General features: G+C 54.7%; 2 protein-coding genes across 4 annotated transcripts; both read left to right on the forward strand.

Moving 5' to 3' along the window:
- Positions 1 to 226: 226 nt before the first annotated feature.
- On the forward strand, positions 227 to 66463 carry PALM (paralemmin). Of its 2 annotated transcripts, XM_054013407.1 has the most exons (9): positions 227 to 446; positions 31843 to 31891; positions 37667 to 37747; positions 40439 to 40569; positions 50844 to 50961; positions 54403 to 54424; positions 55137 to 55199; positions 60183 to 60314; positions 64210 to 66463. In XM_054013407.1, exons 1-9 carry the CDS (start codon positions 442 to 444, stop codon positions 64827 to 64829), a joined length of 1221 nt encoding a protein of 406 aa, XP_053869382.1. In that variant the 5' UTR covers positions 227 to 441; the 3' UTR covers positions 64830 to 66463. The 2 variants fall into 2 exon arrangements, with proteins under 2 accessions (XP_053869382.1, XP_053869384.1); XM_054013409.1 differs by lacking the exon at positions 60183 to 60314.
- Positions 66464 to 79522: 13059 nt separating this feature from the next.
- On the forward strand, positions 79523 to 100629 carry MISP (mitotic spindle positioning). Of its 2 annotated transcripts, none has more exons than XM_054013769.1 (5): positions 79523 to 79762; positions 91919 to 94154; positions 95481 to 95698; positions 97135 to 97173; positions 99979 to 100629. In XM_054013769.1, exons 1-5 carry the CDS (start codon positions 79703 to 79705, stop codon positions 100066 to 100068), a joined length of 2643 nt encoding a protein of 880 aa, XP_053869744.1. In that variant the 5' UTR covers positions 79523 to 79702; the 3' UTR covers positions 100069 to 100629. The 2 variants fall into 2 exon arrangements, with proteins under 2 accessions (XP_053869744.1, XP_053869746.1); XM_054013771.1 differs by lacking the exon at positions 79523 to 79762 and adding an exon at positions 90092 to 90224.
- The last annotated feature ends 1161 nt before the right edge of the window (positions 100630 to 101790 follow it).

Consider the following 101790-nt stretch of genomic DNA (forward strand, 5'->3'; position numbering starts at 1 on the left):
TGGTGCTCCCCAGCGGTCAGGCACTTGGAAGGGATGTAGCCTCCTTATTGAATGCGTCCAGGCGCTGCTCAAGGTCTCCACTGAGCCTTCTGTTCCTGGAGACTCTCCGAGCAGCGGCAGTGACAGGCGACGCCCAGCAGAAGGTGCTGTTAGGATGCTGGAGAAGGGGAAGGGGAGGAAAAAAAAAAATCCCTTCACATCCCCAGCTCAGCCATCCACCGCCAGCCAGTCGCACTCAGGACAATAACGCAGCTGGGGATGCTGCAGGGCCACCAGCCGCTCGCCACCTCTCCCACAGCCTGCTGCCCGTGAGCGGAGAGACAGCGAGGGGGGGACTCGCCCGGGGCTGGCGTTTGCCTTTCCCTCCAGAGCTTCGCCTGGATCCGTGCAGGGCTGCGAGCCAGAGGGTGAGGCAGCCAGGGGATTGCAGAGGCTGGGAAAATGGAGTAAGTACCGCTTTTCCCCTTGCCTCGGGCATGTGTTGGAGGCTGTGGGGAGACCGGGTGCATCCAGCCATCTGTCTGTCTAGGTGCTTATCTAGCCTTCTGCACCATAGCATCTCCCCTCCCCACTAAGCCAACCGCCCTATTTCCCCCCCGCTCCATCCCGCTGAGGTTGGATTCTGCGCTCATCTGCTGCTGACGCTACCCCGGCCTCTTCTCGGGAGCTGGCCTAGCGGGGCTGGCTTCCCCCTCCACCTGCATACAACCCCCCCTTGCCCCTGCTGGTCCTGCTCGCCAAGGGGACAGCTTGGGGCTTCACGAGGCCGGGGAGCCAGGGGGCTGCGTGCAGGGGGAGGTGGGGAGCGTGGCGGGATCTTCCTCTCTAACCGTGGCCCTTGGCATTTGCGGCTTGGGGAGAAGGAGCGGGAGGGCCTGTCTGACGTGTTGCCACCGGTCGGCGTGATCACGGGTGGGTGGGGGTTGGCGCATGTGAGGGTGCAGACGCCCCCCCTCGCCTGGATATTTTGCAGTGACTCAGAAATCCGAGCGTGCCCTGCCTCTCCATAGTCAGGGCCTCTGTGGTGTAGCGATGCTGACCTTATTGTTTGCGTATGGAAGCAGGGCCCGGAGAACCAGGCTCAGGATCAGGGCCGTGCTGAGTCGGGGGCTGGGCGATCCCATAGGGACACAGGGGTGCCTGCTGCAAAGAGCTTCATGTTTAGAAAGACAACAGGTGGAGGGAGGGGGGAGAAGCAGCGAGATCAGGCCACGGAGGGACTTGGCCTGGCCCCGAGTGGCCCCGAATGGGCCTGGGAATTGTGCTTTCCCCCAGGACTCCAGCAGCGTCGTCCCCTCGGAACCGCTGGCTCCAGGCGTAATCACCTGGGAGGGGACGCAGCGGGTCTCCCGCGGCTCGCTGCGCTCCGGGTAACTGGCCGGAGTGGCTGGTGCTGCTGTGTTTGTTCTAACGAGCACCTCCCCTCCCCTGCCTCAGCTGCTCAGGTCTCAGCCCTGGGCAGGACGAGCAACAGGTTTTCCTGAGGCAGTGGAGGATCAGTGCCCGTCCTGCCGTGGTTCACCGGCGGGAGCTGGCAGCCCTTGGCGAGCAGCGCCCGGCTCACCAGTGGAATTCTGCAGGGCTCCCGTCTCCTCCAGGGCGGCCCCTCCTCAGCACCGGTGACTGACCATCTGGGAGCCAGATGCCAGGTGCTCAACAGGTCCCAGCCGTCTGCTTGCCGTTCGGGTGGCTCCCGCCAGGCCTGCAGCAAGAGGGGGTGTCCCCGGGCTTCCTCTGGCCACCCTCCCTCCATTGTCAGCCTTTGATTCTTCCCTCGAAGCTATCAAAGGAACCAGGAGGCGGCTAATCTGGGTCAGTGGCTGGTGTGGGGAAAAAAGCTGGATCCTGGGGAGGCATTTGAGATGCATCTCTGAGGCCTGAACACAGATTCTCTGCAGGAGAGCTGGCTACATGGGGAGCCCCCAGCTACTCCATTCCCAGCCTCTCCCAACAGGAGGCGCTGTGTGGCGTGGGGCTGGAGAGATGTGTCAGGGGGAGCTCCCAGATTCTCCACTCTCAGCCTCTGCTAGTATGAGGCGGTGTCGGGAGCAGGACAGGTTAATTAGAAGCCGGGGGCGCTCCAAGCTACCCCAGTCTTGACACCTTCTACCAGGGGGCACCACGTGCAGTGGGGCAGGAGCACTCGCTATGGGGAGTTGGCAACATTTGCAGGGCCACGGAGGTTCACTGCAGGGAGAGGGGCCAGAGCACTGGATGGCAGGAGTTGATGGTGATTTTCATCCCAGGCTCTCAGGGCAGGAATTGCTGCAGGGAATGGTTGTGAGCTGGTGTGGGGAAGCCAGGCTGGGCTAGGGGGAGTGTGTGGACAGACTGTAAACTTCAATACCCATCGATTCCTCAGATCCCGGCCACGCCCTGGCTGAGAATGTCCTGGGAGCATTTCCATGGCCCAAGATCTTGGCGCCAGGCCATAAGCACCTGCAGCTCCTGTTGGCTTTAATGCCTGTTAACGTGAGAGCCCCCTGTTCCGGGTGACAGAGGAGCGCCAGCCCGCTGAGTAGCCGATGGGGTAGAACTAGAAGCCCCTGTTTTTGAGGGTTGAGAACGTTGCTGTGGGCTGGATACCTGGCCGTAGGAGGCCTCGGCAAATCCAAGCTTGATGCTTTGGGAAACTCCTGGGCATGTCTAAAGGGGTTTCTCTTTCAGCAAGAAAAACTAGCACATAGGCTGCAAAAACCCACCCTTGCAGACAGCACCTGTTGTAGGTGGGAGCATTGTCTAGTGGGCTGGACAGCAGGCTAGGAACCAGGATTCCTGGGTTTGATTCCCAGCTTGGGGAGTGGGGTCTAGTGATTAGAGCAGGGGGCCTGAAATTAGGACTCCTGGGTTCTATTTACAGCTTGGTAAGGGCTGTAGGGTCCAGTGGTTAGCACAAGAGACTGGGAACCCACCAGGGCTTCTGGGGCTAAGTTTCTGCCTCAGTTTCCCCACCTGTAAAATGAGGCTCGTACAGTCCAGCCTTGTGGCACAGCTATGTAGATTAAGTGAGTAATATTTGTAAAGGGCTGTGAGATCCTGTGATGCTAGAGAAGGATGACGGGGATTAGAATCATAGAACTGGAAGGGACCTTGAGATTCCAGTCCCCTGCACTCAAGGCAGGGCTAAGTATTATCTAGACCATCTGTGACAGGTGCTCTTAAAAATCCTCAGTGATGGAGATTCCACTACCTCCCTGGGCAATGTATTCCAGTGTTTAACCACTCTGACAGGAAGTTTTTCCTAATGTCCAACCTAAACTGTCCTTGCTGCAGTTTAAGCCCATTGCTTCCTGTCCTATCCTCAGAGGTTAAGAAGAACAATTTTTCTCCCTCCTCCTTGAAAACTGTTATCATGTCCCCTCTCAGTCTTCCTTTCTCCAGACTAAACAAACTCAATTTTTTTCAATCTTCCCTCAGAGGTTATGTTTTCTAGACCTTTAATCATTTTTGTTGCTCTTCTCTGGACTGTCTCCAATTTGTCCACATCTTTCCTGAAATGTGGCCCCCAGAACTGGACACAAGACTCCAGTTGAGGCCTAATCAGAGCGGAAGAATTACTTCTCGTGTCTTGCTTGCAACACTCCTGCTCATACATTCCAGAATGATGTTTGCTTTTTTTTGCAACAGCGTTACACTGTTGACTCATATTTAGCTTGTGATCCACTATGACCCCCAGATCCCTTTCCACAGTACTCCTTCCTAGGCAGTCATTTCCCATTTTGTATGTGTGCAACTGATCCTTCCTTCCTAAGTGGAGTACTTTGGAGTACTTTCCTTCCTAAGTGGAGTACTTTGCATTATTCAAATTAAATTATTATTAAAGCCAACCAGGCTGACTTAGTTGGGTCTTGAGAGGCAACCGGAGCATGATACGCCCGGGTGTATGGAGGAGGCTCCTCCAGGCATTATCTGCACACACAGGTGTTGTTACTTGCCTACACAAGAGAGACCGGGCCTGACCTCACACCACTGGAACTGCCTCGCTGACGGGAGTTGCTCCTGATTTGCACTGCTGTGTGTGAGAGGGGAGTCGGGCCTGCGGCAGGAAGGGAGAAATCGCCCTGCTTTTCCTGAGGCAGGAAGGATGGGGGAGTGATTAGTTCTCTGGCTGGGGACAAGGGAGAACTGAGCTCATTTCCCAGCTCTGCCACATGCACACTGGGTCACCGTGGGCAAGTCTCTTAACCTCTCTCTGACTCAGTTGGGGGCAGGGCTAGCTCAGTGGTTTGAGCATTGGTCTGCTTAAACCCAGGGTTGTGAGTTCAATCCTTGAGGGGGCCACTTAGGGATCTGGGGCAAAATCAGTACTTGGTCTTGCTAGTGAGGGCAGGGGGCTGGACTCAAGGTCCTTTCCAGTTCTAGGAGCAAGGATATCTCCATTAATTTTTTCAGTTCCCCAGCTGTACAATTGGGGCAGTAGCTTCGCTCAAGCTCCCAATGGTGCTGTGAGCATAAATACACTACGGATTGTGAGGGGCTCAGATACTCTGATGACAGGGGTCATACAAGTGCGTTGATAGATGTGTGTCCACCCGGGGAGGGCGGCCTCTGCAGGTAGATTATAAATGTACCAGCTTCTAGTATCTGAGAGGGAAAGTTACAAGCGGCTGCCTGGAGCTTAGTCTGTCCTTCCTGGGAGCAGGAAAGAACAGTGGGGACTCCCACCACCCGGTTATCAGCAGGGCTTGAACCTAGAACCCAGAGCCCAGACCTCTACCACATGAGCTAAACGTTAACCTCTCTCTTGGCTGGTAGCAATAGCAGGCTGTTATCCTCTGTGTGGACCAGCCTCTGAGGGACGGGACACACACTTTGCAAGCATGTTATACGGGCATTCGGCTGCTCTCTCTGCTTCTGCCATTATCCCCAGCGTCCTCCTCTGACAACCGGTCTGGATCCTACTGGAAGTCAGTGGCAAAGCTCCCAGGGAAGCCAAGAGGAGCGCAATCAGCACAGCAATGAGACCTATGTTAGGATGCTCCTGCTTCGTCTCTTGCCCCCTGCCTGGTGCCAGCAGAATTCACATCAGCTGCCACGTCTTCCCCATCACTTGGTCTCTAATGGGATCTGTTTTGCTTCCCATATTGTGGGGGGCAAATGACCGTCCTGGCCTGTCGGGGACCTGAGGCGCCTTCTAAAACCCTGCCCAAACTTTAGGCCCAATCTGGAAGCTCTCAACTTTGCAAAACTGCCACTGACTCCAAAGGGAGCCGGGACTTGAGTGGAAATGGGGTCAGAGCTCCCGAACTGGCCCACTGCAATGAAAATAGCCTGGTTGGTTTCATTTAAATTCCTAGTCGGTTTCGCTCTCCGGCTGTCTCCCCCTAGGACAGCACTACACGGTGTGGGCTACAGAGCGCATGGGGGGATGTGTTTGGGGGGCTTGTTCGTCACTTATGGTCTCTGGATTTATTTTTAATTTCATGGGCATGTTTTCTGGTCTTTTTAAAAAGCAAAACCAAACCTAAATTTGAGGGGACACAGTCCCCTCCTCCCCCTCCAGGCACACACTGGAAAGGGTATGGAGAAGCCTGTTTCTAAGCATTGTGCCACTTTACGGGTGGAGTCCCTGAAAAGCAAAGTTCCACAAAACACAGTGGTTTGGGGCGAGCTTGGGGGCAAAGCCTTTTTTTGGCTCAGAGCCATATGAGGTTTGAGCCCCGCTTCAGCCTGAGGTTCATGTTGAGTTGGAATAAACCCCCAAACTTGAAGGCAGATTCCCTTGATGCCTCCATAGTCCATCCGGCTTTGCCACAAAGCTGCCCAGATCCAGCCACCCCACTGTTCCTCTTTCCCATGTGGATCATCAAGAGGTCATCAAGCCCAGCCCCTGTGCTGAGGCAGGACTAGGTAAAGCTAAACCATCCCTGACTGGGGTTCCTCCAACCTGTTCTTAAAAGCCTCCAATGACGGAGATTCCAGCCTCCCTTGGAAGCCTGTTCCAGAGCTTAGCTATCCTCAGAGTTAGAAAGGTTTTCCTACTATCGATCCTAAATCTCCCTTGTTGCAGACCAAGCCCATTACTTCTTGGTCCTACCGTCAGTGGACATGGAGAACAATTGACCCCTGTCCTCTTTAGAACAGCCCTTAACATATTGGAAGGCTGTTCTCAGGTCCCGGCTCCGTCTTCTTTTCTCAAGACTAAACACGCCCGGTTTTCTTAACTTTCCAGCACAAGCCTAAAATTAAGCACGTGCTTAAGGGCTTTTTCCTGAATTTGGGGTCTGGATTTGTAGCTGGGGCCTGGGGTTATTCCGGGGACTTTTAGTAAAGTTCCGGGGGTTCTGTAAAGCCATGGCAGTTGTTTGGGATTTGGGTCCTAGTTTATTTGAACCACTAGTTGTCAGGCAGGGAGGGGTTGGCTGAAACGTTCCATCACTCACTCAAAGGCCTGGAGAGCGCCTCTCAATGCTGCTTTTTCTTCCCTCCTCATGGCACCATGTGTGCTGTTAATGGGGGGAGGGATAGCTCAGTGGTTTGAGCATTGGCCTGCTAAACGAGGGTTGTGAGTTCAATCCTCAAGGGGGCCACTAGGGATCTGGGGCAAAATCAGTATTTGGTCCTGCTAGTGAAGGCAGGGGGCTGGACTTGATGACCTTTCAAGGTCCCTTCCAGTTCTAGGAGATGGGATATCTCCATTAATTAATTATAAGTAAATGGAGATTTTATTCCCTCCCCCCCCACCAACTGCTCTGATTTGTCCCTGCTCTGCACCCACTGTGAATTTCCTCTGCCCTTCTGACCCATCTGCGTCGATGAGTCTTATTAGCATCATATTCCCTGCACCTTCTCCACTGGTGACTCCAGAGCAGAGAGTCATTTTTTAATATGGGAGAGGAGGGTGCGATTTTTGATGTCGAAGGCTTTGAAACTAGGTAGGGAAGTTGTGGTTTTGCAAAGGAGCCTGGAGTCTCCTGCGCTAGGATCATCCCTTGGATCCACGTGGGCCAACCTTTCCTGAAGTCAGTGGAGCAATGAAGCTCTGGAAAGGTTGTGACCTCTAGTTGGGTCCCCATGTCATGACCCGGTCCTGCTGAGACACAGACAGACAGCTGTAGGAGTGATGCAGAGGACGGATGTGTCAACTGGATGGATGGCTTCCCCGCCTGGCACACAAGTGGTGGATGGGGGAGGAACTGTGAGGGCTGGATGCAGATCCAGCGTCGGGGCACAGCAGCAGGAGATAGGCCAGCTGTGAATTGTGTTCAGAGCCCCAGAGGGAGGGGGCCCAGCGGGCAGATCAGCACCTCCTGGCACAGCCCCTGTCTCCCCCTGAACAGACCCGGTGGCGTATTCTGCATTTTGCTCCTTTCCAGCATGTTTTTATTTGAATGTCACATTTGGCAGGTTATTTATTTAATTCATTAACCCAGGTTTTAAGAAGCTGAGTGAAACTGACACTGTCCATCGGATGTGGAGAGGGACTGATCCCATGGGGGGGGTCCCAGAGTCTGAGGATTTGGGTTCGGGGGGTGGAAGGGGGGTTGATCCCAGCTCCTAACCAGAAATCTTGATCAAGCTAAAGGCTCAGGGGGGAGTGTTTTGTGTTACAGTAACACCTAGACCTCACCCCCCAAATGAGATCAGGGCCTTTGTTGTGCCAGGCATTGTGCACACTGTGGGAGACAGGCCCTGCCCCCAGGACTCAACCGACAATGAGGGGGGAGGAGGAGAAAGAAGCCAGGACCTAGGGTGTCTCTCTCCAGGTCACGTAGCAGCAGGGGCATAGCTAGGAATAGAACCTGGTTCTCCTGATTCCTAGACCAGTGCTCTGGCCCTTAGACCACCCAGCCTCTCCAGACACTAGTTTTGGCTAACTGGGTAGGAGTTTGGACCCAAGCCGCTTCTAGGGGAAGCTATAACCCCCCACCCCCCACCCTCCCCCGCCCTGGTCAAGTTCCTGTCCCGCCGAATGGACGTTTCTCCCTAGCCCTGGGAAGCGTGTGATTGTGGCACGTGGCAGCAGACGGTTCACAGAAGGTTCAGAGTTCATACGCTCACCCATGAGACAGGATGTTTCTCTGAAGCAGGGCAGCCCAACCCCAAAGAGCTTGAAGGCGCGCAGGCTCTTTTGGGACAGGGCTGGCACTGCCCCTTCTGGTCCTGGCGGGGAGCAGCCATCTCTTTCCCTGGGGGGTGGATCTGTGCGGTCGAGCTCACCGGATCTAAACTTCACCAGGGCATCAGAGAGTCCCGATCTGGCTCCATCTCTGTCGGCTGCAGTGCCAGCCAGAAACACGAGCTGCTGTGGGTGCAGGGATCTGAGCTTTCTGGAACCCAGGGTTTTTGTCTGAGCTGGAGTAACCACCTCAGACCACGAAGTGAAGCAAAACTAGGGAAAGGAACTGCAGGCATACAGTCCACCGGGGCCTCTGGTTGTGGGGGAGGGGTTCATCCCAGCCTAAGACATCCCAGAGGGGCCTCATTTTCAGAGTTTATCCTGGTTAGAGCTAACATAAAAATTGGGAGACATATGAAACCTCATGCTTCAGGGCATGAGCCAATCTCTAAATACTAGGGATCAGGAAGTTTCTTGCTCCTTCCACTGTAGCAGTGGGCACTGGCCACTGTAGGGACTAGGTGGGATCCAGTCTGGCCATCCCTATGTTCAGAAGAGCTGAAATTCCAGTGGAAATCAGAGGAGCTTGTCACATCTAATCAGACCCAGGTGTCTCCGGTTGGGCTCCCCAACAATAAGATGCTAGGCCAAAAATCAGCACCCACGTTGGTCTTAAACTCAGCCAGGGCTACCTTGCTCCAAGGATGCATCCGCACCGCCATGCCAGGGTGGGGCTGCACCACATGTAGACATACCCAAGCTAGCGTTAATCTAGTTCCCTCTGGTGCCAGACCAGCAAAACCACGGCAGCACAGGCTGTGCGAGCCCACCCAGATCCCTTCCTGATTACTTCCCTGGCTAGCCCATACTGCCTCAGCTTCACGACTCCAGTACCCAAGTTAGCGAGATTAAAGTTGACTCGGGGGAGAGGGGGGTATACAAGAGTGCACTCACACTCTGTGCTACCCTGAGGGACACACCTAGCTCCCATTACCACAGCACCAAAGCACCTCACCTGGGAGGCGGGGCAGGGAAATGATCCCCATTGAACAGGTGGGAAACTGAGGCCTGGCGTGGCTAAGTGACTTGTCCGAGGTCACATGAGCTAGGCCAGAGCAGGGATCTGAACTCAGGTCTCCTGTCTCCGAGGCGAGCACCCTACACTGGGCCCTCCTTAATCTCCAGGCCTGGAGTTCTTGAATGAGGTGGTGACAGGGTTAAGAGCTCGCAGCTGCAGCTCGTCTCATTCATAAACACCGTGGGTGTTTCTAGGCAGGGCCTAGCCGGAGCGGGGCTCCTCTTACGAGCTGGAAACCGCCGTGTCTCAAGGCCCCTGGAACCATTTGGACATAGCTGTAATTTCCCAATCAAACTGGCTCCCAGAGCCTCTGGCATCAAATATATTCAAGGACTCCATTTTCTCCTGGCACGCCCAGCCCATGTCTGAGCCGGAGAATCAATCAGGCAACTCTGCTCTGCTCTAGTGCATCCCGCACTTTCGGGATCCTGGGGCTGTCTCCTCTCCCCCTCCCACCCCCCGAAAGGCAGGTGCTCGGGGTTGCTGAGCTCTTCTAGGTTGTGGTAAAAGGAAGGGAAAGCAGCAAACAGCGGGAGCAGCTGATGGGAGAGCGGTAACCTGCATTTCAGTAGCATCCTTTATCCCCAAGTGTCTATCATTAATGCTCCCACCTCTGGGGTGGAGGGCAGACAGCACAGAACACAGCCCATTTCACACGGAGTTCAAATGTCTTTGGTATCAGGCTCATTAGTGTCTGGTGGTTTCTCGCTGTCTGGACCTGGCTGAGGGAGGCGGAGTTGACCCTGCTGGGATTTGAACCCATGGAGTCTGGCTGCAGAGCTGATGTGGTGAGTGCTAAGGGCCACGTTTCCTGGGTGTTCAGCTGGTCAGGCTTTCAGAAGAGCTCAGCTCCCAGTTGGGCCCAGCTTTGGGATTTTCAAAGGACCCAAGGGAGTTAGGCTCCCCTCCCCCACCAGTGAAATGCACTGAGATTTGGGTGCCTGATTCCCTGAAGCGCTGTTGAAAATCTCATCCTGGATTGTCCAAAGAGCTCAGCTCCCAGCTAGGCCCCCGCTCGTGGATGTCTGGCCGGAGGTGTGTGAGTAGCAGAGGCAGGGACTGGAGGAGGGAAAGCAGCTAACAGGTCAGAGGAGTCCCCCTATTGCCAATGCAGGGTCTCACGGGGGAGTTATTGATTAGATGTTTCTGCTACGGGAATTTTTGTCCGGACTCCAGCAAGAGGAGCCGTTCTGGGCCCCATCGGTAGCAGCTCTGGCTTCTGCATGCGTAAGCCCCCTGCTGTCCCGTTTACCGACTTATATGGCCCCCATCACCGTAGTATTTGAGCCCCTTGCAGGTGTTACCAGGTTGATGTTCATAGCGCCCCCGTCAGGCAAAGCAGTGCAATTGTTCCCAGTGTACAGATGGGGAAGGTGGGCCCAGAGAGGCTAAGGGACTTACCCAAGGTCATACAGAGAGCGGGTAGGTGTCTCCCAAGGGCTAGGCTAGTGGCCCAAACAACTGGCCCATCCTCTTGCTCCAGCTCCAGTGGGTTGGGTGAACGCCAGACTGGCCCGTCTCTTATCCTCCAGCGGGTTTTACCCTCAGGGAGTCATTTCGCTGCATGCCATAAAATGACGCTGGGTTTCCGAATGCGACGGGACAGGAGTGAGTACCGGCTATGGCATGATCCTGGGCACAGGCCACGGGGACGGGGGTGGGCTCTGGATACGGGGCGATGCTGGGCACACGTGACAGGGCCACGGGGACAGGAGTGGGCGCTGGATACGGGGCGATGCTGGGCACACGTGACAAGGCCACGGGGACGGGGGTGGGTGCTGGATACGGGGCGATGCTGGGCACATGTGACAAGGCCACGGGGACGGGGGTGGGCGCTGGATAGGGTGCGATGCTGGGCACACCTGACAGGGCCACGGGGACGGGGGTGGGCTCTGGATACGGTGCGTTGCTGGGCACATGTGACAGGGCCACGGGGACGGGGGTGGGCGCTGGATACGGGGCGATGCTGGGCAAACGTGACAAGGCCACAGGGACGGGGGTGGGCGCTGGATACGGTGCGTTGCTGGGCAGATGTGACAGGGCCACGGGGACGGGGGTGGGCTCTGGATACGGGGCGATGCTGGGCACACATGACAGAGACAGGTCACCCCAGAGAGAGGTCGGGAACCCTTCTGAGGCCCACAAAAGGCGCTTCTATGGGACTCCAGGGTGGGGACAGTGCTGAGGGTCCGATTCCACCCACCCTCCAGACAGATCCATGCCACCTGAGTCCCTTCCACCCGCTGGAGCAGGGGGAGCGATGCTGACCACTGTTCCCCCCGCAATCCATTCTGCCAGTGCTCCAGCATGCTCCTGGGAACTAGTCCCCTTCGCTTCTTCAGCATTGTAACCCCCCTGCCACCCTCTGGAAAACCTTTGTTCCAGGCCCCATTTTATCTGCACTCTTGGGGGTCGGGGCTTGGAGGAACCAGTCCTCTCTTGACCCCTCTCCGCACTGCTGCACCTTCCTGTGAACTGGGATCTCTCCTCTCCTGAACTGGGATCTCTCCTCTCGCCTGGCCCTGCGGATTGTTGATTTGTTTGCTTTTGTTGTTGATTATTGTCAATTACTCGCCTCTCCACACCGCCTCCTCTTCTCCCTCCCCCGCACCTGTGGATCAAAGGCACTGAATCGAAGCAGTGCTAATCACCGCCTTGTCAAGGTGGATTTTACAGACTGCTCTGCAGACAGACCTGTTAGGGTGTTGAAACCCAACTGCAGTTTGCTCCACCCCAGCAGCAAAAGTGGGTTTAGCTCTCGGCAGAGTTAGCTGGCATGGGGCCAGATTCTCAGCTGGTGAAAGTCGGGGTAGCTGTATCCCCTTCCATTTTGCTATACTGAGGATCTGGTCTATCACATTTGAATCATCAGCTGTTGCCAGGGCCCATCTACACTAGGGCTTGCAACATTGCGAATGCCCGTGAAGCCAAACCGGTGTTCACAAGAGGGGGGGCTTTTTTGCAAAGTTTCCCTTTGTGGGAGCAGAACTGGCCACCAGCTCTTTCCCTGGGTACAGAGAGCAATTGGCTGGGGCAGGGCGGGAATGCGGGGAAAGGGAGCCAGGAGAGAAACTTGAAACAGCTCTTTGCACATTTGGACACGATAAAGGGAAAAACCAGAGGAAGGCAAATAAACATTATTGTTCCATGTCACGGGGAACGAGACAAAAGGTCATCGATTTTCCTTCTGAGAGTGGAAAAAAGGCATGGTCAGCATGGGTGAGAACGCCCGGCCAGTGCACTGTATGTGTGTGTGTTTGTGTGTGTGTGTGTGTGTGTCAGAAAGGGAAAGCCTGCGGTCTGTGTCTGCACAGGCAGCCGGAGACTGACGGCGGGGGTGTGAGGGAATGGGGGATGGATTATGTGAGCTGGAGAGGCGGGTGAAACTGGGGGAAGGGGGGGAGGACAGGTCACCGGGTGAGACTGTGGGGATGAGGGTGCGTGGACGGGCATGCGGGGTCACCAGCGGGTGAGCCTGTGTGTGTACCAGGTGCGGTGGGGAGACAGAGGGGTGGGTGACACTGTGGGGTGCGAGTGTAGGAGCTGGGTGGGACTTACAGTGGACACATGTTTCGGTGTACATCTGTCCCCTGTAGCACGGCCCAGCAGTTCCCAGGCAGGCGGCCGGGTGGAGCCGTGCCCTCGGCACCTCTGGGTATATTTGTTTCCTCGCTCAGCCGCAGATCCACCTGCTTCCCCTTCTGCGCATCAGCCGGGTCCCTTGGTGCCTGCTTAAGCTCCGTTACCATGACGATGTTGCCAGGGCACCCGCCTCCCAGTGTTGTAAGCTATACATCACCAATAAGTGGCTTCCTAATGGGGAGAGCCAGGACCACGGAGGGCCCCCCCGCCACTCCAGTGGGGCTGGGGAACCAATACCAGCCCTGGCCTAGATTCCAGGCCTCTCAGAGGGGCTGAGATGGGGGGAGAGAGCCCAGTTCTGGAGCCCAAAGGTGATTAGTGATTTGCGCAGTCGTTTCCCTCCTCTCTTCCCCCGGCTCCGATTTGCCATCGATAAAACGTCAGGAATCGGGCACTCCCTGCGGGGGAGGTGGGGCTGCCAAGACAGACCCATGCTCCCACATGCACCTCAGCCAGCTCCAGACGGCGCCTCCTGTTGCCCTCCTCTTCCCCCCACTCCCCAGCTACCTCCCCTCCCTGCTCAGATGCCTCTCTCCTTCCTAGACTCCCCCCACCCTTCCCTTCTCCTTATCCAGCCCCCCCTCCTCCTTCCCAGACTCTTCCCCCATCCACCGCTTCCCCACCTCCTCTCTCCTCTCTTTCAGCATCCTGCCCCATCCCCCCTCCTCCTGCTGCTTCTGCCCCAGGATGGAAAATTGCCCCAGGAATCGCACCAAATGGCATGTCCATGAGGGACGCCCTTAGCTACCGACATGTCGTCCCCATTGCCACCTCACCCTGCTGGGGACGGGACGGGGAGTTGGCAGCCAACACATGAACGTGTCACCGGGTGACTCTGTTTCTCCCCGTCTCAGCAGGTTGGGTGGGTTTCCCGCCAAGCTGCAGGGATATTGATGGGAAGCAACGGCCAGGCACCACCCCTGCCCTGACACAGCACTTCCAGTAACCCGCCTCTCTTATAATAAAACCGTAATTAACTTAACCCAGCCAGAACTGGTTGCAGAACAGAGGGCAACCTCCCTGCGCGGCTAATTGCTTCTCCTTTGCCACAATCCCAGCCCTTCAGCTTCCGGTCCTCCTCCTCCATGCCATGTCCACATGGGGCAGGCAACGTCCATAGGAAGGAGGTGGATGGATTTGCCTAGGGCTGGATGCCCAGCCCATGAGATAGGGCTGAGATGGAGACAGAGGGGTCGTCCCCTCGGGAGGGTGGTTCTGTTGGGAAGGGTGTTGGCTGGCTCTACTGTCAAACATGGCAGCTTTGGTCCATGGGGGTGGTGGTGTGTGTCTGGGATCCTTCTCCCTGTTTTCCTTCACGCTCCGTGGTACTCGCTTCCCAGCCTCCCACGACACCCAGCCACGCTTCCTGCATGATGAGAATTTAGAGGATCCTAAGTGCAGCCTGCAGATGCCAGCGAACGTAGAGGTGCCAACCCTCCGTTCATCTCTGCCAGCCAGAGATCCGATCCAGCCGTTCCAGCCAGCGGAAGAGAAGGGAATATCTTGGCAAGGTTTCTAATAGCGGTGGATTCTATTTTGACTGAATACATTTGGATCCAAATTAAAAACCCAGGAACTGTGAAGTTGGGGGTTGACAGCTGCCATCTTGACAGACCAGCAGGGGACTGAACTGGGAACCGTCAGAGCTCATAGCATGAGCTGTTACAGCTTGAGCTAAAATCCTAACTGGTGCTGGCACAGAGGCGCCCTGTAATACGCATTCACCCAGGGGTTTCATTAGCACCTTTCCTGAGCAGTAGGAAAGCTCCCAGATTCCCATTAACTTTAATTAACAAAGTTCCTAGCAACATAAAACAGCACAAAGAGGTTCTTGGTCCCTAGGGCTTCTCAACTGTCACTATCCTGCATGGGAGCGAGTACCCAGATCTGCCTGCTCCCATGTGGCAGGCTCCTACTCAGCTGAACGAAAGGGGAATATCCCTGAGGCGTTAGCAGTACAGGACCTATGACACACAGCTAAGCCGTTCTGATTACATCTCCTAGAGCAGTGATTCTCAACCAGGAGTCTGGGGCCCCCTAGGGGGCCACGAGCAGGTTTCAGAGGGGCCGCCAAGCATGGCCGGTATTAGATTTGCTGAGACCCCAGGCAGAAAGCTGAAGCTCCGCTGTATGGGGCTGAAGCCTGGGTCCCTGAGCCTTGGGGCAAGCAATGGCACTGTTCGCTACCCCCTAATTTCAGCCCTGGCTTTTGTATGCAGGAAACAGTTATTGTGGCCCAGGTGGGCTGTGGCGTTTTTATCGCACGTTGGGGGCGGGAGGCTCAGAGAGAAAAAGGTTGAGAACCCCTGTCCTAGAGGACAGCGGTACGTGCACATACCCAGTAGCTTGTTCCATTTCAAATTGCCTGGATCTGATTATTAAAGTCGTGTGTGTAAAAAAAGCTGAACTGGCTGAGAACTTAATGACTGGATGGGAACAGATGGCAAATCCCAGTGATGGTTGGACCCAGTGGGATTCTAACCCAAAGCTCTCAACCCTGCGTGTTTTCATAACCTCACACTGACTCAACCGACATTCTAGGCTTCAGCTGGCACACAGAGGGACATGACTGGAATCGTATCTAGAGCAGCGGCTCTCCACCTTTCCAGACGACCGTACTCGTTCGAGAGTCTGATCTGTCTTGCGTACCCCAAGTTTCACCTCACTTAAAAACGACTTGCTGACAAAATCAGCCATAAAAGCACAAAAGCGGCACTGGACACTAGTACTGAACCATGGCTGACTTTCTCATTTCTGCCACATAATTATAAAATACATCAGTTGGGATCTAAATATTGTACGTAATTTCAATGTACATAGAGCAGTATAACCAAGGCATTGTCTGTATGTAATTTTAGTTTGTATTGACTTCACTAGTAGCCTGTTGTAAAACTAGGCAACTGTCTAGATGAGTTGATGTACCCCCTGGAAGATCTCTGTGGACCCCCAGGGGTACGTGTACCCCTGGTTGAGAACCACTGATGTAGAGAGTGCCTTTCATCTTGAAAGATGCCCATCATTTTACAATTTCCCCACTTCACATACCACTAAAATGTCGCTGCCTCTGGGGTGGAGCACGGCAGGTGTGTAATGATGCCACTGCCAAATTCAGGACAGGAAAGGCACAAGAATACTGTACCCTGGGGAGCTGTTTGGTTGTGGGGGGGTTGTAGTGGGGGGGGGCAGGAAGGTAGAAAGAAATTACCCAATTGCCCAAGACTTCTGAAAGTGCCGTGGGCCCTTGGTTATACATCTCACCCAGAAAGCAGCAGTGGAGTCTGCCCTCCATCCCCACCCACTGCCCCCCAGAGATGTGGGGTGGGCACTTGCAGAATTGCCCAAGGATTGACAAGGTCCATAGCAAGCTCTTTGTGCTTAACCGGCGTGATTCTCAAGGAGCCTTTATGCTGCTCAGACCCCATAAAAAACCCTGAAAGTGGGTGGAAATGGCCCCCTGAGAATCCCCTCCCCGCCCCCCCAGGCAGTGGGTCTCCCCAGCTGGTATTGGGCATGGCCACCCGTGATCTGAACTTGGCATGCGCCTCCCTTGCTGTAAAGGGTTTGAAGCAAAGTTCTGGGCCCAAGGAGGTGACAATCTAAGGCTAGAGATTACAGGGGTATACGGACAAGGCATGAGGGCCTGCAGCTGTCCCTGCCCACCTGTCAGGCAGCTAATGAGCGCAGCTGGGCCCCAGCAGAACCACCGGACTGGCTAAGGCGATCCGCTGGCTGGCTCTTAATCCCAGCAGCTGCAGAGGATCAGGGGAGGCTCAGTGCATGTGCCTCTGGGGTCTTTGCCTGCCCTGTACTCACCTTACTCCAAGCCCTGCTCCAGCTTAGCCCCTGCCCTTGTTCCTGCTGGGTTCCAGCCCTGCTCCTGCCTTCCCTGACTCCAGGTAATCAGTTCCAATCCTTGGCCCTGGGTCTGACTCTCCCTTTATCCTGGGAGCTGGCATTTGGGCTCTGACCACTAGGCCTGACTTCTGCTGCGACCATGGGGCCTGACTGCCTATGACCCGTTCTCCTGACTGACAGGCGGTGCTGTCACTCAGACTCTAGTGCAGGAGGGAGGCTACCAAATAAGGCGCGGCGAGAGATTTCCCGGTGTCCCGTTTGAATCCCGCGCAGCCACATCTTCCCTCTGGGGCGGATGGATACTTTACAAGTGGCCTGAACTTGAATCCTGAATTAGGGAGACTCCCTCTCAATTGGAGAGACTTCGCAGGATCACGTCTGTCCCCGAGGCTGGCACATGGGAAGGGACAGAGGATCTGAGCTTAAAAGTGACCTGCACAAGAGGAAAAAATAATTGGTGGGTGGGTGTTTTGGCTTCTTTCTGGGGGAAAAAAAAAAATCCTGAAAAATGTTCGTTTTTATGGTTTTTCCTGCTTGTGTGGTGGTTTTTGCCTTAGCTTGTACCCTCTTTGGGGAAGTAACTTTTTGTTCTGTCTGTACAGCGCCTAGCACAGTGGGGTCCTGGGACACAACTTGGGCTCTTATGTGCGACATCAATACACACCATAATAATCAACAATGCCATAAATGGACCCGCCTCCTATGATTTATGAATAAATCTGTAACAGCACGGTAAACCCAGCCAGTGCTACGTGCAGCTGACTCATTGCATCTTGTCCTGCGTCAGTTACAATCTGCCAAGACCGATTTTTACACTGCTGGGCATCGGTTTCGGCTTGTCACCTGCCCAGCTGCTAGTAGCTACAAGGTTTTCTTTGCTGACACCGTGGCAGAGATCAATTTGAAGAAGGAAAAAGCACTGGCTAAGTGGATTGTAATGGGGAGCCAGGGAACAAGGCTCGAAGGGGTGCGTGGGTGAAGCAGTCTAGTCTAGCAGACTGGGGACGGGGGCGCAGCGAAGTATAGCAGGACTGCTCCACCTCTATAAAGTGTGTGGTGATCCCAGGATGGAAAGCCCAGTAGAAAGGTAATATAATACCAGCCCCTAATTCTGGATTTCAGAGGTGTCAATTCTCAAGTCTTAAGATATTGGGTGTTTTTTCTTAAAGTCCCAGCTCCTGGAGTCTTGTGATGAGGGGGAAAAATCTTCGCTTTTGTTTAAAACGAAAGAAAGAAAAGTAAGTTTCTCTCCCTAGTGGTGGTGGAGAAAAATGTGTATCAGTAAGTGCGTCTACACTGCCTACGTCAGCCTTGGTCTGTGGGACCTGGTCTGGCTGACTTGGTATTTCCAAGCCGATGCTTGAGCCTTCACACTGCATTGTAAACCTGGATTTACCATTGCTGGCGCTGGGTCTCACGTCTGTGCTAAACGCGTCCTTACTGCACTACGCCGACCTCCTGATTCGTCCACACTGCAGACTGACAGGGCTTGGAGCCAAGTTGCAGTGGGACATGGGCTCTGACCCGCCTCCAGAGCAGGGTGCTAGGACCCAGCTCCGGAGTGCTGGCTGACCCGTGTTGTGTGTGGACAGAAGAGGGGGTTGGGTTCAAACATGGGTCGTCGGCCAGGCTTAGTGTGCAGTGTAGATCCACCCTAATGGCTCAGATACCAGAAGGCAAATACAAAGAACCCAACATTTTACTCTAGTTTAAAAAAAAAAAAAATCACATGATTTTTGCAGAGGGTGACAATTCTGGGCTTTCTTTGCCTTGGATTGCAGGAAACTTTCTTCCCTGGGCTGTCGCAATTACTGGCTGGGATTGCTGCGCTGACCTTTCTCCCTGCTTTGTGCCAGACAACAGCTCCTCTCGAAAGGAAGCGTTTGTAAGGTTGCATCAGGATTTATGTACGTTCATACACTGCAAGCTGTATTGCAAGTTGCGTGGAAGACGGGGGAGGGGGATGCAATCCAGAAAGTCCCCAAGGGGGGTGGGGGTAGGGATCAGCTGTTCTCCACCCCTGTTGTTTATGTTCTGTATCTTCTGCTCCTTTACCCAAACACTGGCCTTGGCTCGGTAAGCCCCAGTTCTTGGACACCACTCCCCTCCCATGATCTCAACTAGCCAGAGTTCAGCAAGAAACAATGGGGAAAGGGAAGGGGACTGGCCGGGCCTCGGAGCCTCGGTGTGGGGTTTTTTTTCCGTTTGTTTTTATTTAAAATGATTGGATTTTGAAGTTACTCATGTAGCAGCCTTGGAACAGAAGGCGGACTGCCAAGCATGCCGAACACGATAGGCTGGCTAGAGGGGGGTGGGTGGGTGTGTGCACACACACACACACACACACACACAGCATTCCTTCAAGTCACACACAATTAAATGATGCAAAAATTAAACCTTCTATGATTATTATTTTTTTTTGCGTTGATTTCACACCCTTTAAGCATCCCAGAGCAGGGGAGAGGGAGGAGAGTTGTAGGCAGGGAGAGATTAATGGGTGGGTTTTTGTTGTTGTTGTTGTTTTACAGCTCCTTCTTTTTCCCTGTTGCTGAGTCTGGTGACTTCACTGCAGAGCTCCCCCGCTGCATACGCATCCCCAGTACACCCACCCCCACACACAGACAAACATACGAGCAGGCACGTCCCTCCATTCCCGATATATCCTCTCTCTCTCACCCTCGCCCTTCCCTCCTACAGCACATTTGTCGTTCTTTTCCTCCCACGGGGATGTGTGTGTATGCATGTGTGTAAAAAATGTATTGGCAAAACACACACACACACATTCTTTAATGAGACTTCTTCCTGTTCCCCACCCCCCTCGCAAGACCCATCAGCTGAGAGCATAACCTGCATTCTCTAGCTAGCCAGCTGAAAGAACAGAAAGGAAGTGGGGCTGGGGAGGACGGCAGCAGGGGTAGAGCCAGCGAGAGCAACCGCAGTAGCCCCCTGGTAGTTAGACGTGGACCCCTGGAAGTTCCCCTCTCAAGGCGATGGGATCAGAGCCAAGTTGTATGGGCATGGGGCTGGAGGCTGCGGTGATGGACTTGTGGCTGGGACCTACGGTGATGGGTGCATGGCAAATACCAAAGAGAGCAAGTTGTCTAGCAAGATCCTGAGCTCTCTTGGGTTTGGGGGGGAAAGGAAAGCTCCTTGCGAATGGCGGGAAGAAGGAAGGGATGGAGGGGAGGAAGGAACTGAGATGCTGGGATGGGACGAGCGGTCAGCTCCAGGCTGGGAAGGAGGGTCCCAGGCGTTCCTACCTGCTTCCAGGCCCATTCCAGCCTCTCCGGATCCTGCTCCCTGCTCGATCCTGGATGCGGCCCCGCTGGGTCCCACTCTCTCCCCCCCCCCATCCCACCTCAACATGTGTGAGCCTAAGGGGTGTGTGTGGAGGTGCTACCCCCGTCCCCGCAGTTCCATCATCTCCGGGTGATGCCTAGTGGGAGCCGAGGGTGCTCAGCACAGGATTGGGCTCCCAGGAGCTCCTCCTTTGAGGCACCCCCCACTGGGAGCTGAGAGCGTGCCGAGGCGTCCAGGATCGGGCCCTTAGCCCTTGGCTGGGCGGAGGGGAAGCTGATATTTTCAGTCACTGCGCCCAAAGTAACAACAGCGTCTAGGTTGCCCAGAAACGGGATGGAGCTTCCCAGCATCTGCTGAGAGACCCCGAACAATAGTCCTAGCAAAATCCCTAGCACTGGGACGGGGCTTTTCGTCTGCAAAGGGCTTAATTAATGGATCCACCTAGCTCGCCTCACTTGACCCTTCTCTGTGTCATTCCTCCAGCGCCTGGCCCGGTAACAGTGGTCGTAAGCGCTCCTGGCCGGGGATTCTCCCGGGGTGGGTGGATCATCTACAGAAGTAGGCGAGGATCCTTCTCTTGCACGCGTCACCATTCAGCACACTGCTGCCTCCCCAAGGGGGGCAAGTGTAACGCCGACAGACCCGGGCGTCGGGATCAAACCGGGGACCTCTGGAACTTAGCACATCGGCCTCTGCTGCATGAGCTCAAAGGAGCCACGGGGCTCTTAGCTAAGGTTGTAGAGCAGACTCATTAATCACTTGGTGCCACTACATGGGCCAGAGCACCACACCCGGGAGGTGTGTGGGTTACACGGGCCTCCCCCTCCAGTCTTCTAACCGTGGGCTCCTCCGGCACATCTTTCACCATCTGCATCGCTGCCCTGCAGCAGTCACGCCGCGGAGATTGGACTGAGCCAAATTTCTGCCTTGTGGCAACTGCTCTGGCCGTTCCAGCCAGCAGCCGGTTAACCCTCGCCCAGCTCTGCATCCTGGGTTGCAAACAGGTGGCTGTAAGTTAGGGCTTCTGAAATTCATCAGCCGGCCTGTCTCTATCCCCCAGTAGCCTTATTCTGGCCCAGGTTGACCCTTTTCCTTTGCCTGCTGTGGGGAAGTTCTGATCCAGTAGCTTGGGCCTGTCTGTATAATGGGTCAGACCACAATCACACACTCACTATCAACACACCCATGTCTTCAGAGACTTCTCGCTTGACTACCCAGTGGCGAGTCAGGCCCCAGGAAGACCTTGGCAGAGACACAGCGACTGTATCGTATTTGATGCCAAGACGTGCCTTGTAAATATGAATAGCATGAAATCAGCGTCTCCCTGAGCTGGGATCCGGAAACTGGTGGTACAACTAGCTGTAGAAAGACCCTCACGGGCAGATGCTGCCTTGCAGAAGTTGGAGGGCATCAGCCAGCAAACACACGAGGCTTGGTAGTGGGGTGTCAGATGTAGCCAAGTCGTTGCATCACAGGCTGTTTACTGTTTGATGCCAGTGTAGTGGAAGAGAGAGAGAAGCATTTTACTTGCATTGGAGAAAGAACAGGGAAATCTTTACGTCCCAAGCCCCGGCTGTTTTATCCACTCTGGGCTGCCTTAGCTCTTTGTATCACTGACTTCTGGGGGGACGTTAAGGGCCCCGCAGGCCTGTCCATTCCCATTGCTAGCGGAGGCCGGGATCCGTCCAGAAGGGATTTCTCAGGCCTAGAACCAGATCACATCGTTGCCAAAAGCACGCTATTGGGGGGAGAGAACATAAGAACATAAGAAAGGCCGTACCGGGTCAGACCAAGGTCCATCTAGCCCAGTATCCTGTCTACCGACAGTGGCCAATGCCAGGTGCCCCAGAGGGAGTGAACCTAACAGGCAATGATCAAGTGATCTCTCTCCTGCCATCCATCTCCACCCTCTGACAAACAGAGGCTAGGGACCCCATTCCTTACCCATCCTGGCTAATAACCATTGATGGACTTAACCGCCATGAATTTATCCAGTTCTCTTTTAAACCCTGTTATAGTCCTAGCCTTCACAACCTTCTCAGGTAAGGAGTTCCACAAGTTGACTGTGCGCTGAGTGAAGAAGAACTTCCTTTTATTTGTTTTAAACCTGCTGCACATTAATTTCATTTGATGACCCCTAGTTCTTGTATTATGGGAACAAGTAAATAACTTTTCCTTATCCACTTTCTCCACATCACTCATGATTTTATAGACCTCTATCATATCCCCCCTTAGTCTCCTCTTTTCCAAGCTGAAGAGTCCTAGCCTCTTTAATCTCTCCTCATATGGGACCCGTTCCAAACCCCTAATCATTTTAGTTGCCATTTTCTGAACCTTTTCTAGTGCCAGTTTATCTTTTTTGAGATGAGGAGACCACATCTGTACGCAGTATTCGAGATGTGGGCGTACCATCGATTTATATAAGGGCAATAAGATATTCTCCGTCTTATTCTCTATCCCCTTTTTAATGATTCCTAACATCCTGTTTGCTTTTTTGACCGCCTCTGCACACTGCATGGACATCTTCAGAGAACTATCCACAATGACTCCAAGATCTTTTTCCTGACTTGTTGTAGCTAAATTAGCCCCCATCATATTGTATGGATAGTTGGGGTTATTTTTTCCAATGTGCATTACTTTACATTTAACCACATTACATTTCATTTGCCATTTTGTTGCCCAATCACTTAGTTTTGTGAGATCTTTTTGAAGTTCTTCACAGTCTGCTTTGGACTTAACTATCTTGAGCAGTTTAGTATCATCTGCAAACTTTGCCAATTCACTGTTTACCCCTTTCTCCAGATCATTTATGAATAAGTTGAATAGGATCGGTCCGAGGACTGACCCTTGGGGAAGACCACTAGTTACCCCTCTCCATTCTGAGAATTTACCATTAATTCCTACCCTTTGTTCCCTGTCTTTTAACCAGTTCTCAATCCATGAAAGGACCTTCCTTTTTATCCCATGGCAGCTTAATTTACATAAGAGCCTTTGGTGAGGGACCTTGTCAAAGGCTTTCTGGAAATCTAAGTACACTATGTCCACTGGATCCCCCTTGTCCACATGTTTGTTGACCCCTTCAAAGAATTCTAATAGATTAGTAAGACATGATTTCCCTTTACAGAAACCACGTTGACTATTGCTCAACAGTTTATGTTTTTCTATGTGTCGGACAATTTTATTCTTAACTATTGTTTCGACTAATTTGCCCGGTACAGACGTTAGACTTACCGGTCTGTAATTGCCGGGATCACCTCTACAGCCCTTTCTAAATATTGGCGTTACATTAGCTAACTTCCAGTCATTGGGTACAGAAGCTGATTTAAAGGACAGGTTACAAACCTTAGTTAACCGTTCCGCAATTTCACATTTGAGTTCTTTCAGAACTCTTGGGTGAATGCCATCTGGTCCCGGTGACTTGTTACTGTGAAGTTTATAAATTAATTCCAAAACCTCCTCTCATGACACTTCAATCCGTGACCGTTCCTCAGATTTGTCACCTACAAAAGCCAGCTCAGGTTTGGGAATCTCCCTAACATCCTCAGCCGTGAAGACTGAAGCAAAGAATCCATTTAGTTTCTCCGCAATGACTATCGTCTTTAAGCGCTCCTTTTGTATCTCCATCATTTATTTTTCCCGCTAAGGACCAGATAAGGGGGTTAGCAACTGGGCTGGGGGTTCTATGGGGAACCACTGCTGGAAAGACAGGCTGCCCTAGGGGAGCTGGCTAGATTTGTAACTGACAAGGGAGGGGAAGGGATTGTGCAACTAATATGATCCCAGTGTGCTGAAGACATCAAGTTAGTTTATAATGACACCAGGAATTGGAATCCTTTCAGACAGCACCTGTCATTATTACCCCTCTTATTAATCCGGATTATTATGGTAGCATGCAGGGCCGGTTCCAGGATTTTTGCCGCCCCAAGCAGCAAAAAGAAAGAGTGTGGGGGGAAAAAAAAAAAAAAAGCCGCGATCGCGATCTGCTCTACCGCCACCGCTTCAGTCTTCGGCGGCGGGTCCTTCGCTCCCAGAGGGAGCAAAGGACCCGCCGCCGAATTGCCGCAGAAGAGCCGGACATGCCGCCCCTCTCCGTTGGCCGCCCCAAGCACCTGCTTGCTGGGCTGGTGCCTGGAGCCGGCCCTGGTAGCACGTAGGGATCCAACAAGATCAGGGCCCTGTTGTGCAAGGTGCTGTACAAACACGGCGCGGTAGCAGTCCATGTCCCGTAGAGCTGACAGTTTAAATGGACAAGACAGGCAGCATGTAGGGGAAAGGGATTTAACACACAAGCAGAGGGCTTGCAGCACAGATGTTAGAATGAGAGGGGCTGCCGCACCTCCTGGCTTGAAGTGGTTTCCATCATATACAGGGTTTACAGTTTAGTTCAGTGGCTCTCAGCACCCCTGGCTTGCAGTTTGCGCAGCAAAGCAAACTAACGATCCAGGGAATTTGATCCCAGTCACCCTATGCCAAAGCACAGCAAAAAGTGGCATAGGGCCCTGTATAAAACTACTGGACAACTGAGTCGGGGATCAGGTTGCAATGTGGTAAAAGGGCATGTTGATGGGAGGTAGCTGTGGTAAGGCCTTGGACTGTCCAGGGTTTTCACTGGAGCTGGTTGGAAAATAACGATTTTTCACGAAAAATTTCAAAAGAAGTAGGAAAAAAAGTTGGTAAGCTTGGCACGGATCGTTTTTGTTTTGTCTTTTCAACTAAAAAATGTTCAGGTTTTCTGACAAATGTTACCCAAAGCCAAACAATTTTGCATTTTCAGTGCTAGAAAAGCTCGATATTTTTTTGTTTCCAAGCTTTCATTAAAAACCAGGCAAATGTATGCAATGAAAATGTTCATTTAGTTGCCTAAACAAGTATCAAGGGACCATTTTCAACCTCTGGTTTTAACTATTCTGGGATGATGGTTCTGTCCTGTCCACATTACAGCTTTGAACCAGGACATAATTGAATCACACTGACTTGATGAATAGATTCATCGAATTTAAGGCCAGAAGGGACTGTTATGATCATCTGGTCTGATCCCTGACACGGTCAAGAAGATCAGATGAAGCAAACTTGAGTTTGCGGGAGTCAGACGAGTGGAGGAAAATTGCCGAAGCAAGTTTTTTGCAGGGAGTGGTGCCGGGGTAGGAGGCACCCGCAGCGAGCGTGGTTCAGGGATGTGTTCAGGATGTGGGAAGGTGCCCTTCTCAGGACGGTGAGGAGACTGGAAAATGTGGAGGAAGATTAGTGGCTCCTGTGTGTTGTGGTCACTGTTCGTTGTGATGTGATGCTTTGCACTTTGAGGAACAGGCCAGAGAATTTCATCCACTTACTCCTGTACTGAGCCCACTGACTTGCGGTTGATTGAAATATCTTCCAGCTGTGCTTGCTGTTGTGTGTAGCGTAGCGGGGGCTGCAGGTGTCACAGACTAGACCCCCAGAATCAGTAGCCCCTTTTAGAAACGGGGCTGCTAGCTTTATAAGCTGAACTTTGCAAGAGGGAGCTGGCTGGCTGCACGATTCTATTCCCCTGGAAACATATTAGTGTGAGGTAGGGTGTGGGTCACTGTTTTCCGTAGCTCACTTCACTGTAATGGGTTTTCCTTCTGTATCTCATAATGGGGATACGAGAATAAATGTTCATTTTGTATTCCGCACCCTCTCCCCTGGGAACAATTCCACCCCCAGGCCTATTAAACAAATAACTACACTCCACTGCCGGGTAGTTTTATTACTTATTAGCATTACAGCCGCACCTGGTGGGTCCATCCTGCCCGGGCACAGTGAATGTACCTGCCCCAAAGAGCTCACCACAAAGGAAGGATTATTACCCCCATTGTATAGAAGGGAAACTGAGGCACGGAGCAACTTCTCCAAAGGTAGCAAGAGCAGGGCTGGGAAATGAACCCGCTTCTCTAGGCTCCCACCACAGGGCCGTAACCACTGCCCCATTCTTCCTCTCTGTCCTTGAGCACCTCACCTGGGAGTAGAGGTTTTCGGTAAGAATCGGGGTACCATAGACAATGGCTGCAGAGGCTTCCTTCACCTCTTAGCTGGCAGGATCCCGTCTGTAGGGGATGGAGTGAGCCGTCTGGAGCCCAAGATCAGAGGTGAGGAGGCTGGTTATGAGGGAAAGAGGCCTGGTAACCTAACAGGCTGGTGTGTGGTGGTGGTGGTGGGCAGGAGGGATGGATGTTATCCGAGCAGCCAGGAAATCCCCCTCTTCTCCCAACGGATTTTGAAGCCCACCCGCAGTAAGTCTTAGCCCCTAGACCTTAGAGGTGACTGGTCTCCTTCTCCCTTCTGGGGCGCCAGCAGCAACACCAGCGCCTCCTGTAGGCTGGCGCTGTCTGCAGCGGTAGCCTGTTCTTCCAGCGAACTCTGCTGGGCGCCTTTCTCCTTCCCCTGTGGCCCATTTTGATTCAACCTTAAAAGCCGGCCAGCCTCTCCCAGCCCTAGCGGGGTGGGAGCCAGGCAGCCGCTCCTGAGTCACTCTGGAAGGTGAACGGTGGGTGGATGTCACATGATCCCCTGTCCTTCAGCCGGCCTGGCACCGGGGCTCGCGTCCAGGGCAGGAGCTCCTGGGACGCACGTTAATGTATTTGCCCTTCACCAGTGGTATAAATTAAGACTACAAAAGCTCCCCCCCCCCCCCCCCCCCGCCGACACATGCACGTGGTCTCCCTCCCTCCGCTTGATTTGGAACTAGCTGGGCCCTGGGGCATCCACCAGCCGATAAATATGCAAGGCCGTGATTTCACAGCATGTCCTGTGATCTAGCTTTGGGGGTGGGGAAGGCGCGCTGCACAAGAACCAGGGGTCCCTTTCCCTGCCACTTCCTTTATTGCCCCACAGCGGGGTGCATGCCGATGTTCCCCACAGCCACAAGTTCTGGTTTTGGGCCAGAACATCCCTCCTGCCACAGCCCTGGGCTGACAGGACCCTGCAGCTGCCGCAGCCTTTGGGAGATGTGGGTTCAATTCTCCACTCCGCCACTGACTCCCTGTTTGACCCTGAGCAAGTCACTTCATCGCTCTGGTTTTTCCCCCTCTGTACAAGGGAGGAGAAAAAAATCCTTCCTTGGGCCGTCTTTTCTGTTTCGAGAGTGAGCTTGTGGGGGAGAGAATCTCTCTTCCTTGGCGCCTGTGCTGCACCCAGCAGGAGCTCAGTGGGGGTGGGGGCACAGTCATATAAAGTGGAACGGTGTTAAGGTCTGGGATTTGGGGAAAACTCCCAGCCCTGTGTACTCTGTGTGGTGCTAAAGAGCCGAGGGCGCTGCCCGTAACTCTGTCGCTCAGCCACAAGTCTGCCTCCCCCACCGATAATGCTAATGGCCCTGGGCCTTTGGCGAAACCCCCCCAGGCCAGGGGGGTGTTTCCTGCCTCAGCGGCACTTTGGAAACCTCGCTGAGCTTTCAAGGTGCATCTGATAGTCAGACTCTTCCCCCCCCCCCCCCTCAGGGAGGCATAAACCATCGGGGCCTCGGCCACGTCAGCCAGCTCCACCACTGTTAAAGATCCAGCGGCAGGCGCTCCCGTGGGCACGGAGTCCTGGTCCCCCTGCTTCAGGCATGGTGCCACCGGTGTGGGGCACCCGCCCACACGCCTCCCCCGGCCCCAACGTGCAATCTGCAGCCCCACCCATGACTGCTTAAATCCAGGACTGAGTGTGACCCCATGTGGTGACAAGAGGCAGGACAGGCTGGAACTAGAGAGCCAGAGGGTGTCTACACTGCAGCGGAGCCCGGGTCCACAGACTTGCGATAGCGGAGGCTTGTGGGCGCGGGCTAAAAAAACGCTGTGGAAACGTTGCCTTGAGGTTAGGCTTGAACACCTGAATGGCAACACTCACACAGCTATTTTCAGTGCGCAAGGGAGCCGGCCTGGGAGATCTCCCTGCCAGATGCAGTGTAGACGTAACCTGAAAGAACCCCAGGGTCTGTCCCTGTCCAGCAGCCTCAATAAAGAATCCCCTTTACATTCCCTAGAGCCAAGGCCTGTCTCTTCTCTGCACCTTTTACCATGGCCAAGCAAACCTCAGCTCCCCACAGGAGCTGGGCCAAGAACTCGTTTTTCGGGTCACTGGCCGGACTAAAACTATTCATTTTGGGTCAACCGCCGATGGAAGTTTTTTTTGGCAAACGGAGAAGTTAAAAAACGTAGCGGAAACAAAACCTTTCACGTTTGAGCTTTTTAAAAAAAAAAAAAAAAAAATGGAAGTGAATTTCTAAACAAAGTCACCGTGGATTTTTTTTTTTTTTAATTCAACCATTGTCATTTTTAAAAGTCTATTTTTAGGGTTTCCCTCCCCTCCCCCAACCACCGCAATTCAGCAAACTCAACAAGTTTCTTGACCTAAATCTTCCTTTATTTATTTATTTATTTTGGCCAAAAAAATAAAAATCCCAGAAAAGTCTTCCAGCGGCTGTCCCAGCTTTGACGGGAGCAGTGAACCTGCGCAGGTGGGGTAAGGTAATGTTACTGTCAATGACCAGCCAGTGGGAGAAGCTGCCACAGAACGTGCTGGGGGCTGTGTCATCACCTTCTCCTGAACCTGGCAGCATTCGGCAGGGGCTATAAATAGACCAACAGGGACACACCTTTTATTGCTGTTGAAACCGTTTGGGCCGGAGCATGTTTCTGGAGGGGTGGGGGCTTCCTGCAGGTGCAACGCCCGCTGCGTGTCTGACTTTGGCAGCAGAGGAAGCCCAGGGAAGCTGGCTACGCGGTGTGTTACTGGCGTGCTTATGAGCAGGGCCCCGAGCATTACGCGGATCACAGTCGCAGCGAGGCGACGGGGAGCTTTAGGTGGGTGTTTTACACAGATTTCTGCTGTGCCCCTCACTGAGCCTACAGCCGCACTGCTCCCAGGCCGTGACCCTGTTGGGCTTGTTCCTCGGATGGGCGACCTCAAACCACAAAGAGGCTCGTTCCACCCCGCCAGATCCCGTCGCTGTGTGTCTGACAGTGGCGCTTAGAGATCCCAGCTGAGATCTGGGCCCCCTTGTGCTTGCAAGCTGAATAGAGGGGTTTCCCCCTGCTGGAACTGAGCCCCATTTCACACTGGGGGTCCCATGGCAGGGCAGGTAATGAAACCAAGATCTCCTTCCTCCCACTCCAGTGCCTTAGCCACAAAAGCAGCCTTTCTGTAGGGAGTGTCCGGATTTGGTTCTGGGCCTGGCTCTGTCTTGAGACACAGCAGGTGTTTTGGCCGGGATGACCTCAAGCCCCCGGGTAGAACCCCAAGGCCAACCACAGGGTCTCTCGGCCCGCGGCATCACTTATTCTGGAGCTGCGGCAAACGCAGGCCGCAGCCGCCTGCCTGGGTGTCCTCTCTGTCTGCCCTTCGTTGCCCTTGTTTGGCGGCAGCGACAGGCCCGATCCCAGCACTCGGCGAGAGAATCCCTAAGCACGCAGTAGACACGGTCTCGTCAGCTGAGAGGGCAGCAGAAGGGATGGATTGAGCAGGGGGCGTTGCCATCCAAGCTCTGGAACTGGTGTCCTTATGCACCTGAGGGTCTCTTCTTTATTCCAAACTGACACCACCCCGCCTAGGGGAAAGCTCTACAGGTCTGGAGTTTAGGTTCTTCTGGATCACGTCTATCCAGAGGCTGTCTGAGCGACCACCGAGCTCCAGAGTGCTGGGAAGCTCCCGGGGGGGGGCCCAGCTTTGCAAGTGTTATTTTGGCACATCGGGCTCCAGGAAGTGAATGGAAACTATCTCCCCACAACAGGCCCTTCTGCAGCCTCCCCCCAACCCCCGGGGCCCATATTACCATTGTAGCTGAATGCCTCACCATCTTACTCAATATATCCTCACAACACCCCGGAGGGGGACAGTGCTCAGTCCCCATTGCACCAGCAGGGGACAGGGGGCCAAGAGAGACTAAGGGATGCAGGAAGCCCATGGCAGAGCAGGGAGACAGGGGTTCGATTCCCAAGTTCCCTGCTACTGCCCTAAGCATTAGGCCTCTAACTTGAGCTACACAGTTTGGCCCTAATATGACAGCGAGAGCCTCGGGAACAGGCCCTGCAATACCGGTTAATGGGCTCCATACACCCAAGGCCTGGCTGTTGCCAATTATCTGCCAGGATCAGGGCTCATCTGTACTGGTTTTGTGCTGCTTTAACTAGATCAGTTTGAACCTGGTATAGTTAAATTGGTACAAACCTCAGTGATACTAGTCAGAAGGTGTTTACATCCATATAGCTTAGTCCTGGTCCACACGGGGACCTTTTTTTTTTTTTTTTTTGGTATAACCTAAGGTGTGAATAAATCCATCTAGTTATACCAGTATAATCCTCCAGGTGGACTCCTGCTAGGGTGTCCCGATTTTATAGGGACAGTCCCAATATTTGGGGCTGTTTTTTATATGGGCTCCTACTACCCCCACCCCCTGTCCCGATTTTTCACACTTGCTATCTGGTCACCCTAACTCCTGCCCCAGTATAAAGATGACCTTTTTTCAGGTTAGCTCATGCGGCTTGGGAAGGGGTTTAAGCTAAACTGAAAAAAGCCACTGTTATACAGGAATAAGCCCAGATCTCCACCACAAATGTTTGCCAACACAGCTGTGTTGCTCTGTGGGGGGGGGGTGTGGAGGTGCAGAGGTGCGATCTTCAGCCAACAGACAAACGTGGGAGGGAAAACAGAGACACAGAGAAGCTAAGTCAAGCTGGGTGAAGTTTTCAGATGAATAACTGATTTGCCAAAAAAAAGCACATTTTGAATATTCTGGAACTTTCTGCAAATTCGGGTCAAATCTGGCAAATAGTTTTGGCTGAATTTTTTTTTTTAAAGTTAAACCCTTTCCACTTTTCGTTTCGAGCTGAGGTTTTTGTTTAGAAGTTTAGTGAGTTTGTTCCTTTAAAAAAAAAGGGTAAAATAAACACCCGAACGCTAAACGAAACAAACAAAAAAACCCAATCAGTTGGAGTCAAATGAAATATTTTGTTTGACACCCCCCCCCCAATTTTTCTCAAATGTTTCCATTCTGCCACCAAATTGAAAAATCCGTTCTTCATCCCGCTCTGAGGCCGTGTCTACACGACCACTTAGGTCGGTACAACTTGCGTCACTCAGGGCTGTGAATAAACCACCCCCCTGAGCAACATAACTCACACCGACATAAGCACCGGTGTGGACAGCGCCATGTCCCACCGATATAGCTATCGCCGCTTGTTGGAGGTGGATTAATGATGTCGATGGGAGAGCTGTAAGCTAAGTGACATGCCCATGGTCACGCAGCTGAGCAAGGAATAGAACTGAAGCTCCAAACCTCTAGCATATGCTGCCTTCTGATTAGGATGCAATGATTTGGGGAGTGCAGCGGGTTTCTATTTTCCTAACTGGATCTTCTCCCTCCCCATTGATTTCACGCCCAAACCCTCCCACCTACCTACCCCGGCTCCTCTGACTTTCCCCGGTGCTGAAGCAGCACCTTGGCAGTTGGGAGCATTCCTCGCCTTCTGCCAGCTCCTCTCCCTGCCTCACAGCCGGCGTGAGCCTGTCTGCAGTACTCTGGAGCAGGCAGGGAGTTGGCTCGTCCACAAAACTCCATTTGTCTGGTTCAAGCCCAGCTCAGGGACACTGAACCCGCAGTGACAGCGAAATCCAAAAGGCCGCGTGGGATCCGGTGGCGGCGCTGGGAGACCCCCATGCACAGGCTGCCCGGCCAAGGAGCGCTCTGCTTTAGCAACAAGTGCACAGACAGGATAAACAAAGGGCCGAGGGAGGGCTGCAAAGGAAGGGGAAAGTTCAGCCATTGTCTGTGTGCTGTGTCCGGTTCGCTGCGGGCCACAGTGATTCTATTCACGGACACACCCCCACAGCATGCGAGAGTCTCCCCTTCCCCAGCTCGTCTCTTGTCCTGCGCTCTGACGCTCCCTGCGTTCGTTTGCTCTCGTTGCAGGATCACGGAGGCCGGCGCCGTTCAGCAAGAGAGGCTGCAGGCCATAGCGGTAAGTGGTCCCGTCCCATCTCCTTCCGTCTTCGATATCGTGCAATGAATCCACCGGGCCTCGAGCAGCAGGTCTGGCTGCAGGTAGCATTTCGTGGCAACGTGACTGGCCCCCCTCCAGACCATGGGGTGGTAATGTCAGTGTGCCAAGGCCCAGACCTGGGATGCAGGGCGTCACCCTGGGCTGGAATGAGAGATAAACAGAACGTATTCATGCAGCAGCCGTATAATGCTGGTGGGATCCCTTTCTTCAGGCTGAGTAGCTCTTTCTGTGACCCCAGGGCAATGATCTAAGTACACAGCCCAGGGGGACCAGATAGACCAAGTGAGTGAACCCTGGGCGGTGTGGCAGAGGTGGCTGCACACAAGGGCTGGGTCTTGCCTATAGTTTATACAACACTATAGGCTCACTCAGCGCTCCTGATTGTGCTAAAGCCCCTCTGGCAGCACAGAGGGACCTTAAAGTGGGTGGAAACAGCCCCTTGAGATCATTACACCCCCTCCCACCCGCAGGGGACCTCCCCCGTCAGTGCAGAGCTGGCAGTATGTGTAAGGAGGTGTCATGATGGGGGGGGTGGCCAGAGCATTACAGCTGTTCTCAGTTTCACAAGGCCCGTCGGAGGCCATGGGAAGCGGCACGTACGTTAGAGTAACCCCGAGGCTGCTCTCCTAGGTGGCCAGGCAGGGCCCTGAACTGGCTCAGGATACGGGGTGTGCAATCTTCCTCTTCTTTCCCACTGTCTCTGCCTTACCTGCAGGAACAAGGGAATGGAGCAGCAGGCTCCCAGTCTTTCCGATCGCTGCCCCTCCTCATGGGTCTCGTTAGGTTCCCGTTTCTTCACACCGGCATTGCTGTTTGATAGCCAACCACGGCCATCCCAGAGACCAGTGCCCTGGAGGGAAGGGAAGGTGTAGACCCCAGGGGAGCCTGGGCAGAGAGAAGACAAGGAGACTCAGAAGCTTAATCCTGACAATCCGTTCCTCCCGCGCCCTTCCAAAAATGGCGGTATTGTGATTACAGGGAAATTGTGGATGACTAACGCAAAGAAAAATCGTACAAACCGCCCGGAGCAGGTGTCCTAGTTACCTGCTCTGGAACGACGCTGGGCCGGTTTTTGGAGCAGAGGAAAGGAGTCAGGATTCCTGGGTTCTCTTCCAGGTTCTCCCCCTGCTTCCCGCAGGAGCGTGGGGAAATCGCCAGGCCTTGGTATCCCCAAGCGAGAGCTACTCGTCTGGGCGGCGGTGAGGCTTAATGGATGAATTCACGAACGGCCTCGCAGAGGCTGGGGTGAAAGGCAAACGAATGTCTGATTGTTCATCGCTATTACTAGTTCCCCAGCCTGGGCAATGGAAAGATGCCCAGGGCCAGATCCTCAAAGGTATTGAGGCTCCGAGCTTCTGGGGTCTGGGGCCCTTTGGATCAGGCCCCACAGGAGGGTGATTTCGTGCTTGCAAACAAGATCCCCGTGCCTACTCAGTGAACGGAGGTTTTGGCAGGGGCTGACTCACTTACCGGTGGCTGTCTAGGACCCAGTAACATGCCGGCTGAGTGAGCCGTAAGGGGCTCCTCCTGTGGGTCTGACTCCAAACAGCTGATTTCCAGGGCGCACGCATCTGGTGCCAGCTGGGCTGTGGGTGAGGCGAGATTCCCCTGCCTGTTGGCCAATGAGAGCTGATGGGGTTTGAGCTGCGGTCGCTGCTGGCTGGCTGGCTCCTTCCCAGCGGCCTGGAGGTCTGGCGGATGGTGGAGTCAGTTTCTAGGGGGCTTTCGCAAGTGTGCAGAGGCATCCGGTCAATGCTGTGGTTTACTGGTGGGGGCCTGACTTCTAAAGCCCAGAGAGAAAAGGGCTGTGTAAGGGAGCAGAAAGGGGCATTATTGTCAAGAGAACAGGAAGCATCATCCAGCAAGGAGCTGAGCACTACGCCAAGCGCCCTCCACTCCCAAAGGATCAGGCCCACGGACATGAGGTCGCTTGTAACGGCAGCTCCCCAGCTCTGGGTGAATGAGGCTGCAGATGCGGAGAGCCAGCCTGGAGGCATGTAACTGCTGGGCCGTGCAGTCTCTGCCTGGTCCTCCTTTGAGACAGAGCCAAGCATGGTCCTCTCCCCATGGCCACGTGTTGGCTCCCTGCCCGCACCTTTGTGTGGCCGCCTCGCCTGCCAGTTTTCCAGTCCCCGCTTGCGATCGGGCCGGTCACTGCCACACAAAGGGCAGATTGTTCTGGGCTGGGGAAAAAATCGTGTGACGCTTCCCAGGATCGGGAACCAACTCGGATGAAATAATCAGGACCGATTCCCAACAATGGGGCAAGGACTGGAGGTGGCTCAGATCTTCTCCGAGGGCTGGCGAAATCTAGTTCTCGTCTCGTTTCCGGGTGGAAAAAGCAAGGCCCAGCCTATGAGGCAGTGAGGACTAGCGGACAGAGGCACTAGACTAGCACCCAGGAGATCTGTTTTCTATTCCAATCCCTCTCACTGATCTGCTGCATGACCTCGAGCAAGTTACTTCAGCTCCGCATCTGTGGACTGGGAGTAATCACGCTTGTGGGAGGTCATTCTGGCTGTTCTAGCCCTCTGTGTCCCAGTGCTGATGGGGTTAGAGCTGCACTCCAGCAGGAAGAGATCGCTTGGGGTTAAAGACTTGGGAATCATTAGGAAAGGGATGGATAATAAGACCGAAAATATCATTTTGCCTCTATATAAATCCATGGTACGCCCACATCTTGAATACTGCGTGCCGATGTGGTCGCCCCATCTCAAGAAAGATCTATTGGAATTGGAAAAGGTACAGAAAAGGGCAACAAAAATGATTAGGGGTATGGAACGGCTTCCGTATGAGGAGAGATTAATAAGACTGGGACTTTTGGAAAAGAGCTGACTGAGGAGGGGATATGATGGAGGTCTATAAAATCATGACTGGTGCGGAGAAAGTAAATAAGGACATGTTATTTTCTCCTTCTCATAACACAAGAACTAGGGGTCACCCAATGAAATGAATAAGCAGCAGGCTTAAAACAAACAAAAGGAAGTATTTCTTCACACAACGCACAGTCAACCTGTGGAACTCCTTGCCAGAGGATGTGTGAAGACCAAGTCTATGACGGAGTGCAAAAAAGAACTAGATAAGTTCATGGAGGATAGGTCCATCAATGGCTATTAGCCAGGATGGGCAGGGATAGTGCCCCTAGCCTCTGTTTGCCAGAAGCTGGGATTGAGCGACGGGGGATGGATCACTTGGTGATCACCTGTTCTGTTCGTTCCCTCTGGGGCACCTGGCATTGGCCACTGTTGGAAGACAGGATACTGGGCTGGATGGACCTTTGGTCTGACCATTATGGACGTTCTTATGTTCTCAAAGACCCAGAACTTGGAGTCGAGGTGACTGGGTTCTTTTTCCAGCTGTGGGGAGAGTAAGATCTAGTGGTTAGAGCAGGGAATTGCGAGTCAGGACTTCTGGGCTCCATTTTCAGCTCTGCTGCTGTCTCACTGTGTATGCTTGGCCAAGTCCCTTCCCCCTTCTGGGCCTATAATGAGATTTCCCTGTCTCACTGTGCTGTTTAGGGGGCTTGACTCATTTGCGTTAATAACGGGCTTGGAGAAGGCATGATAGAAATGCAGCGTGATCTAGTGGATAGGGCACCAGATTGGGAGTCTGGAGCCCTGGGATCTATTGTCCATTCTGCCACTCGCCTGCTGTGTGATGCTGGGTGAGTCATGTCCCCTGCCTGTGCCTCAGTTTCCCCTCCCACCCTTTGTCTGTCTCTGTTTCATTTATAAGCTCTTTGGGACAGGGACTCTCTCTCATCGTGTCTGTGCAGCGCCAGGCACGATGGGGCCCTGATCTCAACTGGGCTTCTTGGCTTTATTGCAATAGAAATAATTCATAGTAATAATACTTGAGGTCCGAGTTCACTTTGGCCCTGGGAAAACAAGAATTCTGGGCATGTGTATGAATGTTGTTCCCTTCAAATGAGGGCAGGCATCAATTGCAAACAAGAGCCGTTATTGTCTGAGTAGCACAGACTCCCATTTAGTCTGAGATACACGTGCTTCAGCCAGTGTAATTAAATTAAAATTCTCCTGGGAGAACACGGGGGGTAAGTGAAGGGCAAATATATTTCATGAAAACCCGTTACACAGCGCAAATACATTGCAGATGTCCGATGAAACCCGGGGCTGCAGCACGTTCATCCACCCATGCTTGGTCCTTCCAGCTGGGACTCCAAGTGGCTGTACAACTAATACTGCGACAGTAATTTATAGAGAGCCTCAGTGAGACCAAGGCCCCATTGTGCCAGGTGCTGTACATGCACCTAGTGTGAGACAGTCTCCTCCCCAAAGAGCTCACTGTCTGAATAGACAAAGGATTATTATCCCCATTTTACAGATGGGGGAACTGAGGCACTTGTCTAAGGGCAGGGGAAGTCTCAGGGCTGCTCTACTGGCCACTAACTGTGGATCCGCAGGGCCTAGCGATGCCCCAGCTGGGCCTGTCGCAGCGGGAGCGAGACTGAACACGTGGCAGATGCGCGGGGGATCTGAAGGGGAATGGGGAATTCCAATCGCAGCTGGAGGGCCTGGGCCTCGATATTTGTTCTTTCCTTATGGCCTTCCTTAATCTGAAAGGAAAAACCTCGAGCATGTTTGCTCTGAGTGCATGGAGTAGACGCCATAGCTGCCCTGAGATCAGCCGTTAGAACGTACCTCAGTTGCTGTCGCTCAAAAGCTAAGTACAGCGAATCGATCCAGGCACAAACACCAATCCCAGACCGTGGGGCTTGGAAATCCAGGGCCGTCGAGTCCGGCAGCCATTCCTCTTTCTCCAGGCATCAACGATTTAGGATGCATTCAGTCACACATTGTGCAGCTGTGGGGCATTGGCTGTGTAGCTGCCAGGCATTGGTGTAGTGGTTTATTGTCAATGTAGCTGTTGTGCGTTGGTTGTGTAGTGCCTGGTGTAGCTGTTGTGCCTGGTTTGTTTAGCTGCCGTGCAGTCTTTGCGTAGTTGTGCGTTGGGTAGGTAGCCGGTGAGCATTGCTCGTGTCGTTGTGGATAGGGCCGTTGTCGAGCGTTGCTCGTTTGTGTAGCGGTTGTGCATTGTGGCGGTGGTGAGCGTTGGGAGTGTCGCTGCCGTGCTCGGTTGGTGTTGCTTGTTTGCATCGCTGTGTAGTTGTGAAGCGTTGTTTGTGTAGGTGTGGAATGTATGTGCCGCTGTTTTGCATCGTGTGTGTATTTGTGTGGATTGGGTAGCTACAATTTCCGGGTAAGATAAAAATGAGGACAAATTATGCGGGGGGCAGGGGGGAATGGAAGGAACAAACCCTAAAGGAGAGAGAGAAAAGCAGAACAACATGGAGGGGGCCTGCCCCATCCACGCCTCCTGCATACCACAGTGATGGTGCAGCCGCAAGGGCTGAGACGGGAGAAATCTCAGCTGTTGTTGAGGGGCGGGGGGGGGGGGGGAGGGGAAGCAATTTCTTGAGTCAGTGAGAAAGGTCAGTCCAGTTAAATTGCCTCTGAAAACTTCAGGCCAGATCCCCAGCTGGGGTAAATCAGCCTCGCTCCCATTGGCGTAAATGGGGCTGTACCAATCTACACCTGCTAAGGACCCAGTTCGACACCTGCCCACCAGGTAATGGAAACCGTCCCACCTGTGCCTCCCCATGCGCCTTCGGAAAGCTAAATCCGGCCACGTCTGTCCTAGCAAACGTGATTACCTCGAATTCATCCTTTTCTTTCCCCCTCTCCCTTCTTCGTCTTTTCCTTCTACGCTCAGGAGAAGAGGAAACGTCAGATCGAGATCGAAAATAAAAGGCGGCAGCTCGAAGACGACAGGCGCCAGTTACAGCACCTAAAGGTAGCAACGCAGATCTGGGCCCAATGCCGCAGGGCTGAACCTGAGCGGGACCCGAGCCAACCGCAAAGCATGCCCCAAACCTCAGCCCAGTGTCGCTGAGAGAGAGGGTTCGGGGTTTGCCTGGGCCTTACGAGACGTGGGGTCAGTTCCCAGCTCTGCCACTGACTCCCTGTCCAGCCTTGGGCAAATCACTTAGCACCAGATTGGTCAAGGTATTTAGGTGCCTAACTCCTCATTTTGGGGGTTAGGCACTGAAATATGTTTAAAAATCTGGCTTGGAGCTTCTCTAGGCCTCCGGTGCTACCTGTGAAGTGGGGTAATGCTACTGCCCTTCCTTACAGGCTGTTGGGGGGTGAATGAAGACTGTGAGGTGCTCAGGAGAGCACAGAGGTGGACACTTTTCACAGGGTTAGTGGGGTGGGGGAACCATTCCCCAAAAACGGTGCGCCCCTTAAAATGTGCTTTATCCTTTATCCACCTTCCCCTCTGCACGCAGGTATTCAATTCAGTGTTTCCTTGCATGGTCACCTCCCGGGGGAGGTGTGATGGACTTGAGCAGCATTTCTCAAACTGGGGTCTGCGGACCCCTGGGGGTCCCCGAGGGTACTCCGGGGGGTCTGCGGGCCCCGCTGATCAACTCCTCCCCCTCCCTCCCAGTGCCTCCTTCACGCTGGGGAACAGTTCCCCGACGTGAAGGAGGCGCTGGGAGGGAGGGGGAGGAGCAGGAGCCCTGGGTCCGTGCCGCTCCTGGAAGCAGCCAGCAAGTCCCTGCGGCCCAGGAAGGGGACAGGGGGTCTCCGTGCGCTGCCCTCATCCCAAGCACTGACTCCGCAGCTCCCATTGGCCGGGAAGTGTGGCCAATAGGAGCTGTGGAGGCGGTGCCTGCGGGCATGGGCAGCATGCGGAGACCCCCCTGGGCCCCCACCTAGGAGCCACTGCCAGAGGGATGTGCCGGTTGCTTTCGGGAACAGCCCAAGGTAAGCACCGCCCCCCTCACCTCCTCCACCACCCCAACCCTCTGCCCCAGCCCAGAGCCTGCACCCAAACTCCCTCCCAGAGGCCGCACCCCTCCTGCACCCCACCCTCCTGTTCCAGCCCTGATCCTTCTCCAGCACCCAAACTCCTTCCCACACCCCCTCCTGCACCCAAACTCCCTCCCAGAGCCTGCACCCCTCCTGCACCCCACCCTCCTGTTCCAGCCCTGATCCTTCTCCAGCACCCAAACTCCTTCCCACACCCCCTTCTGCACCCAAACTCCCAGCTCAGAGCCTGCACCCCTCCTGCACCCCAATCCCCTGCCCCAGCCTGGTGAAAGTGAGTGAGGGGGAGAGTAAGTGACGGGGAGGGGGGCAAGGGCTGAGTAGGGGGAGCTTGGGGGTCCCTGAAAAAATTTAAATCAAAATGGAGGTCCTCGGGTTGCTAAAGTTTGAGAACCGCTGGCCTAGAGGGTGAGCGATTAATATTGCCATGCGTTGCTGCAGCTTTACAGATCGGGGGTAACAGGAAAAGCTCCAGGATGCAGACGTGCCGCTTTGAAGGGCTTCCTCTGAAGGGTTTCCGTCGTGGAACGAGCAGCTTGGAAACCAGCCATCTCCCTGCTCGCTTGAGCCAGGTGGCAAAGTCTGGGGACTGACCCTAATGACTCACCTGCCCTAAGAAACGTGCCCTGGCACGGGACATCCCGCTGAAACAGCTGCGATCGCCTGCAGACTAACCCACTGGGCTTTGGGTTTCCCCAAAGGCCTGATCTGAACAGCATGGCTAGGACAGGGCCTGGCCCTGAGTGCGTCTCTGGAGAGGGGAAAGCAGCATTTTCCCAGCACAGAGAACGTCCCTCGCTCCTCACCTTCTGCACTGAGACTGCTCGGCTGTGCCCGAGCACCTCTGACTTGGGTTGGGAAGGGCCCTATGCTTTTCTGATGAGCCCCAGACTGCCCGAGGTTTGAAACCACACCAGCGTAGCAGGTCATGGCGGTATATAGAGACACTGTGGTCATTGGTGGGGCTTGAACCTACAACCACGAGTACCCAAAGCCTATGCTGCTACTGGGAAAGTACTTTTGGATGAAAAAGTGTTAGCCAGCTCTAGTGGGTGGTTTGGTTTTCCGAGGTGGGAAGGAAGGAGTTAATGGAGAGTTTGATCCGAGTGAGAGGGAAGCGGTGAATTCACCATCTCTGGATGTCTTCAGATCAAGATTAGATGCCTTCTTGGAAGTGGCTTTAGCCAGCATGATTGGGCTTGATACAGGAGTGACTGGGTGAAATTCTAAGGCCTGCGGTATACAGGTCAGACTAGCTGTTCTAATAGTCCCTTCTGGCCTTAAGCTTGATGAAGACACCGGAGGGTTCACGCTCAGATGCTAGGATGATGGGCAGCAGTATAGACAGATTCAGCCCCATGATGCAGACTGACGTCCTTGCTGGTTCGTGTTCTGCAGGGCCATTAGCCCCTTGCTAATGTGTGTTCCTGGTAACACTCCACCCACCCCCAGTGGCTCTCCCATTGCAGACAGCGGTAGGAGGTGTCATGGTACCACTCCAGGAGGCCAATTAGGAGAGACCCCAATGCTCGGCCTCCTCCCTGCTATGTTGGTGGTGCAGCATTGGAGCCCAGGTTCTCACACCAGTATCCCTAGTGCAGAGGGAGGAAAGTAACCGGTCTCTCTGTGTTCCCCTCCCAACCCTACCTAGTCCAAGGCTCTGAGGGAGAGGTGGCTGCTGGAAGGAGCCCCGTCGTCCGCCACTGAGGAAGACGAGGCCATGAAGAAGCAGATGCAGGAAGACGAAGTGAAGACCAAGGAGCTGGAAGAAACCATCCAGAGGTAATGGCGAAGGAGTATAGGGAGGGAGGGCACTCCCCAGAGGTGAGGGGAGCGGGAGGCCATTGGTGGGCACAGAGTAGGTGGGAGCTGGTCCCGAGAAGAAAGTAGCAGGAAACCAACAGCTACACCGAGAGCTTGGAGGCAAATGAAGGTGCTAGTTGGTTTTGCACTAACTCACTTCCCCACACCCTTCACCCCACCCCTGGTCTCCCTGCATGCCCCTTCCCTGGCCAGTCTCTGGGATGTCACCAACACTTGTAGTCCCACTTGTGAGGGCCATGCAGAGCAGCTGGAAGAAGCCATGTCCTTCAGGGCTGATGGGACTATCATGCACAGGAGACCCAGTTCCCTTTGCACGTGGCTCTTGTTCAGAGAAACAGCCACCTGGAAAGGGACCCAGATTCACAGCACAAGCCTCAGACCGCACAGAACACACAAGGAGCGTTCATCTGGAGTCTGAGGCAGTGTGGTTTGAGCAGGTGCCTTCGAGTCAGGATGCTTGAGTGCTAGGCCTGACTTGGGGAGGCAGTGTGATCTAGTGGTTAAAGTGGGGGTGAGGCACCAGGGCTCCGTTCCTGGCCCTGCCTCCAATTTTATTTGTGAGACCTCGGGCAAGTCATCTAATCTCCCCGTTTCTCCGTCTGTGAAATGGAGAACGGGTCCATCCCTACCTAGGGCTTTGAGATTCTCCGATAAGAGGTGGTAAATATAAGATATTCTTATAACCGGGCTAAATCCTGAGCTCTTGACTCAGATCTTACTCAAGCAAAGCCCCTGTGGCAATCACTGGGAATGTTGCCTGAGAGAGAACTGCAGGATTCGTACCCCCGCTAGCAGTGTGTTCGTGTTGAACCCCTGCAGATACCTCGTGCTATTTTGGCTTCTCCAGTCCTGGAGTGTCTGCGGTAACTGGGGCCGGGTGTCAGGGGGAGAGCTGTGCACAGCGGTGCGGGCTTTGGCGGGGAATAGGGTGGAGGGGAGCTGAAGGGGGTAGCTCAACTTCTTCAGGCGCATCCAGGCGGCAGGGTGTTGCCAGGAAATACAACGGACTTGCGCTCCCTGTTCCTTGCACCACCTCCCACACAGGAGAGCGTCTGACACACACAGCTGAACATTCCAAGTTCCCTCCCTCCGGGAGCTGCTGACCGTGGTAGTTTTCCCATCCTCTCCCCCAAGCAGTGGAGAGCGAAGCCCCTTTCACTGTCTGTGCATCTTGGTCTGCAGCCCTATTGAAGTCTGGAGTTTTTTTTTTCCCAGAGCCGCCCTCCTCGTCCTCTGTCACTTTAAAGCCTCCCTCCCCACCCGTACAGCAGCCTTGACCTTTTGACTCTGGTACGCTGGAAGCGAGGGCGGGTGGGAAATATTCCATCTAAACTGTTTTGGGCTGGAAAGCAGGGAATTCAATTAAATGGGATTTTGCGCAAAAAGTTTCTGCAGGAAGTTTCAGTTGAGCATCGAACCTCGATGTTGTGATTGTGAAATGCTGCCCCGGTGCCTCGGAGGAGTTACAGTTTGGGTGTCCTGGGCTCCCGTTCGGCTATGTGGACCGGGCCTCTCAACCAAACTTCCCCTCCCCTGAAGCCTCGTGGATGTATGACTGCCATGATGCACCTCCCTCCCCCCACCAAAATGAACCAGGGTTTGGAATAGCAGCTGGTGACAGATTGGGATCACAGAGGGCTGAATGTAGAGAACCTGGAGGTGGAATAGCCGGAGGCGATGGGTCAGGACTGAGCTGCAGTGGAGACAGTCATATAACATCTGGCCTCGCTAACATTGGCCATCTCCAGCCCGTACTGTTCATAGAATATCAGGGTTGGAAGGGATCTAGTCCAACCCCCTGCTCAAAGCAGGACCAATCCCCAGACAGATTTTTGCCCCTGATCCCTAAATGCCCCCCTCAAGGATTGAACTCACAACCCTGGGTTTAGCAGGCCAATGCTCAAACCACTGAGCTTTCCCTTCCATTTCTTAAGTGCTAAATTCCCTCCCGGTTCAAAGGCCAAGCAGTTTGGTTTTCCCCTTGGAATTTTCTCCTCATGCAGAGGGGATTTCAGAACGCACTTGCTTTGCCCTTGTTGGGGGAGGCCGATAGCCATACGCCCAGCACCCTAGAGCACCCATCAGCGGCAATTAGGAGACGACATTATTTAAAGTGAAAATCCAATAGCGATTGGGAGGGGGAAAGAGGGGAAATTGAATCCATCAGGAACCTGCGATGCTGTAATGCTGCCCCCGGGGAGGTATGCCTGAACACAGATGGCCTCGCTCCCCCAGCTCTCTCCCTAATGGCATTTGTGCTTTTCACGTTGCTAGAGGCTGCGGGAAGCTTCCCAGCTAGACACACAAACTCAGGGCTGAGGGGCGAGGAGCCCTTGGTGCCATGGACAAAGATCCATGACGATCTACAGTAGAGGGATGATCCTAACGTTGGCTGGGAGGGGGGCCCATTAGCTGGGCCTTTCCCATCTCTAGCTCGGCGCTCCTATGAGTCTGTGTCTTGCATCCGTCTAGAGCCATTTTGCTTTCTCAGTCTTGGGGGCAAAGTGGGTTTATACAGCCTCTGCTGATCTGTGTTCCTGAAATTGATCAGTGCCGAACGCCTGCCCCCTCACCACCTAGGCTCTGCCTTCCCCTTCCCCTCCACAGATGACAAAGGGGACATCCCCAAGGAGGCAGCACCACCATCCACAGACAAATTGGACTCTGCATTTCACAGCAATAGGGTGACCAGATGTCCCGATTTTATAGGGACAGTCCCGATATTCAGGGCTTTTTCTTATATAGGCGCCTCTTACCCCTCACCTGTACTGATTTTTCACATTTGCTATCTGGTCACCCTACACAGCGAGCACAAATCCACCCTGCGGTTTCAATGAGATGTCACCGAAAGCAGAATTTAACCCGTCTGTGCACTGTTACCTACGTGCTCAATGTCTTCATTAGATGGAGTGGGAAGTCTTGCCTATTTCAAAACGTGCAACAATTTCCCCTTTGAAATCAAGAGGAGATTAAGCGGGGACACGAGAGCGGTCTTCAAACAGTTGAAGGGCTGCTATAAAAAAAGATGGAGAAAAGTTGCTCTTTCTTGCCATCGAGGGCAGGGCAAGAGGCCATGGGTTCAAACGACAGCACAGCAGATTTAGATGAAATCTCAGGAAAAAGGTCCTGGCTGTAAAAACGGTAAGACGATGCCTCGGGAGGCTGTGAAAGCTCCTTCACTGGAGGTTTTCTAAAGGAGGCTGGACAGCCATCCGTCTTGGATGGTTTAGACACAACAAATTCTGCATTTTGGCCGGGGGTCAGACTAGATGACCCTTTAAGAGGTCTCAGGGATGGGGCGGTCACTTTCAGACTCCTTAGAACTCTCAGTCGCCAATCAGAGTACACTGAAGCATGTATGCGATCTGATTGGCTAATGGCCTGGCTAGCACTGATTCCTGGGGAGGAAGGTATGGATTCCCCCACCAGCTGTGATCTGGGATTTGTCTCCTGTATGGAGCAGTGCGCATGTGATCAGACATTTATTGTTATCTAGTAGGTAGCATTGGCTGGATAGTCGGGGAAGAAGTCGGACCGCTGTTTAGCTTCCCAGTGGATATTGAACACGGCAGCAACCAAATCTGGAGTGCTGGCTTTGCAGTCGTATATCTTAGGAGACTTAGATGAGTTAGAAGGAAAAGCGAGAAACGTTTACCCTCTCCCAGTAACCTCCTTCCTGTTCATTCAGCTGCCAAAGAGCAGAAAGAAAAAGCCAGCAGCAAAGAAGCTTTGCTAGGAGAGGTATCCCAGCAGCCAGAATGCAGTAAATTACTCCCTCTCCGTCATGCTGGCCATTAATTACAGAGGATCAGTGCAGATATAGGTCAGATCCAAAGAGGCCATTGTCCCTGTTTTAATGGCACAATGGATTTTTCAGAGACTGGAGAGGGGAAGGGCGCTTTACGCACAGGAGACAAAAATAAAAATCTGCTGAAGGGGACACTGTCAAAGTAAAAATTGTGCATGTCCAGGCCGGATGGTGATCTAAGCTATATGGGTACAAATCTGGAGGAAGTTCACTGACATCCCGGTTCTATATCAACAGAAGTGAGGTCAGAATGAGGCCTCTTTGTTCAAAAATTCCCTGCCTGAATTGCTAATAACTAGAACTAGTTGAGAAACGGGGACAGGTTTTTATGAGAAATTGTGAAGCTTTTGGAGGCAAAAAGCTCGGCAACGTTTGTAATATTTCATCTGACTAATAACATAACAAATATTTCAGCTGACTAATCACACCGAAAACCCACGGAGCGCGATTTTAGTCTGATCCAAAGCCCGTGGATGTCAATGAAGGTCTTTTCATTCCCTTTGATTGTTTTGGGGTCGAAACCTTGCACCGTGTTGGTTTCAGTGAGGCTGCTCAGGTGTAACAAGGATTACATTTGCCCCACGTCCACTTTGCCAACTCTCGCAATTTAATTTTTAATTTATTGCGAGTCTCATGGTGTTTGGAGCTTTTCTTAAATTGCCAGCTCCTGGAGTCATGTGAATATAGAAAAATCTTGGCTTTTATTTTAAAAAAGTTTCTGACCTTCACAGTTGCAGAGAAAAGTTTGAAAGCATGACCTGTGAGTGACCTAAAGGCTCCCAAACCAGAAAGCAAATACCCAAGCTATATTATTTATTTAAATCTCATGATTTTAAGCCAATATTTTGGTTCTTATGGGGCAGGACTCCTGATTCTTGAATGCTTGAGCATAGCAATACTGCAGTTTTAAAAATCTGATTTCATTCTCACTACTGATACGGTTTGTTTGTGGAGGATTTTTTTGTTTTTGTTTTTTTTGCATTTTACTCAGGTAGCGAAACTAGTCTCATTGGTTTCACTTCCTAGTTTTCACCACAGGATGCTTTTGTGATCTGGAGCCCATTGCTGCAGGGTGGACTGTTCCAAGCCTCCCCAAGGAACTGTTTGCAAAACTGATGCTTGTTTTAAACATTTTCGTGTTCGGCTTAGTGCTTTGCAAAGGTAGGGGTGTCCCCGGAGCGGCTCAATTTCATCACATGTACACCAGGTATATTTTCATCTGTGAGTAAGGAGAGGGAAAGCACTGGACGGGGACTCAGGAGATCTGGGTTAATTCTCAACTCTGCCACCAACTCAGTGTACGACCCTGGCCAAGTCCCTTAGGGGAGGTCTACATTGTAATGTAAGCCCAGGGTTGGTAGAACTTGAATGAGCAGATCCTGGGTTTGTTAACCTAGGGCTTAGTGTTTACAGGTTAGGAATTATTAAACCCTGGGGCTCCAGCCTCTACACTGCCTTATGCAGGCCCAAATCCAACCACCCGTATCCCAGACTTCCTAGCGCCCTCCCAAAATGTGGCCATTTTAGCACTTTGTTCATGGTGCAGTGTTAGAAAACATTACTGTCCACCAAACTTGACTGTCCACAGGACTGAGAATGTCGACCCATGGGATCGTTGGATACTTTTGGCAGATTCCCAGAGTATGAGTCCAATGGGGCTGCGTCTACATTGCAAGGCAATAGGCCTTGAACCCTGGGTACCGGCTTGACTGAGGCGCCCAGACCCTCCACCCCGTGGGAGCCTGAGTTTGAACCCTGGGCTTACGCTGGGTGCGTCTACACTGCAGTGAAATACCCGTGGCCGGCCCACGTCAGCTGACTCAAGCTCACAGGGCTCGAGCTGCAGGGCTGTAAAATTGTGGTGTAGATGTTCGGGTGTGGGCTGAAGTCTGAGCGCTGGGACCCTGCGAGAGGGGAGGGGACGCGAGTATGTAGCCAGAGTTCTGGATGGGCTTGTACGGCCCACGCTGCCCCATCTTCACTGCTATCGCACGGGCAGGCCGACCCGCACTGCAGCCGCACCGCCGATGGCTGTGTAGACACACTCTACCATTCTAGCACTAGCGGCTGCAGCTCGAAAACGTGACCCCTGCGAGGTTCAAAAGCGAATAAGGCAAATAAAAGACTCCTGGGGCATTTTAAAAAACCTCCTCATTTTTAAGCCAGTCTCCTGAGTTTCCAGGACTTATCTCAGGAGTTCTGGTGGCCATGGTGGTTTCTCCTTCTGTAAAATGGGGCTAATAAAACTCCCTTTCTCCCACCCTTTGCCTGTTTAAGCTCTCAGTAGAGGGATTTTCTCTTAGGAGGTGTGGGCCCATCACTGCAGAGTTAACGCGAGCGATAGCCTCGCTCAAGTGAGAGCATCCACACTGCAAAGTAACACTAGCTACACAGAGTGGTCATGTTAGCTGCGGGTGAGTTATGCTTACTCCCGCTGTCGCCTGTATCCCCCGGCGGGCCAGCCAGCTTGAGCTAGAAGCAGCCCCGACCTTGGGTTAAGGGGCTTTGCGTGTGGACGGGATCGAATTGGGGCAACACTTGAGTTAATTGTGCCCGGTTTAACTTCCAGTTCAAACAGGAATTAGCCCGGGGACGTTCTCTGGCCAGTGCTGTGGAGGGGTTCAGACAGGATGACCGTAGAGGTCCCTTCTAGCCTTCTGATCTGTGAGTGTTTGTCGCCTTGTTTGTACAGCGCCTGGCACGATGGGGTCCTGGTCTGGCTGTGGCCTCCATGTGCTGTTTTATACAGATAACAAGAACGGTTATCTGTGATCTATTGAGTTATCCTGGCCAAAGTGGAGTAACAGAGAGAGGCGAGCCAAGCTAGGGAGTTGTAAAATCCTCAGCTCAGTCCATGGTCCAGTGGTCAGGTCATTAGCCTAGAACCTGTGAAACCTGGATTCCGCTTCCTCTGTGGCTTAAGGCAGGACGCTTTGCCTCTTGGTGCCTCATTCCCCATCTGTCCAGCGGGGATTACAGCACTGCCCTGCCTTACAAGGGTGCTGTGAGGATGAATACATTAAAGATGGTCAAATGCTTGGAGATCTACCGAAAAGCGCCCTATAAGAGCTAGGTATTTATTTCTATTGCAGGAATGCCTAGGAGCTGCCATCACGGACCTGGGGTGCTAGGCGCTGTACAAACACAGTCCCTGCCCCAATGATCTTACGCTCTTTAAATGTCCAGTGAATGGCTTTTGTCCGAAGCTACATTTTCTTCTACCCTTTGCAGCCCCAACTCTGTCACCAGAATTTATCAGATTCTGTAGCTGACAAATTTCAGCTTTTTAAATCTTCCCGCAATAAATGGTTTTTGTCGTCGGGCCAGCTCCGTCAACGGCCGCCTTGTTTTCCTGGTTATGATTCAACCCTCTGTAGAGATGGGAGGAAAAAATGGGGTTTGCCGATAAGTTGTTTGGTGATGAAAAAGGCAAAATTGAGACAAACACTGGAGGCTCCTCTGACCGCAGGTGCTTAGGGGGAGACAGAGGGCGAGCACCGGTTAACGCCATCCAGTGTAATTCCACTGCTTTGCTTTCCATTGAAAAATGAAACTCTCAGTAATGTTAGCACTTTATCTTTCCCTAAACCCCTACTGGCAGAGGATGGCCAAGTGCTTTGTAGCTAATGGATTAGCTCACAGCTCCCCTGTGCGGTAGATATCACTATTGACTGGTAGGTAAACTGAGGCTCAGCGCAGTGACGTGACTTGTCCAAGGTCACGTAAGCAGCCAGGAATCCATGCTGTGTATCTTGACGCCCAGTTGCCTGCTCGACTCACTTGACCACACTCCCCCTCCCAGAGTAAGAGAAGAACCCAGGTGTCCTGACGCCGGTTCTTCTACTCTGACCACTAGATCGCACTCCGCTCCCCGAGCTGAGGCTAGAACTCTCAATCGTATGATGTAACCACCAGCAAGCCCTCACCTCACACAGAAAAATTGCAGCGGGGGATTGCCCTTGTTCTGACACATCACCCTCTGCCCAGCCTGCCCCTTCCCCTTTCTCCCACCAGCTCCATAACTTTCCTCCTCCTGCAAGCTCTCAATCCCACTGAGCTCCAGCAGCCAGACGTCGCTGAGCAGCCCAGACCAGGGTGGCCCTTTTCCAAACCGGGATGGTATTTTTGTCCTTTTTTTTTATAAGCAGCAGGAGATGCTGTTGTCCCGGTGGCAGCGCTGTGTGAATGGTAAGTATGGTGAGGTGCAAAGCCTTGAAATAAGTGGCCCGTAGGATGCAGTGACCGAGGGCCCCGATGCTGCAAAGGCATCCACATGGACAGATCCACCCGCAGGGGGTCAGCAGACAGAAGGGTCTGCCTGCCTGGGATCCCTTTGGCAGATGGTAGCTTAAGTGACACCGGTTCATCAGTTTACACAATCCACTCCCAAATGTCTGCACCTCTGCTCCAACATGCTCCACCCCAGGGCATGAGAGGAGAGATTCCTGATCTTCAGAAAGGGCCACGCCCCTGAGCTGCTCTGAAAATCCCGGCCATTGAAGGTGCTTCGGTTGGGCCTCCAGAAATGGAAACGCCCCAAATCACTAGCCACTTAAAAAAAAAAAAAAACAATCTTGTGCTGCCGGCCCAATGGACTAGAGCGTCCACTCTCAGAGCCCTGGGCATTGGCAGAGAGCGTGTGGCACGTGGACAGGACACTTGCAGCTCCCTTTGCTGCCTGATTCAGCCAGGCCTTCAGCACGTGCTTAGATCCCATCAGCTTCAAGGGGCCTGGGTGAACTTGGAGGGCCAGCGAAAAGGGGTAGGCACCACCGAAGCCCTCAAAATAGAACTTATATGGCACCTAGGCCTTGTGCTCCCTCCCTTACGGATTCACTTCCTGCGGGCAACGTGGCAGGAATAGATCTTGGGGCAGAATCTGAATGAGGATGGAGGGGGGTGGCTTGGCAGTCCAGAGCTAGGCGGCTGCTCCGTGCCGTGGGAGTGATGCGGAAGAGGTCACGGAGGTAGCTGTAGGAGAAATTGGGCATCGTGGCTGGAGTGGAGGGGGCAGGGGGCGATGCTCCCCTAAGAGGATTTAAGGAGTTGGATGGGGGTCTCTCCCTTGGGGACTTTGCTTGGCAAAATGGCAACATGGACAGCCATATCCTCAGGGGGTTGTAAATCGGCATTGGTCCATTGACTGCAATGGAGCTATGCCAGTTATACCAGTTGAGTTTCTGGCCCATGAAACATCTATCTGATGGTCTCCATACCCTCCCTCCTGTCTGTCTGTCTGTCGCGTCTGTCTGTCTAGCTCCTCCAGCCATGGGTGGGTTCCACCAGTTAAACGCAGGCGATGGGGTCCTTTCCACCCCTCTCTCTCTCCCACACTCACAGCCCCATTTGAATTTGAGGGCGATATAAATAATCATCTGCCCATCAGAGGAGCTCTCCAGCTCTAGATCCCACCCACACCCTTTAGGCAGTCGCTCGCCTTCCTGTTTCGCGGGGGTTTGCGTCGTACCGATCGGCCCTCTGCAGGGTTAGCAAGGCGTGCTTCGTGCGATGGTGAAAACAGGCCCTTGCGTGAAGCCAAGGAAATGAGCAACAACAAAACCCGGGTGGGTTGGTTTGAATCCGGCGTGAGTCCGCGGGTGGGGGCGGGATTGGGGTTGGCTGAGCTCAGGCTGTGTCGTACGATCACCAGATGGGCAAGATCGGTGCCCTCTGCTTCGTATCCGGAGCCTGATTCTCCTTGCGTTTACACCAGCGTCCGTCCTTTGGCTTCCATGAGTTACAGCGGGTTTGCAATGGAGGAAGGGCCCCATTGGCTTCAGTGAGCTTTGACTCAGACCATATATGAGATCAGAATCGGGCCTCGGGGGGGTGGGGGTGCAGGGGCAGAGCATTGTGGGCACTTGGGGGAAGAGCAAGGCCGCCGTAGGTCAAGATCGCAGTGCAAGAAGGCAGTGGGGTGCAGTGGGTAGAGCAGAGGGGGCTGGGAGCCAGAACGCCTGGCTTCTATCCCCAGTGCTGGAGGGGGGGAGGGGGGTCTAGTGGGTAGAGCAGAGGGGGCTGGGAGCCAGAACTCCTGGCTTCTATCGCCAGTGCTGGGGGGGGAGTGGGGTCTAGTGGGTAGAGCAGAGGGGGCTGGGAGGCGGGAGCTTTACCTGTGAACTCTGAACTCTTCCAACGATTTGCACCAGAGGAGCCAGTCCTCTGCCTTTCTTTTGGTTCTCTCCCTCCACCTCCCTTTGCTCCCAGGACAACCTGGCGGGGTGGGGCCTTTGGGGGGGGGGGGGGCTGATCTTTGCCTGGATAACATAACCAGGCATTTCGCTCTCAGATTCCCGGGGGGGGGGGTCTCTCTTGTACTTGGCTCCTTTGAGACTGGTTGGGCTGGCCCTGGGGGCTGTGGAGGGAAAGCCCATGCTGCCCCCTCCCATTGCACGCTGCTCAGCAGCCGAACTCTGTCTTCCAGGTTGGAGAAGGAGCTGGAGATTCTGGAGAACGGGGACTCGGCGCCTCCCACCAAGGAGAAGCTGGGGAAGGAGGTCGCGGTGACAGCAAAGGAGGAGAAAGCAGCAAACACACAGAAGGTCAGGAGGAGGGGAAGGCTTAGCCCTGGCTGGCCTCAAAACCTTCCCTTAAAGAGGTCAGTTCCATTAACCCCCCAGAGAACCGCGGAGCCCAGAATAGCAACGGTATCTCCATGCAGGGGCCCGCCCACTGCACAGGTTGGCATAGAGCGGCTGGGCGGTTAAAGGGATACCCCGGGAAAGCATCTCTGACTGTTCCCTTGAGACAGCTGGGACAGAACCAGCTGCCTCCGTTTACCCTCTGCCACCCTTACCCAAGTCAGGGGTTCTGCTGCTGTAATGCACCGAATGGCCTCGAGTCCCGGGGTTCGGGGTCACGGGCCTGGAATCGGTTCATCTGTCATCGCGTCGTATGTGCGTGTAACGGCAGGTGCCCGAGCTGCAGTCAGACATGTGCACGTACATGAGGCCCCGGTTTCCCGGCTGCCTTGCGCCGTCGTGTGCCGCCTGGGGGTAAAAGACCACCAGATCGGAGTGGCAGCATTGGGTATCCACTCGATGCGGGTGTCGGGGGCGATTCTGCTCAGGAGTATTTTGCACGTGCACCGGTGCAAGCCGTGACATGAAAGCAGGCAGGGGCGACTCGGGGATAGGGTATGCAATGCTGCGTGGCTTTATTAACAGGTGAGATCGAAACAGGCGGCAACCAGTGCCTCTTCCCCTGAAAATAACACTAGGGTTACCATATTTCAACACTGAAAAAAGAGGACACTCCATGTGTTCCCCGGCCCCGCCCCTTCCCCACCCCTTCCCCACCCTGGCCCTGCCCCAACCCCACCCCTATTCCAACCCCTTCCCCAAAGTCCCTGCCCCAACTCTGCCCCCTCCTCTGAGCACCCCGCATGCCCCCTCCTCCCTCCCGCTCTGATCTTGGTTGGGGGTTGCTAAGTACTTCCCTGCTCCCCACTCGCCCTGCAGCCTCTGTGACCCCTGCTCCCCCTGCAGCCCCTGCACCGCTCCCGCCCCTGCAGCCTCTGTGACCCCTGCTCCCCACTCACCCTGCAGCCTCTGCACCCCCCCGCCCCTGCAGCCTCTGTGACCCCCGCTCCCCACTCACCCTGCAGCCCCTGCACCCCCCCGCCCCTGCAGCCTCTGTGACCCCCGCTCCCCACTCACCCTGCAGCCTCTGCACCCCCAGCCTGTCCTGCCCCTGCAGCCTCCATGCCCCCGCCTGCCCTACTCCTCCTCGCCCTGCAGCCTCTGCGCCCCCCGCCTGCCCTGCTCCCCCGGCAGCCTCTGCCTGGCGGGGGCTTCAGACGCTCAGCGGCGACCAGGGTGGCGCGGGTCCCTGCAGCCCCGGCACACGCCGCACTCCCCACCCCGTGCCGCAGCCTCCTTCCTGCCGCCGCCGCGCACGTTCCCCGGCCTGTCTGTCCCCGCTGGAAACAGCTCCCGTGGCTCCGGGGCCGCAGGAAGGGTCCCCCAGTGGCCGGGGGGGGTCCCCGCCCGCGAGGGAAGCCCGAGCCACTGATTGGGCCCGGCTTCCCCATGGTCCTGCGGGCTCGGCTGAGGTGCACGGTCCGCCCGGCCTGCGGGGGCAGCAGCGGCCCCTCCGCCGCCTTCTGCGGCTGCATCCCCCCCTCTCCCGCCGCCCGAGCTCGCTACAATGTAGCCGGGGCGGCTGGGCTGCGCTGCGGACCCGGCGGGTCGTGCTGGGGCCGGGCGGACCCTGGCTTATGCCTCCCTGTTTTCCTAGGGTTACCATATTTTGTGCCTCCAAAAGGAGGACACTCCACGGGGCCCTGGCCCCGCCCCCAGCCCCGCCCCCAGCCCCGCCCCAACTCCGCCCCCTTCCCAAAGTCTCCGCCCCCTCCCCTGCTTCCCGCGAACATTTAATTCGCGGGAAGCCTGGGCAGGTAAGGGGGGGTGTGGGGGGAGGAGGTGCGGCCCAGGCTGGCCCCCCCGGCGGCTCCAGCCTGGGTCGGCTCGGGCCCTGGGGTGCCGGCCCCGGCCCCCGGCCGACCACCCCCGGCCCGCCCAGCACTGCCGGCCGGCCCCCGGCGGCCCAGCGCACCCCCTGGATCCCGGCCCCGGCGGCCCAGCGCACCCCCCCGGCGGCCCGACCCCGCTGCCCAGCGCACCCCCCCTGGCGGCCCGGCTCCCGGCCCGACCCCCCGGCTCCCGGCCCCACGGACCCCCCCGGCCCCGCGGCCCAGCGCACCCCCCCGGCGGCCCGGCTCCCGGCCCGACCCCCCGGCTCCCGGCCCCGCGGCCCAGCGCACCCCCTCGGCGGCCCGACCCCGCGGCCCCGGCCCGGCTCCCGGCCCGGCACCGTGCGCCCGGCACCGCGACCCCGGCCCAGCCCTCCCTCCCGATTTTCCCGGACATGCCCGGCTTTTGGGGGATTTCCCCCCGGATGGGGATTTGAGCCCCCAAAAGCCGGACATGTCCGGGAAAATCCGGACGTATGGTAACCCTATGTTTTCCCGGCCATGTTCGGCTTTTTGAAAATTCCCCCCAGACGGGGATTAGAGGACCAAAAAGCCGGACATGTCCGGGGAAATCCGGACGTATGGTAACCCTAAAGAACGCCCCCGTCTTGCCCAGAGCAGAGCTTTGCCGCCAGCCCACGTCCACCCCTCGAGAAAATCCCCACCCCTCAGCTGCCGCGCTCGGGCCAGCCCCACAGCTCTGCCTGGTGCACCCCCGCCCTGCCATCGCAGAGCTCAGCAAGGACAAGGCCTGCTGGCCAGCGGCCTGTTTGTGTGGTTAATCAGCCGCATGGCCCAGTCTGGCGTGGAAGCAGACGGTTCTTTGCCGGGGCAGCTGCCGTCAGCGGCTGTGCTCAGCCACGCCCCCTGCTGGATCAGAGTGGACACTCCGAGCCCTCCGCACGCCCAGCCCGGTTGATGGGGATGTCAGGCCTCGTGGGGAATTAAAAGGCGATGATTGGCTGGCGTTTGTCACTGGGTGGAAATAATTGTGCTGATGAAGACAGAGAATGCTGGAAAGAAGCTGGAATCCACCTGACTGAGTTCTGCAAATCCATTTGCAGTCCTTCACCGCCTGGCTGGGGAGCTCGACCCCGGGTGAAGGACAAGACTCAGTCCAAAGGGGACTCGCTGCTGTTAGCCCTAAAGGGTCTATGACACAGCAGCTGAACGGCCCTGATCCCATCCGTGCACATAGACAGTGGCCAGTTCCGCACCGTATTCCCCTTTCAAAGTGCACCAATTCGGGGCGTTCTGTTATCTCTGGTTGCCCGGCCCCCAAGTGCTGTGATTTGAGCTAACGAGTCTCAAGCCACATGCTTAGAATGAGACGTACCCGCTGGGTCTGAATGCTGCTGGCTGGCAGCAGTAACTAGAGGAGCAGGGGAGCCGTCTGCTGTTCTGGTGGTTGGATTAGCTAATGCGTGCTCGGCTGGGTGGAGGACTCGGGTGCCAGAGGAGGGCTGGGAGTTAGCAGTGCTACTTGTAACCTCGCCGTTCTGTTTTGCAGACTCCGCTGGGCACAACTAAAGGTGGGTCCTCTCCTGTCTCACCCACACTCCCCTCACCTAGGAGCGAGCTCCCCGGCGCTCCTGCTCTGAGTGGCGGCCTCCTATGCAGGAGAAGCAGAATGTGATGCCCTGGCCTTGCAGTCCTTGGTCCCGCCGCATGGCTGGGCAGCACTCGGGCAGGCTTGGCCGTTGGATGCCAATCGGTGCTGAGCTCCCAGTCGCCTCGCTCTGCAGGGAAGTGGGAACGGCTCCTTCAGTCAGTAGATTCCCCTTTGCTTGAGTGCCACCCAGCCCTGGAAATGCCCCCAGCCCTACGGCTCGGGGTGGGTTGCCAAAGTCAGTCACCCACCTTACCAACCCCCCCTTCTCCTCTCTCCATTAAACCCAGGGGCAACAGCTATCAGCCGTCTCGGACTGCACCTGCTTTCTGCAGGGTGAACTAGGAGCTGACCTAAGGCACGAAAGCCCATTTGCAGAGGGCAACAGCCTCCCCGGTGGTGGGAAGTGCCTCCCCCCCAGCTCCCCAGGGCGCGGGGTCGAAGAGGCGAGCTGGATGCTTGTTGCTGTTGCAAGCCCGTGTTAATCACCTGGCCTGTCCCCTGTTGTGGTGGACGTCATGGAGCAGGGCACGGGGTGTGGTTAGGAGCAGGGCATGGTGGGAACAGGGCATGTCCCCTGCTATGACAGGTCACCTGGATAGAGAAGTCATTGTTTTTCCTCTTCTTTCCCAAAGCGGAGCAGAAGATCTCCAACAGCCCCATGAAGTCGGTGGAGGGCACTGACATGATGAAGGCAGGTACGTACGTCGCCTCTTGTCCCAGGGAGGACGCTGGAGTCCTACTGCCCCATGGTACTTAGCGCTGGATGGGGGCAGGATGCCGTGGGGCTACACCAGGGTCGTGTTGTCTCGGAAGAGAAAATCGCAGCAAAGCCGCAGTGCTCAGAGCACGGTTGCAGGTGTTGGGGACAGGGGTGTATGGCACGGGGATCAGGGATAGGGTTAGGGTTAGGAATGTGCAGGGTAGGGTCGGGGTGTTCGGCCAGGTAGGTTGAGGTTATTGGTGTCCATCACCCGGGCTTAGAATTGCAGACAGCCATTAATTTGATGGTCCATCGATACAAGTCGTACGCTCTGCACGTGGAACCGTTCCCCGGGGGAAAGGCATGCGAAGGCCCCTGATGCCAGCCAGATCCTATTAGGGACAGGCTGAAATCCACCTTGTACCAGGCAGTCAGCACTTGGAGCACTGCTGGGTACCCAGTGTCTGGTGCATCCAAGGGTTGTACCCCAGGGAAACGTGAGTCACGCACTTCTCACGTGAGACACGGGGTCGCCCGATGCAGTGCTGGGCGCACGGCCCCGTGCATTAAGGACACACTGGAAGAGTTTCCCTCTTAGCCCATTTCCTGGCTCTGTATCTGGTACGGCACTCGAGTTACCAGGGAGAGTCACCTTCCATGCACACACCCCCCACCCCAATCAAAGCCAGTTGGCTGGCTGAATCTTTATTTGATTCAGTCCCTCGTGTTGTGGCTTCTTGAGTTTTATCCGAGATCTAGTGTAGCTGCCAATCCAGCCTCTTGTAGCCAATCCTGCAGGGACCGGCCTGTGGGGACACATACACACCCCCTGCGCATTGCACCTTTGGCCTCTGCCCTGGCGTGGCTATAGACTAGGTGATCATGGACCCTGGCCCAGGACGCGCTGACTCCCCAGAGGCTGAGGGGACTCCGCCCCAGGGGTGTCATTTCAGAAAAATTCAGGGACGCCAGGGGGCAAAACTGCGCCGGCACAGAGACCATTATCTGTGATTGTCAGTCTGAGAGGGGGAGTGGAAGACAGAATAGAGCCTATAGGCCTAGGAAAAGTTGGAGGAGGGGCAAACCAAGGTCTTGCAAACTCCCCCCCTCCCCTTGCCCAATAGCACACGATGCCCCGTGCAGGATTGTGGCCCTAATGGGGCATTTCAATCGCTAAGGACTGTGCTGCTCAAAACCCATTGTAGCAAGGCTTCACCGGGGCTGGCCCCTGCCTCAGTTTCCCCTCCCTCCAGGCCCACAGTCCTTTATGAGGGCTTCGCCTTGCTGGGGCCCCTTATGCAACAGGCTCCTGCTTCCCACAGGGATCTCTTTGAGGCCTCCTGCCTGGGAGCTCTGGAGAGCTGTCACTTGCCCTTGTCCCAGCCAGCTCCCTCCCCAGGCCCTCTGCCCAGCAGCTCATCCGGCCCTCCAGTTCCTTTGGGCCTCTCCCTGGACTTCCCCCCACACACACTATACTCACGCTGCCACTTAGCTCTTCCAGTAGGCCTAGTTCTACGTCTCTTGCTCCCATCACCTGATCCCCTGTCCCCATTCCTGTCCCCTGGGACGGTGGGTTACACCTGGTAGAGGCCAGGCTGTGCCTCGGCCTTTTAAAGGGCCAGCTCCCCATGCTTTTCCACGCTGTGTCGTCACGTAGCAAAGGTGAGCTCCGCAGGTGGGTCCGACTGAACCGAACGGAACAGCGTGAGTAAATTCTATGGCCCAGACCCTCGAAGGTGCGGAGGTGCCGAACTTCCATTGAAATCAATGGGAGTTTGGTGTCACAAGACCTATGAGGATCTGAGCCGGTAGTCTTGTTCTGGTCTCTAGCGGAGGTGGGTCTGTGATTTTCCCCTCGGGAAGACGGTTGTCTCAGGAAACGAAGACACCGAAAATTCAAAGTGTTGGAGCTGTTTCCATTTTGCAGGGCTTGAAAGGGATCCATTTGCCACCAAAATCTTTGGTGCTTTTCAAAACGGTTACCAGAATAGTTTGTTTCCCAAAAATACTTGGCCTTAGTGGCTTTTCTTTTTTTAACTGAAAACCAGGATTTGGGTAAATGAAAAATGTCTATAATGATCATGCTTAAAAATACCAATTAAAAACACCCCTGGAGAATTTTATGCAAGACAGAGAGTTTTTGACCATGTAGAAAATTTTTTTTTGCAAACATTTCAGTTTAAAAAAAATGCCATTTTTCAATGTAAAAAAATGGAGGGGCAAAGAATGCCAACCACCCTATGAGCGAGGAAAGGGGCTTTCCCAGCCCTCCTGTTGCAGTGCATGCATGTATTAAAGTCGCAATAAGTGACGCTGCTCACCAGGTTCTGTTTAACAGTAATTAGGGACTGGCTCAAATCTGAAACCCTTCAGCCTTTGGGAACGCTAGCTCTCCATAGAGCTGGGTGACATTTTTAATGAGAATAGTTTTGCTCCTCCCCCCAAAAATTGGAAATGTCAAAATGTTTCCGTTTTTTGTTTCAGAGAGACGTTTCTTTTCAGAATTTACCTAAAGGTATTTTTAAGAAAATTACAAACATTTCCCAAAAGCCAAACAAAAAAAAAACTTTGTTTTGGGTCGATCCGAAACGTTTTGTTCCATCTTAAATGAAATGTTTTTGTTTTTCTCTTGCATCAAGAAAAACAGAACATTTTTCAGTTTGGTTCAATGCGAAGCAATTGTTAAATCAAGCTTGGCTGTTTTTCTGAACACTCCGCTCTAGGAATTGGTTGGGGGCAGTTCTCTGGCCTGGTCAGACACGATCACAATGCTCCCTTCTGGCCTTGCAATCTAGGAATCTAGGAACAATTACTCAATTCAGCCACCAAACCGAAAAATCGGTTATTTGCCCAGTCCTAGATTTGGCTGTGAATCCAGACGTTGAGCCCAACTCTAATAACTATTAGAAGTCCTACCCACAGCTCCTTCTATGCAGGATTGGCTCAAGCTTTTGGTTGTATGCCTCTGTCATCTGGCAGTTACCCCCAAGGGCGCAGGGAAGATGGAACTCAGAACGTGAGCGAGTTTGTATCTCCGAGAAGCAGGTGGACGGGCACCTGCCCATGGGATGGGCAAAGGCCAGGCCACTCCACGGTGGGCTAGCTGTGCCGTAGCTCCAAAAGCATTGCTGTGAATTTCGATCCCCGACACCGACCAGACATAAAGACAACACGGCTATTTCTGAACTGCGTCCACTGGGGCCATTTCACCCATGTGTAGCTACCGGGCCAACCCCAGCCCTGCTTTGCGTGAATGAGCTACACCTTGAGTCCTACCACGCAGTAAGGTCGAGCTAATGCCAGGAACAATCCAAGCCACAGCCCCAGAACCTCTGCCTTCCAGAGTGGAGATACTCGTTAACTACACGCTTGTTACATACATGTAAACCCACTTAATGTCAAGTGCGATCCACACAGCTCGATTGCTTTCCAAGCCCCAGGCGGAAATGTTATTTATATAATCTTAGATGCTGTTTCTGGCCTTACCCTTTTACCCTCTTATTATTTGAAATCACGCTGGAGCTGCACTTGTTTGGGTTGCCTGTGGATAGAAATCCCCTTACGTTCCCTTGGGTTGATTTCTTTCTTTCTTTGCCTCCTGCTCCTTGTGGCTTGTTGGCTCAGAGGGAAGGACACGTTGATTCATAGCATGGCTCGTCTAACCCCCCAACGCAGCACGGCAGCCTGGCTGCTTAGAGAAAGCCGGCTGGCTAATCTAACGGCTGCTTGCAAGCTTGGAGCGCTTAGCAGCACGGATCTCCGTAGGTCCATCCCGCCATTCTGCTGGTGCTCTGGCATTTGCAGGTTAAGTACAATGGGGCTTAGCAACGTTGCATGAAAGGGAAGCTACATTCCTGTTGCAAATGATTTCCTTTAGCCCGGTGAGTATGGATCAGCCTCAGAGTCCAAGTTAGAGTCCACGGCTCCATCGAGGAGCTACCAAGACAAGGGGACAGAGCAGGCCTCAGAGTTCAGGTGTAGCATGCGAGAGCTGGGTACGAGGCGTTCTCAGCAACGGGGATCCAGCAGTCGAAGTGCCAGAGGAGAGCAGACGAGCCCAAAGCCAGGAAGCGCTGCACAGATGCCAGTGGCACTACGCCATTTTCCGCCAGCTGAGAACCTGTCCCAGGGCCTGATTCTCCACCGCCTTGCGCCTTGCGTTGTCACGGACGCCAGCGCAAAGCAGGGGGGGGACACCCTCCCAGCCGCGGGAGTGGGGAATTCCAGCTGGGGGAGTGTTTTGCACCCACTTTGCACAGGGGAGAACAATGCCACAGAGGGCAGTTGGGCTCCTGGGGCTCGCTGTTCATTGGAGAAGCCGAGCCCTGCGCGTCTTTGATTCATATCTGCTCAGTGGACTGATGGAAACAACTCCTAGATTCTCTTCTGCCTCCTGCCTCCATCCGAGAGATCAGAGAGCAGGCGCTTTCCTGCCGTTCTTACGACAGCTGAATTTGAAAGTTGGGGTTTTTACTAAATGTACAAAGCCGGAGTGAGGGTCAGATCCCTGCTCAGAGTCCTTGGCGGGGCCTGATCCTGCTGGCCAGTGGAGAGAGGTGAGCTAGACCCATCCCTCAGCTCTCTGGACAGAGAGGTGACAATGGAAGCAGTTCTCTGTCCACAATGTCGCATCAGCTACCAAGAGGGGAGACCAAACAGCCCCAGAGGTAAGGGAGCTCACGGCAGCACTGGGATGGCCCAGGCGCTAAGGATGCTGGAAGGTAATGTACATCCGGCTAGGAAGGCTGTGCCCGGGACGTAGGGGCTGCCTGCCACGCACTCCCTGCTGGAACGCACACTGCCGCTTCTCCCCACCTAACATCTCCGAGCTCGCCCACTGGCACCCCCTCCTCTCCATCACGCGCCCCCTTCCCCCCCCCCCCCCCCGCGCTAGCTGCCTGCTTCTGAGTGCTGGAGCCTCGTAGCGGGGTGGGAGCCGGGGGCTGGTTTAACTCTCACTGTCCTGTTTGTATCCCAGCCATGTACTCAGTGGAGATCACAGTGGAGAAGGACAGAGTAACTGGCGAGACCAAAGTCCTATCCAGCACCACCCTGCTCCCCAAGAATCATTGCCTGCAGGGGGTCAAGGTGTACGAGGATGAGATGAAAGGTACGGGCCCAAAGAGCGTCCCTCCCTCCCCAGGCATCCTGGAGGCCAAAAGGGAGGTGAAGGGAGAAGGTGGCTGTAGGCACGGCCGGAGGAGCAGCAGTGACCGTTCGCTGCTGTCTACCGCTCTCCAGCTTTCCTGGGGACTGGCAGACGGACCCCTGCCCCAGCTGCGGTGGGTCATTGGCACCAACTACTCAGGGTTAGTAGCTAACAGCCGCCACACCCTGCGTCCCCGCCCAATATCCAGCGCCATGTTGCTGTCCTGGAACCAGTAGATTCAATCTGCAAGCCCCTGGAGAACAGTAAGGTTCTAAGGAACAGCCAGCATGGATTTGTCAAGAACAAATCAAGCCAAACCAAGGTGGGTGCACAACTGCTTGGAAAAACTGTGCTCAGAGGGTTGTGCTCAATGGTTTGCTGTCAAACTGGGAGGGCGTCTCTAGCGGCATCCCGCAGGGCCAGCTCTGGGTCCGGCACTAGGCAATAGTTTCATGAATGCCTTGGGTAATGGAGTGGAGGGCATGCTGATAAAACTTGCAGATGACATCAAGCTGGGAGGGGCTGCAAGCACTTTGGAGGACAGGCTTAGAATTCAAAATGACCTTGAGAAATAGGAGAATTGCTCTGAATTCAACAGGAGGAAATCCAGCAAAGACAAGTGCAAAGTACTTCACTTTGGAAGGAAAAATCAAATGCCCACCCACAAAACGGGGAATAAATGGTGAGGCAATAGTACTGCTGAAGGGGATCTGGGGGTCCTAGGGGATCACACATTGAATATGAGTCAACAATGTGGTGCAGCTGTGAAAAAGGCTGTTCTCATTCTGGGGTGTGTTAACTGGAGTGTCGGGTGTAGGACACGGGAGGTGATTGTCCTGCTCCACTTGACCTTGATGAGGCTTCATTTGTGTCCAATTCTGGGCACCCCATTTTAGGAAAGATGTGGACAAATTGGAGAGAGTCCAGAGGAGCAACAAAAATGATGAAAGGTTCAGAAAACCTCCCTCTGGGGAAAGGTTCACGAAACTGGGCACCTTTAGTCTTGAGAAAAGACGAGAGAGCGAGAAGATCTGATAACGATCTTCAAATATGTAAAGGGCTGGTATACAGAGGCTGGTGATCAGTTCTTCTCCATGTCCACTGAAGATAGGACAAGAAAGGAATGGGCTTAATCTTCAGCAAGGGAGATTTAGGTTCGATATTAGGAAAAACTTTCTAATTATAAGCGGAGTTAAGCTCTGGAACAGGCTTCCAAGGGAGGCTGGGAAATCCCCGTCATGGGAGGTTTCTAAGAACAGGTTGGCGGAACCCCGGTCAGGGATGGTCTTAATGACCTCTGGAGGTCCCTTCTGGTCCTGCATTGCTCTGATTCGCTCTCTCTCTCGTTGGAGGATGTTAGATAAGCGCTTTCATGTCCCAGGGTGGCCCCAGGAAATGGAGGAAAGATTCATAGGATGCATGACATAGTCTCGAGTTGATGCATCGGCGTGTGTGGGAGGTCACATTGTTTAGGTCGAAGCTGTGTGGTGCCGTGGCTTGGATGCTGGACTCTGGGTCCAGTTCAGACCCTGGCTCTGCTACTTAATTTGTGCGACCTCGGGCAAGTTGCTTTCCCTGCCCCGTGCCTCAGTTTCCCTAGTGTGTGAAATGGGGGCTAATAAGACCTGACTTCCTGTGTTACCTTGCTTTCTCGTTGAGAGCCTCCATGACTGCAGCTATCTTTTGCCTTTTGTGTTGGGCCACCGCATCAGCTGACAGCCGCTTCCTGGGATTGTGAGCGGATAGCAAGAGGGTGGTGCGCTATCGGAACTCCTTAGTGATTTGCTGCAACCTTCCCCTCGCCCCTTCCCAACGCAGCAATTTGCCAAGGCTGCTGGGACAAATGCCCCAGAGTGGCAGAAGCCGCGTGGATTGCTGGGCAAGGCAGCTGAGGTGTGATGGGAGGAACGTTCAGACTCTTTCAGTCAAGTGCAGCTTTGATCTTGTTTGTCGCCCGGCGGGTGCAGGGAAGCATTGGGGCTGAAACAAGTGAAGGCACCTTTAAAAGTCACTTCACCCCTTGTAGCGTTCAGCAGATGTTGGGGGATCAGTTTACAAACGATGGGCAAACACAACCCCATTTTCAGTGAACATCAATCCCCATGAATGGCTCTTATCGAGGATGTGCTGCGACCTTCCCTGTTCCATTGGTAACCAACACTGGCCCACACCTACTCCACACATTGGGCTTGGACGTGTGTTCTGCTTAGCTAGGTTGGTAACAGCATCTCCACGGGATGCCGACAGGAGCTCTGAGCATGGGGCTCCCCTGGTATGTGGACTGCTAATTTTGCTCTGATCAGGTGCTTTGGGTTTCTCTCCTGGCCTGTCCCAGGAGCTGTGTGTGGGTTGCACTATTTTGCTGCCTTGCATTATTCAGGGCAGCAGTCGGCTAAGCAGCAACACCCTTGGCTCCTGGGAAAAGATGCACCAAGCTAGCCACATCATAAACAGCAGAGCCACCTTCCCTGGGGATAACATCACCACCAGGGGGGAATCAAACCCAAATGCCTTAGTGTGGAGCAGTAGCGCCACCTAGTGGCTGCGTATACTAATCTCAGGGGTGGGGATTCTTTCTTACAGATGTCCCAGGTTGTCATCCCTGTACTGAGGATGATCTAGATCAGGGGTCTCAAACACGCAGCCCGCGGGGTTGTTTTCTGCGGCCCGCAAGCTCCTTGTGGCCCCCCCGCCCCTCCCAGCGTTTACCTAGAGCGGCTCCAGCCCGACGTGCACCGGGGCAGGGCAGGCTCCCTGCCTGCCCTGCCCCCGCGCCGCTCCGGGAAGCGGCCGGAACGTGGGAAAGGGGGGCACAGGACTCTGTGTGTTGCTCTTGCTTCAGGCAGCGCCCCCAGCAGCTCCCATTGGCTGCAGTTCCCCATTCCCGGCCAATGGGAGCTGCTGGAGGCGGTGCCTGAAGCAACAGCAACACACAGACCCCTGTGCCCCTCCTCCCCCAAGTTCCAGCCACTTCCTAGAGCGGCGTGGGGACAGGCAGGTAGGGAGCCTGCCCTGCCCCCGGTGCACGTCAGGCTGGAGCCCGCCCCCCGAACCTCTCCTGCAGCCGAACCCCCTGCCCTGAGCCCCCGCCACACCCCACACCCCTCCTGCACCCCCTGGGAACAGGAAGGGGGCAGAGTTGGGGTGGGGATTTCGGGGAAGGGGTTGGAATGGGGGCGGGGCCTCATGGAAGGGGTGGAGTGGGGGCGGGGCCAAGGGCAGCGTGGGGGAGGTGTCAGTAATGCGGACCTCGGGCCAATATACTAGTCCTCATGTGGCCCTCATGGTCATTTGAGTTTGAGACCCCTGGTCTAGATTATGCCTGTGGATGTATCCTAGCTGACCAATTCCAAGACTGGTGGTTTCCTGTTTAAAGGGTTTTTTCCTTTGTGGGTGCCCAGTGGGATCCATCCCAAGCACTGCTTTAGAAGCCATTGGTTCTCATCACCTGACTGTAGATGGGGGTTTGCTGGAATAATTCCCTGGACAGTAGCAAGTGCTGATCTGGGAGTGTCACTGGATGACAACCACCGTTTCTGGTGACTGGGTCGAGGGTGCAGCAAACAGAGGAGTGTGGGGCGTGTCTGCCTCTGTGAAGGGCTCAAAAGCTGCCGGATCCAGAAGGGGAGTTCTGGGTGTGGGTCAGATCCTAAACCAAGAGGCGTCCAGCTCCAGATGGGGGCGATAATGTGAGATTAGCTCCATAGATTCCTGCCGTCTGAAACCTAAGCCCCCAGCCCTGGCTTGGTTCTGCCTACCCCAGATCCAGGCACCACCTCTCATATCTAGACCAGCCTGGCACAGGCCCCCTTGGCCTTCCTCTGAGCCCTCACTGTCTTCTCTGTCTCTCCCGCAGTGGTGCACGCGGTCCACATGGAGGATGGCGCCATTGAGAACGGGGTGCACCCTCTCAGCTCCTCTGAGGTGGATGAGCTGATCCACAAGGCAGATGAGGCGAACCTGAGTGAGGCCTGCCGGAGGGACTCCAAGGCCAAGGAGCGCGAAGAGGCCAAGAAGGGGGGTCCCGGGAGCAACTTGCCCAGCCAGAATACCACGCCCCGGAAGGAGATCACTGGGGTGCAAGCCAAGCCAGTGGACAGCCCAAGAATCCTGCCCTCTGGTGAAGGGGCAGAGCCTAGCAAAGATCAACCGGTCACCATGATCTTCATGGGCTACCAGAACGTGGAGGACGAGAACGAGACCAAAAAAGTGCTGGGCCTGGGGGGCACCATCAAGGCCGAGCTGGTGGTGATCGAAGATGCCGACAACAAGCCAGCAGCGGCTGGAGCGGCAGACTGCACGGGCAAGGACCACGCCCCACCCAACGGCAGCACCGTGGAGCCCGTGGCCGCCCTGCCGCAGAAGGAAGACAGCCAGGTCGGGGAGAAGCCAGGGGCCAACGACACGGATCCCAAGGGGGCCGATCAGGACCTAGACATGAAGAAACACCGTTGCAAATGCTGCACGGTGATGTGAAACGTGGGCCGGCTCCTTTTGACCTCCCCTCATTGTACAGCCAAAAAGGACTGCCCCCCATCTTCTGTTACCCTGTCCCTCATAGTTCGCTAGGTTCCACAAACTCCAAGTGACACAGTATTTTATTTACTTACCAGACACAACTTCGTTTTTCTTAAGAGACTGGGGAAACAAATGCAGTGTTTGTAAAGTGTATAATAGGCAGCACCATCTCCCGGCCGCGGCATCGCTCGTCTGACGTCCGCTTCCATGCAATACGCCACCGGCGCTGAATATTATATTTATTATACACGCTTAGTTTTTTTCCCCTGCCTTTGTCTCTCCCCCCCTGCTCCCCTGTGCCATGGTGGGGTTTCTCAGAGCTCCTCAGCCCACCGGGGATGGCCATCAAGGAACTCTCCCGCCTGTAGGACTCCCGTTTTTTTAATTGTACTGATGGCTTTCCCCCTCGTTAAATGACACCCTCCTCTGTTATCCGAAGGATGCTGGAGCTGATCTCACTGATGGGGGGGGCTCAGGAGAGGGTCATAGGACTAAGACGCCTCCTTAGATGGTTCTTCAAGAACTGGCTGTTGTTAGGACTTTCTTTCCGGCCTTCTGGAAGGGGAAGGAGGGAGGCCACCTACGTCCCAGCAACGGGCCACGGTTTAGAAACACCTGTATCATCTTGATAAGGCCACAGCCCAGCCGACAGAGCCCATCTGTCCAGCGGCAGCTTAACTATCCCCCTCACCCCGGGTTTGTTCCGACGACAGGTCTGGGGACACCCGACAAGTCACAGACACAGCGCCCCAAACCACAGCTCCACAAGAAGTTTGAAGCAGAGGTTTCGGCCGGCACGTGAGCTGCTGGGCCGAACTTAAATTTGGCCTGACCTTGCTGCTTAGAGTTTTTAAGCACTGACCCGAGCCTTCAAACCAGCCACAAGAGGGACTGTTTCTGCCGCAAAAGGAAAAGGACACTCCCCGGAGTCCGTGTGTGACGTTCCAACACAGCTTGGCCAAGGTCCGTGGGGGTGGGCTGTGAGATGGACCTGTTGTTTCAACACCTAAAGTTGATAATTCCTGTGGTGCCAGGGGCAACGCGCAGCTCCAGAAAAATGCAGCGGTGTAAAAAATAAACAGATTCCTGCTGGATTTCCAGGCAGCAGAATCGGTCATTCTGGAGTCACTCCTTCTCTGAAGGAACTTCTATGTCCAGCACTCACAGTGGTGACCACAAGCCTTAAGGTACTTTATTGACCCCGCTGGTTTGAATGCCGGAACCGGGGCCTATCAGCACCCACACCCCTGTGATGTCATGTCCTCTGCTGTTTTCTACAGAAGAGCGGCTCCTTCATTTCTTAGCTGGCTTTTCTCTGTTGGAATGACAAGGCCGTGAGGGAGCGAGGTGGTTGGAAGGACATTGACTGCGTCTCCCCTTGCATGAACTTTTCCCTTGTAGACGCCGTACCGGTAAGGATATCAGCCACTGAGCTGTTGACCGAGATGCTCCCAGTCCTGGACGGTGGGTGAAATTGGAAGAGGTTGGCCCAAGTCTCGGCCAGCGGGAGAAGGGACTGCTCGTCGGCAGTTCTGGAGTGTTGTTCTGAACATGTTCGTGGTCATTAAATTGTGGAGCCCTGGTTAGCCACAGGTAGGGCCCTCGTCCCCTGTCAGCACCTCCACCCACTCAGCACCGGCAGCCCCATAGCATCAATGCTGTCGCCTTCCCGGTCCAGGGCAGCCCTCCCACGCAACATGCTTGTCTGGACAAAGTCTGAGCCCTCCAATCCCTTGGCATGTCCTCACTCGAGCGTGCCCTGCCAGATGCCCCATTGCTGCATGGGTGGGGGCATTATGATTTGCCTTTGGCGCCACCTAGTGGCATTGATGGGTCCCCTCGAGCCAGGTGTTTATTCAGCACATTTGGCCCTGGCAAAGCAAAACGGTTTTCACTTTGTGGCCAAGGAGCCCAGCAAGGGACCCGACAAATGGCTTTGAAGGGGGGCAGAGTTTGGCAGCTGCCTCAATTGCTTGGAGACACCCCTAAACCCAGGCCCCAGTTCTGCCCTCCTTGAAACCTAGGCAGGCCTGGTGACACTAATGGGGTTGCACCAGCTGTACCTGAAAGTAGAATTCCCCCCTCCCCCAAGTAAAGCGATGGGGCTGGATTCTACTCTCGGCTACCCGCTGACTGTTGTGGGTCTGCCCCAGAGCTTGGGGACTCCTCTGGGGGTCACTCACAGAAGTTTCCAGCCTCAGAATATCTTTATTCTTGAACTGTGTTATGCTGAAGGAGGGCACCTGGCTTTTAAAGCAGTGAAGCGAGTGGTGATGCTTTGATCAGCTTTAGTGCTTTTGCTGCTCCTGGTTTGAGTCTGTAGCTGGCCACTGGGCCCCAGCCCCCTCCAGGGAGCATCTGGTTCTTCTCCGGGCTGACGTCCGTTTTCGGGAACACCTCGCGAGGGAGCTCTTCAGAACAGAGGCCTCCCTGATCCCTAATCGCTTTCCTTGCACCCACTCTCCCTGCAGCGTAGCGCTGTGGGCGTGGCGAGGTCAGCCCCTCGCTCCCCTGATCACGCCCCATGAATTGCAGGCCAGACCCCGGCTGGCATAAACTGCCAGAGCGCCATCGACTTCAGTGGAGCGACGCCAGCTCACTGACACCAGCCGAGGATCCGCCGCAGGCTCTGTAGCAGAGCACGACCCGGGTGGCAGTTCTGCTCCGCAACAGCCAGATTCGCCAGGATGCCGCAAGTCCCCCAAAGGCAGCTTGTTGGCTCGCTGCCTTTGGGCCCTCCTCGGAGTGGGCGGTCCTTTACTGGGTTCCCTAGGGGAGGCAATGGGAGTACAGGACAAACCCCATCCAGCAGAACAAATCAAGCAATGGGCCATGACCCAGAGGCGCCATTAGAATGCAGGCTCGGTGCTAGAGGTAAGACTTCCCGGCTAGACAGACAACGCTCCTGCGTGTGGGTCTCGGGTCTCCTTTGCCGTGAAATAGGACGAGCTGTAGGGTTAGTGGTAGGACTAGAGATTGGAGCTTGTGCAAGGAAAAGCTAGCGCTCAATTAGTGTTTGGTTCAGGACGACAGAGTCAGGGATGCATTGGGGCTGGGTCATTCATCTGCAGTGACTCATTTATCGATACGACTTTAGACCTTTTTCCCCACGCCCCAGATAGACATTCTTACAGATTGGCTCGTTACTGGAAACGGTTCGACGAACGCTCAGTGAAAACGCTCCGGGAACTTGGCATTAAGCAGGGCGTCGGGTTGCGGGCCAGAGTCTTTGGTATCGCCTCTGCTCTCCAGCTGGAGTGTTGAAATTCGTTACGAGCGGGGACGAGGGAAGGGATTTGAGGAGGTGCCCCTGGGAACGCTTCCTGCACGGAGCACACGTTTGTACGCGCGTGAGCGTCCCAGGAACGTTCTTGCAGACAGACAAACACCAAAGCTTTTGGGCGTGTTCACGGAAATCACGCCAAACGCCCTCAAGGTCAAGTTGGGGCCAGATCCCCATCTTGAGTAAGTCAGCCCAGTTCCATTGACTCCAGTGGATTTACGCCTTCGGAGGGCCTGGCCCTGGGAGTTGAGGAATGCTTTTTATTTGTTGAAAATGTTCGCCCGGCTCTAGACGCTATGGGGCCAGATTCTCACCTGATGTAAATGGGAAGCCAATGGTGTTACACCAGTTTATGCCACGTGTGTGGTGTATCAGTGCCAGCTCCGCCATCTTTACACCAGGTCGGTTAGTTAATGGGTAGGTGATAAAAGTGTGGCTCTGTGCTCCCTTGGTTTTCACCCTGTTCTCTCACATCATCCTTAGAGGCTGATCTCACCCAGGTAGCAAGAGCATCTTCTGCCCAGGCATGCAGGTCCTGAAGGGGGACGTCATCCTGGCTTCTCTGTTATGTGAAAATTACCACTGGGCAAGATTAACAACACGTGCCCTGTAGGCTTAACTGGACTCGGCGGGTGCCGAGGCTACTTGCTGTCCCTCTGCAGAGGGGTAAATTTCACCCTAATGTGATGTCTCAAGGATTAACCAAAGATCAGGCCCCTGACTGCACACAATGGTCTCCCCCGCTCCCTCCCCCCGCGATTTGTGTAGCCTTCGCTGTTAGAGCGTTTCCCCTGCCGCGCAGCTTGAAAGGTTCCCGTGCTCGGTGTCGCCCCACGGCTACTCCATGCTGCACCCAGCTGTGGTTTTCGCACCCTTCCACTACGTGTCGGCGGTTCTCATCCCTGGCGTTAGCCCTTGTTCGGTCAGTCGGCCGGAGAGGACTCGGGGTCCTGGCGAAGGTCATGGAGCACAACACACGTAGCAGCCTGCGTGCCCATGAAAATATACCCACCCGGGGCCGTGCCCATGGAGAAATACCCACCCGGGGCCATGCCCATTCTTCCTCCTAGCTCCACTGACTTTGAGAGGGAAGTGAAGCTGGCCCCCAAATAGAAACCAAGGGGTTAAAAAGTATGTGCCCACACACGCGCGCGCACACACACACACACACACACACACACACACATCACGACCTGAAGCCTTGATCAACAGCGAATAAATGTTACAACATTTCCAGGCTCCTCACGTTCCCGTTGAAAGATTCTCGTAGCGGGAGTAGGGCCGGGTCCAGAGAAGCAGATCCCAGTTAGTCACTTGCTATTTTTCCACTAGGCTGGCCAGTTCTCTTCGTTCCGTGACAATCATTTCTCCAGGGGTAGACGGAGGCCGACGCTTTCCTCTCCGTGCTCAGCCTCCGACCCTTGGCCTTCAAACGCAGCAGTATCACAGATGCTTCTCCCCTGGGATTGGGGTATAGACAAGCTTCCCTGTGTGACCCCTGGAAGAGGCACCCGGCTTCCCAGCATTGGGTTTGGTGCAATCCAGGATGGACACTGGCAAAGCTTCGCCTGAAGCCGATTCCACCACCCCTCAATTATTTCATTTAACCAATGGTCTTAGCCCCCATGGCTGAGATCTTTGCCGAAGAATAACGTTAAGGACCCTGTAATCATGTCTATTCTCAGGGGGTGCGGGGGTGAAGAGGGGTGTGGCAGGGCGGTGTGAGAGTGACCTAGCTGTGCAAAGAGGGACGTTGCCTGCCCGGCTGCCCTTGCCAGGTGCACGTTGTCCTCCTGTAGCCCCTTCCTTGGTCCCGTCCCAACCTGGGGTGGGGCCAGGCTGCGTCCTCTCCTCCACGGCAGGTGGCTGTCGAGAATCAGCCAGCTTCGTGCCACCTACTGGGCGGGGATCTGTCTCCTAGGGCTCCACGGATCCGCCCTTAGTCCGGCCCTGGGAGCTCTTGCTGTTCTGGGGGCAGACCCGCCCCCCAGTCCACACATGGGGCAGATGGGGAGTTACGCTACGGGGCAGACCTCCCCCAGGTTCCAGTTTAGCTCTGGACCCAAGTCAGTCTTAAACCAGGCACCAGCCTAGTCACATAGGGCCCGAGTCTGCTCCTGGTGGGCTTTCCGCTGCTGCTGTTAATGGACTCCGGATCGGGCCCTTGATTCCTCAGCTGGACCAGGGTGGGGGTGGCTTGAGGGGGAGAAAGCAGGCGCCCAGCACATTCTGAACGGGAGACTGGTGTGCAGCCCCCTCCTCTAGCCCCTTTCCCCCACATCTGCCTGGCCCCTTCCCAGCCGGTGTGTGTACAGGGCGGTCCCTCTGTGAGTCCACACCCACCGCCCCCCCATTCCTCCCCGCCCCCCGCTGCGTGACTCGGCTGAAGTGCACTTCCCGTGCTCCTGTGCTTTTTAATTGTGACGAGCCGTTTGAAGTTACAGCTCCCGTTGTTTGTAATACACCCGAACTAAGCCAATAAACTGTGTGACTAATCAGACAGATGCCTCTGCCCTCTGCTTTGGGGCCAGCCCCAGAGGCCCGCGCGGGGAGATGGGACGTCACCCTGGATTCTTCGCCACCCTGGTCCTTGCATGGAAGCATCCCGTAGGGTGACCAGATGTCCTGATTTTATAGGGACAGTTCCGATTTTTGGGTCTTTTTCTTATATAGGCTCCTATTACCCCCGACCCCCTGTCCCAATTTTTCACACTTGCTGTCTGGTCACCTGTAGTGGGGTGGTCACCCCACTCCTGCCCAGAGGGGTTAAAACAGCCTGGAGAGGGCTGCAGCTGGGAAAAGGCTGATTGGGGAAGTAGCCACAGGTGGGGCCACGCCCCAATCAGACTGCGGCTGGCCCTATAAGAGGGCCGAGGGCCAGAACCTGGAAAAGAGATTCTCTCTCTAGCTTTGTGAGAGAGAAGGACCTGGCTGCTGGGAAGCCGAGGAGGGGACCTAGGGCGGTGCAGGGCTGGGGAAGGGCAGAGGGAGCTGGGGAGCTCCAGGCTAGCTAAGCCCCAGGCTGCAGGCCAAGCTAAGGGCCCACAAAAGGGTACTAGGGCTGCAGAGGGGCAGCCCAGATATAGGTGGGGATAGGGGATGGGGGTTCCCCTGGGGGGGGGAGACCCAGACAGAGGGTACAGCGGTGGGCAGAACCCCTGGGCAAAGGACACCGGGGTCCGGGAGGGACAAGGGGCCAGCGGCAGGCGAGACATCAACCGGCCTGTAGAGGGCGCTCCAGGCTGGAAAGAGCTAATGCCCTGGAGGACCAGCAGGAGGCGCCGCGCCAGTGAGTCGTTGCCCCGCCACATCACCCTAAGCGTCCGAGGGCTCAATCTCAGGATTTGCATCAAAGGCTGAGAGGCACAGTAAAGTGTGGGGGGCCATATAAGTACTATAGATAGAGGGGTGTGTATGGGGATGGATGGATGGGTGTGATTAGGGGTTTTTCCCTTCCCCTGGTTTTTGTCACGCAGACAGGAAGCAGAAGACCAGAAGTCCGAAGTGCAGGCAATGCGATGTTTATTGGCATTCGTTTCAAGCAAGCAAACGCATAGCTCTGACGAGGACGCTTCAGTCAGGGACAGGCCTTTCTTTGGCCCTTTAGTGTTTCTGATGCTTCCCCCGCCCTTGTTCCTCCCAACTGGTTGCTTGACCTTCTCTCGGGACCGGCGTTTGAGGCAGGACTGTCCTTCAAGTGTTCGCTGGTATATTTACACTCCCACCCTGCCCAGCAACACTTTAGCTCTATCATCTGTTTTCACCCCATCTGCTTGCGGGCAGGTGTACCACTCAGTGTCTTTGTTCACACATATTAGTAAGAATAGAAAAGTATCAAATGGGCAAACAAGACCCAAAATTCTCTCTCCGGCAAATATACAGGCCTGAATATTAACACTCCGAACAGGATGGATGTGTATGGAGATGGATGGATGGATAGATGGGGCATGTATGGGGATGGATTGATGGGTAATGTATGGGGATGGATGGATAGATGGGGCATGTATGGGAATGGATAGATAGATAGATGGGTAATGTATGGGGAGGGAGGGATGGATAGAGGGGTGCTTATGGGGATGGATGGGTGTGTATGGAGATGGATGGATAGATGAGGCATGTATGGGAATGGATAGATAGATGGGTAATGTATGGGGAGGGAGGGATGGATAGAGGGGTGCTTATGGGGATGGATAAATGGGTGTGTATGGAGATGGATGGATGGATAGATAGAGGGATGTGTATGGAAATAGATGGATTTCAAACCATGCCCCCTCCTTTGGATCAGGATTTTGGTGCAGGCCATTACACACATCACCCCATCTTGAGCCACAAAGAGGATAATGACCTACTACTGCTACCAGCCAAGGGAGTAACTCTTGTAGCTCAGCTGGCAGAGGCGCACGCTGAAGCGCCTGGGTTCAAATCCCGTGGGGGTGGGAGGTCCATGCCATGGATCGGACCCTTTCCCAAGCTAACGTCCCCTCCTCAGATCATTGAGATGGAAATGGCCTGTTAGTTCCCCTCCTCTGTCTCCTGCAGGGTCTCTGCATGATGGTCTCCTGCTAAGGGCCATGTCTGGCCTCGCATGGAGCATTGGGCCTTCATGAGAGGCCACTCCCCAGCCTGGGCTTTTGACTGTGCCAAAGCCTCCAACAAGGGAGAGCGCTAGGTAGGCAAGGAAGTGGGCATCAGGAGGGGAAGGATAATACAGACCTTAATCTCCTCTCTATGCAGATAATGATCTAGGCGCACAAGAAGGGGAACCATGCTGACCAGCTGGGAAGCCATTAGCTGCTGGCAGCGACAGCCGCCCCACGCCCCATTAGTGCTGACGGCAGTTCTGCTGGAGCGATGCTGGTATTTCCAGCCGCTTGTGCACGGTCTCTGGTTAAAAAGGAAGAGGGGAGGGACAGTCTGGCTCTTGTGAAATGGGGAGCAGAATAAACTGGGAGTTAGGGGCAGAGCAGGATAAGTATCTGCATAGATCCCGCAAGCTCTTTGCATGCTCTGTGGGGAGCTTTTTTGGCAGGGTGGGGCTTACTGGCTTGGATCCTGGGGGTGTTTGTCTCGTCTGAGCAGCAGGCTACGGGGAGGGTAAGGGAAGCGTTCCCCACCACATCGCTCGCTGCTCCCTCACCTGTGCTGGGCTTTTCAACAGCCGCTGCACCCCACCCCAGAGGTGGCTGCATGTCAGAGGTTGGTGAAGTTAACCCCGATCTGTTGCTTCATGAGGATGGCCACGATAGGGGTTGTGAGGCTTCACTGGTATGGTCTATAGCGTGACCATGACTTGAGCTCCGTGGCTGGAGGGCGCTAGAAAGATGCTAAGCGTGGTGACAAGTCCATGGGCTCACTATGCTGTGTGTCACAGTGGGGCCCGAATGTGCCTCCTTCTCTTGTGACAGCACTAGGCCCCCACCGATTTGAGCTCAAGGAGAATCCCTAATTGCTGCCAGCAGTATATGGTGTATGACACACACCGAGAGTTAAGCAGCCCTGATTCTGTCCAGTAGAGGACAATGGTGCCACCTACATGCTAGCCACTTCATGACACACATTACATTTTCCTTGGGTGATCTAGGCTGGGGCGTCCTGTCCAACTTCTCCTGCTCTTCCCTTCCCTTGGGGGCTCGGGGTGAAAGAGGATGCGCCGGGCTCTGGGTCTTCCTGTCCTGGTGCAGAACTTTCCTGCATCCCTTTTTATCCTGATGATTTGTTTGTTCCAGCCCGGGGGGGGGGGAGGGAAGGAGGTTGTTGTCGATGCTAAAGCCCTTCCTTTGATCAGCAACATTCCCGTGGTCTCATTGTCAGCACCCCTCTGCCCTATTGTCTGCCCTTCCCTACAGCACCCGGGCTGGCATTTCCACTGTCAGCTCCTGGGCCTCTGCCCAGCCATCAGCTATTGTTGTCTGCAAATCCCGGTAAAGCCCGGCTTTAGCCGACAGATGGTCCAGAACCTCAGGCCTGCCGAGTCCTGCAGCTGCAGACTGAGGGCCGCAGGGCCGTGATCCTGGAGGCACCGGACCCCCTGCCCCCCCATGGGACTCCCCAGAGATGCTCCCCTACCACAGGTGGGTGACTATCTGGTGCAGCAGGGCAGGGCGGGGGATCCGTCTGGCTATTACTGCTCTGAAATGGTTTAAGATCCGGTGTGTCCATCCGGCTGGGCTGGGCTGCTCCCGGGTGGCAGGGTCGGGGATGGGGGGGCGGGCAGAAGTATGTGGGGAGCTCTTCCATTTGGCTTCTGCCACCTCTCGGCCCAGGAGACCTGGCTCCTGTCTTCATTGCAGGGCGTTGCCAGAGCCCCTTTGCCCCAGCACGGAAGGAGAAGCCTCCGTCCTTGGCTAGTTCTGCCGGGCTCCTGCAGTGTCCGGACAGAGCTGGAGTCCCCAGATGCACCCGGGACTGCAGAAGGGAGCTGCCCGTGGAGCCTGATCCTGCAGGGGGCTGGGCACTGGCAGGGCGCTCAGCACCCCTATGGGATTGAGCTGCGCTGTCGGGATGGGCAGCCCGGTGAGCTCGCTCACCTCTTCGCACCGGCTGATCCCTGCCAGCAGGAGACGCTGACCAAGGAAGCCGGGCTCCTAGGAGCCCTGTGGGAAGGGAGCTGCTCTAACCTGGCTGGGAAGAGGGGCGTTCTGGGGAACCCAGCTTTAGCTGTGGTCACCCTTGCTAAGCAGGGAGGAGCTTGGAGCCAAACCCAGACCAGCCCCTCCCCCCAAACTCTGGGGGTGACTTTCCCAGTGGCCCAAATCCAAACCCAACTTTGGGGGGAGACTGAACCCCAAATCCAGTTCCACCTTTTGCAAATGGCCCCTTGTCTTCAGAACGGGCTGAAGCCAAACCCAATTCTGAAAACATCGGGAGGGAGGAGGGGTTCAAAAGCCAGAGCTTGCCCCTGCCCCCCGCTGGAGCCAAAGAGGGCCTCTGGCTAGCCGGAAAGCAACGTGGTTGGTGGCAGGGGCCAGCCCTGATATCGGCGATCCCAGAGCACTGCACCAGTCCCAGTGGCCTAGTGGGTGGGGCACAGTGCTGCCAATCCGCTGCACTTCTGCCGGGTGACCTTGGACATGTGCTGCCCCGCTCTGTGCCTCGGTTTCCCCAGTTACAGGATGGGCTAATGCAGCTGCCCCTCTGCAGCATGTTGAGGCCAGGGGACTGGGACGGTGCACTGTACCCACCCGCACCCACCTGCACCAGTCAGCACCCACCCGCACCACTGTCTATTCCTGAGGCTCTAACGGGAGGCCAGGCAGCTGCCCGAGGGTGTCAGTGAACTGAGCAGGGCCACAGCCGAATACAAACTGACTGGATGAATCAGGTGAAAGCAGCTGCAGTTTGGACTGTGCCCTGTGCGAGAAGCACACTGGGCCCTGTCACGCAATGTAACCCCACTGCAGGCTGGGACCTGCTGGAAGAATACAATCAAACACGGTGGAGGGGACGGAGAGCCGGGGTGGGGCTGGTGAGGCCGGAAAAGCCCCTCCGGGCTGTGACAGGAATGACAGACGAGGCCTCCTCGTTCGTACTGAGTCTGGGTTTATCTTGAAGGGAAAAAACAGCTCCGATAGGTGCCGGGCTGCAGCCGCGATAGGACTCCCGCGTGAACAGCCCGGGAGAGCGATTGGCTGGATCCTAGACCCGGCCTTTGCCACGCTCAGTTCAGTTCTATTCCCTTCCCGCCCTGGACAGCTGAACCTCCCCGACGGGCTGATCTCCTGGGATTTCCAGTCCAGCTCGTTCCCCGCAGCAGCAGAAACCTTCCCCAAAGGGGCCTGGTTTCCTGCTCTCTTCAGTGGGAGGCAATGGCCCCTTTGCCTGAGCAAGGACTGCAGGATCCAGCCAGATTTCCAACCTGGAGCAGCTTTGTCCCCGAGTCCCTGCCCTGAGCGTGACAAATCACTGAGGTCCCTCCTTCCCTGGGGGAGCTACACTGATCCATACAGGCATGGCTACCCCTTTCCTCAGGCGGCAGCTACAGATCCGCCTGCCAGCCCCTGGACACAAGGCTCACGCAGGCACTTCTGGTGCAACAAAAAGCATCCTGTCGGCTGCCCCGATCTCTTTTCCCCCTGGGCCAGACTTGGCACAGCGCCGCCAGCTCCACACTGGTCCCGCCCCAAATCAGGGGCTGCAACGGCTGGCACAGGTGACAGTTGCCTTGGGGGCTGCCCGGAATTGTGCCCCTGCTTCAGCAGCCTCTGGACGCACCTGGTGTTGCCAACTCGTGCGATTTTTCTAAGGAGTCCCGCAACGCTGGGATGTTTTCCTTGCAGCCCCAGCTCCTGGAGTCCTGGGATTATGGGAGATTCTCCACTTTCATTGGAACAAATGTCCATTCCTAGCCCTCCAGCCTGCAGAACTGTGACCCCGACACACACACACACACACACACACACACACACACGGAGGTTCAGAGAGCGCAGAAGGCAAATAAAAGGAACCCCCACTTTTATTACTGCTTTAAAATGGTGTGATTTTTAAGCCAATCTCGTGATTTGGGGGCAGGCCAGACTCTCGGTTTTTCAACGCCAGAGGCTGGCAATAGCTCATCTCTGGCCCTGTTCATCCTTTGGCCAGCTATGGCTCCTTCTCCTCCAAACTGCTCCTGGCCTAGAGCAGGGCTTCTCTAGCCGTCTTCCCAACCCGTGGGGTCCTCCTAAGCACGCTCAGGCTAGCTAGCCTGCCAGTGACCCACCCAGACCCTGTGTATGGTAAAGGCCGGACGCCAGTGGGTAAGAACACCCCAGAGGCACCGCCGCATTCTCCAGCGCTTTCAGTTTCACTTTGCAACCCCTTCCGAGAGGCCTTTGCATTTCCCAGAACTCGACACAGAGCAAAGGTCAGTGGTGCTCTCTCTGGGTTTTGCTTGGCACCAGCAAGACTGCAAACAGCCATGGGTCCAGCACTTACCTTGTGCTGAGCCGGGCTCGGCCTGCTGTCCGGGCCCTGAACCCAGGAGTAAAGGCTCCTCTCAGCGAGGGTCAGACGCTCCCTAGAGCTCCCTCAATCCTCCAGAGTTTCAGCCCCCCACCCGCACCCCATTGTCCTGGGCTCCTCATGTCCTGCTCTGCCAACGCACCTCGGTTCTGACCAACAGTACCCCTGGCCAGTCCAGCCCTGGACTTCGGAGCCGGACGCTCTTGGCTCTGCAGTGGCTTTCTGATGTCGACAGATGTCCACTGGCTTGAGGATGAGAAAGTCCCAGCTGCTCCCACCCTCTTCTATCACCTTTCTTCCGACTGTTTCCAGCCAGGCGAAATCACATCACGGCAAAGCGTGACGTCGCGGCCGGTTGTTTCTTGCTGCTGCACGATCCAAGTGCCGTCTGCCCACTGGGCCATCTAGAGAAGGCCGCTGGTTGTAACCAAGCCTCTAAGGGTCTCACGATCCTTTGCACCCCGACGGAGCGACTCTGCTCCCATTCAGAGCTTTCCCATCCTGTCGTCCCACTGCTCGGAGGATTGACCAAACCCAGAGTGGAATGCCACCTGGGGACGCTGGCTACTGCTTTACTCCAAGGCACCATCTGCAGCCCATCAGTGGTATCTCCCTTCATTTCAACCTTGCGCTTCAGCATCATCTCTTCTTACCAGTGTGGCCATGGGGCAGAGGAATCTCAGGGGTTCGTGGTTGTGGGGAGTGGGTGTCGTACAGCAGACAAGCACTAGCCTAGGGAGAAAGGCCGTCAGCCTTCCGGAGGAGTCAAAGGGGATATCCCCTCAGCTAAGCTAACTTCAACCACAATCAGGATGCAGGAGCAACGTGTGGGTGCCTGTGTGATCCGGGGCTTGCCCTGGTTTTTTGTCAGACAAAGGAAGAAAGAAGAGACTCCTCCATGTGCCTGGGGTGGCGGGAGCAAATCCGTCACGCGGGGCAACCGCCCAAGATTGTTTCGTTCTCCCAACACCAGGAAACAATTTCTCCCTGGCCCTGGCAAACAAGCCATGATCTAATGCCACATTCTGCCCTGTAGGGCTTGGCTGGGGCAGGGCAGGATGGGGCTGGGGGCCAGGCTGGGAAAACAAGGAAAAGGAGCTGATTTCCAGGGCTGAATGAATGAAAGCGATTTTCCAAAGGGTTAATTTCTGGATGCTGCTGGACCTCTCTGCCGTTGGGGAAGCAACATTAAGGTAAATTAGATCTGATCAGTAGGAATGTCAGACAGTCTAGGCCTCCGGGCCACCAGGTGTTTCAGATCATTGGATCCCAGTGGCCCAGGAATTCTGGGAGCTTTCTTGTACATGTCTATCCCTGAACCTGGAACCAGATCCAGCTCTGTGTGTTGTAGGGACACGCATGACGCAGGCATGTGCAGGAGGCAAGGAAAGCTGTGTAATCAGACAACTTCAGCCTGTCTCTCTCACACTCAGGCGTCCTACGTGTTCACAGACGCACGCCAAGCACGTGTATGAGTGTGGCACATAGGATCACACCACTGAGGGATGGGAAAGACCTGTCAGTCTATCCCTGTACAGGGGACGGATCAGAAACTGTGCCCAGCCTTTGCCAAAAAGTTAGCTGGGTGTTCCTCTGCCCAGATACCCTGTTAAAGCACATGAGGCCTAAACCCTCCCCAGGATCTAGGCATGTGAGAGCCAGCCGGGTCCCCGTTATACACAGCCACATGGGAGCCCAGCTTTCAGCCCATCCCTCAAGGAGCCTGGGGGCTCACATCGAACGTGGCCTGCCACAGAACCATGCACAAGAAACAGGTGTAAGTGACGCCTCCTCCAGGGCTGATGCCTGGAGCCCGTTGTCCCCCGATCCCGGGGCATCCAGATGAGGCGGGCCCAGCTCTTCCCTCTGTTTCCCTGTCCCGCCCACCCCCTGCAGCCAGTTCACCTCTCCCAGGGACACTCGCTCCTTTCTGATGATCACGACAGGTGGGATGCTGTGGTGTTAGTGTCACCTCCCTGCTGCCTTTGGAGATGACAATCTGGGGGTCCAGGTTTCCCAGGGAGTTGTGTGAGCCCAAGGGAGTGTGTGTGTGTGCGTGTGTGTGTGTGAGAGAGAGAGAGACACACACACACACAACCTAAAGCAGGCAAAGTGGTGGGAACACCCAACCAGAAGAGCAGAGGGCTGGATGGGAGCTCAGAAACACAAGGGAAGGGAGCAGCCAACCATGAGGTTCACCTGGCTTTTCCTCTCCCCCCCATGACCCACCCCTGCGGGGCCCTTGGCTGGGCTGCCTTCCCCATTCCTGCTGAGTGTTGTGCGGCTCTTGCTTAAGAGGGTGCAGCCAACTCCCTGCAGCGCCTAGAGAGGAAGTGGAAGGAGGAGCGCTCGCCAGCTGGGATTGGCTCCAGAATAACTGGTCACTCCCCAGCCGGGTGTAAACAGACTAAATCCCCTTTCTCTTTCTGCTCCAATCAGTCCTACGCGCTGATGGATCGCGGTAACCTGCAGAGGCTGGGAGCCTCATCCCCATCAGACTGACGGCCGTGGGTCTGCCCTGGACAGCGGCTCTTTCGCCTAGGACCCGGCATTGTGTGCCACGGGGCAGCCTTCCTGGCGCAAACTGTGATTCCAGGGGCGAGAGAAGATGTTTAAATACACCCCGCCGTGGCAGGTCCTCTGTTCCACCCTGGAGCCCAGGGCACAGGTAAGCGCAATGGTGAGACATTCTTAGGCTGTTTCTTCATGTGAATCTTCACCCCCAGCGCTAAGAGGAGGCTGTGTGACCTAGTGATTAGAGCAGGGGGGAGATGGAACTGTGAGCCAGGACTCCTGGGTCCTACAGCCTTTCCATCCCTGGGCTGGAGTGTGCCCTAGGGTTAGGCTGGGGATCCGGACTCCTGGGTTCTGTTCATGCCTTGAGTACAGTGTCTAGTTTAGTGATTAGAAAGGGGCGGGGGAATGGAAGCCAGGATGCCTGTGTTTTCTATTCCCAACTCTGGGAAGGAGTGCACCCTATGGGGTTCAGACTGGGCGCCAGGACTCCTGGGTTCTATTCCTGGGTTTGGTTGGGGGTATGGTCCAGTGGTTAGAGCAGGTGGGTCTGGGAGCCAGGACTCCTGGGTTCTATTCCTGGGTTTGGTTGGGGGTGTGGTCCAGTGGTTAGAGCAGGTGGGTCTGGGAGCCAGGACTCCTGGGTTCTATTCTTGGTGAGTGTTCTCTAGCAGGTTAAGCAGGGGATTGGAAATCAGGATTCCTGTGCTGGCCCAGTGCTTGGCTACATTCCACATCAGCTGTTGTTACCTCCAAGTGACCCTGGCGGACACCAGGCAGACTGGTTAGTTCACCGCTCCCCTGGAAGCTGCTGGCTTTCTAACAGCCCTGGCGCTCGCAGGTGTAAGAGGAGAGCCGGTTGTCCCGGTTGTCCGTGCAGGGAGCCCTGCTGGGATCAGGACTATGCGAACATCAACATCCCACTCACATCAGAGGGAAGCGAGAGCCTAAATCACCTCTCTGGAGCACCGCAGCATAATGGGTGCGTCCTTCCTGGACTTACCTGCTGCAGGTGTGTTCTATCCAGACTCTGCTGGTACGCTCACCAGCGCGGCAGGGACCTTCCACCCGCATTCACCTGCTGTATTCAGCCACACGCCAGGTACCTTCTGTCTGCCCTTCCCTGAAACACTCAGCAGCTGGGAGGTGTCCTCTGCCTGCGCTCACCTGCTGTGTTAAGTAGCTGCGCTCTGCTTGAAGCTGTCTGAAATGTCCAGTAGCCGCTAGCAGCGTTCTGTAACACGCCCCAGGGCTCTGAGACCCAGAGCTAGAGCATCGGTGACACCTGCCAAGGGGTACAAGAAATCCCAGCGCCTGATTTTGAACTAGACACACCCTCGTCCTGAGGGTGCGGTATCTTTCTTACCCACGTTAACAGACAGTGGACTTTGTTTCAAATCAGAACACATCTGCTTCTGCATACTGGAGCCTTAGCCCCGGTCTACACTACGAGTTTAAGTCAAATTAAGCAGCATTAGATCGATTTAACCCTGCACCTGTCCACACAACGAAGCCATTTTTGTCGACTTAAAGGGCTCCTAAAATCGATTTCGGTACTCCTGCCCGATGAGGGGATTAGCGCTGAAATCGACATCACCGGGTCGAATTTGGGGTAGTGTGGACGCTATTCACGGTATTGGCCTCCAGGAGCTATCCCAGAGTGCTCCATTGTGACCACTCTGGACAGCACTCTCAACTCAGATGCACTGGCCAGGTAGACAGGAAAAGCCCCAGTGAAAAACAAGAGCGACACTCACTAAAAAAAACCCTGCCCGAGCTGGGTGAGGCCTGGGGGAATGGGAGGGGAGAGTGTTTTTTCACTGGGCTCACAGCAGAGCTGGTCAATCAGAGGGCGTGAGCCTGCCTAGAACACCTGGGATTTTCAACTACAGCTTAACAAGCCCCGATCTAGGGTTTCGGCATCGTTTCTCCCAGACAAAGGAGAGGCTGGATTCTGCTGTGAGCGGGGATCCCAGCCCTGGAGCGATGCCTAAATCTGACGCCGGCAGCAGTGCCGGGCGCCCTGGGCGCGTTGTAGGGAGTGATGGGGAGGTTGGCTGGGGAGGGAGCATCGCGGTGTCACTCTCTCGCGCCCAGTCGCTCTCATTTACACACTGAGAAGAGCTTGGGCCCCGTCCCTCTGCTGAGACGCCACGTTGATGCTCAGCAGAGTCTCCCTGGCCCGGCTGGGGGAGAGGCCAGGGCCCGGCAGAGGGTGAGGTGTGCCCGGCACTGGTCTGAACTTGCTGCAATGCCCCCTGGGGAGCGGGTTTTCCCCTCTCTTGTTCAGCTTCCAACTGGGGCAGGAAATCAAAACAGGGACGGGATTTTTGTTCGGTGTTTGTGCAGCGCCTGGCGCCTGGGCTCTGACTGGGGCTCTTAGGTGCTAGAGTAATACAAATACTAAGGAATAATAATCATAATTATAAAGCAACGGAAGAGGCCACGGTACCACCACGGATCAGCTGCTAAGAAACACCAACCCACCCGGACACTCCCTGCCCCTGGAGGCATTGGAACGTGGGGCTTCTCTGGAGACCTCTCTGGCCAGGGAGAAGCGCAGTGCTGGGACTGGTCTTGAAGGGGTTGAAGCCGCGTGCCGTTGTCAGGAGGGGGCCCTGGACGGCACTATCAGGCAGCAGCCCTATGTATCAGGAGGCGCTCTTGTCTGGTGCCACTGTTGATTGGCAGGTAGCATAGGGTGCTGCCGTTTACTGGTCGCTCGCACTAGGTGGCACTTCCAGAAGGTGGCGCTGTGAGTGTCATGAGGCTTTCCCCCAACCCGCGAACTCAAAGGATGCCGGAGAACGCCCCGTCTCCTGCCCCTGGCGCTGGCTTGTTAGATGGAGGATGCACAGGGGTCCTCTGCAGAGAAGCATTGATTGCATCAGCATACCCATGGAAAGGGGAGGCCTTTCCCCTTAGTCTGACTTCCCCTTTCCCCTTGTTGGTCTTGCCTCCAGGAGACGTGAGATGTTGCTGAGGTTTATTACGAGCTGCCCAGAAGCACCTCCCGCCAACTGGTCCTTAGCAGAGCAGGGTGATGATGGCAGCACCAGTCCCGGGGCTGGGGAGGCTTCCGAGTTAGTGCCACACCCTAAGGGGAGGCAAGAGAGGCCAGAGTTTGATTCCCAAGATCCCCAGGATGGCATGGGCTGGGAGCACCAAGGCAGCCAATGAGAGACTCCTGAGGGATAAGCCCTCTCCCAGGAGACTTTGCAGCTGCGGAGCTGAGTGTTCGGGGGCTAGGGTACTGTGCGTTGGCGAGAGCTCCCATCTCAGCTATGCAAGAGCAAACACTTGGGGTATCAGACATAATACACAGCTGGGACAGGAGAATCCTGGCCGGGGAGAGGCGCCCATAATGTAAACAGGACAGTGCGTGTGCCTGAACCCACCTCCTCCTGAAGTGTTTGCTTAGCAAGGCCGTTTTGGTACTCTTCAAGGGCTCTTGGGCACAGTCCTGCCCTTTCCAGAAATGTGCTTCCTTCTCAGCAATAAGCCACAGGTAAAGAGCTCTGACTACCACGCTCAGGTATTGGGGCTTTGTGCTAGCATCTCCACTTGACAGTCACTAATCCAGTGTCTCCCACGCACTGGCTGCTGTGGCAAGGAGCTGTATGATCTCCCAGCCCTCGGGCAATTTATATGACGTGGGTGACAGTTACAAGGGTGCAGGTAGCAAATTCCAGATCCAGCTTTGAATCCAAACAACCGTCGCCCTTCTCTGGTGCCGTGTGTCGGAGAAGCTCCAAGCTCTTTACATAGAGAGAATGTAGCACTTGGTTGGACCGTGGCCACAGGAGCTGCTGGGTAATAGAGGATGTGGTGCTTGGCTGGGCAGTGGCCCCAGAGGCTGCTGGGTAATGGAGAATGTGGTGCTTGGTTTGGGCAGTGGCCCCAGAGGCTGCTGGGTAATGGAGAATGTGGCGCTTGGCTGGGCAGTGGCCCCAGGGGCTGCTGGGTAATGGAGAATGTGGCGCTTGGCTGGGCAGTGGCCCCAGGGGTTGCTGGGTAATGGAGAATGTGGCGCTTGGTTTGGGCAGTGGCCCCAGGGGTGCTGGGTAATAGAGAATGTGGCGCTTGGTTTGGGCAGTGGCCCCAGGGGCTGCTGGGTAATGGAGAATGTGGCGCTTGGCTGGGCAGTGGCCCCAGGGGCTGCTGGGTAATGGAGAATGTGGCGCTTGGTTTGGGCAGTGGCCCCAGGGGTGCTGGGTAATAGAGAATGTGGTGCTTGGTTTGGGCAATGCGCTGCACTGCACTGATGAACTCACACTCACAACTCTACTCGTGCAATGGGTCAGCGTCATCTTTATACAGATGGGGAAACTGAGGCCCAGAGAGGGGAGGCGACTAGCCCAAAGTCACAAGGCAAACCTGTGGCAGAGGTAGGGAAAGGATTTCAGCCACAAGATTTCCCTCAAATGTCAGGATGGTTTAGATCTAGGGCCTCACTAGGGTCCGGATCTAAGAGGGTCTAGTTTGCTGCATCAGAGAAGCTGATGGGTGGTAAGGGATGGCATCAAATGTATTAAACCGTGGAGCCCGTGTCTCTGCCAGGGCAGGGGGTAGTTTTCCCAGCAGATGTCTCAGTGCATTCCAGGCTGCAGGACAAAGGATCGAAAGCCACCTCTCGATGCAGCCAATGCGAGGCCTGTCGGAGAAGGGCCAAGCCTGTGGCCCTGGGTCCCTCCCGGTGAGTCCCTGCAGTAACTCAGCTGCCGGATAATTCCAGGCTGCTGCAAAGTGCAGGTCATCACGATGAGGTGCACGTTGGGGGAGGGAGCAGGGCACTAGACTCAGGTTCAACAACCCTTTGCCTCCAACAGCGAGCCCAGGCAAATTCTCAGAATTCCTTCACTGACTTGGGGCCAGGAGCTTATCAGGACAATGCAGCCCGTGGTCTCCTGGCAGCTCCGGCAGCATCACCCCACCCTGCCCCCAACCCAGACCTGCGTAGTTAAAAAACACACTTGCTCGCAAACACCAGCCCAGCCGGATGCCCCCTGAGAGGTCTCCATGGGGAACTGGAACGCCCGTGCTGGAGGGTCCATTTGACAGTACGTGCATTGTGCTCTGGGTGGGGTGGGGGGGCTGGATCAGGGGTGGGGCCTCAGTAGACTTTGCAGCTCCTGTATAACTTTCTACTGCTACTGGTAATACAGCCTCGCTCTTCTATAGCGCGTGTAGCCAGGACTCTCAAACGCTTACACTGTACTGTATGCGTCGTCTGTACACCAGTCCAGTGTGTGTGAACATGCTCACGTGTGTGCAAATGGGTCTGTGTGTGTGTGTGCACCTGTGGGTGTGAGTGTCTGTGTACAGATGCCTGTGGGTGCTCTGTGTGTATGTTTTGGTCAGTGTTCACGCATGAAAGGAGCGAGAACCAAGCCAGTTGTGTTTGTGAAGAGCCTGTGGAGTTAAGTCTGGGGAGGGACTGGGGGCTGCAGGGTAATAGAGGATGTGGTGCTTGGTCTGGGGAAAGCCCCAGGGGCTTCTGGGTAATAAAGGATGCAGTGTTGTGTATGGGCAGTGGACCCAGGGGGTTCTGGGTAATAGAGGATGCAACGTTGGGTCTAGGCAAAGGCTGCAGGGGCTGCTGGGTACTAGCGTGTGCGGCGCTTGCTCTGGACAATGGCCCCAGGGACTTCGGTGCCCTTTTTAATATTTGTGGGGCAGACCCTGAGCAGTCCATGAATGCTACAGAAATGCCAGTGCCCTGCGGGGTCGCTCCCTGCTCGTCCCTCTCACAGTAACGAGGTGATGGGGCTACTTCTGGCCTCTCTTTGCAGTCGTTCTACCGACCAGGAACCGGAGGGCAGGAGAAGGGGGCAGTAAGGAGCAGGGTCTGGGAAGGGTTGGGTTTTGCCCCACTGCCTCCTTAGTTTCTCTCCCAGGCTTGGGAAGCAGCAATTCAGGTCTTGCTTTTCTTGTCCATGTTGCTGGCAACAATACATTGCTGAGGAAATTATTACAGAGAGTGGGGGTTGCTGTGGGCTGAGTGTGTGGGGGGCCAGCGCGGCCCAGAGCGATGGGGACCGGGCACGTTGGGGCCGGCGCGACCCAGAGCGATGGGGACCGGGCACGTTGGGGCCGGCGCGGCCCAGAGCGATGGGGACCGGGCACATTGGGGCCGGCGCGGCCCGGAGCGATGGGGACCGGGCGCGTTGGGGCCGGCGCGGCCCAGAGCGAGGGGGACCGGGCGCGTTGGGGCCGGCGCGGCCCGGAGCGATGGGGACCGGGCGCGTTGGGGCCGGCGCGGCCCGGAGCGAGGGGGACCAGGCGCGTTGGGGCCGGCGCGGCCCGGAGTGATGGGGACTGGGCGCGCTGGGGCCGGCGCGGCCCAGAGCAATGGGGACCAGGCGTGTTGGGACGGCCCATCCCAGCGCCCTGGCGAGGAATGTGCTGTAAAAGAAACTGGCCCTGTGACCAGAGGCCCTTTAAATATGAGAAGCCATGATCTCTAATGCTCCTAAACGTTCCATGGTCCACAGCTACACCCACCTCTGCCCATCCTGTTGTGCCCCAGCTCCCCTCTGGAGCTGCAAGGGGTGAGTCCCTGGGCATGCAGTGGTGGGGGCTGGGTCCAACTGCACTGGGCTTGACACCCTGTTTTCGCCCAGCACCCATGGGTTGTGTGGCACTTTGTGACTCAGCCCTGGCCAGCAGATGAGAGTTTCCCAGGTCAGCAGGGTCACCGCCAGGCAGGGATTCCCTCCCTCTTGGCTGTACCAAATTCTCCCACGGAGGGGGGTATGATTTGGTCTGTGGGCTCCTGTCCATGGTCTCTCATCCCCTCCCTCCTCCTCACCTAGGCCGCCAGTGCGCCGCTCATTCTCCCCCCCAAACTCCAGGGCAGTGAACCCCACAACTAGCAGAGGCTTGCCCCATACCTTCCTATCCGGGCATTAGAAAAGGTTCAGGGAAGGGCAATTAAAATGATTAGGGTTTTGGAATGGGTCCCATATGAGGAGAGATTAAAGAGGCTAGGACTCTTCACCTTGGAAAAGAGGAGACTAAGGCGGGACATGATAGAGGTCTATAAAATCATGAGTGGTGTGGAGAAAGTGAATAAGGAAAAGTTATTTAATTGTTCCCATAATACAAGAATTAGGGGCCACCAAATGAAATTAATGGGCAGCAGGTTTAAAACAAATAAAAGGAAGCTCTTCTTCACACAGCGCACAGTCAACCTGTGGAACTCCTTGCCTGAGGAGGTTGTGAAGGCTAGGATTATAACAGGGTTTAAAAGAGAACTGGATAAATTCATGGTGGTTAAGTCCATCAATGGCTATTAGCCAGGATGGGTAAGGAATGGGGTCCCTAGCCTCTGTTTGTCAGAGGGTGGAGATGGACGGCAGGAGAGAGATCACTTGATCATTGCCTGTTAGGTTCACTCCCTCTGGGGCACCTGGCATTGGCCACGGTCGGGAGACAGGATACTGGGCTGGATGGACCTTTGGTCTGACCCAGTCTGGCCGTTCTTATGTTCTTATCCCCGACCACCTGCTTTAGTGCTCTCCATAGAGAATCCTCTTCCAGCCCTGTTCCGAGCCACAGTGCTACCCAGTGACCACTATGGAAATCCCCAGGGCGGGGGGGCCATCCTTGGGGATTCCCACCATTTGCTGAGCCACTCTTAGCATCACCAAACTCCCCTTCATGTTCACACACGCCCCATTCGCTGTCTGTCCCCTCCCCTCTCCTCCTAGAAAGAGCCGAGGATAGAACCCAGGAGTCCTAGTGCCGCTGTCCCTTACTGTAAACATAACCCATAGCCCTCCCTCAGCCCCCTGCCCCCAATCCTCTGCTTGATCAGCTCCCCTCACAATGTTCCTCCCTCTGTAATTGAGAAATCTGGCAGGACGAGCAAAGAGCCCTGTTGCTTCCAAAGACAATGGAAGTGGGCGTGGGCCTTCCTCGGAGGTAGGTCCTGGATCATGAATATCCATCCAAGGGTTAGTGCTTCTTCTCCTGCTCCGTTCCCCGGGCTCCCTGGGAGTGGGGCAGGGAGTTTAGGAACCTGGCCATTCATTCAGGTGCAGGCCAGGGTGTATGTAGAGGGTGCAGGCCAGGAGTATGGTTGTGACATTGTCCCCTCTCAATGCACAGAATGCTGCATGTGTTGATCCCGTGCACGTGTGACATACGGGGTGGGGGATCCTGGGTGGGGGATCATACAGGGACATATTTCCTGCCTGCCCGCCCCACTGCACAAAAGCCAGAAGCAGGGAGCCAGAAGCAGCATCAAACTCTCATGCTCTTCGTTGAGGATTCCCTTCGTAGACCTCGCAGCACTTCAGAAAAGTGGTTAAGTCTCATTATCCCCATTTTACAGATGGGGAGACTTGAGGCACTGAGCTGGGACATGACTTCTGCGCAGCCAGCCAGCAGGTCTGTGGTAGAACTGGGCAGAATATATTTCCTGCCCATGTCTCCCCCCACTTGGCCACGCTGCCCCTGGGCCAAGATTTCCAAAAGTGACTCGGGACTCCGGGTGCCCAACTTCAAACACCTTACAGGGGCCTGATCTGCTGAGTGCTGTCTGGTAATCGGGCTCCTTTAATGTGTCTAACGCTGAGCACCCCAAAAATGGAGCCAACCTAAATCACTAGTCCCTAGGGTCCTTTCCCATCCGACACGGCATTGCAACAGTGGGGAATGTTTTCAAAGGCCCACTTTGGAGTCTAAGTCCCATTGGCTTTACCCCCTGAGGTGCAGATCCTCAAAGGGATTGAAGCGCCTGACTCCCACGTGCGTCCCACTGAGGCTCTGGGCTTTGGAAAAGGTTCCCGCTCCAGGGGCCTGCTCTAGCTGGCGGCTCACTCCATGGCAGCGCCGTCGGAGGAACGTGGAGCGTACAATGACGTGTCCAGTGCTGACAGCCACCCACATTCCACAACGGCAAAGCCACTCCCAGCAGGGACTTTTGACCCCCGGACAGGAGATAAGCTGCAGGCGGGTGATAAGTTTCCAATCTCCGTGTAGTCAGGAGCTATAAAGGAAGGATAATTACCCGCCGGTATGAAATGAGAGAGTCATATAAGAATTCAGCTGAGCATAAACTCTTGGGAACTGCAGCTCCATTGGATTTCGGTTCCCAGTGTGCACCGGGCCCAATCCATCCCTGGAGTCAAGCACCTTACACCTGCTGTCCCCGTGACTCTCTCTAAGCAGGTCAGTGTCCGTGCAGTGAAAAGCCTATGGGAGCCAGTCAGACCGGCTAGAAGCAGAGGTGGCTTCAGTGCCAGTGCATTGCACCTGCTTTCTCCAGGTGTGAATTTGACCCTTTCATCTGGGGGCAGTGGCTTCCCAGAAGCACTGCAGAAATGGCTTCGGAACGAGTCGGAAATAGCTCCAGGGTCTCTTCTGCTTGGAGCAGACGTTCTGCACCAGTCACGCAGTAGGAAGGGCTGCAGATACCATTGCCAGAGAGGGGGTGTTGTAGTTCGAGTAGGGGACTGGGAGTCAGGACTCCTGGGTTCTCATTCAAGGAAGGGAATGGGGGGTAGTGATTAGGAGTGGGACTCAGCTCTGGGAGGAGAGTGGGGTCTAGTGGTTAGAGCAAGAGATGAGGCATCCTGGGTTCCATTCTACACCCTAGTATCTCGCTCTAATCTGTCAGTCAATTTCCTCCACTATAAAATGGGGTGTCATAATATTGACCTCACCTCCAGCTGGGAGGCTGAGTTAACTGTATTTGTAAAGCCCTCAGCTCCCGGGAGGAACAGCTGTGCAAAGTTCTCCAGTGGCTGGCAGAGCCGTCCTCACATAACTCAAACATGAGGCTTGTCGCTTCTTCGTGCCTGACGCATGCAATGGCTAACCTTAGCAGGTGACACCATTTTACTGACCGCAGCAACGTCACAGCTGGGAGAGATGCGACCGCATCACAGCAGCCCTTTCATCGAGCTGTACAAGGCATTACAAGGTCCAGTGGTTGGAAGCTGAAGCTGCAGGCTAGAAATAAGTGGAAGTATTTAAAAGTGAGGGTGAGGGGCTTTAATCATTGAAACAACAGACCTACGGTGCTGGGGGATCCTCCAGCGCTTGAAGTCTTTACATCAAGACTGGGTATCTTTCCAAGAGTCGCTGGGTGAGTTTCTCTGGCTTGGGTTATACAGTTGGTCACACTAGATGATCATAAGGGTTTCTGATGGCATCGAGAGATCTATAGTCAAGGTTGTGAAGAGATGTTGTGAAGGCCAAGGCTATAACAGGGTTCAAAAAGGAACTAGACAAGTTCACCGAGGATAGGTCCATCAATGGCTATTAGCCAGGACGGGCAGGGATGGTGTCCCTAGCCTCTGTTTGTCAGAAGCTGGGAAGGGGCGACAGGGGATGGGTCACTTGGTGATTCCCTGTTCTGTTCATTCCCTCTGGGGCCCCTGGCATTGGCCACTGTTGGAAGACAGGACACTGGGCTGGATGGACCTTTGGTCTGACCCAGGAGGGCCGCTCTTATGTTCTTCTTATGTTCAAGGTGCAATAAACACCTCTACCCCGATATAACGTGACCCGCTATATCACGAATTCGGATAGAACGCGGTAAAGCAGCACTCCAGGGAGGCGGGGCTGCGCGCTCCGGTGGATCAAAGCAAGTTCACTATAACGCGGTAAGAGGTTTTGGCTCCCGAGGACAGCGTTCTATTGGGGTAGAGGTGTACTTACTTTGAGCCTGATGCAAGACCTCCTGAAGCTATTTCTATTAACTTCAGTGGGCTTTGGGTCAGGCTTTTACTGGTTACATGTAATCACGTCTCCTTCTAGTGTCCCCAGTTACTATAACAGCTGGCTACGTACTACCCCTGGATGGAGGGTCCCCTTTAGCTCAAATGGAGAACTCTGGTTTTGGTGCTGTTTTCGATTGCTGCTGACGTGTGTGGCAAGGATTATTACATAGATAGCCTGGACTCCCAGCCCCGCCCCAATACATAAATGAATGCACTGCGTAGATATCTATGGAGCTCCCCATCCCTGAGAATTCTGTGCTCCACTAATCGACTCCGGATGCAATATAGCTCCTGCAACAACAAAGGAGGTAACTGGTTTACAGTCATCGGAGGATTAGCATAGACTCTCCTGCTGCTGTCGCCACCTTCAGCAGGTTTCATAATGAACAATTGGCATGAGAAGGCATAAAAGCCAAGGTCAAGGGCTGGAATTTATTTCTGTTTTGCACGATACTTGGGTGAAAGTTCGCTGCATTTTATGAGTCATGGAACTGTGTTTATGATCCACACCCTTTCGATCATTTCAAATATATACCCTAGTTGCTGGCGCTTATCGTTCCCTGGCTCGAGAGGGGGAAATCTGCGAGAGCTACAAAATGTGAACACTAAATGACATTCTTTTTCCATCCACAGGTTCATTCCCCTTTGCTATCTGAGCTTCGTTGTCTTTCCCTGCCTAGGTCTTCTCTAAATATGATCCCCTCCCCTTCATTGCTGAACAACCTGTGTCCATAACACACCCATGGACATAATCGTTGTGCTAAGCACCACAGCCACAGAGAACTTTATAGCCATAGAACTCAGATCCTCCTGCTCCAGACACATAGGTCTGTAGCACTGAGCTAAAGGAGAATCCCTTGTGCCAGCAATATAGGGCCTATGACACATAGTTAAGTAGTCCCGATTCTCTCCAGTAGAAGGCAGAGATGCTACATACACACCAGCCCTTCCTCAATATGTTTTCATCATATGATGCCCCCAAAGGTGAACAGTACACAGGTGTGGTGCCACCCACAGGTTCCACAGCATTATGTGGGTTATAGCAGCTGTCACCAGGTGGCGCTTTTCCAAGTTCTGAGTGCGTGAGCAAGTTTTGATTCTCAAGAAGATATGCAGTGTTGTTGTTAGTTTTGGCTTATGCAAGGGTTTCGTGTAGGGGCAGCTTCAGGAGAGAAGGGGCTGTGAGAGCAGCACGAGAATTTGCTGCCTGCCATGGACTCTGATTTTAGGCGATTCTTGATGCAGAGTTGCTCCCGGGGAAGCAGACATTCGTATTGGGCTGAGGTTCCTGGAGGATTGCCCTGCATGCTCTTTGACCACCTCTGTTCGGGAACTGGTGTATATGTGTAAATAAAACAAGTTACACTGAGAATATATCCATATTCTGCATCGCTGATTTTTCCTCCACTAGGAAGCTGACCTGCAGGGTCCTGGACATCAGCTACTGATCAGCAGAGGAGTAACTCTGGGGTCAGAATGGAACACTGGTGTCAGGAGAATGAGCAGCGTTCTCATACTCATTTGTGACTTCGGCTCCTTGTGTTTCTCTCTAACATGTGACTTCCCTCCCACTTTAGGGACAGCAAAACGTCTTTCATGCAGAAGGCCTTCAGGTGTATGAGGAACCCGCGATTAACCCCACTGGTGAACTGCAGCTCAGAGTCCAGGAAGACGCTTCTGAAGAGTTGATTGAGGAATCGCCCCAGGAAATGGACAGAGTCACCAGAAACCTGATCTTCCATATCCCTCACACGACTCCTGAATACAACACTCACCAAGGCAGCTCGTCTGCAGAACTGAGAGCTGAGAGCAGCGATGACGTGTTTGCTCCTTACAGCCAGGGCAAGGCTGAAAATGGCCACGACTGGAGACCCGGCTGTCTGCCAGAAGACAGATCTGAATTAGCAACAAACTCCCTGGATGCTGGAAGGGATCTCTGGACTCCACCTCCAGACAGAGAGTCCAAGCTAGAGCTCGTGAAGTCGGGGATGTTGTATGATGTCAGGGCTTATAAAGAGGAGAGGAAGCCATCCAAGCTGTACTCGGATGATGAAGAAGAACTGAATTACCCACTCACCCATTTGGACATCTCTCCCGAGAAAGCAAAAGAGCTCGAGGAGGAGAGGAAAGAGGTCATCCAAAGCCAGGTGGTGAGGAGAAGCTCCACCATGGCTGAGAAGCAGAACTCCACAGAGGAGCTGGATTCTCTAAGCACAGGCTCATCTGGTAGGTATGAGGCTAAGCAGGGAGGAGGCTATGCCACCAGCTTTGCCCTTTGCTTTGATAACCCTTCCCCGGCTCAAGTGAGGACCACCGTCGACCCGGAAAACATAGACAGGGAGCAGATCAACTTTGCCGCTGCCCGGCAACAGTTCCTCACGCTGGAAAAGACTAACCCAAGCTTGCTCTTCAGCCCGAGGCAGCACGTTATGTCTCCAAAGCCAGAATCAACTCAGAACACCTATGAGGGAGCGTGGCACAGCGCTGAGGCTGTGGTAAAGATGTTTATGGACTATGACGCTGCCGATGCACCCAGCCAGAGAGAGATCAACGGGTATGATGTGGTGTACAAGACACCCATGGCTGAGGAGCTGTATGCTCCCAAAAAGGCTGGTATAGAAAGGGACGATCCCAACGGGAGAATGGCCAGCTTGACCAAAACCTCGTCCAGAGATGACCTGGACTCCGGCTTGGGTGAAATGTCCAATGAGTCCAGCGCGGGTTACGTTAGCGATGGAAGCCTGTCCAATGAGGTCTTCGACACTCAGCTGGATTTCAAAGCCAGCAACCAGGATCCTGCCAAAGAGCTGAAGGCCAGGAATGAGACACCCATAGAACGGGAAATCCGCTTGGCAATGGAGAGGGAGGAAAGCCTACGGAAAGAGAGAGGGATCCAGAGACAGACCAGCAGCCGTGAGCTGGTGGAAATCCAGACCAAGCCCCTCCTCTCCACGTCTCTCTCTTTACCTTCCTCCAGGAAAGTGAAAGACAAAGGCCGTGTTTCCTTCTACGTCCAGAGGGAGATCGAGCAGGAAACCAAGCGGGAAGAAGATCTGAAGAAGGAAGGGAGGCTACTGGGGATGTATGATAAGGGGACGCAGCAGGAACTGGGGGAGCGCAAGAAAGTGTTTGAGCAGGAGGATGCCTTCCCGGCCCCACACAAAACAGCGTTTGCAAAGAAATCAGAGGACCGAACGGGGACCCTGAACAGCAAATTTGCACTGGAGCAAGCCATGGATGGCAGCTTCAGCCCCACGGAGAGCACCACAGATGGAAAGAGAGTCCCTAACCACAATGTGAATCTAATAAGCTTCCAGGCTGATCAGCCATATTCCACGCTAAACACCAGTCAGAGAAGCCCGGCAGATGAGCTGCTGTCATGCAATCAGCCCTCCGGCCGCTGCAGCAAGTTGATGGATGAGGATTCCTTCGGGGCAAGGTGCCCCAGCAGTACAGAGAGGGCAGATTCCACGCCAAGTCCAGAGGAGAGGGTCAGGGTGCACAAGGAATCCTTTGCCACACCGTTCTGGAAACCCAAGATCTCCTTTGTGAGCGACCCGGGGACACAGGGCCTGCTCGGAAAGGAAAAGATGCTGGAGCCAGCGGGCCAGGAGGACCAGTACACCCTGAAGAAGGGCAAGCCCCAGACATCTTGGCTGATCGAGGAGGAGATCCGGAATGCTCTGCAGAGGGAACAGGAGCTGCAGGAGCAGCGGCGGCACAGGCTGCTGACTGACAGCTTCTCTCCAGCCACCGATGACGGCTCTGCCTGGGAGAAGGGCTTCCGGTCTCAGCTTTCATCTCAGAGTTCAGGTGAGGAGAGAGAGACAGAACTATGGGGCTTCGCTCCCTTGGGGCCAGCGTGAGTCCTATGCATCACCAATGTCCTTATGCCCTGGGATTCTTGGTGACAGCAGGGCCCCTTTTATCTGCCCTGGCTGCATAAGGGGGCCTTAGAGTGAGTGGAAACAGCCCCAGGATAATTTTTGCCCCCCGAACACACTCCGGCGCGCCCCCCCCCCCCCGCCCGGCCCGGTTCCCAGTGTAGCAGGTGGATTGGAGTCATGACCAAGAGCTATTCTGTGCTTCCAAAGGCCCCTAGGAGACCATGGGAACCATTGGGCAGGTCCCTGCACAGCCCCAGAATTGGGGGAGCACAACCAGCCTACCTCACCTTCCCCCCCCCCCCCCATCCTTGTCCTAAGCCCAGGAATGGAGTAACTGAGAACCAGGCCTTTAGGCTTTAGATGGTGCACAGAGTTGGTGCTGGCCCCCTGAGCAGAGAGGAGTTTTTCCCTCAATGGATATCCAAGGAGCCTGCAGCCTAAGAGAAGGGCTCACAAGGGGTTAAGCGCTGGGCCCAAACTGGGACCCCAGATCCTTGTTCCCCTACCCCACCCCACCGCTTCCCACGTTTGAATTCAAAGCCAGCTCCAAAGTTCATGGCTCAAGCCCCATCTCCAGCACACAAGCATCTCCCCAAGGAGCGCCTTCTGGTCTGACTCAGGCAGATGCCATGCCAGATCACCTTCCCCTGTTTGCTCATTCCTCTCCCGTGTCAGCCTCCCACACCCCTGGGAATCCAGTCACGGCTTGCAAGCTGCCCAGCTGCAAGCAAACAAACAGAGTAAAGGTTAAAAATGCCACGTCCCCTCCACACCTCTGGGGCAAACATCCCTGAGAACAGGAGTGGGTGGGGGTGGAGATTGGGGGGGCAAAGAAACTCCTCCCGGCAAGGACTTGCTCAGCTCTCCAGTAGGATGCCCATATCCTGTTAGCAAACAATGCCTGCTGGAGGATTCCATTACTGCAGCACAGAGCGGCTTGATCCGGAGCCCACTGACGTCCCTGGGAGTCTTTCCGTCGATTTCCGTGGGCTTTGGATCCAGCCCAGACTGCCTGGGCGGAGGCCGGGTTGGGGTGGAGAAAGCATAGAGGGCGGTCTTAATAGAATTAGGGATGGGTCAGAGCAGGAACTGCAGACCCAAGACTCCTCTGGATTCTGGGGGTGCTCTGGACTCAGGCCAAAGGAAAACTCCTGAGACCTTGCTCCTGTTTTTTATATCCCATGGGCCCAGTGACCTCTGAAAACGCATCCCCGGTTTCTGCTCCCTTTGCACGTGTGTCTTTCTCTTTAAGCCGCCTCGGGCATCGCTGACAGCTACTGGGTGACTGAATCACCCGTTTCTGTTCCTGCCTCGCACCAGTCAGGGACGCCGGGGTCAGCCTCTCCACCTAACGTGCCCAGTCCCTATCAGGGCTACACGGGCAGACACGCCTCTGAAACAGCCCATGACGGTCCCACGGGGCCCCCGCGGGATGAGAAGAAGAAGATGAAGCTGAAAGAAGACAGGAAGGTGAGCGCTCCTGCCTGGCAGCCTCGGGGCCGGCCTGGGGCACAGTCACGTTCTAGCAGCGGGCTGGGTGTGGGAAGCATGGCCGTGCAGTTGCTCAGGTGTAAAAGGCAATGAAATTTTGTCGACGTTGCGCGTGGTGCTGGCTGTGAGAGGAAAGGCTGAGTCTCCCCTGCTGCCTTATTTCACCTGCCACTTGGAAAAGCGGTAGGTCAAGGCACCAGGCCAGGGCGTAGGTGACCTGGGGTCTAGATTCCCTGGGTGTGACCCAGCTCAGCTCCCTGCCTGTGAAACCTGCCGACTTCCTGGGCCTGCGGGTGCCCAGATCCTGCAGGGAGGGAGGCTGGCTAGACGGTGCAGCAGCTGCACTGCCTGAGGGCCTGTCTGTGCCACAGTCAGAGGGGTGAGTGCACATGGAGCCCTGCCCACGCTAGCTTTGATTTCGCTAGCAATAGCAGGGACACTGTGGCAGCTTGGGCTAGCCGCTTGAATACGTCCCCAAGGGGCTGGGTGGGCTTGTGCCAATGCTGCCACGTCACTGCTATTGTTCTTGGAGCTAGGCAGAATCATAGACTATCCGGCTTGGAAGGGACCTCAGGAAGGGATCCACTCCAACCCCTTGCTCAAAGCAGGACCAACCCCAACTAAATCAGAGCTCGCTTGGCTACGTCCACGCATGCCGCCGTCAAGCGTCGACACCCCCTTAGCCACTGCGGCGGTGTAGGTTCCCCTCCGCACCCAGCGAGCTCTGCGGCTGGAGCTATGCTTGTGCCCTATTCCTCCCCACCCACTTTGGGAGGGCTGGCGGTGGGTGGGGTCTGTGCTCCACCGCCCCACAAGCAAGCGCAGACTCCTTGAACCTTCTGCTCCACACACGCTTGATGCAGGCCCAGCACAGTCTGTCTCTGTAGGGCAGGGGTGGCCCACCTGTGGCTCCGTAGCCACATACGGCTCTTCAGAAGTTAATATGCGGCTCCTTGTACAGGCACCGACTCCGGGGCTGGAGCTACAGGCGGCAACTTTCCAATGTGCCGGGGGGGTGCTCGCTGGTCAGCCCCTGGCTCTGCCACAGGCCCTGCCCCCACTCCACCCCTTCCCCCCAACTCCTCTGAGCCTGCTGTGCCCTCGCCCCTCCCCCACCCTCCAGAGCCTCCTGCATGCCATGAAACAGCTGATTGGGAGGGAGGGGGAGGCGCTGATCAGCGGGGCTGCCGGTGGGTGGGAGGCGCTGGGAGCGGGGCAGGGGAGCCGATGGGGGGCTGCTGACGTATTCCTGCGGCTCTTTGGCAATGTACATTGGTAAATTCTGTCTCCTTCTCAGGCTCAGGTTGGCCACCCCTGCTGTAGGGGGTTGCCCCTCGTGCCTGTATTCTCTTTATCACCCTCCCTGTTTCTCTGCCAGGTTCTTTTCATCTGACCCTTTTTTTCCCCTCTTGCAGTATGCAAGCATTGAAGCAAGCGATGACGTCAACGCAGAGGTAAATACATCAGACACTTAAGCCTTTCTTCGGACTTCCCCGGTCTTCTCAGACCAGCCTCCCTCCTCCCAAATACCCACATGGTCCAGACCACGTCTGCATTTCTCTGGCACTCATTTCCTTCTAGCCAGGAAGATTCCAATCACTGAGCAGAGCTCCGAACGTCAAGTCCCCCTCCAACAGGCACTTCGGGAAAGAGAACTGTGAGGGCACCTCTATGTGTGGCTGTGGAATGCCATGGGCAGGGAAAGGGTTAACAGCCTATCCTTGCGCAGTGTAGCTACTTTGTCTGGCGTTGCATGGAGGAAGTTATTCCATTGTGAGAGGAGAAGAATAGAAGTTTTTTTCTAGCCAGTCTCTCACTCCAAGGTCAGACTGTGCTAGGAGCCGGCCCCAGCCGGGGTTAAGGGAAACTCCAGTGGGTTAACACTAGTAGTGAGTTCATTAGAAATAGGCCGGATCCAAACACCCTCCAGCATTGGGGAACATCAGATGGGAATCCAGCCCCTGGAGGCTAAGAGACCTCTTGGCTGAGTCCAGGTCTCTGACCGACTTTGGGAAGTCCTGATCTGAGTCTCAATCCAACTCTAGGTTCAGTTTTGTGAGCTCAGGCTGTGGGGAGCCTTCATTGGTCCTCTTGGGCACACATCGCAAACGCACCATGTTAAATTCCTAAAGTTTCAAGTCAGCTGATGGAAAAGGAACGTTACTGAAATACCCGAGACAGGGCCTTGAGTCTCTGCTACTCTGCACCTTGTGCTGTTGTTGACATCTGTGCCAAAGGGATGTAAAGGGCTACTCAGACGAAATGGTAGCGGATTACACGCATCTGCCACTGGTGTCAGAGATGGCACAAGGTCCTGGGCAGCAGTGAACCAGGCCTGTAGTGTTCAAGCCACGCAGTGGCTTAGGCCTGGCGTACGCTGGAATATTGCAGAGAGCTGGTCTCTGCTGGGGATGGAAAATTCTTCTCCAAACTTCATGGATTACTAAAGAGCATCTTCAAACAGCTGAATTGGGCTGACTAAACACAGCCCTTAGGCAACAAAGATGTTTCCAACCATGAGAGAGAGGAGTGGGCTGACAGAGACACCTCCAAGAGTGAACGCTCCCGGAAAAGAGGAAGGACAGTCTGGTGGTTAGCAGCCTGCAACTTGGGAGTCATGGAGTTTAAAGCCAGAGTGGACCACTAGATCATCTTGTCTAAACTCCTGTATATCACAGGCCAACACCAACACCAGCCAGCACTCGCTCACTAACCCAACAATCGGAACGAGGCCAAAGTATTAGAGCTTACAGGAGACTAGACTGTTATGTGCCACAGGCAGAGAAGGAGGAGCTGAGGTGCATCAGTGCCCAAGGCCCTCACAACGACAGGGAAATAATTAAATGAGACTCAGATTCAATTTCCTTCTCTGCCACAGACTTCCTATATGGCCTTGGGCAAGTCACTTAGTCTCTCTTTGCCTTAGTTCCACATCTGTAAAATAGGGATAATAGCACTGCCCTGCCTCATAGGGGGTATTGGGATGATAAATACATTAAAAAGAGTGAAAAGCTTAGACACTACATTAATGGGAGCCATGTAAGTATAATAGATAGATCCTGCTTTCTCGTTCTGCACAGAGGGCAGGATTTAGCTGGACAGGTGTCTCAGCAGCCTGGCCCTACTCACTGCTTGTTTAAGACACTTTCCTTGTGGATGTAGAAATGTGTAACTAGCCAGTCAGTCTGGCAGATGTGCCTGGTTCAAAAGCAAAACTCCCACCAATTTCAATGGGAGCAGGGCTGGCTACCTTATCACTGCCTTCCTCTGTAAGGGCCTGTAGCGGGGTGCCTACTCTGTTCCTAAAATAGAAGGGGTTAAAAGCAGCCCTGGAGAGGGCTGGGCCTGGGGTTGGCTGATTTGGGAAGCAGCCGCAGCTGGGCCACGCCCCAATCAGGCCACAGCTGGCCTGTACAAAAAGGCTGTGAGCCAGGCCCCCAAGCAGTCTTTCTCTGCATTCAGAGAGAGAAGGGTCTGGTTGTAGGGAGCTAGAGACAGGGTACCTGAGTGGAGCTGGGCTAGGGAAAGGCAGAGGAGCTGGGGAGCTCCAGCTGGAAAAGCCCCAGGCTGCAGCCTAGCAGAAGGCCAAGGGGTACTGGGGGTTGCAGAGGGCAACCCAGGGGTAGGCCAAAGCAGCAGGTCCAAACCCAACCTTGACAGTGATGAATAGGCTGATACTGCAGTCTGCCCCAGGGTGTGGGGCTAGACAATGACTGGCAGTAGCCTTATACTGAGGTGAGGTGGGAATAGTGGGTGGGGGTTCCCCAGGGAGGGGAGACCCTAAGACTGAGGGGTTACTGCTGGGGGGGCAGCATCCCAGGTACAAGGGCACTGGGGTCCAGGGAGGGACAATGGGGGCCAGAGGACAGGCAGATCACCAGCATGCAGAGGGCGCTCTGGAGCGAGCTAATTCCCGGGAGTCACCAGCAGGAGGTGCTGCAGGGGTGAGTTTGCTCCTCTGCAGGGCCTGATGTTGGGATTTTTTTAAAAGCGGCCTCCAACTTGAGTCACCACGAGTCAAATTTTCCATGAGCTGTGGGTGGTCAACTCTTTTGAAATCAAGACAGAAATGTGTCAAATTAGGCACTCTGAACTTAAGACAATTCAGATCAGTGCGTGCTGCTGAAAATGTTAGGCCTAAGATTTGGGGGGAGGGTGGGGACGGTGGGAGGAAGGGAAGGTTAAGGAACAAACACAGTCTTATAAAAATAAAAAGCCAGTGCATAAGAATCAGTCTATGATTTTGTGTTTAATTTTAGATTTTAGAAAGCACCAGAGTGACACGCCACAAGAATGCCATGGCCAAACGCTGGGAATCGGGACAGTTCTTCAACAAAGAGAATGCCTGAGGAAGCTCTCGCAGCCAAGGGAAGAGCAGTGACCCCGCCAGACTCCGCTTTGTATTTACATTTACTCCGCTTTGGATTCAATCTATGCTAAGTACAAATCATCCAACTGTTTCTCCACATGATGATTGTAAGACTCACGGACTTTTGAAAATTGCATATGTTTAAATCTCAAAAGGCGACTGTTTAAAAATTTTAGCTTGTGCTTGTATCCCCGCCTGCCAAAGGAATATTTTTCAGGTGGAGAAATGGATCACTTTAGTTTCTACTTCTCTGCAAGTAGATACAGGCTAGATGGAGTGAAACGCGGACTGTAATTTAACTCCGAGCTGTGTCCCTGTGGCTGGCAAAAGGAGTTATTTCTGAAGCTGTCTTAGGTGCTTAGCTATCACGCCATTAGAACTTCCCTTGATAGACAGATGTCTTTGGATCTTCACAAGCATCAAAATGTGAAACAGAGGAGAAGTTGATATGATCTGCAGAGATGAGTGCTATATAAAATATATATATTAATGCTGTTGTTTATTTTGCTAATAATTTATTAAAGAGTCATACCTCCCCTCATTCTTCCCAGCCTGTCTTGTCTGTAGAGATGTTCAGGTGAAGTTGTGTTGGGGATTTGAAAGTGTGTGTGTGTGTTTAGGGAGAATGGGGGGGAAGGGAGGGGAAAGCCCTTGAACTGCAGTGACAAGCTTTCCTGGAGGAAAGGGTAAGTAGGAATTCCCAGGATGCCTCTTTATGTCTGGCCCAAGGCATTCAAAAAGCAGAGGTGCTGCCCCGCTCACAGGAGTGGGAAAATATAAGCAAACCTCAGGATACTAACTAGGGCTATCAAGCAATTAAAAAATGAATGGCGCAATTAATCACGCTGTGCAACAACAATAGAATACTATTTAAATAGTTTTGGATGTTTTTTCTACATTTTCAAATGTATTGATTTCAGTTACAACACAGAATACAAAGTGTAAAGTGCTCACTTGATTTTTTTTATTACAAATATTTGCACTGTAGAAAAACAGAAGAAATAGTATTTTTCAATTCACCTCCTACAAGTACTGTAGTGCAACCTCTTTATCATGAAAGTTGAACTTACAAATGTAGAATCACATACAAAAAAATCACTGCATTCAACAATAAAACAATATAAAATTTTAGCGCCTCCAAGTCCCCTCATACTTCTTGTTCAGCCAATCACTCAGGCAAAGAAGTTTGGTTGCAATTTGCAGGAGATAATGCTGCCGGCTTCTTATTTACAATGTCACCTGAAAGTGAGAACAGGCGTTCACATAGTACTGTTGTAGCTGGAATCGCAAGATATTTATGTGCCAGATACACTAAAGATTCACATGTCCCTGCATGCTTCAACCACCATTCCACAGGACATGCATCCATGCTGATGACGGGTTCTGCTCAATAACAATCCAAAGCAGAGTGGACTGATGCATGTTCATTTTCATCATCTGAGTCAGATGCCACCAGCAGAAGGTTGATTTTCATTTTTGGTGGTTTGGGTTCTGTAGTTTCTGAATCAGAGTGTTACTCTTTTAAGACTTCTAAAAGCATGCTCTACACCTCATCCCTCATAGAGTTTTGGATGGCACTTGAGATTCTTAAACCTTGGGTCGACTGCTGTAGCTATCTTTAGAAATCTCAGATTGGTAGCTTCTTTGCGTTTTGTGAAATCTGTTGTGAAAGTGTTTTAAAATGAACATGTGCTGGGTCATC

This window comes from Malaclemys terrapin, chromosome 24 (assembly GCF_027887155.1).
Source record: "Malaclemys terrapin pileata isolate rMalTer1 chromosome 24, rMalTer1.hap1, whole genome shotgun sequence".
NCBI lineage: Eukaryota > Metazoa > Chordata > Testudines > Emydidae > Malaclemys > Malaclemys terrapin.

Excerpts from the sequence above, each read along its gene's own strand:
- PALM (XM_054013407.1), top strand. Across the intron at positions 55,200-60,182 it reads CACTGACATGATGAAGGCAG|CCATGTACTCAGTGGAGATC; the intron begins GTACGTACGTCG and ends TTTGTATCCCAG. Across the intron at positions 60,315-64,209 it reads GTACGAGGATGAGATGAAAG|TGGTGCACGCGGTCCACATG; the intron begins GTACGGGCCCAA and ends TCTCTCCCGCAG.
- MISP (XM_054013769.1), top strand. The coding sequence starts at position 79,703 with ATGTTTAAATACACCCCGCCGTGGCAGGTCCTCTGTTCCACCCTGGAG. Across the intron at positions 79,763-91,918 it reads CCCTGGAGCCCAGGGCACAG|GGACAGCAAAACGTCTTTCA; the intron begins GTAAGCGCAATG and ends CTCCCACTTTAG. Across the intron at positions 97,174-99,978 it reads GCGATGACGTCAACGCAGAG|ATTTTAGAAAGCACCAGAGT; the intron begins GTAAATACATCA and ends GTTTAATTTTAG.